This window comes from Triticum aestivum, chromosome 3B (genome assembly GCF_018294505.1).
Source record: "Triticum aestivum cultivar Chinese Spring chromosome 3B, IWGSC CS RefSeq v2.1, whole genome shotgun sequence".
In the NCBI taxonomy this organism is placed as follows: domain Eukaryota; kingdom Viridiplantae; phylum Streptophyta; class Magnoliopsida; order Poales; family Poaceae; genus Triticum; species Triticum aestivum.
Window position 1 is genome coordinate 601,150,061 of NC_057801.1, and position 144,179 is coordinate 601,294,239.

A 144,179-nucleotide genomic window follows, 5' to 3' on the forward strand; every position below is an offset into this window, starting at 1 on the left:
TCGACGCATTGGGTATGACTCCTAGGTCGGTGATGAACTCCTTCACCCAAATTGCTTCATGTGCCGCCTCCGAGGCTGCCATGTACTCCGCTTCACATGTAGATCCCGCCACGACGCTCTGCTTGCAGCTGCACCAGCTCACTGCTCCACCATTCAACATATACACGTATCCAGTTTGTGACTTAGAGTCATCCAGATCTGTGTCAAAGCTAGCGTCAACGTAACCCTTTACGACGAGCTCTTCGTCACCTCCATAAACGAGAAACATGTCATTTGTCCTTTTTCAGGTACTTCAGGATATTCTTGACCGCTGTCTAGTGTTCCTTGTCGGGATTACTTCGGTACCTTCCTACCAAACTTACGGCAAGGTTTACATTAGGTCTGGTACACAGCATGGCATACATAATAGATCCTATGGATGAAGCATAGGGGATGACACTCATCTCTTCTTTATCTTTTGCCGTGGTCGGGCATTGAGCCGAGCTCAATCTCACACCTTGCAATACAGGCAAGAACCCTTTCTTGGACTGATCCATTTTGAACTTCTTCAAAATCTTATCAAGGTATGTGCTTTGTGAAAGACCTATGAGGCGTCTCGATCTATCTCTATAGATCTTGATGCCTAATATATAAGCAGCTTCTCCAAGGTCCTTCATTGAAAAACACTTATTCAAGTAGGCCTTAATGCTGTCCAAAAGTTCTATATCATTTCCCATCAAGAGTATGTCATCTACATATAAAATGAGAAATGCTACAGAGCTCCCACTCACTTTCTTGTAAACGCAGGCTTCTCCATAAGTCTGCATAAACCCAAACGCTTTGATCATCTCATCAAAGCGAATGTTCCAACTCCGAGATGCTTGCACCAGCCCATAAATGGATCGCTGGAGCTTGCATACTTTGTTAGCATTCTTAGGGTCGACAAAACCTTCCGGCTGCATCATATACAGCTCTTCCTTAAGATGTCCGTAAAGGAATGCTGTTTTGACGTCCATCTGCCATATCTCATAATCATAGTATGCGGCAATTGCTAACATCATTCGGACGGACTTCAGCTTCGCTACGGGAGAGAAAGTCTCATCGTAGTCAACCCCTTGAACTTGTCGATTGTTGGAAATATGCCCTAGAGGCAATAATAAAAGTATTATTATTATATTTCCTTGTTCATGATAATTGTCTTTTATTCATGCTATAACTGTATTATCCGGAAATCGTAATACACGTGTGAAGACATAGACCACAATATGTCCCTAGTGAGCCTCTAGTTGACTAGCTCGTTGTGATCAACAGATAGTCATGGTTTCCTGGCTATGGACATTGGATGTCGTTGATAACGGGATCACATCATTAGGAGAATGATGTGATGGACAAGACCCAATCCTAAGACTAGCACAAAAAGATCGTGTAGTTCATTTGCTAGAGCTTTGCCAATGTCAAGTATCTCTTCCTTCGACCATGAGAGCGTGTAACTCCTGGATACCGTAGGAGTGCTTTGGGTGTATCAAACGTCACAACGTAACAGGGTGACTATAAAGGTGCACTACAGGTATCTCCGAAAGTATCTATTGTTTTATGCGGATCGAGACTGGGATTTGTCACTCCGTGTAAACGGAGAGGTATCTCTGGGCCCACTCGGTAGGACATCATCATATGCGCAATGTGACCAAGGAGTTGATCACGGGATGATGTGTTGCGGAACGAGTAAAGTGACTTGCCGGTAATGAGATTGAACAAGGTATTGGATACCGACGATCGAATCTCGGGCAAGTAACATACCGATAGACAAAGGGAATTGAATACGGGATTGATTAAGTCCTTGACATCGTGGTTCATCCGATGAGATCATCGTGGAACATGTGGGAGCCATCATGGGTATCCAGATCCCGCTGTTGGTTATTGACCGGAGAACGTCTCGGTCATGTCTACATGTCTCCCGAACCCGTAGGGTCTACACACTTAAGGTTCGATGACGCTAGGGTTATAAAGGAAGTTTGTATGTGGTTACCGAATGTTGTTCGGAGTCCCGGATGAGATCCCGGACGTCACGAGGAGTTCCGGAATGGTCCGGAGGTAAAGATTTATATATGGGAAGTCCTATTTTGGCCACCGGAAAATGTTCGGGATTTTTCGGTATTGTACCGGGAAGGTTCTAGAAGGTTCCGGAGTGGGGCCCACCTGCATGGGGGGACCCACATGGACGTGGGTAGTGGGGGCAAGGCCCCACACCCCTGGTCAAGGCGCACCAAGATCCCCCCTTAGAAGGAATAAGATCATATCCCGAAGGGATAAGATCAAGATCCCTAAAAAGGGGGGATAACAATCGGTGGGGAAGGAAATAATGAGATTTCTTTCCTCCCACCTTGGCCAACGCCCCAATGGACTTGGAGGGCAAGAAACCAGCCCCTCCACCCCTATATATAGTGGGGAGGCGCATGGGAGCTATACACGAAGTTCTGGCACAGCCCTACCTCTCTCCCTACTCCTCCTCTCCCATGGTGCTTGGCGAAGCCCTGCTGGATTGCCACGCTCCTCCACCACCACCACGCCGTTGTGCTGCTGTTGGATGGAGTCTTCCTCAACCTCTCCCTCTCTCCTTGCTGGATCAAGGCGTGGGAGACGTCACCGGGCTGTACGTGTGTTGAACGCGGAGGTGCCGTCCGTTCGGCACTAGGATCATCGGTGATTTGAATCACGACGAGTACGACTCCATCAACCCCGTTCACTTGAACGCTTCCGCTTAGCGATCTACAAGGGTATGTAGATGCACTCTCTTTCTACTCGTTGCTGGTCTCTCCATAGATAGATCTTGGTGACACGTAGGAAAATTTTGAATTTCTGCTACGTTCCCCAACAGTGGCATCATGAGCTAGGTCTATTGCGTAGATTCTTTGCACGAGTAGAACACAAAGTAGTTGTGGGCGTTGATGTTGTTCAATATGCTTACCGTTACTAGTCCAATCTTGTTTCGACGGTATTGTGGGATGAAGCGGCCCGGACCGACCTTACACGTACTCTTACGTGAGACAGGTTCCACCGATTGACATGCACTTGGTGCATAAGGTGGCTAGCGGGTGCCAGTCTCTCCCACTTTAGTCGGAACGGATTCGATGAAAAGGGTCCTTATGAAGGGTAAATAGCAATTGGCATATCACGTTGTGGTCTTGCGTAGGTAAGAAACGTTCTTGCTAGAAACCCATAGCAGCCACGTAAAACATGCAACAACAATTAGAGGACGTCTAACTTGTTTTTGCAGGGTATGCTATGTGATGTGATATGGCCAAGAAGAATGTGATGAATGATATGTGATGTATGAGATTGATCATGTTCTTGTAATAGGATTCACGACTTGCATGTCGATGAGTATGACAACCGGCAGGAGCCATAGGAGTTGTCTTTATTTATTGTATGACCTGCGTGTCATTGAAGAACGCCATGTAAACTACTTTACTTTATTGCTAAACGCGTTAGTCATAGAAGTAGAAGTAGTCGTTGGCGTGACAACTTCATGAAGACACGATGATGGAGATCATGATGATGGAGATCATGGTGTCGTGCCGGTGACGATGATGATCATGGAGCCCCGAAGATGAAGATCAAAAGGAGCAAAATGATATTGGCCATATCATGTCACTATTTGATTGCATGTGATGTTTATCATGTTTATGCATCTTGTTTGCTTAGGACGACGGTAGTAAATAAGATGATCCCTTACAAAATTTCAAGAAGTGTTCTCCCCTAACTGTGCACCGTTGCTACAGTTCGTCGCTTCTAAGCACCACGTGATGATCGGGTGTGATGGATTCTTACGTTCACATACAACGGGTGTAAGACAGTTTTACACAGCGAAAACACTTAGGGTTAACTTGACGAGCCTAGCATGTGCAGACATGGCCTCGGAACACGGAGACCGAAAGGTCGAGCATGAGTCGTATGGTAGATACGATCAACATGAAGATGTTCACCGATGATGACTAGTCCGTCTCACGTGATGATCGGACACGGCCTAGTTGACTCGGATCATGTGATCACTTAGATGACCAGAGGGATGTCTATCTAAGTGGGAGTTCATAAGATGAACTTAATTATCCTGAACATAGTCAAAAGACCTTTTGCAAATTATGTCGTAAGCTCGCGCTTTAGTTCCACTGTTTAGATATGTTCCTAGAGAAAATATAGTTGAAAGTTGATAGTAGCGATTATGCGATCAGTAGAAAGCTTATGTCCTTAATGCACCGCTCAGTGTGCTGAACCCCAACGTCGTTTGTCGATGTTGCGAACATCGGACATACACGTTTTGATAACTACGTGATAGTTCAATTAAATGGTTTAAGTAGAGGCACCAAAGACGTTTTCGAAACGTCGCGGAACATATGAGATGTTTCGAGGGCTGAAATTGGGATTTCAGGCTCGTGCCCACGTCAAGAGGTATAAGACCTCCGACGATTTTCTTAGCCTGCAAACTAAGGGAGAAAAGCTCAATCGTTGAGCTTGTGCTCAGATTGTCTGAGCACAACAATCACTTGAATCGAGTGGGAGTTGATCCTCCAGATGAGATAGTGATGTTTCCCCAAAGTCATTGCCACCAAGCTGCTAGAGCTTCGTGATTAACTATAACATATCAGGGATAGATATGATGATCCTTGAAATATTCATGATGTTTGACACCGCGAAAGTAGAAATCAAGAAGGAGCATCAATTGTTGATGGTTGGTGAAACCACTAGTTTCAAGAAGGGCAAGGGAACAAAGGGATACTTCATGAAACGGCAATTCAGCTGCTGCTCTAGTGAAGAAACCCAAGGTTGAACCCAAACCCGAGACTAAGTGCTTCTGTAATAAGGGGAACAACCACTGGAGCAGCATTACCCTAGATACTTGGTAGATGAGAAGGCTGGCAAGGTCGATAGAAGTATATTGGATATACATTATGTTAATGTGTACTTTACTAGTACTCCTAGTAGCACCAGGGTATTGGATACCGGTTCGGTTGCTAAGTGTTAGTAACTCGAAATAAAAGCTACGGAATAAACGGAGACTAGCTAAAGGTGAGCTGACGATATATGTTGGAAGTGTTTCCAAGGTTGATATGATCAAGCATCGCACGCTCCCTCTACCACCGAGATTGGTGTTTGCGTTGAGCATAGACATGATTGGATTATGTCTATCGCAATACGGTTATTCATTTAAGGAGAATAATGGTTACTCTATTTTTGAATAATACCTTCAATGGTCTTGCACCTAAAGGAATGGTTTATTGAATCTCGGTCGTAGTGATACACATTTTCATGCCAAAAGATATAAGATAGTAATGATAGTACCACTTACTTGTGGCACTGCCATGTAAGTCATAATGGTATAAAACGCATGAAGAAGCTCCATGTTGATGGATCTTTGGACTCACTCGTTTTTGAAAAGTTTGAGACATGCGAACCATGTCTATTGGTGTATATGCATGAAGAAACTCCATGCAAATGGATCGTTCGGACTCACTTGATTTTGAATCACTTGAGATATGCAAATCATACCACATGGGCAAGATGACTGAAAAGCCTCATTTTCAGTAAGATGGAACAAGATAGCAACTTGTTGGAAGTAACACATTTTGATGTGTGCAGTCGAATGAGTGCTGAGGCATGCAGTGAATATCATTATGTTCTTACTTCACAGATGATTCGAGTAAATGTTGAGTATATTTACTTGATGAAACACAAGTCTGAATTATTGAATGGTTCAAGTAATTTCAGAGTGAAGTAGCAGATCATTGTGACAAGAGGATAAAATGTCTATGATATGATCATAGAGATGAATATCTGAGTTACGAGTTTTGGCACACAATTAAGACATTGTGGAAATTGTTTCGCAATTAATACCGCCTGGAACACCATAATGTGATGGTGTGTCCGAACATCATAGTTGCACCCTATTGGATATGGTGCGTACCATGATGTCTCTTATCGAATTACCACTATCGTTCATGGGTTAGGCATTAGAGACAACCACATTCACTTTAAATAGGGCACCACGTAATTCCGATGAGATGACACCGTATGAATTATGGTTTAGAGAAACCTAAGTTGTCGTTTCTTAAAAGTTTGGGGCTGCGACGCTTATATGAAAAAGTTTCAGGTTGATAAGCTCGAACCCAAAGCGGATAAAATGCATCTTCATAGGAAACCCAAAACAGTTGGGTATACCTCCTAATTCAGATCCGAAAGCAATATGGATTGTTTCTAGAATCGGGTCCTTTCTCGAGGAAAAGTTTCTCTCGAAAGAATTGAGTGGGAGGATGGTGGAGACTTGATGAGGTTATTGAACCGTCTCTTCAACTAGTGTGTGACAGGGCACAGGGAGTTGTTCCTGTGGCACCTACACCAATTGAAGTGGAAGCTTATGATATTGATCATGAAACTTCGGATCAAGTCACTCCCAAACCTCGTAGGATGACAAGGATGCGTACTACTTCAGAGTGGTACGTAATCCTGTCTTGAAGGTCATGTTGCTAGACAACAATGAACCTACGAGCTATGGAGAAGCGATGGTGGGCCCGGATTCCGATAAATGGCTTGAGGCCATAAAATCCGAGAGAGGATCCATGTATGAAAACAAAGTGTAGACTTTGGCAGAACGGCTCGATGGTCGTAAGGCTAATGAGTACAGATGGATTTCAAAAGGAAGACGGACAATGATGGTAAATGTCACCATTAAGAAAGCTCGACTTGTCGTTAAGATGTTTTCCGACAAGTTCAAGGAGTTGACTACGATGAGATTTTCTCACTCGTAGCGATGCTAAGAGTCTGTTGGAATTATATTAGCGATTACTGCATTATTTATGAAATCTTGCAGATAGGATGTCAAAACATTGTTTCCTCGACGATTTTAATGAGGAAAGGTTGTATGTGATACAACCGGAAGGTTTTGTCAATCCCGAAAGATGCTAATAAGTATGCAAAGCTCCAGCAATCCTTCTAAGGACTGGAGTGAGCATCTCGGAGTTGGAATGTATGCTTTGATGATGATCAAAAATTTTGGGTTTGTACAAAGTTTATGAGAAACTTGTATTTCCAAAGAAGTGAGTGGGAGCACTATAGAATTTCTGATGAGTATATGTTGTTGACATATTGTTGATCAGAAATGACGTAGAATTTCTGGAAAGCATATAGGGTTATTTTGAAAGTGTTTTTCAATGGAAAGCCTGGATTAAGCTACTTGAACATTGAGCATCAAGATCTATAAGGATAGATCAAAATGCTTAATAATACTTTCAAATGAGCACATACCTTGACATGATCTTGAAGGTGTTCAAGATGGACCAGTCAAAGAAGGAGTTCTTGCCTGAGTTGTAAGGTACGAAGTTAAGACTTAAAGCTCGACCACGGCAGAATAGAGAGAAAGGACGAAGGTCGTCCCCTATGCTTAAGACGTAGGCTCTTCAGTATGCTATGCTGTGTACCGCACCTGAAGTGTGCCTTGCCATGAGTCAGTCAAGGGGTACAAGAGTGATCCAAGAATGGCTCACAGGACAGCGGTCAAAGTTATCCTTAGTAACTAGTGGACTAAGGAATTTTCTCGATTATGGAGGTGGTAAAAGAGTTCGTCGTAAAGGTTACGACGATGCAAGCTTGACACCTATCCGGATAGCTCTGAGTAGAGAGACCGGATACATATAATGGAGCAATAATTTAGAATAGCTCCAAGTAGAACAGTTGTTTGGAATAGCTCCAAATAGAGCGTGGTAGCTGCATCTAGGAGATGACATAGAGATTTGTAAAGCACACACGGATCTGAAAGGTTCAGACCCGTTGACTAAAACCTCTCTCACAAGCAACATGATCAAACATAAAACTCATTGAGTGTTAATCACATAGTGATGTGAACTAGACTACTGACTCTAGTAAACTCTTGGGTATTAGTCACATGGCGATGTGACCTGTGAGTGTTAATCACATGGCGATGTGAACTAGATTATTGACTCTAGTGCAAGTGGGAGACTGTTGGAAATATGCCCTAGAGGCAATAATAAAAGTATTATTATTATATTTCCTTGTTCATGATAATTGTCTTTTATTCATGCTATAACTGTATTATCCGGAAATCGTAATACACGTGTGAATACATAGACCACAATATGTCCCTAGTGAGCCTCTAGTTGACTAGCTCGTTGTGATCAACAGATAGTCATGGTTTCCTGGCTATGGACATTGGATGTCGTTGATAACGGGATCACATCATTAGGAGAATGATGTGATGGACAAGACCCAATCCTAAGACTAGCACAAAAGATCGTGTAGTTCATTTGCTAGAGCTTTGCCAATGTCAAGTATCTCTTCCTTCGACCATGAGAGCGTGTAACTCCTGGATACCGTAGGAGTGCTTTGGGTGTATCAAACGTCACAACGTAACTGGGTGACTATAAAGGTGCACTACAGGTATCTCCGAAAGTATCTATTGTTTTATGCGGATCGAGACTGGGATTTGTCACTCCGTGTAAACGGAGAGGTATCTCTGGGCCCACTCGGTAGGACATCATCATATGCGCAATGTGACCAAGGAGTTGATCACGGGATGATGTGTTACGGAACGAGTAAAGTGACTTGCCGGTAACGAGATTGAACAAGGTATTGGATACCGACGATCGAATCTCGGGCAAGTAACATACCGATAGACAAAGGGAATTGAATACGGGATTGATTAAGTCCTTGACATCGTGGTTCATCCGATGAGATCATCGTGGAACATGTGGGAGCCATCATGGGTATCCAGATCCCGCTGTTGGTTATTGACCGGAGAACGTCTCGGTCATGTCTACATGTCTCCCGAACCCGTAGGGTCTACACACTTAAGGTTCGATGACGCTAGGGTTATAAAGGAAGTTTGTATGTGGTTACCGAATGTTGTTCGGAGTCCCGGATGAGATCCCGGACGTCACGAGGAGTTCCGGAATGGTCCGGAGGTAAAGATTTATATATGGGAAGTCCTATTTTGGCCACCGGAAAATGTTCGGGATTTTTCGGTATTGTACCGGGAAGGTTCTAGAAGGTTCCGGAGTGGGGCCCACCTGCATGGGGGGACCCACATGGACGTGGGTAGTGGGGGCAAGGCCCCACACCCCTGGTCAAGGCGCACCAAGATCCCCCCTTAGAAGGAATAAGATCATATCCCGAAGGGATAAGATCAAGATCCCTAAAAAGGGGGGATAACAATCGGTGGGGAAGGAAATAATGAGATTTCTTTCCTCCCACCTTGGCCAACGCCCCAATGGACTTGGAGGGCAAGAAACCAGCCCCTCCACCCCTATATATAGTGGGGAGGCGCATGGGATCTATACACGAAGTTCTGGCACAGCCCTACCTCTCTCCCTACTCCTCCTCTCCCATGGTGCTTGGCGAAGCCCTGCTGGATTGCCACGCTCCTCCACCACCACCACGCCGTTGTACTGCTGTTGGATGGAGTCTTCCTCAACCTCTCCCTCTCTCCTTGCTGGATCAAGGCGTGGGAGACGTCACCGGGCTGTACGTGTGTTGAACGCGGAGGTGCCGTCCGTTCGGCACTAGGATCATCGGTGATTTGAATCACGACGAGTACGACTCCATCAACCCCGTTCACTTGAACGCTTCCGCTTAGTGATCTACAAGGGTATGTAGATGCACTCTCTTTCTACTCGTTGCTGGTCTCTCCATAGATAGATCTTGGTGACACGTAGGAAAATTTTGAATTTCTGCTACGTTCCCCAACATCGATAACCCTTAGCGACAAGTCGAGCTTTATAGATGGTAACATTACTATCCGCGTCCGTCTTCTTCTTAAAGATCCATTTGTTTTCTATCGCTCGCCGATCATCGGGCAAGTCTGTCAAAGTCCATACTTTGTTTTCATACATGGATTCTATCTCGGATTTCATGGCTTCAAGCCATTTGTTGGAATCTGGGCCCGCCATCGCTTCTTCATAGTTCGAAGGTTCACCATTGTCTAACAACATGATTTCCAGGACAGGGTTGCCGTACCACTCTGGTGCAGAACGTGTCCTTGTGGACCTACGAAGTTCAGTAGCAACTTGATCCGAAGTACCTTAATCATCGTCATTATTTTCCTCTTCAGTTGGTGCAGGCATCACAGGAACATTTTCCTGAGCTGCACTACTTTCCCGTTCAAGAGGTAGTACTTCATCGAGTTCTACTTTCCTCCCACTTACTTCTTTCGAGAGAAACTCTTTTTCCAGAAAGGATCCGTTCTTTGCAACAAAGATCTTGCCCTCGGATCTTAAGTAGAAGGTATACCCAATGGTTTCCTTAGGGTATCCTATGAAGACGCATTTTTCCGACTTGGGTTCGAGCTTTTCAGGTTGAAGTTTCTTGACATAAGCATCGCATCCCCAAACTTTTAGAAACGACAGCTTAGGTTTCTTCCCAAACCATAATTCATACGGTGTCGTCTCAACGGATTTAGACGGTGCCCTATTTAAAGTGAATGTAGCTGTCTCTAGAGCGTATCCCCAAAATGATAGCGGTAAATCGGTAAGAGACATCATAGACCGCACCATATCCAATAGAGTGCGATTACGACGTTCGGACACACCGTTACGCTGAGGTGTTCCAGGCGGCGTGAGTTGTGAAATGATTCCACATTTCCTTAAGTGTGTACCAAATTCGTGACTTAAATATTCTCCTCCACGATCTGATCGTAGGAACTTTATCTTTCGGTCACGTTGATTCTCTACCTCATTCTGAAATTCCTTGAACTTTTCAAAGGTCTCAGACTTGTGTTTCATTAAGTAGACATACCCATATCTACTCAAGTCATCAGTGAGAGTGAGAACATAACGATATCCTCCGCGAGCCTCAACGCTCATTGGACCGCACACATCGGTATGTATGATTTCCAATAAGTTGGTTGCTCGCTCCATTGTTCCGGAGAACGGAGTCTTGGTCATTTTGCCCATGAGGCATGGTTCGCATGTGTCAAATGATTCATAATCGAGAGACTCTAAAAGTCCATCAGCATGGAGCTTCTTCATGCGCTTGACACCAATGTGACCAAGGCGGCAGTGCCACAAGTATGTGGGACTATCGTTATCAACTTTACATCTTTTGGTATTCACACTATGAATATGTGTAACATTACGCTCGAGATTCATTAAGAATAAACCATTGACCATCGGGGCATGACCATAAAACATATCTCTCATATAAATAGAACAACCATTATTCTCGGATTTAAATGAGTAGCCATCTCGTATCAAACGAGATCCAGATACAATGTTCATGCTCAAACTTGGCACTAAATAACAATTATTGAGGTTTAAAACTAATCCGTAGGTAAATGTAGAGGTAGCGTGCCGACGGCGATCACATCGACCTTGGAACCATTCCCGACGCGCATCGTCACCTCGTCCTTCGCCAGTCTCCGCTTATTCCGCAGCTCCTGCTGTGAGTTACAAATATGAGCAACGGCACCGGTATCAAATACCCAGGAGTTACTACGAGTACTGGTAAGGTACACATCAATTACATGTATATCAATATACCTTTAGTGTTGCCGGCCTTCTTGTCCGCTAAGTATTTGGGGCAGTTCCGCTTCCAGTGACCCTTCCCCTTGCAATAAAAGCACTCAGTCTCAGGCTTGGGTCCATTCTTTGACTTCTTCCCGGCAACTGGCTTACCGGGCGCGGCAACATCCTTGCCGTCCTTCTTGAAGTTCTTCTTGCCCTTGCCCTTCTTGAACTTAGTGGTCTTATTGACCATCAACACTTGATGTTCTTTCTTGATTTCAACCTCTGCTGACTTCAGCATTGAAAATACTTCAGGAATGGTCTTCACCATCCCCTGCATATTGTAGTTCATCACAAAGCTCTTGTAGCTTGGTGGGAGCGACTAAAGGATTCTGTCAATGACCGCCTCGTCCGGGAGGTTAATGTCCAGCTGGGACAGGCGGTTGTGCAACCCAGACATTTTGAGTATGTGCTCACTGACAGAACTGTTTTCCTCCATCTTACAACTATAGAACTTGTCAGAGACTTCATATCTCTCGACCCGGGCATGAGCTTGGAAAACTAGTTTTCAGCTCCTCGAACATCTCATATGCTCCGTGTTGCTCAAAACGCTTTTGGAGCCCCGGTTCTAAGCTGTAAAGCATGCCGCACTAAACGAGGGAGTAATCATCAGCGCGAGACTGCAAAGCGTTCATAACGTCTTGGTTCTCTGGGATGGGAGAGTCACCTAGCGGTCCTTCTAGGACATATTGTTTCCTCGCAGCTATGAGGATGATCCTCAGGTTCCAGACCCAGTCCGTGTAGTTGCTGCCATCATCTTTCAGCTTGGTTTTCTCTAGGAACGCGTTGAAGTTCATGTTGACATGAGCGTTGGCCATTTGATCTACAAGACATATTTGCAAAGGTTTTAGACTAAGTTCATGATAATTAAGTTCATCTAATCAAATTACTTTAATGAACTCCCACTCAGATTAGACATCCCTCTAGTCATCTAAGTGTTACACGATCCGAGTCGACTAGGCCGTGTCCGGTCATCACGTGAGACGGACTAGTCATCGTCGGTGAACATCTCCATGTTGATCGTATCTTCTATACGACTCGTGTTCGACCTTTCGGTCTCTGTGTTCCGAGGCCATGTCTGTACATGCTAGGCTCGTCAAGTTAACCCTAAGTGTTTTGCATGTGTAAAACTGTCTTACACCCGTTGTATGTGAACGTAAGGATCTATCACACCCGATCATCACGTGGTGCTTCGAAACGACGAACTTTAGCAACGGTGCACAGTTAGGGGAGAACACTTCTTGAAATTGTTGTAAGGGATCATCTTATTTACTACCGTCGTTCTAAGTAAACAAGATGCATAAACATAATAAACATCACATGCAATTATATAGTAGTGACATGATATGGCCAATATCATATAGCTCCATTGATCTCCATCTTCGGGGCTCCATGATCATCTTGTCACCGGCATGACACCATGATCTTCCTCATCATGATCTCCATCATTGTGTCTTCATGAAGTTGTCACGCCAACGACTACTTCTACTTCTATGGCTAACGCGTTTAGCAATAAAGTAAAGTAATTTACATGGCATTCTTCAATGACACGCAGGTCATACAAAAATAAAGACAACTCCTATGGCTCCTGCCGGTTGTCATACTCATCGACATGCAAGTCGTGATTCCTATTACAAGAACATGATCTCATACATCACAATATATCATTCATCATTCATCACAACTTCTGGCCATATCACATCACATGACAATTGCTGCAAAAACAAGTTAGACGTCCTCTAATTGTTGTTGCATCTTTTACGTGGCTGCAATTGGGTTCTAGCAAGAACGTTTTCTTACCTACGAATAACCACAACGTGATTTTTTGTCAACTTCTATTTACCCTTCATAAGGACCCTTTTCATCGAATCCGCTCCAACTAAAGTGGGAGAGACAGACACCCGCCAGCCACCTTATGCAACTAGTGCATGTCAGTCGGTGGAACCGGTCTCACGTAAGCGTACGTGTAAGGTTGGTCCGGGCCGCTTCATCCCACAATACCGCTGAAGTTAGAAAAGACTAGTAGTGGCAAGCAAGTTGACAAGATCTACGCCCACAACAAAATTGTCTTCTACTCGTGCAATAGAGAACATGCATAGACCTAGCTCTGATACCACTGTTGGGGAACGTTGCAGAAAATTAAAAAATTTCCTACGGTTTCACCAAGATCCATCTATGAGTTCATCTAAGCAACGAGTCGAGGGAGAGAGATTGCATCTACATACCACTTGTAGACCGCATGCGGAAGCGTTCAAGGGAAGGGTGATGATGGAGTCGTACTCGCCGTGATTCAAATCACCGATGACCAAGTGCCGAACGGACAGCACCTCCGCGTTCAACACACGTATGGGACGAGAGACGTCTCCTTCTTGATCCAGCAAGGGGGAAGCAGAGGTTGATGATGATCCAGCAGCACGACAGCGTGGTGGTGGATGCAGCAGAACTCCGGTAGGGCTTCGCCAAGCTGCCGCGGGAGGAGGACGAGGTGTAGCAGGGGGAGGGAGGCGCCAATACACAGGGTGCGGCTGCCCTCCCCCTTGCCCTCCTTTATATAGGCCCCCAGAGGGTCGTCGGCCCTGGGAGATCCAATCTCCCAAGGGGGCGGCGGCTAGGGGGGTGGAGTGCCCCCCAAGGCAAGTGGGGCGCCCCCCCCCCCCCCACCCTAGGGTTTCAACCCTAGGCGCAGGGGGTGGGCCAAGGGGGGTGCACCAGCCCACTATGGGCTGGTTCCCCTCCCCACTTCAGCCCTTGGGGCCCTCCGGGATGGGTGGCCCCACCCGGTGGACCCCCGGGACCCTTCCGGTGGTCCCGGTACAATACCGGGTGACCCCGAAACTTTCCCGATGGCCGAAACAACACTTCCTATATATAATTCTTTACCTCCGGACCATTCCGGAACTCCTCGTGATGTCCGGGATCTCATCCGGGACTCCGAACAACATTCGGTATGCTGCATACTCATATTCATACAACCCTAGCGTCACTGAACCTTAAGTGTGTAGACCCTACGGGTTCGGGAGACACGTAGATATGACCGAGACGACTCTCGGGCAATAACCAACAGCGGGATCTGGATACCCATGTTGGCTCCCACATGCTCCTCGATGATCTCATCGGATGAACCACGATGTCGAGGATTAAACAACCCCGTATTCAATTCCCTTTGTCAATCGGTACGTTACTTGCCCGAGACTCGATCGTCGGTATCCCAATACCTCGTTCAGTCTCGTTACCGGCAAGTCACTTTACTCGTACCGTAATGCATGATCCCGTGACCAACACTTGGTCACTTTGAGCTCATTATGATGATGCATTACCGAGTGGGCCAGAGATACCTCTCCGTCATACGGAGTGACAAATCCCAGTCTCGATCCGTGTCAACCCAACAGACACTTTCAGAGATACCTATAGTGCACCTTTATAGTCACCCAGTTACGTTGTGACGTTTGATACAACCAAAGCACTCCTACGGTATCCGGGAGTTACACGATATCATGGTCTAAGGAAAAGATACTTGACATTGGAAAAGCTCTAGCAAAACGAACTACACGATCTTGTGCTATGCTTAGGATTGGGTCTTGTCCATCACATCATTCTCCTAATGATGTGATCCCGTTATCAACGACATCCAATGTCCATAGCCAGGAAACCATGACTATCTGTTGATCAACGAGCTAGTCAACTAGAGGCTTACTAGGGACATGTTATGGTCTATGTATTCACACGTGTATTACGATTTCCGGATAATACAGTTATAGCATGAATAAAGATAATTATCATGAACAAGCAAATATAATAATAATAATTTTATTATTGCCTCTAGGGCATATTTCCAACACTAACAGGTTGGGAACCCTTTGCATGGGTGCCCTGGGGGGTTTATGTAGGCCTACCCCCCAGGGGTACAATGGTAATCTGGCCGGGTGTAGGGCCCGGCTGTCAGTTTCTTTGGCCGCCGGCTTCTCCGTCGGCTGCTGGCGCCCGCCGCCTGGTGGGCCCCGCCGACTAGTCTGGTACGGGGCCGACAGGCCGCCTCCGCCGCTCTCGGGTCTGTTCGGCTGCTGATCACTGTAGCCGTGATACTAATGACGCAGGCTTAGTCAGGGGATCATGGCAACAGCTCCGCCGCCTGGCGGGCGATTACTATAGCCACTATGCGTCTCGTCTGGTTAATGGCGTGTGGGTCCCGAGGAAGGGGCGGGCCGACTGCTGGGGGCCGACCTCCCTCGGGTCCGACTGGTGGGGCTCTAGCCGTCTTCCGAGCTCTCGCTGATTGGTGGGGGTCGTCGTCCTTGGGCCGTACCGGCAGGCCGTCGTGGGATCAGGGCTCCGCCTGCTTGTGGTGATGTCAGGAGTGGTGTGGCCACAGTGCCGCACCGGGCGGAGATCTCCGCCGGTATGGTGCACTGTGGCCACGCTCGTCCCTGGATCGGGGGGTGGGATGGGCTATACTGTAGCCACTCCCTGTCTTGTATTTCTTGATGAGGGCGCGGGCTTCGTTGGCGCCACGGGCCGACTGCTAGGGGCCGGCTTCTCTAGAAGCCGCCAACTAGGAGTCGGCTTGTCTTGAAGTTGGTCTCTAGGACTCGGCCATTTACGGGCAGCCGGCTATTCCTCCAGCCGACCACCAGAAGGCAGCACTTCATCTTGGTGCCTTGAGGGGGCGCAGCCAGCCCCGATGTTTTGAATGGTTCTGGGCCTCGGGTTACCCTACCCGTGGCCCATTACTCCGACAGTAGTCCCCGAAGCTGGTGAGGTGCCGCAGCTGAGCAGCCGAGGAACCTCAGCAGTTTCTTTCTCCGAGTGCTTGAGGTGGAGCTTCGTCCGACTTCTGCCAGGCCGACTGGCGGGAGTCGGCCTCGCCCAGTCTGACTTATCCAAACTTCGAACGAGTCGGCGGGAACCAAGTGGCGTGCTAGCTAAGCCTCCAGGCCGCCGCCCGTTGTGGGCATGTCACATGGCGCCGAGCGGCCGGGCCAGTCTGCTAACCCACGTTCGCGATGGGACAAGCCTGCGGGCGGGGCCCGCCACTACCACGCCTCGACACACGAGCGAATCCGCTGCGGCCGAGGTGGGCGATAAACGTGGGGGCGTGGAGTCGTGGGCGCAGTAAATCCCACGATCGCCCCCTCGGCTTCGCAGCCCGTAGGCCTATAAGTAGGGGGAGGAGGGGGGAGGGGCGGAGCACGCGCGTCCATCCTCCCCATTCTTTCCTCCTCCTTCTTCCTCTCGCCGTAGGGCCTCCAAGCCACGTTGAGCGCCGCGGTGGTTCGTCTCCGATGAGCTCATCTTCCAACCCCCACGCCCCCATGGCACGCTCTGGAGCATGGGACGGCTTCGAGGTTCATGATGACTACATCGATTTCCTCCTCCAGACGCGGCGGCTGCCCAGCAAGGACCACGTGAAGGTCCGCCTCGCGCCAAAGAGGGAAATTTCGCTGGCGCCGGAGGAGGGCGAGCGGGTCGTCTTCCGCTTGCACTGCCTGCGCGGCCTCGGCCTGCTGGCGAGCAGCTTCTTCCGATCCTTCCTCAAGTTCTACGGTCTCCAGCCGCACCACCTCACCCCGAACATGGTGGTGCTGCTGTCCGCCTTCGTCACCCCATGCGAAGGCTTCCTCGGTGTCCTCCCCGCCATCAAGCTCTTGGGAGGGTTCTTCTACATCAAGCTCGGCACCCTCATCGCGGGCGTGCCGGCTCAATGCGACGCGTTCATCGTGGTGCGGAGGCCGCCGGCCGAAAATCCGTTTCCTCCCATCTGGCTGATAAAGTCGGTGAAGATGTGGCGGCGGTCGTACTTCTACGTGAAGAGCGTCTTCGCAGAGGGCAACTGGGTCAACCTGCCGGCTTATGAAGCCGGCCTGTCGGCTGGGAGGCGGCCCAACTGGTCGTACTGGGCAAGGACATTGTCGCCCTCTAGAGCCGCTTCTATCGCGCGGCTTCGAGTGCTGACACAGTCGGGGGGCCTGACCGAGCCCGACTTGCTATCCGCCTTCGTGGCACGCCGAGTGCTCCCGCTCCAGAGCCGCCCTCATATGATCTATCAGATGAGTGGACATCAGGACCCGAGTCGGCTGTGCACCAAGGAGATGCCTCACGCAGAGGTAGCTCACATGGTGAACTATCTTGCGAACTGCGAGCTCACAGAAGAGTGGCAGTTTGGCAAGGAACCGTATTCACGCGCCAACCCCCTGCCTATGGTAAGTCATCTGTCTTTTTTCTCTGTCTCTTTGTTGCCAAGTTCGTCCTGTCCAACCTGACCAATCAGCCTTTGAACAGAGTCCCCTCCTCCAGCCGGCAGCCGGCGCCGCGGGGCCAGAGCGCCAATTCCTCCCTGACCGAGCGGAGAGCAACGTCGACGACCCCGATTTGGGGGCGGCGGCCTTGGAGGACGACACCGAGGGAGGAGGCGGCGAAGCAGGCGGCTTGAGGCTCGGAGCCAGCCTTGAGGACTGGCCTGACGTTGACGCGGGGGAAGTCGCCCCGCACCACCAGCCAGGAGCCGGCCAGCCGGGCGCGAGCTCGTCTGCCGCACGAGATGCCCAAGGCAGCGCAAAGAAGCGCAGGGCCACACCGAGCTTGTTCGGCAGCCGGCCGAAGAAGCCCAAGGGCTCGGCCGTGGCGACCAAGCGGGATGAAGCAGCCGCAAAGGCCATCCGCTTCTGCAAGGAGGTGAAGAAGCCGCAGCTGGTTTCCGCATACATACCGCCTTTATCTCGTACCTTCATTTTTTCCTTGTTGATTCTGTCTGAGTTTCTTTACTTTGTTTCCATTGATCTAGGGCTCCACTCTCTCTCTCGAGAAATCGGCCGCCACCTACATCGTGGGGTCGGCGGAGACTTCCACCACCACTCGGCGGATCGATCTGGCCGCCGACCTCTTGCAGGCGAGGGAGCGGAACGCGTGAGAAGTGCACGAAGAGCAGGAAGCCGCCCGCCTGGAGAAGGCGGAGGCGAAGAAGGCGGAGGCCGCCGCCCTGAAGAAACTGGCGAAGGCCATGGCCGCCGACGCGGTGAAGAAGCAGGCTGAAGAAACCACGCACCACCAGTCGGCGATTTTCATCACTCCCCTGAACTCCGCGCCGCCACCTCGGAAGTTCATGGCGCAGACTGGTGAGGCCGGCGATGAACACCCGGTCATGGAGAGGGACGGCGGCGACGTCGCCATACTGGACGTGATTGTGCCTCCACCGCCGCCGTCCGGGAGCGCGCAAGGCGAGCAGCCAGCGGACCCGCCGGTGCCGCCGACTGAAAACAAGGTGGCGATGGGCCTGACTCTTGAGGTCGGCACACCGACGCGTCACCGGCTTGCAAAGACGGCTTCGGCGCCACGCCCGCTGGAGACTGGCACTGCGATCTCCTCGATTTTGGACACCGAGGCGACCAGCGCCGCGCCCACTTGGTTGGTGCAGGTTGGCGGTACGGGCCCTCTGAACAAGGCGATGCTGGATGTTCAAGCCAAACTCCACGCTGAAGCCGACGCCATCAAGAACTGCAACAAGGCGTATCTGGCATCGCGAGAGGCCATCCGGGTATGCTTCTTGCTTCTTCGTTTTTAACTCTTGTATTGCTTCATGGGGGCGTGTCAGCGCACCCACTAGGTGTAGTCCCCGAGTTCCGGGCCGGCTGCTGAGCAGGCGGCGCGGAACTTTAACTAGCAGGCTCTGAGACCTTATATGCTTGCTGCAGGATTATCATAACCTTCGTGCTACTGCCTTCAACTCCAAGGTCCTGAAGTTGGATCAACGTGTTGTTGACTTGTCAGAGAGCCAGAGTAAGTCTTCTTCCTTTTTCTGTGGGGGCGCGCTGGCGCACCCGCGGGCTGTAGTCCCCGAGATTCGGGCCGACTGCTGAGCAGTCGGGCCGGATCTCCTCGGCGACTGTTCTTCTTTCTGTTGATTTTGATGACTCCTTTCTCCGTGGGGGCGCGCTGGCGCACCCGCGGGCTGTAGTCCCTGAGATTCGAGCCGACTGCTGAACAGTCGGGCCGGATCTCCCCGGCGACTCTGCCTCTTCTCTGTTGGCAACTGATGCCTTCCCTTCTTCTTTTCTTCCACAGAGGCCAACGCCACCTTGCAATAGCAGTTGGGCGAAGCCAACACTGTGCTGCGTGCTAAGGAGGAGGAGCGCGACCGGCTTGTCGCGCAACTGGCGGAACAGGCGGAGCTTCTCAAGAAGGCCTAGAAGGAGGCGGAGGACAAGGAGACCGGCCTCCTTGTTGAGTTCGCGACCAAACGCTCCGCCTGGACCGACAAGGAGGCGATGCTGACTTCTGGCTTTCACGAGATCGAGGACATAGTCGATGGTGAGCTTCCCTCTTTTTCCTTCTTTAGCTGCCGGCTATTGGTCGAGCCGGCTTCTCGTCTCTAACTTTGGCTCTTTGCTTTCTGTCTTGGCAGATTCTTCCCAGGTCACTCGGATGCCGCCAATCAGGCCATTGAAGCCGATCGTGAAGGACGGAGGGCGGACGGCGCACAGATCGCCGCCGACGCCCCCCCGAACCCTTAGCGAGCAGATCCTAAGCATCGAGGCCCGTCTTCAGCCGGCTCACCGGATGCTGCGCCGGCTTCAGCGTGTTGGTGCCCAGGCGATCGCCACCCTGTGGCCGGACATGCCGGCACCTTGCACTCCTAGTCGGACTGTCGACTGGCTGGAGGTGGCGGCCGACCGTCTTGAGGCCTGGAAAGACTCCTCAGCCCGGGCTGGAGCGCTCCAGGCCTTGGAATTCCTCAAGGCGTGGTACCCTGGGCTGAGTCTAGCCCAGCTAGCCACGTTCCGGCTGGAGGCTCAGGAGGAGTTAGCGGTCGTGGAAGATGACCTCGTCAAGCGTGTGGCGTCAATCGCCGAGTACACCGACACCAGCATCTTCGTCCTGGAGCGGGTTGAGAACGGCGACGAGGCGCCAACAGAATGTTCGGGCTGAACCCGGAAGACGGCGAGGACTCGGCGGAGGTGATCGACTACAGCGGCAAGGAAGAAGGTGAGGCGGAGGAGGAAGACGAAGAGGAGGCGCCAGAGGTCGGAGCGGACGGCCAGCCTCAGCTTGATCGCGCCTCCAGCAACGAGCCACGCCCAACCAAGCCGACTACCTCTGGAGGCGACCTGTCACGCCCAAGATGCGACCCTATCCTAAAGGAACTCGAAGGTCCCACTAAGGATAGAAGCGCATCTTGAAGACACTTTTGCAAGGTGGATATCATTACATCAACATTACATAATAGTGGGGATACAACCAAGACATACAATGTCACAAGAATACAACAATACATCAAGTACAAGATCAACATCCGACTACGGATGAAACATAAATAGAAACTTAAACGACATCCACCCTGCTAGCCCAGGCTGCCGTCCAGGAACCTAACCCAAGATCGACGAAGAAGAAGAACTCCAACACAAGTAAACATCGCTCTCGCGTCATGATCATCGCATAACCTATACCTGCAACTGGTGTTGTAGCAATCTGTGAGCCACGAGGACTCAGCAATCCCATTACCATGGGTATCAAGACTAGCAAAGCTTAATGGGTACGGAAGGGGTAAAGTGGTGAGGTGGCACGTGCTGGTTGGTCCGGGCGCAGTGGCGGCGGCGCCAAGTGGCGGGGAGGGGTTTAGCCGGTGCAGAATGCGAGGTGGAGGTGGGAGGAGGCTGGCGGCGCGCTGATTTTGAGGAAGGAGTTGTCTGCTGCCAAAAATGGAAGGGGAGGGGGTTTAAATAGGAAAGGGGGGCTAGGATTAGGGTTAGGAGGGGGTTTCTGGACCCTCCGATCGTGATCGGACGGTTTCGGACGCGAGGAGGGGTAGGCTGGGCCTAGCTGGGTTGCGGGGAGAGAAGAGAGGGCAGTCTGGCACGGGTTTCCGGAGACCGAAAACGTCCGACGAATAAACCGACAACGGTGCCGCTACAGGATTGACGGTTGGGCTATTAAACGAGCTCCGAATGCGACGAAACTTGACAAGCGCTCTGTCTACACTATAATAAGACTGCACGCCAAGTTTCAACGCATTCCGAGAACATTTTTCAGCCACTCATGAAACGAGGTAAAAGGGGGCCGGAGGACATAGGAGTGTCGGATTGCAAAACGGACAACGGGGAAAATGCTCGGATGCATGAGACGAACACGTATGCAATGCAATACACATGAGGACATGGCAAAATGCATCACGCAAGCAAACGACATGGCAACAACGGCGAATAACTGGCAGACACCTGCCGCATCGAATCCGGGGCGTTACAACTCTCCTCTACTAACAAGAGATCTCGTCCCGAAATCTTAGGACCAAGATGGGGAGGAAAAGGGATGAGGTGAAATAAGAACAAAAGAGAGAGGATGAACAAAGTCGAGAACACCCAGGTAGAAAAAGAGGAATTACGGTTATGACAAGAACCAAAAGCTCAAGGGACAAGATAGATTCTGAAACCACTCCGGTTAGAACAAGATAGACAAGGAATAAGGAGACCGAATTTAGGCAGAACTCTGGGTGAACAAGGAAAGAATATGATCTTGAGAAGATGGAATGATACTTGACGAGAGGGACAACACAATGCCTCCGGAATACTTGAAAAAATTGGAATGAGAAGAACGGGGAATAAGATGACAACTTCTACCACGAATGAAATAGAAAGCAACCTTAGAAGGAAGGATTGAACGGAGTTGTTGGAAATTCAACAACAAAAGAATAAGCTTGTCGTGGACTTACGGATAACATTTCAAAAATTATGAGGTGATCGCCGACCACAAGCGGAAAAGATTGAATAGCTAAGAAAAAATGAAGAACTGCAAAACTCCACTTCAAAAGAATGCGGAGAATTAATTGCACTTCGAGATGCAAGAAGAAAAGATGCTTGAGCTTCACCTAAAAGAATCTTGATGAACACTTGAGGAATGAATTAAATCATGACGAAACACCGTGAAGAGCTCCGGTAACGAAAAGGACGACGAGATAAAATTGAAGGATGAAAAGAAATAAGATTAACGCCTTGCGATGATTCGGATGGAGCTTCGCGACGAGACAAGCGAGAAGACTTGGAACTCCGGAAAAGAAAAGATGAACAACTTGGAATCAAGAGATTATTCATCAAGAACAATCTTCGAAAGAAGAGATAAATCAACTTGACGAAAGAAGAATAAGAATTATGTTATGCTCATCCTTCATAAATTAAATTGATGAGAATTAATGGATTGCATACCACTTATTCACATTGGGAAAAGATTAAGGGGAGATATAGCGCCAAATTTGAGAAGGTCTCCATGAGCCACCGGTAGGGTTGAAAAGAACGAATGAATTGATATGACGAGAACGGAAAAGGAATCTTCAACGAACCACCATGAAAATGTAAACGAACGAAGAGAAGAGAACGAATCGCCAGAAAGAATTAGAAACTGAACGAAGATACTTGAGTAAATCAAGATGCACAAGAACGAAGAGTTCGCGAACTGATTAAAGAACGCTTGAACGAAGCACCGGTACAACTATGGAACGAACGAAGCTGAAAACTTGGAACGAAGAAATATTCCGAAAAGATGGCCTCCAGGTGATCGAGACCAAAAACAACTCCTGAAATACTCCGGATGGATGAAAAGAATTTGCATGACTTGAAACAATTTGATAGGATAACATCGAGCTAGCACCACGAATCTCCGGGATAGTGGGGATACAACCAAGACATACAATGTCACAAGAATACAACAATACATCAAGTACAAGATCAACATCTGACTACAGATGAAACATAAACAGAAACTCAAACGACATCCACCCTGCTAGCCCAGGCTGCCGACCAGGAACCTAACCCAAGATCGACGAAGAAGAAGAAGAACTCCAACACAAGTAAACATCGCTCTCGCGTCATGATCATCGCATAACCTGTACCTGCAACTGGTGTTGTAGTAATCTGTGAGCCACGAGGACTCAACAATCCCATTACCATGGGTATCAAGACTAGTAAAGCTTAATGGGTAAGGAAGGGGTAAAGTGGTGAGGTGGCGCATGCTGGTTGGTCCGGGCGCGGTGGCGGCGGTGCCAGGTGGCGGGGAGGGGTTTGGCCGGCGCAGAATGCGAGGTGGAGGTGGGAGGAGGCTGGCGGTGCGCTGATTTTGAGGAGGGAGTTGTCTGCTGCCAAAAATGGAAGGGGAGGGGGTTTAAATAGGAAAGGGGGCTAGGATTAGGGTTAGGAGGGGGTTTCTGGACCCTCCGGTCGTGATCGGACAGTTTCGGACGGTTTCGGATGCAAGGAGGGGTAGGCTGGGCCTAGGTGGGTTGCGGGGAGAGAAGAGAGGACAGTTCGGCACGGGTTTCCGGAGACCGAAAACATCTGGCGAATAAACCGACAACGGTGCCGCTACAGGATTGACGGTTGGGCTATTAAACGAGCTCCTAATGTGACGAAACTTGGCAGGCGCTCTGTCTACACTATAATGAGACCGCACGCCAAGTTTCAACCCATTCCGAGAACATTTTTCGGCCACTCATGAAACAAGGTAAAAGGGGGCGCCGGAGGACATAGGCGTGTCGGATTGCAAAACGGACAATGGGGAAAATGCTCGGATGCATGAGACGAACACGTATGCAATGCAATACACATGATGACATGCCAAAATGCAACACGCAAGCAAACGACATGGCAACAATGGTGAATAACTGGCAGACACCTGACGCATCGAATCCGGGGCGTTACACGACCAATCGGAGACTGATCAGCCGACTGCTCCACCAACCGGCGCCACCGACTCCTCCGATCCACCGAACCCGTCTGCCACTCCCTAGGCCACTAGTTTATCTTTGCTTTACCTGTCTATCGGTCTCGACGAACTTGATAATTTTGCACATTTCCACCCGTGGGGTGTATCTCAAACTTCTGTTGAATATCAGCCAAGGGCCTTTGCTATGTAAATATTTTTCCGAGTTCTATCTTTTCTTGCTTGCTGCTCTTTGGCTTTTTACTTTGCCGCCTTCCCTTGGTTGTCGTCTTGCCAGCCGAACAGCCGCTCTGCGGACTGCGGCTGGGTCAAGCACTTAGCTACTTCTAGGGTGGCAAGTACTTAGCTGTTTTTAGAACATTTTAGCAAGTTAAGTAGAAGCCGGTCGGCTAGCTGCTCAACAGCCGGTCGTAGAAGGCGGGAAGCCGGCTTAAACTATGCACATGCTTTGTGTCCTTAGCCATTTTTCATGTGGGCACCCTTTCTACCTTGCTCCTGCCCACCAGATAGTCGCTCTGCGAGCTGCGGCTTCTGGCAGGAAACGGCTTAAGTGCCAACACATTACTTGTCCGGCTGCAGGAAGCATTTCATAGTACATGGTGGCAAGTCCCCGGGCCGACTAGTCGGACCCAGTACCAAGCGGCATGAAGAAAATGACACATTCATTGGCATAATTCTTATCATGTAGATAAAAGAGGGCAGTCCCCGAGCTCTTCTCGGGGGACCCGGAGTCTTCGTACTTTAATACAAAAGGTAGCGTGGTACATACTGCATCAACTATAAAATCTTCGGAGGAGATTTGCATTCCATGGCCGCTCCGTCTCCTTGCCGGAGTCGTCCCTCTTGCGCGCTCGAGGATTCTGAGCATCGATCAGGTAGTAGGAGTCGTTGCCCAACACTTTGCTGATGATCAAGGGGCCTTCCCAAGGCACTAAGAGCTTTTGCTAGCCGGTTGTTTGCTGGATCAGCCGGAGCACAAGGTCTCCTTCTTGGAAAGATCTCGGCTTGACCTTCCGGTTGTAGTATCGACGTAGGCTCTGCTGGTAGATGTTGGACCGGCTGAGTGCCAATAGCCGGCCCTCTTCTAGTAGATCGACGCTGTCTTGACGTGCTTCTTCTGCCTCCTCTTCGGTGTACATGGTGACTCAAGGTGAGTCGAATTCTATGTCCGTTGGGATGACGGCTTCGGCACCGTAGACGAGGAAGAAAGGCGTGAAGCCGGTTGACTTGTTCGGAGTTGTGCGCAGGCTCCAAAGGACGAGTGGCAGCTCGTCGAGCCAGCAGCCAGCCGAACACTCTAGAGGCTCGACCAGTCGGGGCTTGATGCCGGACAAGATGAGGCCGTTTGCTCGCTCTACTTGGCCATTTGACTGTGGATGGGCAACGGACGCTAGGTCCAGTCGGATGCCCTGCGTCACGCAGAAACAGGCCAAGGCGCCTTTGGCAAAGTCTGTGCCATTGTCGGTGATAATGTTGTGTGGTATGCCATACCGGATGGTGATGTCGGAAACGAAAGTCACAGCAGTCGGACCGTTCAGCTTCTTGATTGGCTTTGCTTCTATCCACTTGGTGAACTTGTCTACTGCGACAAGCAGATGAGTCATGCCACCTCGTGCAGTCTTGAATGGTCCCACCATGTCCAGGCCCTAGACAACAAAGGGCCAGGCAATGGGGATAGTCTTGAGTGCATAAGCCGGCTAATGTGGCTTGGAACGGAACTTCTGGCACCCTTTGCATTTCTGGACCAAGTCTTTGGCGTCTTCTAGAGCAGTCGGCCAGAAAAAACCATGGCGGAAAGCTTTGGCGACAAGTGCTCTTGAAGCCGCATGGTGGCCACATTCGCCTTGATGGATGTCTTCGAGGATTGCTTGGCCTTGCTCCGGCTCCACGCAGCACTGGTAGACATCAGTGACACTGCGCCTCACAAGCTCTCTATTGACTATGGTGTATGCTGCTGCCCGGCGTTGCACTTGTCGGGCCGAGATCTCCTCAGTCGACAGCTCTTTGTGCACCAGGAAGTTGAGGATGGGCTGGGCCCATGAAGGTGCTGCGATTTCTTCGACTGCTAGGACTGCTACTTGCACAAGGGCGGTTGGGCCGGGAGGTGGCGGGTTGGAGTCAGCTGCCGCTGCCGCTTGCTGAGTTGATGAAGTCCCCGAGCCGATTGCTGCAGTCCCCGGGCTGGGTGCAACTGCTGCGGCCCCCGGGCCGCCTGCCTGAATTCTCGTGCCGGCTGCTGGAGTTCTTAAGTCGGATCTGACTGCTTCAGGAGGAGCCGACACGAAGATAGAATCCGACTCTGGCGATGGCTTGACAGATGGCTTGAGGAGGCGTTGTACGGCGACGCCGGTCGGTATTGCTTGACGGGTGGAGCCGATTCGTGCCAAGGCATCTGCTTGCTCATTGTCATTTCTTGACACATGGAGAAACTCGCACACTTCAAAATATCCACTGAGTTGTTGTACGAGGAAGCGGTAGCTCGCCATGTTTGCATCTTTGGCGTCCCAGTCGCCGGACGACTGCTGGACCACCAAGTCAGAGTCACCATAGCACAGGATCCGGCAAATGCCGAGCTCTTTGGCAAGCCGAAGCCCGTGAATGAGTGCCTCGTATTCAACGGCATTGTTGGAGGCAGCAAAATGGATTTGCAGCACATATCTGAGCTTGTCGCCTTTGGGAGAGGTGAGGATGATGCCGGCTCCCAAACCGGTGCGCATTTTGGAACCATCAAAATGCATCCGCCAATGGGTGGAGTCGGGCGCTGGCGGCAGGTACTGGGTCTTGGCCCAGTCGACGAGGAAGTCGGCCAGCGCTTGTGACTTGATGGTGGTGCGAGGCTGGTAGTAGATAGTGTAGGGGGCCAAATCGATGGCCCATTTGGCCACTCGGCCTGAAGCATCCCGGCTTCCAATGATCTCGGCCAGTGGAGCTGTGCAGACCACAGTGATTGGGTGCTCTTGAAAATACGGCTTCAATTTCTTGGCGGCAAAGTGCACGCGCGTAGCACATCTTCTGGTAGTGGGGGTAGTTTTGCTTGGAAGCTGACAGCACTTCACTCAGGTAATACACCGGTCTCTGGACTGGTAGTGCCTTGCCTTCCTCCTTGCGCTCTACCACTATGATTGTGCTGACCACTCGGCTGGTGGCGATGATGTAGAGGAGCATGGGCTCCTTACGAGTCGGAGCCGCCAGGACAGGTGGAGTAGTCAACATCTTTTTGAGATGGAGAAAAGTTTCATCCGCCTTGTTGTTCCACTGGAAAAAAGTGGTCTTCTTCATGAGCTGGTACAGGGGAAGAGCCTTCTCTCCCAGCTGACTGATGAAACGGCTGATGGACGCCAAACAGCCGGTGAACTTCTGCACATCCAGCAGTTGGGCGGGCACTTCCATACTCTCGATGGCCTTGATCTTCACAGGGTTGCACTCTATGCCGCACTCTGAGACCAGGAATCCAAGAAGCTGTCGGCTGGTACTCCGAAGACGCATTTCTCCGGGTTGAGCGTGATTTGAAATCGGCGCAAGTTCTCAAAGGTCTCCTTGAGGTCTTCTAGCAGCGTTCCACGCTTCTCCGTCTTCACCAAAACATCGTCCACATAAACGTGGGCGTTTCTGCCGAGTTGTTTGAGGAGGCATTTCTGCATGCAACGTTGAAACGTGGCGCTGGCATTCCTCAAGCCGAACGTCATGGTCAAGTAGCAGAAGGCTCCAGATGGTGTGATGAAGGCGGTCTTCAGTCTGTCGGCCTGGTTCAGCTTGATCTGATGATACCCTGAGTATGCATCCAAGAAACTCAACAACTCACATCCGGCCGTGGAATCTATCACTTGGTCAATTCTCGGCAAGGCAAACGGGTCTATGGGGCAGACTTTGTTGAGGCTGGTGTAATCAATACACATGCGCCACTGCTTGTTTTTCTTTAGCACAAGGACTGGGTTGGCCAGCCACTCTGGAAAGAACACTTCCATGATGATGCCGGCTGCCAGCAGCCGGGCTATCTCTTCTCCAACGACTCTTCTCTTCTCTTCTGACAGGCAGCGCAAGGGCGGCCTGACTGGCTTGGCATCAGACCGGACATGTAACTTGTGCTCGGCGAAATCCGTCGGGACACCCGGCATGTCCTTAGGTGACCATGCAAAGATGTCCCGATTCTCACGGAGGAAATCGATGAGCTCGCCTTCCTATTTGCTATCGAGGTTTGCACCTATGACAGCGTACCTCTCCAGGTGCTCTGGGTCCAAGGGTATTTTCTTTGTCTCTTTGGCCGGCTTGAACGAGCCCTCGACTTCCGACTCCTTGGGGTTGGGTGACATCTCCGGCTGCTTGCCTGCCATCGCCACAACTCGGTCAAGGAGCCGCTTCTCGGCCACGATCACAAGGGACTCGGCCAGCCGGCTGCTATCTGATGTGCAAGCGGACGACTTCTTGTAATCCCCTGCTATGGTCAAAATTTCCTTGGAACTCGGCATCTTCATCTTGAGGTAAGCATAGTGGGGGACCGCCATGAACTTTGCCAGAGCAGGCCGGCCAAGCAGTGCATGGTATGGGCTCTCAAGGTCCACCACCTCAAACCAGTCTGGCTCTCGGCGGAAGTGATCTTTGTCTCCAAAGAGGACATCTATCTGGATCTTGCCGATTGGTGAGCAGGAAAGGTCAGGAACTATGCCATGGAAAATGGTCTGGCTGGGCTGAAGCTGCCTTTGTTTGATTCCTAACTTCTCCATGGTATCCTTGTACAGGATGTTGATGCTGCTGCCGCCATCTATCAGAACTTGGGAAAAGCGAGCAGCTCGCCTATTAGTGGCAAAGGTGGCATCCAGAACCAGGGCGTAGGAACCGGGATTGGGCATCACTTCCGGGTGGTCGGCTCTGCTCCACCTGATGGGCTTCTCGGACCAATGCATGAACTCGGGGGTCTCTGATGCTACCGCATTCACTTCTTGCTGTCGTCGCCGTCTGCTGTGCTTGTCGTCGGCCACGCTGGTGAACACGACATAAGCTCCGTGCTCTTCAGGATACTCGTCTTGTATGGCTCCAACTGGTCGAACCGCCGGCTGCTAGGGGGAGGAGGTGGCGGCTGCCCGGCAGGTGGAGGAGGCAGAAGGCCGTCTCCCTTGGCGATCCTGGTGAGCCAATGGCACTTCCGAGTGGTGTGGTTGGACGGCTTCGCGCCACTGTGGAACTTGCAGGGTGCGTCAAGAGTCTGCTCATACGAGAAAGCAGGTAGCCAATTGGGCTTGCCGCCCTTCTGGCGCTTGGATGGAGGCTGCCCTTCCGGTTGCTGGTCTTCGACTGTCGCCACCTGCCAGCTTGTGGAAGCCGGCTGCATGGCCTTGCGCTTGTTGTCGCTTGGTTGTTGGCGCCGACTGGTGTCGCCAGCCGGGGTCCGAGAATCCTGAGGGGCCACTTTGCCAGATGCATCAACTTGGATTTCTTCCTTCATGGAGGAGTCGGCCGTGGCATATTTATCTGCTATGATCAGCAGCTCATCGAGGGTCGCCGGCTCATCACAGAGAAGTCGGTGCTTGAGGAGGGTGCCCTCTCGGCACCCAGCGATGAAGTATTCGATGGCCTGCACCTCATGCACGCCTTTGCAAGAGTTGCGGAGCTCAGCCCAGCGCGTGAGGTAGTCGCGAGTCGACTCGCTGGGGCCTTGTACGCACAAGGAGAGCTGGCGAGGTTTGGGGGCGCTTGTACGTGCTGGTGAAGTTGCGGATGAAGGCTTCGGTGAAGTCGACCCAGCTGTTGATGCTGCGGGGCTTCAGGCTGTTCAGCCATGTCTGGGCCATGCCCTGGAGCATGAGCGGAACGTACTTCACAGCAACGCGCTTGTTGTCGTTCGCGATGCTGACGGCTGTGGAGTAGTCTACCAGCCAGTCCTCCGGCTTCACGGAGCCGGTGTACTTGGGCGTATCTCTTGGGAGCGTGAACCCTTTGGGGAAGGGCTCGTCTCGAATGAGGGGGCCAAAACAAGGCGGACCCAGCTCATCTTCTTCTTCTAGCGCCAGGGTTCGGTGGAGATGGTCGATCCGGTGGCGGGCATCGTTCTCTCCGGCTCCCTCTCGGCGGCCAAGGCAGTCGCTGAGTGTCGGGTGGCCAACAGGCGGTGGGGAGATGCGCCTTTCCCTGCGAGGGGGGGGAGGCGGACAGTGTTGGAAATATGCCCTAGAGGCAATAATAAAATGATTATTATTATATTTCCTCGTTCATGATAATTGTCTATTGTTCATGCTATAATTGTGTTATCTGGAAATCGTAATACATGTGTGAATACATAGACCACAACATGTCCCTAGTGAACCTCTAGTTGACTAGCTCGTTGATCAACAAATGGTCATGGTTTCCTGACTATGGACATTAGATGTCATTGATAACGGGATCACATCATTAGGAGAATGGTGTGATGGACAAGACCCAATCCTAAGCATAGCACAAGATCGTGTAGTTCGTCTGCTAGAGCTTTTCTAATGTCAAGTATCATTTCCTTAGACCATGAGATTGTGCAACTCCCGGATACTGTAGGAATACTTTGGGTGTGCCAAACGTCACAACGTAACTAGGTGACTATAAAGGTGCACTACGGGTATCCCCGAAAGTGTCTGTTGGGTTGGCACGAATCGAGACTGGGATTTGTCACTCCGTATGACGGAGAGGTATCTCTGGGCCCACTCGGTAATGCATCATCATAATGAGCTCAATGTGACCAAGTGGTTGATCATGGGATCATGCATTATGGTACGAGTAAAGTGACTTGCCGGTAACGAGATTGAACGAGGTATTGGGATACCAACGATCGAATCTCGGGCAAGTAACATACCGATTGACAAAGGGAACTGTATACGGGATTGCTTGAATCCTCGACACCGTGGTTCATCTGATGAGATCATCGTGAAACATGTGGGAGCCAACATGGGTATCCAGATCCCGCTGTTGGTTATTGGCCGGAGAGTTGTCTCGGTTATGTCTGCATGGTTCCCGAACCCGTAGGGTCTACACACTTAAGGTTCGATGACGCTAGGGTTATTAGGAAGACTTGTATGTGATTACCGAATGTTGCTCGGAGTCCCGGATGAGATCCCGGACGTCACGAAGAGTTCCGGAATGGTACGAAGGTATAGATTTATATATGGGAAGTTGTCATACAGTCACCGGAAAGGTTCGGGGGCATATCGGTATTGTACCAGGGCCACCGGAGGGGTTCCGGGGGTCCACCGGGAGGGGCCACCTCTCTCGGAGGGCCTTATGGGCTGTAGGATGAAGGGAACCAGCCCCAAGTGGGCTGGGCGCATCCCCCCTTGGGCCCATGCACCTAGGGTTGGGGGGGAACCCTAGAGGGGGCGCCCCCTTGCTTGGGGGCAAGCCCCCCTCCCCTTGGCCGCCGCCCCCTCCCTCTAGATCTCATCTAGAGGGGGCCGGCCCCCTTCCCCTATAAATAGAGGGGCGAGGGGAGAGCTGCACACCACATCCAAGGCGCAGCCCCTCCCCTCCCCAACACCTCTCCTCCTCCGTTAAGAGCTTGGCGAAGCCCTGCCGGAGTACTGCTGCTCCACCACCACCACGCCGTCGTGCTGTTGTTGGAGCTCTCTTCCTCAACCTCTCCCTCCTCCTTGCTGGATCAAGGTGCTGGAGACGTCCTTGCTCCGTACGTGTGTTGAACGCGGAGGTGCCGTCCGTTCGGCGCTAGGATCATCGGTGATTTGGATCACGACGAGTACGACTCCATCATCCCCGTTCTCTTGAACGCTTCCGCTCGCGATCTACAAAGGTATGTAGATGCACTCCTCTCTCTCATTGCTAGTTACACCATAGATTGATCTTGGTGATGCGTAGAAAATTTTAAATTTCTGCTATGATCCTCAATAGTGGTATCAGAGCTAGGTCTATGCGTAGTTTCTATGCACGAGTAGAACACAAGATGTTGTGGGCGTCGATTTTGTCAATTTACTTGCCGTTACTAATCTTATCTTGATTCGGCGGCATCATGGGATGAAGCGACCCGGACCAACCTTACACGTACACTTATGTGAGACAGGTTCCACCGACTGACATGCACTAGTTGCATAAGGTGGCTAGCGGGTGTCTGTCTCTCCCACTTTAGTCGGATCGGATTCGATGAAAAGGGTCCTTATGAAGGGTAAATAGAAATTGGCATATCACGTTGTGGTTTTGGCGTAGGTAAGAAACGTTCTTGCTAAGAAACCTATAGCAGACACGTAAAAATTTGCAACAACAATTAGAGGACGTCTAACTTGTTTTTGTAGCATATGACGTGTGATGTGATATGGCCAAAAGGATGTGATGAATGATATATGTGATGTATGAGATTGATCATGTTCTTGTAATAGGAATCACGACTTGCATGTCGATGAGTATGATAACCGGCAGGAGCCATATGAGTTGTCTTAATTTATTTATGACCTGCGTGTCAACATAAACGTCATGTAATTACTTTACTTTATTGCTAAACCGTTAGCCATAGTAGTAGAAGTGATAGATGACGAGACAACTTCATGAAGACACGATGATGGAGATCATGATGATGGAGATCATGGTGTCATGCCGGTGACAATGAAGATCATGGCGCCCCAAAGATGGAGATCAAAAGGAGCAAAATGATATTGGCCATATCATGTCACTATTTGATTGCATGTGATGTTTATCATGTTTTTACATCTTATTTGCTTAGAACGACGGTAGATTAAATAAGATGATCCCTTGCAATAATTTCAAGAAAGTGTTCCCCCTAACTGTGCACCGTTGCGAAGGTTCGTTGTTTCGAAGCACCACGTGATGATCGGGTGTGATAGATTCTAACGTTCGAATACAACGGGTGTAAGCCAGATTTACACACGCAATACACTTAGGTTGACTTGACGAGCCTAGCATGTACAGACATGGCCTCGGAACACGGAAGACCAAAAGGTCGAACATGAGTCATATAGAAGATACGATCAACATGAAGATGTTCACCGATGATGACTAGTCCGTCTCACGTGATGATCGGACACGGCCTAGTTGACTCGGATCATGTATCACTTAGATGACTAGAGGGATGTCTATCTGAGTGGGAGTTCATTAAATAATTTGATTAGATGAACTTAATTATCATGAACTTAGTCTAAAATCTTTATAATATGTCTTGTAGATCAAATGGCCCATGCTAATGTTGCCCTCAACTTCAACGCGTTCCTAGAGAAAACCAAGCTGAAAGACGATGGTAGCAACTATACGGACTGGGTCCGGAACTTGAGGATCATCCTCATGTTGGGGAACGTAGTAATTTCAAAAATTTCCTACGCACACGCAAGATCATGGTGATGTCATAGCAACGAGAGGGGAGAGTGTTCGTCCACGTACCCTCGTAGACCGTAAGCGGAAGCGTTATGACAACGCGGTTGATGTAGTCGTACGTCTTCACGATCCGACCGATCCATGCACCGAACGTACGGCACCTCCAAGTTCAGCACACGTTCAGCTCGATGACGATCCCCGGGCTCCGATCCAGCAAAGCTTCGGGGAAGAGTTCCGTCAGCACGACGGCGTGGTGACGATGATGATGTTCTACCAGCGCAGGGCTTCGCCTAAACTCCGCGACGATATGACCGAGGTGGAATATGGTGGAGGGGGGCACCGCACACGGCTAAGGAACGATCCGTAGATCAACTTGTGTGTCTATGGGGTGCCCCCTGCCCCCGTATATAAAGGAGGGAGGGGGGAGGCCGGCCGGCCCTTGTTGGGCGCGCCAGGAGGAGGAGTCCTCCTCCTAGTAGGAGTAGGACTCCTCCTTTCCTACTCCTACTAGGAGGGGAAGGAAGGGGGAGAGGAGGGGAAGGAAAGAGGGGGGCGCCGCCCCCCCCCCCTCCTAGTCCAATTCGGACCAGAGGGAGAGGGGGCGCGTGGCCCTTCCTGGCCGCCCCTCTCTCTTCCCACCAAGGCCCATGTGGCCCATTAACTCTTTGGGGGGGTTCCGGTAACCCTCCGGCACTCCGGTTTTCTCCGAAATTACCCGGAACACTTCCGGTGTCCGAATATAGTCGTCCAATATATCAATCTTTATGTCTCGACCATTTCGAGACTCCTTGTCATGTCCGTGATCACATCCGGGACTCCGAACAAACTTCAGTACATCAAAACTTGTAAACTCATAATAAAACTGTCATCGTAACGTTAAGCGTGCGGACCCTACGGGTTCGAGAACTATGTAGACATGACCTAGAACTATTCTCGGTCAATAACCAATAGCGGAACCTGGATGCCCATATTGGTTCCTACATATTCTACGAAGATCTTTATCGGTCAAACCGCATAACAACATACGTTGTTCCCTTTGTCATCGGTATGTTACTTGCCCGAGATTTGATCGTCGGTATCCAATACCTAGTTCAATCTCGTTACCGGCAAGTCTCTTTACTCGTTCTGTAACACATCATCTTATAACTAACTCATTAGTTACAATGCTTGCAAGGCTTAGGTGATGAGTATTACCGAGAGGGCCCAGAGATACCTCTCCGACAATCGGAGTGACAAAACCTAATCTCGAATTATGCCAACCCAACATGTACCTTCGGAAACACCTGTAGAGCACCTTTATAATCACCCAGTTACGTTGTGACGTTTGGTAGCACACAAAGTGTTCTTCTGGTAAATGTGAGTTGAACAATCTCATAGTTGCAGGAACTTTGTATAAGTCATGAAGAAAGCAATAGCAACATACTAAACGATCAAGTGCTAGGCTAACGGAATGGGTCATGTCAATCACATCATTCTCCTAATGATGTGATCCCATTAATCAAATGACAACACATGTCTATGGTTAGGAAATATAACCATCTTTGATTAATGAGCTAGTCAAGTAGAGGCATACTAGTGACTTTATGTTTATCTATGTATTCACACATGTATCATGTTTCCGGTTAATACAATTCTAGCATGAATAATAAACATTTATCATGATATAAGGAAATAATTAATAACTTTATTATTGCCTCTAGGGCATATTTCCTTCAGTCTCCCACTTGCACTAGAGTCAATAATCTAGATTACATAGTAATGATTCTAACACCCATGGAGTCTTGGTGCTGATCATGTTTTGCTCGTGAGAGAGGCTTAGTCAACAGGTCTGCAACATTCAGATTTGTATGTATCTTGCAAATCTCTATGTCTCCCACTTGGACTTGGTCCCGAATGGAATTGAAGCGTCTCTTGATGTGCTTGGTCCTCTTGTGAAATCTGGATTCCTTTGCCAAGGCAATTGCACCAGTATTGTCACAGAAGATCTTCATTGGTCCCGATGCACTAGGTATGACACCTAGATCGGAAATGAACTCCTTCATCCAAACTCCTTCATTTGCTGCTTCCGAAGCAGCTATGTACTCCGCTTGACATGTAGATCCCGCTACGACGCTTTGTTTAGAACTGCACCAACTTACAGCTCCACCGTTTAATAAAAACACGTATCCGGTTTGCGATTTAGAATCATCCGGATCAGTGTCAAAGCTTGCATCGACGTAACCGTTTACGACTAGCTCTTTGTCACCTCCATATACGAGAAACATATCCTTAGTCCTTTTCAGGTATTTCAGGATGTTCTTGACCGCTGTCCAGTGATCCACTCCTGGATTACTTTGGTACCTTCCTGCCAAGCTTATTGCTAAGCATACGTCAGGTCTGGTACACAGCATTGCATACATGATAGAGCCTATGGCTGAAGCATAGGGAACATTTTTCATTTTTCTCTATCTTCTGTTGTGGTCGGGCATTGAGTTTGACTCAACTTCACACCTTGTAGCACAGGCAAGAATCCTTTCTTTGCCTGATCCATTTTGAACTTTTTCAAAATTTTGTCAAGGTATGTGCTTTGTGAAAGTCCTATTAAGCGTCTTGATCTATCTCTATAGATCTTGATGCCCAATATGTAAGCAGCTTCACCGAGGTCTTTCATTGAAAAACTTTTATTCAAGTATCCTTTTATGCTATCCAGAAATTCTATATCATTTCCAATTAATAATATGTCATCTACATATAAAATTAGAAATGCTACAGAGCTCCCACTCACTTTCTTGTAAATACAGGCTTCTCCAAAAGTCTGTATAAAACCATATGCTTTGATCACACTATCAAAGCATTTATTCCAACTCCGAGATGCTTGCACCAGTCCATAAATGGAACGCTGGAGCTTGCACACTTTGTCAGCACCTTTTCGATCAACAAAACCTTCCGGCTGCATCATATACAACTCTTCTTCTAGAAATCCATTCAAGAATGCAGTCTTAACATCCATTTGCCAAATTTCATAATCATGAAATGCAGCAATAGCTAACATGATTCGGACGGACTTAAGCATCGCTACGGGTGAGAAAGTCTCATCGTAGTCAACCCCTTGAACTTGTCGAAAACCTTTTGCAACAAGTCGATCTTTATAGACAGTTATATTACCATCAGCGTCAGTCTTCTTCTTAAAAATCCATTTATTCTCAATGGCTTGCCGATCATCGGGCAAGTCAACCAAAGTCCATACTTTGTTTTCATACATGGATCCCATCTCAGATTACATGGCTTCTAGCCATTTTGCGGAATCCGAGCTCATCATCGCTTCCTCATAGTTCGTAGGTTCATCATGGTCAAGTAACATGACTTCCAGAATAGGATTACAGTACCACTCTGGTGCGGATCTTATTCTGGTAGACCTACGAGGTTCAGTAGAAACTTGATCTGAAGTTTCATGATCATTATCATTAGCTTCCTCACTAATTGGTGTAGTTGTCACAGGAACTGGTTCTTGTGATGAACTACTTTCCAATAAGGGAGTAGATACAGTTATCTCATCAAGTTCTACTTTCCTCCCACTCACTTCTTTCGAGAGAAACTCCTTCTCTAGAAAGGATCCATTCTTGGCAACGAATGTCTTGCCTTCGGATCTGTGATAGAAGGTGTACCCAATAGTCTCTTTTGGGTATCCTATGAAGACACATTTCTCCGATTTAGGTTCGAGCTTATCTAGTTGAAGTTTCTTCACATAAGCACCGCAGCCCCAAACTTTAAGAAACGACAACTTTGGTTTCTTGCCAAACCACAATTCATAAGGCGTTGTTTCAACGGATTTTGATGGTGCCCTATTTAACGTGAATGCGGCCGTCTCTAAAGCATAACCCCAAAATGATAACGGTAAATCAGTAAGAGACATCATAGATCGCACCATATCCAGTAAAGTACGATTACAACGTTCGGACACACCATTTCGTTGTGGTGTTCCAGGTGGCGTGAGTTGCGAAACTATTCCACATTGTTTCAAGTGTAGGCCAAACTCATAACTCAAATATTCTCCTCCACGATCAGATCGTAGAAACTTTATTTTCTTGTTAAGATGATTTTCCACTTCACTATGAAATTCTTTGAACTTTTCAAATGTTTCAGACTTGTGTTTCATCAAGTAGATATACCCATATCTACTCAAATCATCTGTGAAGGTGAGAAAATAACGATACCCGCCGCGAGCCTCAACATTCATTGGGCCACAAACATCAGTATGTATGATTTCCAACAAATCAGTTGCTCGCTCCATAGTTCCGGAGAACGGCGTTTTAGTCATCTTGCCCATAAGGCACGGTTCGCAAGTACCAAGTGATTCATAATCAAGTGATTCCAAAAGTCCATCAGTATGGAGTTTCTTCATGCGCTTTACACCGATATGACCCAAATGGCAGTGCCACAAATAAGTTGCACTATCATTATTAACTCTGCATCTTTTGGTTTCAACACTATGAATATGTGTATCACTACTATCGAGATTTAATAAAAATAGACCACTCTTCAAGGGTGCATGACCATAAAAGATATTACTCATATAAATAGAACAACCATTATTCTCTGATTTAAATGAATAACCGTCTCGCATCAAACAAGATCCAGATATAATGTTCATGCTCAACGCTGGCACCAAATAACAATTATTCAGGTCTAAAACTAATCCCGAAGGTAGATGTAGAGGTAGCGTGCCGACCGCGATCACATCGACTTTGGAACCGTTTCCCACGCGCATCGTCACCTCGTCCTTGGCCAGTGCTCGCTTATTCCGTAGTCCCTGTTTCGAGTTGCAAATATTAGCAACAGAACCAGTATCAAATACCCAGGTGCTACTACGAGCTCTAGTTAGGTACACATCAATAACATGTATATCACATATACCTTTGTTCACTTTGCCATCCTTCTTATCCGCCAAATACTTGGGGCAGTTCCGCTTCCAGTGACCAGTCTGCTTGCAGTAGAAGCACTCAGTTTCAGGCTTAGGTCCAGACTTGGGTTTCTTCTCTTGAGCAGCAACTTGCTTGCTGTTCTTCTTGAAGTTCCCCTTCTTATTCCCTTTGCCCTTTTTCTTGAAACTAGTCGTCTTGTTGACCATCAACACTTGATGCTCCTTCTTGATTTCTACCTCCGCAGCTTTTAGCATTGCGAAGAGCTCGCGAATAGTCTTGTTCATCCCTTGCATATTATAGTTCATCACAAAGCTCTTGTAGCTTGGTGGCAGTGATTGGAGAATTCTGTCAATGATGCTATCATCCGGAAGATTAACTCCCACTTGAATCAAGTGATTATTATACCCAGACATTTTGAGTATATGTTCACTGACAGAACTATTCTCCTCCATCTTGCAGCTGTAGAACTTATTGGAGACTTCATATCTCTCAATCCGGGCATTTGCTTGAAATATTAACTTCAACTCCTGGAACATCTCATATGCTCCATGAAGTTCAAAACGTCGTTGAAGACCCGGTTCTAAGCCATAAAGCATGGCACACTGAACTATAGAGTAGTCATCAGCTTTGCTCTGCTAGACGTTCTTAACGTCGTCAGTTGCATCAGCAGCAAGCCTGGCACCCAGCGGTGCTTCCAGGACGTAACTTTTCTGTGCAGCAATGAGGATAATCCTCAGGTTACGGACCCAGTCCGTGTAATTGCTACCATCATCTTTCAACTTTGCTTTCTCAAGGAATGCATTAAAATTCAACGGAACAACAGCACGAGCCATCTATCTACAAACAAACATAGACAAGCAAAATACTATCAGGTACTAAGTTCATGATAAATTTAAGTTCAATTAATCATATTACTTAAGAACTCCCACTTAGACAGACATCTCTCTAGTCATCTAAGTGATCACGTGATCCAAATCAACTAAACCATAACCGATCATCACGTGAGATGGAGTAGTTTTCAATGGTGAACATCACTATGTTGATCATATCTACTATATGATTCACGCTCGACCTTTCGGTCTCCGTGTTCCGAGGCCATATCTGCATATGCTAGGCTCGTCAAGTTTAACCTAAGTATTCTGCGTGTGCAAAACTGGCTTGCACCCGTTGTAGATGGACGTAGAGCTTATCACACCCGATCATCACATGGTGTCTGGGCACGACGAACTTTGGCAACGGTGCATACTCAGGGAGAACACTTCTTGATAATTTTAGTGAGAGATCATCTTAAAATGCTACAGTCAATCAAAGCAAGATAAGATGCATAAAGGATAAACATCACATGCAATCAATATAAGTGATATGATATGGCCATCATCATCTTGTGCTTGTGATCTCCATCTCTGAAGCATCTTCATGATCACCATCGTCACCGGCGCGACACCTTGATCTTCATCGTAGCATCGTTTTCGTCTCGCCAACTATTGCTTCTACGACTATCACTACCACTTAGTGATAAAGTAAAGCAATTACAGGGCGTTTGCATTTCATACAATAAAGCGACAACCATATGGCTCCTGCCAGTTGCCGATAACTTCGGTTACAAAACATGATCATCTCATACAATAAAATATAGCATCACGCCTTGACCATATCACATCACAACATGCCCTGCAAAAACAAGTTAGACGTCCTCTACTTTGTTGTTGCAAATTTTACGTGGCTGCTACGGGCTTAGCAAGAACTGTTCTTACCTACGCATCAAAAACCACAACGATAGTTTGTCAAGTTGGTGCTGTTTTAACCTTCGCAAGGACCGGGCGTAGCCACACTCGATTCAGCTAAAGTGAGAGAGACAGACACCCGCCGGTCACCTTTAAGCAACGAGTGCTCATAGCGGTGAAACCAGTCTCGCGTAAGCATACGCGTAATGTCGGTCCGGGCCGCTTCATCTCACAATACCGCCGAACCAAAGTATGACATGCTGGTAAGCAGTATGACTTATATCGCCCACAACTCACTTGTGTTCTAATCGTGCATATGACATCTACGCAAAAAACCAGGCTCGGATGCCACTATTGGGGAACGTAGTAATTTCAAAAATTTCCTACGCACACGCAAGATCATGGTGATGGCATAGCAACGAGAGGGGAGAGTGTTCGTCCACGTACCCTCGTATACCGTCAGCGGAAGCGTTATGACAACGCGGTTGTCACACCCTAGCTAGTCATGCATCAGAGTGTGTGCATCATGTTTAAAATTCCATTTAATTTTGAAATGGGGATTTGTGAAACCCTCAGAATCATTTTTGAAAATGACCCAAATAAAAATTTCTCCAAAAGGGTCCAAGAAAATGCTCATGTTGCTCTCTGAAAATATTGGACAGAGATAAAAATTAAACCAATATTTTTAAGAGCTCATAGGTATTTATTTTGGGCATTTGGAATTAATGCATAAATATTTGCATTGGAAATATATTAGTTATATATATTAATATATGTCCAAAAATTATGCCACCTGTTGGGGAGCTCTGGAATAATATATCTAGCTCCTGCAAAAATTGGCATAAGGTAATAAAATGATTTAATATTTTATTTAAATCAAAACAAATGTCAGAAATTAGAAAACGGAAATAAATAAAAGGGAGAAGCTTACCTGGGGCTCCTCCCTATGCAGCCCAGCCAGCTGGCCGGCCCAGCCAGCAGGCGGCCCAGCCCGTCTCCCTCCTCTGTCGTCTTCGTCCTCGACAGAGGGAGGGGAGTGTGCCCGGCGCGCGCGCGCGCCACCGCGCCACGCCACCAGCTTGCCTGCCTGCCTGCCCCTCCCCTCCTCGTCTGGATGGCCTGGAACGACGCCACGCCCTCCCCTGCTCTCCCTCACTCTCCCCCGGTTCTTCCTCTCCTCTCCCTCGCTCTCTCTCTCCCGTGTCCGAACGCACCCATCGCCGCCGTTCGCCATAGCAGCCGCCACCGGCCTCCCCTCGCCTCCCCGACATGCTCCCCAGCTCCGCCGCGACCCCCTCTTCCTCCCCACCAAGCCAAGCCCATCGGGAAGCTCTGCATCGCCTCCACGCCATCGTCTTCGTCCTCGACCGCCGCTGATGGTCGCCGTCGATTCGCCGCCGTTCGTGCTTCCCCGAGCTCGCTGACCCTCCCTGCATGATCCCCGTGAGCCCCTGCTTCGTTTCCCCCTAACCCCATGTTCGATTTCGAGCTCTAGCCGCCCCTCTACCGGAGCCGAGACGCTCCGCCGCACGGGCTCGTCGCCGGCGAAGCCCCGGTGACCATTTGGTCACGGGCGTGCACCCGTTGTGCTTGCCGCGACCCGTAGAGCCCCTCCAGCGCCTCAGCTCCCTCGCTTGCGAGCATCAGCGCCGATCCCGACCGCACCCGAACTCCGGCCGCCGCTCACGAGCTCGCCGTCGTTGGTACCGGCCACCTCAGGCACGGCCACCACCACCGTTCGACGCGCGGGAGCAAGGGCTCTCCAACGAGCCCAAGCACGGCCTCGCCCGTGCCCTGTAGCGCGTTTCCGTATCGCGCCGCCGTATCGGGCCTCGCCGGCGTCATGTCGCCGGTGGGTTTGACCCACCTTGACCACGGCAGGACCCCCCCTGTGTCCATGACAGGTGGGCCCAGCCCTGTTAGCTAATTAGGATTAGCACTAACCGGATTAGTTAAACTAACTACCCCCCCGACACTGACCAGTGGGCCCCAGCGCCACTAATTCCTAATTAGGATTAAATTAACCCTGTTAAACCCCCCTGTCACTGACGTGTGGACCCCACACGTCAGGTTTGACCCCAGCCAGCCGCAGTTGACCACTGACGTCATGCTGACGTCATGCTGGCGCAATATATATATTTCTGGATTTAATTTAAATCAGGAAATTCCAGAATATTATTTAAACTTTAAAAATTCATAACTTTTATTCTGTAACTCCAAATCAGACAAATTATATATGTAAAATGATCAGAAAAATCCAATCTATCCATCTGTACTATTTTCATGCATGATCAAACAAGTTAAATTGATGTTTAAAGCAGAACAAGGAAAAGCACTTTAAAAGGCCATGTTTGAGTTTGAAATTTGGATCTTTGATTCAAATTGGTTCAAACCCTTCTGGTTTTAGTTGCATTAGCCCAACACACTCATATTGCCATGTTTCATGCATGCATCATATTGTTGCACATTGTTTGGTGATGGTTGTGTATCGGTGTCCTTTGCGACAGGTTCTGCCTCCGAGGAGTACCGTGATTACCCTAACGAAGAACCGTATCAGTGCATCGAACCATCAGGCAAGCAACCAACCATTTGATCATATCGATACAATCCCATGTTCTCGCTCCTGCTCTCTTTTACTGCATTAAGACAACGCGTTTCAAACTGCTGTGTGCTACGGTAGTTGAACCCATTTCCTCTGCATGACCTGTCATTGCCACAGTAACTAGATGAAACCCACTAGCATGTGTAGGAGTTGATTGAGCCATATGTATGTGTTGTTCCTACCTTGCTATGCCTGCTATGCTTAGAGTCGTGTCAGGTCTGGTTCATCTGGGTGATGGGCTAGAGTGAAATGATTATGTCGGTAATGAGAGTGGTGTGGTGAACACGATTTGGTAAAGGTATCGATGAGAGGCCATGTAGGAGTACATGGTGGGTTGTTTCATTGAAGCCGACCTTAAGCACTGAGATCTGTATGTGTGATTTAAGATACAGCTACTACCATGCATTGGGCCCTGAAATATGACCCCGCTCGACTTCTTATTCACCCTAGCTCTCTGTCCAGGAGTTGCAAGTAGTTTCTGGTGTTTGTAGCCTACTGGAGGCCGTGGACAGCGCTGACCGTAGGGGTGGGCTGTGATGCGGTAGGTACGTGGCCGGGTGTACCGAATACCCGTTAGGTATCTCGGGAACCCTGTTCACATCGTTCGGGGCCGTATGGGAAACCTCGGCCGGACTCCCTGCGGATGGAACCTGGATAGGCGATAAACCTGGACTAGAGGCTTAAGTGTTTAGGTAGGTCGTGGTCTACACCCACGTCGGCTTTCGCTTGAAGTCTGCCGAGCACATGTCGTGTGCAGACGCTAAGTGGTGGAAACATGTATGAAGAAGTACACCCCTGCAGGGTTAACATGATCTATTCGAATAGCCGCGTCCGCGGTAAAGGACTACTTGGTTGCCTATACAGTTCATAGACAAGTAAATGGAAACTACTAAAAGCCTCAAGATAAGTGTGAGTGCCGAGGATGGCTCTTCCGTAGGAAGACGGAGGCGGATCCTCGGTAGTGTATTGAAGTGGTGAGTAGTGGACTCGTGTGCGCAAAACCATTTCAAGTTGGAGTATCGTAGGATAGTCTAGCCAAGAGTCAAAGCTGGCTTGCTGCAATAACTCCACCAACCCTTCTTGATAATATGCATGTATGTAGGATCTGATGTAAGTCTTGCTGAGTACCTTTGTACTCATGTTGCTATAATTTACATTTTTACAGAAGACGCTGCAACCCCTTCTGATGGGTTCTATGTAGACATTGACATCAACGAGTAGGCTAAAGGCCCAGGTGGTGACCCTGAGCTTGTGAAGGACCACGTAGTATAGCTAGGCTTTCCAAGCCTCTTTTATTTTACTAGTTGTCTGTACTCAGACAAGTTACTTCCGCTGCTGGTTTGTATGACTGTATGACTTGAATGCTGGGTCGTGTGACCCGTACCTTTGTGTATGTTATGTATGGCTCCCTGAGCCTTAAATAAAGTACTTGTGTCGTAGAGTCATGTTGTGATGCTTCGTTGTATTTGCACATATCGAGCATATTGTGTGTATGATTGAAATGCTTGGTATGTGTGGGATCTGACTATCTAGTTGTTTATCTTTAGTAGCCTCTCTTACCGGGAAATGTCTCCTAGTGTTACCGCTGAGCCATGGTAGCTTGCTACTGCTCTGGAACACTTAGGCTGGCCGGCATGTGTCCTTCTTCGTTCCTGTGTCTGTCCCTTCGGGGAAATGTCACGCTTTGAGTACCGGAGTCCTGTTAGCCCGCTACAGCCCGGTTTACCGGAGTCCTGCTAGCCCAGTGCTACAGCCCGGACCCACTTGCTGATGACCGACACGTTCGAAGCTGGGTCATGGATGCCTGTCCCTGTAAGTCTGTGCCACTTTGGGTTTACGACTAGTCATGTCAGCCCGGGCTCCTTATCATATGGATGCTAGCGACACTATCATATACGTGAGCCAAAAGGCGCAAACGGTCCCGGGCAAAGGTAAGGCGACACCCGTGGGGATACCGTGCGTGAGGCCGCAAAGTGATATGAGGTGTTACCGGCTAGATCGATGTGACATCGAGTCGGGGTCCTGACAGCGTTGGCATCAGAGCCGGACTGCCTGTAGGTTCTCCAAGCCAAACTGGTCGATGTTGAGTCTAGAAATTCTTTAGTTATATGTAGGGGAATTGTTTGTGGGTTGGAACGTAAGGCTCTTTTTACTCCTTTATCTTATGACATTCTGATCTGAGTCAGTCTATTCTTCCACCGGGGGTTAAGGAATTAGGATCTGTTCTCTCTATCAGGATCACGTGTTACTAATCAGTAGTACCTTATAGGTTTGATGGATACAAGCCTAGTTCAGTTCTACTACCACATTATGTTGCTAGGATGGTCTCAGAACTTGGTATGATGATGATGAGTGTGTATGTAATCCTTTGTTAAATGTCTCAAAATCCTTCTTGAGCATTTACAGCTGTTATGCTGCCGAAATTTTGCTAGAAATTCTAATGCCTTTGCATTATGATTGTGCTTTCAGATGGCCACTCGCGACCTCAATCAAGTGGTTCGCCTGACTCGATGCCTAGATGTACCCGGCCATACTGCCAAGTTGGTCAGGGTAATGACTGAGGCTGGATACCGCTGGTATCCTGAGTACACGGTCGAAGAGCAATTTCGGGACTTCAATCAAAGCCAGTATCTCTGCACTGTCAGGATATTTCCATCTTATCCTGGATCCACCGAGCCCCTTCACTGCTCCTATGGACTCGGGGTTACTATTGAGATGGCTGTGCAGGACGCCGCCTACTCTATGATGACCATCATGCGAGTCAGATCTGGTTTATTTCGGGACTCTGATTTCCGGTATATGCCAGGATCACTTCCGGGAGCACAAGGGTATCTCCAGGCTATCTATGCTGACCCCACCCAGGAGGATTCACGGACTCGCACCACTGCTGAGATGCTCGAGGATAAGGACCGTGAAAATCGGGCCTTGAGGTTAGAGCTCTTTAATACCCGTGCTGACCATTGGGCCACGTTGACTCGGTTTGCACCGGCGGTGCAAGCTGGATATTCGGATATGCGCGATCTCTATCCTGTGAGATCTGCTCTGCCAGACGTGATGGGTTGGCGTGATGTAGGAGGCATCACCCCACCTCGCGGTCCCCGCAGGCCACCGTCTGTTGGTCCAAGACCTCATCCTAGCCCCTATGGTCCACAAGCTCCGCGAGATCGTCTGTTTCCGGATGATCATGTTGAGCTTCCAGGCTATGGAGGTGACTTCTACGAGGACTACTACGGATCGGTCTGAGTTAGTGGTAGTATCACTAGTTCGCACTAGCTGTGTCGTCTATCGTCCCGCGTGACTCGTGGGATATGACCTAGTTTGTACTCTTTCCGGAGGTGTAGAAAAATAATGTATAGGAGCTTGGGATGCCTCCGATGAGATGTAATCCTCTTTTCACCGTAATAGTACTTTGTTTGGTCTTGTACTAAACCCTGTATGGTGTGTATGACGATGGAATAAAAGAAGCAGTTTCTGTATCTACCATGTCATACGGATGATCATCTTGCATTCCGAGTTATTCCTTACATTTTGTATCCTATGTCGGAATTTTATCATCCTGACTAAATCATTGTCTTGTTTACCTAGGATGGTCAACACGCGCACTAACCCTGCTCCTCAAGAGCAGGCCGAAGGCAGTGAAGTCAGGGATGCAAATCTGCCTCATCCTCCTTCCCTAGCCGAGGTTATGATGGAAGCTGAGAGAAACAAGCGGGAGACCAACCGTTTGTTGGAGCGTATTGAACAGAACACGGCACACCATCAGAGGACTAACGTGGTGTCACTCAGTGATTTTATCAAATTACATCCACCCACGTTCCACCACTCCGTCGAGCCTCTCGACGCTGATGACTGGCTTCGCAGTATCTCTCACAAACTGCGTTCCGCGCTGGTAGCGGAGGCTGACAAGGTCACCTTTGCTGCATATCATCTTGAAGGCCCCGCCAGTCTATGGTGGGAGAATTATGGAGCTATGCGCCCAGCGGGCCATGTCACTACTTGGGCTGAATTCAGCGAGGCTTTCCGTGAACATCACATTCCGGAGGGTCTCATGGACCGTAAACGTGAGGAATTTTGCAATTTCACCCAAGGCCGACTCTCTGTGGATGTTTACAGCAGGGAGTTTGGTAACCTCGCACGATATGCAACTGAGGAAGTGTCTACTGATGCCAAGAAGCAAGCAAGGTTCCGTAAGGGCCTTAGTCCTGAGCTTCGCCGCGACCTCCGTCTGCATGAGTGCACATCTTTTCAGAAACTTGTTAACAAAGCCATCAGTGCTGAAACTGGTCAGACTGACTATGACGCAACACGCAAGCATGGCCGTGACATGGGTTCCTCATCCGGTGCTGGTCCTCAGAAGCGCCGCGTGTGGGTGCCCAACACCGCCCTGCCACCCAGGTTCACACCGAGGCCATCTTTCCAGGCGCCTCGCCCTGTTCAACAGTCTGCACCGGCCAAGCCCTATGGGGGTCCAACCAACAATGCTCCTCCACGTACCAGTTCCGTAACTTGTTTCAAGTGTGGGGAATCTGGCCACTATATGCGTGAGTGTCCCCAGACCAACCCCAACCAATCTGCTAAAGCCGTTGGCCGTGGCAAGCCGACAGGGAAAGTGTTCCACGCCAAGCCGGCCACCGCCTCACGTGGCCATGTCAACTGTATCTCTGCCGAAGAAGCTCAAGAGGATCCCAACGTCGTTCTCGGTACGCTTCTTGTTAACTGCCACCCGGCATCTGTTCTTTTCGATACAGGAGCCTCTCATTCATTTATATCCGAGAACTATGCTCGTTTGCATAACACCGCATTCTGTGACATGCCATCCACTATGGAAATTTCTACTCCTGGTTCTAGATGGCAGACCTCTAGGGTAAGTTATGGAAATGAAATCCAAGTCGACAGACTTGTTTTCCTTGCATCGTTGATAGCCCTTAAATTTTCAGATATTAATATCATTTTGGGTATGGACTGGATGTCAGCTCATCATGCCAAAATTGATTGCTTCTCTAGGACTGTTCAACTCACTCACCCTTCGGGCAAGATAGTCAATGTCTTGACCCGATTAGCCAAGCGACAATTATATTCTCTTAACGCCAGCCCTTTGCCAGACCTTGAGGACGTTCCGGTAGTCCGTGACTTTCCGGATGTCTTCCCAGAGGAATTGCCAGGTGTTCCACCTGACAGGGATGTTGAGTTCGTAATAGACCTCATTCCAGGAACCGTTCCGATTGCTAGAAGACCCTATAAGATGGCACCACTAGAACTAGCCGAGCTTAAGAAACAACTCGATGAGTCCTTGAAAAAGGGTTTCATCCGCCCTAGTTCATCTCCGTGGGCTTGCCCCGTCCTATTCGTCAAGAAGAAGGATGGTACGGACCGGATGGTTGTAGATTACCGACCTGTCAATTTGGTCACAATCAAGAACAAATATCCACTTCCCAGGATCAACGACCTGTATGATCAGCTCGCTGGATCCTCAGTCTTCTCCAAGATGGATTTGAGGTTGGGCTACCATCAAATCAAAATCAGAAACGGGGACATTCCTAAAACGGCCTTTGTTACTCGTTATGGCCAATACGAGTACACCGTCATGTCCTTCGGATTAACCAACGCTCCAGCCACCTTTTCTCGGTTAATGAACTCAATCTTCATGGAGTATTTGGATAAATTCGTCGTAGTTTATCTCGATGATATACTCATCTACTCCAAGAACGAGGAAGAACATGCCGAACATCTAAGGCTAGTGTTGAAGAAACTTCGAGAGCATCGCCTTTATGCCAAATTTTCTAAATGTGAATTCTGGTTGTCAGAAGTGACCTATCTGGGTCATGTAATATCTGGTAAAGGTATTGCTGTTAACCCTGAGCGAGTTCAAGCCGTCCTTAATTGGACTCCACCCGAATCGGTCAAGCAAGTTCGGAGTTTTCTGGGCTTAGCGAGCTATTGTCGTCGCTTTGTCGAGAACTTCTCCAAAGTTGCCAAACCTCTAACCGAACTCCTCAAGAAAGATAAGAAGTTCGAATGGACTCCACAATGTGAGCACAGCTTTCAGGAATTGAAAAGACGCCTGACTTCTGCTCCCGTACTGGTACCGCCAGACTTCTCCAAGGACTTTGTTATCTACTGCGACGCCTCGCGACAAGGACTAGGTTGCATTCTCATGCAAGATCGACACGTAATTGCCTACGCTTCACGGCAATTGCACCCACATGAGGAGAATTATCCTACTCATGATCTAGAACTTGCAGCCGTAGTCTATGCACTTAAAACCTGGCGACATTACCTCCTCGGTAACCGTTGCGAAATATTCACTGATCACCAAAGTCTGAAGTACATTTTCACCCAACCGGATCTGAATCTCAGGCAAAGACGTTGGGTTGAGTTGATCACAGACTTCGACTTAGGAATAACCTACACCCCAGGGAAAGCCAACGTCATGGCTGATGCACTAAGTCGTAAATCTTATTGTAACAACCTGATGTTACAACAAAGTCAACCGCTTCTCCATGAGGAATTTCGGAAGCTTAACCTTCACATTGTACCTCAAGGTTTTCTTTCCACCTTGGTAGCAAAACCTACTCTTACGGATCAAATCATCGCTGCCCAAAAGCGAGATAAGGGAATATCTAAAATCAAAGAGAACATTGCTAGCGGAGGTGCTAGTTGTTTCTCCACAAATGATCATGGTGTTGTGTACTTTGAGAACCGTCTAGTGGTTCCCAAGAACCAGCATCTACGGCAGTTGATCCTTAAGGAGGCTCATGAATCTCCTCTCACCATTCATCCCGGTAGTACTAAGATGTATCAGGACCTACGCCAGAGGTTCTGGTGGACTAGGATGAAGAGAGAAATTGCTCAGTATATTGCAAATTGCGACGTCTGTCGTCGTGTAAAAGCAGAGCATCAACGGCCTGCTGGCACCCTTCAACCCTTAGCTATTCCTGAATGGAAATGGGATAAAATTGGTATGGATTTCATTACCGGTTTTCCCAGGACCAAGAGAGGGAATAATGCTATCTTCGTCGTTGTCGATCGTCTTTCCAAAGTAGCCCATTTCCTACCTGTTCGTGAGAGTATAACCGCTAGTCAGCTGGCAGACTTATACATCTCCCGAATAGTGTCCCTCCATGGTGTTCCTTTGGAAATTAACTCGGATCGAGGAAGTCTTTTCACCTCTCGATTTTGGGAAAGTTTCCAAAATGCTATGGGAACCCGTCTCTCCTTTAGCACCGCCTTCCACCCTCAGTCGAGTGGTCAAGTGGAACGCGTCAACCAGATTCTAGAAGACATGCTTCGAGCCTCTGTTATCTCATTCGGAATGGACTGGGAGAAGTGCCTTCCATTTGCCGAATTCGCTTACAACAACAGCTATCAATCTAGCTTGGGTAAAGCCCCTTTTGAAGTTCTCTATGGACGACGGTGTCGAACACCCCTTAACTGGTCAGAAACCGGGGAAAGACAATTCTTTGGCCCGGATATGATTCAGGAAGCAGAAGAACAAGTTCGCATCGTTCGTGAAAAGTTGAAAACAGCCCAATCTCGTCAAAAGAGTCAATATGACCGAAAACATAAGGCTATGACTTTCGAGGTTGACGAGAAGGCTTATCTTCGGGTCACCCCTCTGAAGGGAACCCATCGTTTCGGTATCAAAGGCAAATTGGCTCCTCGTTACATTGGACCTTTTCGCATTCTTGCCAAACGAGGAGAGGTTGCCTACCAGTTGGAACTACCTCCGCACCTCTCCAGAGTCCACGATGTCTTCCACGTTTCTCAACTCAGGCGTTGCTTCTCGGATCCTATCCGTGGAGTGGACCACGAAACGCTTGATCTCCAAGATAATCTTACATATCGAGAGTACCCCATTCGTATCCTCGATCAGGCCGAGCGTACCACTCGACGTCATAATATCAAGTTTCTCAAAGTACAATGGTCGCACCATTCTGAGGATGAAGCAACTTGGGAAAGGGAGGATCGTCTTCGACTCGAGTATCCCGCCTTCTTCCCGGAGGAACCCAAATCTCGGGACGAGATTCTTTTGAGTGGGGGTGAGTTGTCACACCCTAGCTAGTCATGCATCAGAGTGTGTGCATCATGTTTAAAATTCCATTTAATTTTGAAATGGGGATTTGTGAAACCCTCAGAATCATTTTTGAAAATGACCCAAATAAAAATTTCTCCAAAAGGGTCCAAGAAAATGCTCATGTTGCTCTCTGAAAATATTGGACAGAGATAAAAATCAAACCAATATTTTTAAGAGCTCATAGGTATTTATTTTGGGCATTTGGAATTAATGCATAAATATTTGCATTGGAAATATATTAGTTATATATATTAATATATGTCCAAAAATTATGCCACCTGTTGGGGAGCTCTGGAATAATATATCTAGCTCCTGCAAAAATTGGCATAAGGTAATAAAATGATTTAATATTTTATTTAAATCAAAACAAATGTCAGAAATTAGAAAACGGAAATAAATAAAAGGGAGAAGCTTACCTGGGGCTCCTCCCTGTGCAGCCCAGCCAGCTGGCCGGCCCAGCCAGCAGGCGGCCCAGCCCGTCTCCCTCCTCTGTCGTCTTCGTCCTCGACAGAGGGAGGGGAGTGTGCCCGGCGCGCGCGCGCGCCACCGCGCCACGCCACCAGCTCGCCTGCCTGCCTGCCCCTCCCCTCCTCGTCTGGATGGCCTGGAACGACGCCACGCCCTCCCCTGCTCTCTCTCACTCTCCCCCGGTTCTTCCTCTCCTCTCCCTCGCTCTCTCTCTCCCGTGTCCGAACGCACCCATCGCCGCCGTTCGCCATAGCAGCCGCCACCGGCCTCCCCTCGCCTCCCCGACACGCTCCCCAGCTCCGCCGCGACCCCCTCTTCCTCCCCACCAAGCCAAGCCCCTCGGGAAGCTCTGCATCGCCTCCACGCCATCGTCTTCGTCCTCGACCGCCGCCGATGGTCGCCGTCGATTCGCCGCCGTTCGTGCTTCCCCGAGCTCGCTGACCCTCCCTGCATGATCCCCGTGAGCCCCTGCTTCGTTTCCCCCTAACCCCATGTTCGATTTCGAGCTCTAGCCGCCCCTCTACCGGAGCCGAGACGCTCCGCCGCACGGGCTCGTCGCCGGCGAAGCCCCGGTGACCATTTGGTCACGGGCGTGCACCCGTTGTGCTTGCCGCGACCCGTAGAGCCCCTCCAGCGCCTCAGCTCCCTCGCTTGCGAGCAGCAGCGCCGATCCCGACCGCACCCGAACTCCGGCCGCCGCTCACGAGCTCGCCGTCGTCGGTACCGGCCACCTCAGGCACGGCCACCACCACCGTTCGACGCGCGGGAGCAAGGGCTCTCCAACGAGCCCAAGCACGGCCTCGCCCGTGCCCTGTAGCGCGTTTCCGTATCGCGCCGCCGTCTCGGGCCTCGCCGGCGTCATGTCGCCGGTGGGTTTGACCCACCTTGACCACGGCAGGACCCCCCCTGTGTCCATGACAGGTGGGCCCAGCCCTGTTAGCTAATTAGGATTAGCACTAACCGAATTAGTTAAACTAACTACCCCCCTGACACTGACCAGTGGGCCCCAGCGCCACTAATTCCTAATTAGGATTAAATTAACCCTGTTAAACCCCCCTGTCACTGACGTGTGGACCCCACACGTCAGGTTTGACCCCAGCCAGCCGCAGTTGACCACTGACGTCATGCTGACGTCATGCTGGCGCAATATATATATTTCTGGATTTAATTTAAATCAGGAAATTCCAGAATATTATTTAAACTTCAAAAATTCATAACTTTTATTCTGTAACTCCAAATCAGACAAATTATATATGTAAAATGATCAGAAAAATCCAATCTATCCATCTGTACTATTTTCATGCATGATCAAACAAGTTAAATTGATGTTTAAAGCAGAACAAGGAAAAGCACTTTAAAAGGCCATGTTTGAGTTTGAAATTTGAATCTTTGATTCAAATTGGTTCAAACCCTTCTGGTTTTAGTTGCATTAGCCCAACACACTCATATTGCCATGTTTCATGCATGCATCATATTGTTGCACATTGTTTGGTGATGGTTGTGTATCGGTGTCCTTTGCGACAGGTTCTGCCTCCGAGGAGTACCGTGATTACCCTAACGAAGAACCGTATCAGTGCATCGAACCATCAGGCAAGCAACCAACCATTTGATCATATCGATACAATCCCATGTTCTCGCTCCTGCTCTCTTTTACTGCATTAAGACAACGCGTTTCAAACTGCTGTGTGCTACGGTAGTTGAACCCATTTCCTCTGCATGACCTGTCATTGCCACAGTAACTAGATGAAACCCACTAGCATGTGTAGGAGTTGATTGAGCCATATGTATGTGTTGTTCCTACCTTGCTATGCCTGCTATGCTTAGAGTCGTGTCAGGTCTGGTTCATCTGGGTGGTGGGCTAGAGTGAAATGATTATGTCGGTAATGAGAGTGGTGTGGTGAACACGATTTGGTAAAGGTATCGATGAGAGGCCATGTAGGAGTACATGGTGGGTTGTTTCATTGAAGCCGACCTTAAGCACTGAGATCTGTATGTGTGATTTAAGATACAGCTACTACCATGCATTGGGCCCTGAAATATGACCCCGCTCGACTTCTTATTCACCCTAGCTCTCTGTCCAGGAGTTGCAAGTAGTTTCTGGTGTTTGTAGCCTACTGGAGGCCGTGGACAGCGCTGACCGTAGGGGTGGGCTGTGATGCGGTAGGTACGTGGCCGGGTGTACCGAATACCCGTTAGGTATCTCGGGAACCCTGTTCACATCGTTCGGGGCCGTATGGGAAACCTCGGCCGGACTCCCTGCGGATGGAACCTGGATAGGCGATAAACCTGGACTAGAGGCTTAAGTGTTTAGGTAGGTCGTGGTCTACACCCACGTCGGCTTTCGCTTGAAGTCTGCCGAGCACATGTCGTGTGCAGACGCTAAGTGGTGGAAACATGTATGAAGAAGTACACCCCTGCAGGGTTAACATGATCTATTCGAATAGCCGCGTCCGCGGTAAAGGACTACTTGGTTGCCTATACAGTTCATAGACAAGTAAATGGAAACTACTAAAAGCCTCAAGATAGGTGTGAGTGCCGAGGATGGCTCTTCCGTAGGAAGACGGAGGCGGATCCTCGGTAGTGTATTGAAGTGGTGAGTAGTGGACTCGTGTGCGCAAAACCATTTCAAGTTGGAGTATCGTAGGATAGTCTAGCCAAGAGTCAAAGCTGGCTTGCTGCAATAACTCCACCAACCCTTCTTGAGAATATGCATGTATGTAGGATCTGATGTAAGTCTTGCTGAGTACCTTTGTACTCATGTTGCTATAATTTACATTTTTACAGAAGACGCTGCAACCCCTTCTGATGGGTTCTATGTAGACATTGACATCAACGAGTAGGCTAAAGGCCCAGGTGGTGACCCTGAGCTTGTGAAGGACCACGTAGTATAGTTAGGCTTTCCAAGCCTCTTTTATTTTACTAGTTGTCTGTACTCAGACAAGTTACTTCCGCTGCTGGTTTGTATGACTGTATGACTTGAATGCTGGGTCGTGAGACCCGTACCTTTGTGTATGTTATGTATGGCTCCCTGAGCCTTAAATAAAGTACTTATGTCATAGAGTCATGTTGTGATGCTTCGTTGTATTTGCACATATCGAGCATATTGTGTGTATGATTGAAATGCTTGGTATGTGTGGGATCTGACTATCTAGTTGTTTATCTTTAGTAGCCTCTCTTACCGGGAAATGTCTCCTAGTGTTACCGCTGAGCCATGGTAGCTTGCTACTGCTCTGGAACACTTAGGCTGGCCGGCATGTGTCCTTCTTCATTCCTGTGTCTGTCCCTTCGGGGAAATGTCATGCTTTGAGTACCAGAGTCCTGTTAGCCCGCTACAGCCCGGTTTACCGGAGTCCTGCTAGCCCAGTGCTACAGCCCGGACCCACTTGCTGATGACCGACACGTTCGAAGCTGGGTCATGGATGCCTGTCCCTGTAAGTCTGTGCCACTTTGGGTTTACGACTAGTCATGTCAGCCCGGGCTCCTTATCATATGGATGCTAGCGACACTATCATATACGTGAGCCAAAAGGCGCAAACGGTCCCGGGCAAAGGTAAGGCGACACCCGTGGGGATACCGTGCGTGAGGCCGCAAAGTGATATGAGGTGTTACCGGCTAGATCGATGTGACATCGAGTCGGGGTCCTGACAGCGGTTGATGTAGTCGTACGTCTTCACGATCCGACCGATCCAAGCACCGAACGTACGGCACCTCCGAGTTCAGCACACGTTCAGCTCGATGACGATCCCCGGGCTCCGATCCAGCAAAGCTTCGGGGAAGAGTTCCGTCAGCACGACGGCGTGGTGACGATGATGATGTTCTACCGGCGCAGGGCTTCACCTAAACTCCGCGACGATATGACCGAGGTGGAATATGGTGGAGGGGGCACCGCACACAGCTAAGGAACGATCTGTAGATCAACTTGTGTGTCTATGGGGTGCCCCCTGCCCCCGTATATAAAGGAGGGAGGGGGAGGCCGGCCGGCCCTTGTTGGGCGCGCCAGGAGGAGGAGTCCTCCTCCCAGTAGGAGTAGGACTCCTCCTTTCCTACTCCTACTAGGAGGGGAAGGAAGGGGGAGAGGAGGGGAAGGAAAGAGGGGGGCGCCGCCCCCCCCCCCCCCCCCCCCCCCGCCTCCTAGACCAATTCGGACCAGAGGGAGAGGGGGTGCGCGACCCTTCTTGGCCGCCCCTCTCTCTTCCCACCAAGGCCCATGTGGCCCATTAACTCTCCGGGGGGGGTTCCGGTAACCCTCCGGCACTCCGGTTTTCTTCGAAATCACCCGGAACACTTCCGGTGTCTGAATATAGTCGTCCAATATATCAATCTTTATGTCTCAACCATTTCGAGACTCCTCGTCATGTCCGTGATCACATCTGGGACTCCGAACAAACTTCGGTACATCAAAACTTGTAAACTCATAATAAAACTGTCATCGTAAGGTTAAGCGTGCGGACCCTACGGGTTCGAGAACTATGTAGACATGACCTAGAACTATTCTCGGTCAATAACCAATAGCGGAACCTGGATGCCCATATTGGTTCCTACATATTCTACGAAGATCTTTATCGGTCAAACCGCATAACAACATACGTTGTTCCCTTTGTCATCGGTATGTTACTTGCCCGAGATTTGATCGTCGGTATCCAATACCTAGTTCAATCTCGTTACCGGCAAGTCTCTTTAATCGTTCTGTAACACATCATCTTATAACTAACTCATTAGTTACAATGCTTGCAAGGCTTAGGTGATGAGTATTACCGAGAGGGCCCAGAGATACCTCTCCGACAATCGGAGTGACAAAACCTAATCTCGAATTATGCCAACCCAACATGTACCTTCGAAAACACCTGTAGAGCACCTTTATAATCACCAGTTACGTTGTGACGTTTAGTAGCACACAAAGTGTTCTTCTGGTAAACGTGAGTTGCACAATCTCATAGTTGCAGGAACTTTGTATAAGTCATGAAGAAAGCAATAGCAACATACTAAACGATCAAGTGCTAGGCTAACGGAATGGGTCATGTCAATCACATCATTCTCCTAATGATGTGATCCCATTAATCAAATGACAACACATGTCTATGGTTAGGAAACATAACCATCTTTGATTAATGAGCTAGTCAAGTAGAGGCATACTAGTGACTTTATATTTGTCTATGTATTCACACATGTATCATGTTTCTGGCTAATACAATTCTAGCATGAATAATAAACATTTATCATGATATAAGGAAATAATTAATAACTTTATTATTGCCTCTAGGGCATATTTCCTTCACCTCATAGCTGCCAAGAAAACATATGTCCTTGAAGCACCGCTAGGTGAAGCACCACCCCCAGCAAACCAAGACGTTATGAACGCTTGGCAGTCCCGTGTTGATGATTACTCCCTGGTTCAGTGCGGCATGCTTTACAGCTTAGAACCGGGGCTCCAAAAGCGTTTCGAGCAGCACGGAGCATATGAGATGTTCCAAGAGCTGAAAATGGTTTTCCAAGCTCATGCCTGTGTCAAGAGATATGAAGTCTCCGACAAGTACTATAGTTGTAAGATGGAGGAGAATAGTTCCATCAGTGAGCACATACTTAAAATGTCTGGGTTGCACAACCGCTTGACTCAGCTGGGATTTAATCTCCCGGATAACGCGGTCGTTGACAGAATCCTTCAGTCGCTTCCACCGAGCTACAAGAGCTTTGTGATGAACTTCAATATGCAAGGGATGGAAAAGACCATTCCTGAGGTATATTCAATGCTGAAATCAGCGGAGGTGGAGATCAAAAAGGAACATCAAGTGTTGATGGTGAATAAAACCACTAAGTTCAAGAAAGGCAAGGGTAAGAAGAACTTCAAGAAGGACGGCAAGGGAGTTGCCGCGCCCGATAAGCCAGTTGCCGGGAAGAAGCCAAAGAATGGACCCAAGCCTGAGACTGAGTGCTTTTATTGCAAGGGAAGTGGTCACTGGAAGCGGAACTGCCCCAAGTACTTAGCGGACAAGAAGGCCGGCAACACCAAAGGTATATGTGATATACATGTTATTGATGTGTACCTTACCAGTACTCGTAGTAGCTCCTGGGTATCTGATACCGGTGCGGTTGCTCATATTTGTAACTCAAAATAGGAGCTACGGAATAAGCGGAGACTGGCGAAGGACGAGGTGACGATGCGCGTCGGGAATGGTTCCAAGGTCGATGTGATCGCTGTCGGCACGCTACCTCTACATTTACCTATGGGATTATTCTTAAACCTCAATAATTGTTATTTAGTGCCAGCTTTGAGCATGAACATTGTATCAGGATCTCGTTTAATACGAGATGGCTACTCATTTAAATCCGAGAATAATGGTTGTTCTATTTATATGGGAGATATGTTTTATGGTCATGCCCCGCTGCTGAATGGTTTATTCTTAATGAATATCAAACGTAATGTTACACATATTCATAGTGTGAATACCAAAAGATGTAAGGCTGATAATGATAGTCCCACATACTTGTGGCACTGCCGCCTTGGTCACATTGGTGTCAAACGCATGAAGAGGCTCCATGCAGATGGACTTTTAGAGTATCTTGATTACGAATCATTTGACACGTGCGAACCATGCCTCATTGGAAAAATGACCAAGACTCCGTTCTCCGGAACAATGGAGCGAGCAACCAACTTATTGGAAATCATACATACTGATGTGTGCGGTCCAATGAGCGTTGAGGCTCGCGGTGGCTATCATTATGTTCACACTCTCACTGATGACTTAAGTAGATATGGGTATGTTTACTTAATGAAACACAAGTCTGAGACCTTTGAAAAGTTCTAGGAATTTCAGTGTGAGGTGGAAAATCAACGTGACAGGAAAATAAAGTTCTTACGATCAGATCGTGGGAGAGAATATTTGAGTCACGAATTTGGCACACACTTAAGGAAATGTGGAATCGTTTCACAACTCACGCTGCCTGGAACACCTCAGCGAAATGGTGTGTCCGAACGTCGTAATCGCACTCTATTGGATATGGTGTGATCTATGATGTCTCTTACCGATCTACCGCTCTCATTTTGGGGCTATGCTTTAGAGACTGCCGCATTCACTTTAAATAGGGCTCTGTCGAAATCCATTGAGACGACACTGTATGAATTATGGTTTGGGAAGAAACCTAAGCTGTCATTTCTAAAAGTTTGGGGATGCGATGCTTATGTCAAGAAACTTCAACCTGAAAAGCTCGAACCCAAGTCGGAAAAATGCGTCTTCATAGGATACCCTAAGGAAACTATTGGGTATACCTTCTACCTCAGATCTGAAGGCAAGATCTTTGTTGCCAAGAACGGATCCTTTCTGGAGAAAGAGTTTCTCTCGAAAGAAGTAAGTGGGAGGAAAGTAGAGCTTGATGAAGTACTGCCTTTTGAAACGGAAAGTAGCACAGCTCAGGAAGAGGTTCCTGTGGTGCTTGCACCGTCTAGAGAGGATGTTAATGATGATGATCAAGGTACTTCGGATCAAGCTCCTACTGAACTTCGTAGGTCCACAAGGACACGTTCCGCACCAGAGTGGTACGGCAACCCTGTCTTGGAAATCATGTTGTTAGACAACGGTGAACCTTCGAACTATGAAGAAGCGATGGCCGGCCCAGATTTCAACAAATGGCTTGAAGCCATGAAATCCGAGATAGGATCCATGTATGAAAACAAAGTATGGACTTTGACAGACTTGCCCGATGATCAGCGAGCGATAGAAAATAAATGGATCTTTAAGAAGAAGACGGACGCGGATGGTAATGTGACCATCTAGAAAGCTCGACTCTTTGCTAAAGGTTATCGACAAGTTCAAGGGGTTGACTACGATGAGACCTTCTCACCCGTAGCGAAGCTGAAGTCCGTCCAAATCATGTTAGCAATTGCCGCATTCTACGATTACGAGATATGGCAAATGGACGTCAAAACGGCATTACTTAACGGCTTTCTTAAGGAAGAATTGTATATGATGCAGCCGGAAGGTTTTGTCGATCCTAAGAATGCTGACAAGGTGTGCAAGCTCCAACGCTCAATCTATGGGCTAGTGCAAGCATCTCGGAGTTGGAACATTCAATTTGATGAGATGATCAAAGCATTTGGGTTTACGCAGACTTATGGAGAAGCCTGTGTTTACAAGAAAGTGAGTGGGAGCTCTGTAGCATTTCTCATATTATATGTGGATGACATACTATTGATGGGAAATGATATAGAATTCATGGAAAGCATAAAGGCCTACTTGAGCAAGTGTTTTTCAATGAAGGACCTTGGAGAAGCTGCTTATATATTAGGCATCAAGATCTATAGAGATAGATCGAGACGCCTCATTGGTCTTTCACAAAGTTCGTACCTTGACAAGATATTGAAGAAGTTCAATATGGATCAGTCCAAGAAGGGGTTCTTGCCTGTATTGCAAGGTGTGCGATTGAGCACGGCTCAATGCCCGACCACGACAGAAGATAGAGAAAAGATGAGTGTCATCCCCTATGCCTCGGCCATAGGGTCTATTATGTATGCCATGCTGTGTACCACACCTGATGTAAACCTTGCCGTAAGTTTGATAGAAAGGTACCAAAGTAATCCCGGCATGGAACACTGGACAGCAGTCAAGAATATCCTGAAGTACCTGAAGAGGACTAAGGATATGTTTCTCGCTTATGGAGGTGACGAAGAGCTCGTCGTAAAGGGTTACGTCGATGCTAGCTTCGACACAGATCTGGATGACTCTAAGTCACAAACCGGGTACGTGTATATTTTGAATGGTGGGGCAGTCAGCTGGTGCAGTTGCAAGCAAAGCGTTGTGGCGGGATCTACATGTGAAGCGGAGTACATGGCAGCCTCGGAGGCTGCACAAGCAATCTGGGTGAAGGAGTTCATTACCGACCTAGGAGTTATCCCCAATGCGTCGGGCCCGATGACTCTCTTCGGTGACAACACTGGAGCTATTGCCCTTGCCAAGGAGCCCAGGTTTCACAGGAAGACCAGGCATATCAAGCGTCGCTTCAACTCCATTCGTGAAAATGTTCAAAATGGAGACATAGATATTTGTAAAGTACATACGGACCTGAATGTCGCAGATCCGTTGACTAAACCTCTTCCACGGGCAAAACATGATCAACACCAGAACTCTATGGGTGTTCGATTCATCACAATGTAACTAGATTATTGACTCTAGTGCAAGTGGGAGACTATTGGAAATATGCCCTAGAGGCAATAATAAAATGATTATTATTATATTTCCTCGTTCATGATAATTGTCTATTGTTCATGCTATAATTGTGTTATCCGGAAATCGTAATACATGTGTGAATACATAGACCGCAACATGTCCCTAGTGAGCCTCTAGTTGACTAGCTCGTTGATCAACAGATGGTCATGGTTTCCTGACTATGGACATTAGATGTCATTGATAACGGGATCACATCATTAGGAGAATGATGTGATGGACAAGACCCAATCCTAAGCATAGCACAAGATCGTGTAGTTCGTCTGCTAGAGCTTTTCTAATGTCAAGTATCATTTCCTTAGACCATGAGATTGTGCAACTCCCGGATACTATAGGAATACTTTGGGTGTGCCAAACGTCACAACGTAACTGGGTGACTATAAAGGTGCACTACGGGTATCTCTGAAAGTGTCTGTTGGGTTGGCACGAATCGAGACTGGGATTTGTCACTCCATATGACGGAGAGGTATCTCTGGGCCCACTCGGTAATGCATCATCATAATGAGCTCAATGTGACAAAGTGGTTGATCACGGGATCATGCATTACGGTACGAGTAAAGTGACTTGCCGGTAACGAGATTGAACGAGGTATTGGGATACCGACGATCGAATCTCGGGCAAGTAACATACCGATTGACAAAGGGAACTGTATACGAGATTGCTTGAATCCTCGACATCGTGGTTCATCCGATGAGATCGTCGTGGAACATATGGGAGCCAACATGGGTATCCAGATCCCGCTGTTGGTTATTGACCGGAGAGTTGTCTCGGTTATGTCTGCATGGTTCCCGAACCCGTAGGGTCTACACACTTAAGGTTCGATGATGCTAGGGTTATTAGGAAGACTTGTATGTGATTACCGAATGTTGCTCGGAGTCTCGCATGAGATCCCGGATGTCACGAGGAGTTCCGGAATGGTCCGGATGTATAGATTTATATATGGGAAGTTGTCATACGGTCACTGGAAAGGTTCGGGGGCATATCGGTATTGTACCGGGGCCACCGGAGGGGTTCCGGGGGTCCACCGGGAGGGGCCACCTCTCTCGAAGGGCCTTATGGGCTGTAGGATGAAGGGAACCAGCCCCAATGGGCTGGGCGCATCCCCTCTTGGGCCCATGCGCCTAGGGTTGGGGGGAACCCTAGAGGGGGCGCCCGCTTGCTTGGGGGGCAAGCCCCCTCCCCTTGGCCGCCCCCCCCTCTAGATCTCATCTAGAGGGGGCCGGCCCCCTTCCCCCTTCCCCTATAAATAGAGGGGCGAGGGGAGGGCTGCACACCACATCCAAGGCGCAGCCCCTCCCCTCCCCAACACCTCTCCTCCTTCGTTAAGAGCTTGGCGAAGCCCTGCCGGAGTACTACTGCTCCACCACCACCACGCCGTCGTGCTGCTGTTGGAGCTCTCTTCCTCAACCTCTCCCTCCTCCTTGCTGGATCAAGGCGCGGGAGACATCCTCGCTCCGTACGTGTGTTTAACGCGGAGGTGCCATCCGTTCGTCGCTAGGATCATCGGTGATTTGGATCACGACAAGTACGACTCCATCAACCCCGTTCTCTTGAACGCTTCCACTCGCGATCTACAAGGGTATGTAGATGCACTCCTCTCTCTCTCTCGTTGCTAGTTACTCCATAGATTGATCTTGGTGATGCGTAGAAAATTTTAAATTTCTGCTACGATCCTCAACAGACAGGCATCCCGTTGTTCCACTGCTCTCGGGCAGCCGTCTTGGTCGCGCTCAATGGTGATGCGAGTCCGGCTGCGGCTGGCAGCTGGCTTGTTGTCTCTTCTTCCGCGGACGCCACCAATCGGCGTCCGAGATGTCGCGCCTTGATCTCGGCAGGGAGACAGATCATCATTTTGCTGGTGAGGCGCCTCAGTGCAGCAACCGGCCTCATGCTGCTCAGCAGCCGCGTCGAGGAGTCGCTGGACGCGCTCCGCCATTTGGCGACGCTCTTCACCCTCGAACTTGTCCAGCTCTTCTGCTGCCGCCTGGGCAGCTCGGATATTTTCCACTGGCGTGGCATAGACGGGGTGATCTGTCCCGAGCAGGTTGGCAATGGCCATGCCGCGCTGCCGGACCGTGCCAAGGCGGCTGGGCCCATCGGGAGCCGGCGTGCCGCCCACAGCGTGGTCCATCTCGCGCTGGTAGGCCTCCGGCAGGCGTCTCATGCTGGCCAACTTCTTGGCGCCCTCGACGAGCTGGATGCGCCGTGCTTCCAGAATCTCGGCGTCAGCGTCTTCTGGGATGGGCGCCGTCAGGTCTTGAAGTGCCGCATCGAGCGGGTCATGAGCACCTCCGCTGGAGTGCTCGCTGTGGCCGATGACTAGCACCTCCGTGACGGCGCTTTCGCCGCTCTCCGCGCGAGGAAGCGGCTCGTCGTAGACCACCACATTGGTGGAGAACGCGTCAAGCCACGCAATGTCGAAATCGACAAGCATCGGGTCGGTGGAGCCAACAGACTCCAAGTCTACAGCAGGCTCGTTGGCGACATGGAGCTGATAGAGGAGGCTGACGAGGCGGCTCTCAGGGCCATCATTGCCCGCATCGGACGCTGGCTCGTCGGAGAGGCGAACCTCGCCAACAAGGCCGGCGAGGCAGCTCGCCGCGCAGGCGACCTCCGTGCCGTGCAGCACGTCGGCGTCTGTCTGGCGTGTCGGGCTGGCTGCGCTCGCCAGGGAGGAAAAGGGTTCCTGTCCAGAACAGGTCTCCAGACGACGGTGCACCTCGCCCCATGGTGGGCGCCAAATGTCGGGGGTTGGGTGCGACATATGCCAATGGATGGCTTATCATGGTGGGAGCGAGTAAAACGTCGCCGGTGCCTGGAAGCGGGATAAGGCGTAGACACGAATGCCAGCGCACTTTACCCAGGTTCGGGGCTCTCATAGGAGATAACATCCCTAGTCCTGCTCTGCGGGGTCTCCGCATGATCACTAAGGCACAAGTGGTAGAATGGTGCTCCTCGAGTTGTTTGCTAGAGGTAGGAGAAGGCAAGGCTAGCTCTCTCCTTTTTCTATGGGTTGGTCTAGTTCTAACAGGTTGGGAACGCTTTGCAAGGGTGCCCTTTTGCTAGAGGTAGGAGAAGGCAAGGCTAGCTCTCTCCTTTCTCTATGGGTTGGTCTAGTTCTAACAGGTTGGGAACGCTTTGCAAGGGTGCCCTGGGGGGTTTATATAGGCCTAACCCCCCAGGGGTACAATGGTAATCCGGCCGGGTGTAGGACCCGACTGTCAGTCTCTTTGGCCAACGGCTTCTCCGCTGGCTGCTGGGGCCCGCCGACTGGTCTGGTACGGAGCCGACAGGCCGCCTCCGCCGCTCTCGGGTCTTGTCGGCTGCTGATCACTGTAGCCGTCATACTAATGACGCAGGCTTGGTCAGGGGTTCGTGGCTACAGCTCCGTCGCCTGGCGGGCGATTACTGTAGCCACTCTGCGTCTCGTCTGGTTAATGGCGCGTGGGTCCCGAGGAAGGGGCGGGCCGACTGCTGGGGGCCGACCTCCCTCGGGTCCGACTGGTGGGGCTCTAGCCGTCTTCCGGGCTCTCACTGATTGGTGGGGCCCGTCGTCCTTGGGCCGTACCAACAGGCCGTCGTGGGAGCAGGTCTCTGTCTGCTTGTGGTGATGTCAGGAGTGGTGTGGCAACAGTACCGCGCCGGGCGGAGATCTCCGCCGGTACGGTGCACTGTGGCCACGCCCGTCCCTGGATCGGGGGGGGGTTATACTGTAGCCACTCCTTGTCTTGTCTTTCTTGATGAGGGCGCGGGCTTCGTTAGCGCGACGGGCCGACTGCTAGGGGTCGGCTTCTCTAGAAGCCGCCAACTAGGAGTCAGCTTGTCTTGAAGTCGGTCTCTAGGACTCGGCCGTCTACGGGCAGCCGGCTATTCCTCTAGCCGGCCACCAGAATGCGGCACTTTATCTTGATGCCTTGAAAGGCGCAGCCAGCCCCGATGTCTTCAAAAGATTCTGGGCCTCAGGTTAACCTACCCGTGGCTCATTACTCCGACATCTCCCGTCATTACCAGTTTCCTTAGATGGAAAGTAGGATAAGTTGCATTAGGTGTAGATCCACCCAACATAATAGATACGACTATGAAGGAACACCTAAATAAGGTACTTCCTCCAATCTATATTAATTTTCGCTGACTTGGTGTCAGCACCTCCATGCTGCTTACTGCTGCCTGTTTTTCCTCGGAGGTGGGCGAGCATTTTGTGCTCGGCTGTTGCCGCGCGGAGGTGCGGGAAGGAGGTTTCTGCATGGGGGATTGGAAAATGTGCGTGCTAAGGCGAGACTGGGCGGGCTGTGTCGAGCAGGTGCTGCTAGGAGATTGGGCAGCAACGAGGGTGCAGTAGTGTGAGGCTTGTCGGCTGTAGGAAGTGACATGGCTGTATTTCTTTTGCCTGATATACTGTAAGAGACAGATGAACGAGCGGCACTAAACTATGGACGTCACTTGGTGCTTGAGGAAAACCCTTATAAAAGGTGGTGACGTGTGGTTAAGTTTTTTTTGCGTTTTCATACATATTTGCTGAGAGTGATATTTGCTGTGAGTGAAGTTTTTGTCATGTTGTGATTACCATATTTTCTTTTCAGAACGTTTGGCACATCCTACCTTCCTTTTTTGCCAATTAAGGTATGAATAAAGCATTGATCTCTCACCAGCAATGACCGGCTGCTTTAGTGCCACGGGCCAATCCCGATTGTTGGAGATGTGGAAGCTTCTCCGGCGTTGAATGAGGCTCAATCTGAGATGATTATTTTCTTATGGAAAAACATCCCTAAAGTTGGTTTAGAAAGAATTTGAGCAATTCCACCAAATGTTCACTTACTTTTCAGGGCTCACCGCTTTGTAGATTACGACAGATGTATTTTAGGTGCATATGATTGGCACTCAAGTGCATAAAGTCGGTTGAATCAGGATCTTCCTTTTTCATGCATTGTTTTGCTAACTTTTGATCTTTCATTTAGTAGCTCGGACTGGTCAAATTGGAAATTAAATTTTTTATTGCATTATTTTTCTAACTTATGACCTCTCATTTAGTAGCTCATATAGTTAAATAGGGAATTGTAAATTTAATTTTAGTTGTAGTGTTTAAATTTCTAGAACCTCATGAACCAGAACATGGTGTCGCTGTTGTTGACCTACCCTTGCAAGCCACCTCCGTTTGTCCTCAAATTGGGATGTGTGCGCTGTTGACGACGACGCACCACCTCACTCCTCAATGTCGTGCCTCGGGATGGGGCAAATGAATCGATGAATCACGTAGTGGCAGGGGTGGACCCAGGATGAAAATGTCCCGGTGTCCACGCCTAAATTACACATATGTGGACACCAAGCTATGTTATGCATAAAACTAACATACTTAACCATTGTAGATATCCAGTAGTAAAAATGCTTATCAAAATACTGGTCTACTTGTAATCGTAGTTGATTATGCGAAGTTTTTTGCCCAAGTTGAACAATAACGCATAAAAACTTTGAAGACAAATTTAATCAGCTAAGGCTACACTATTTATGTTTGAATAGGCTAACATCGAAACATAAAATAAAACATATTGATTGAATTTATAATTATGAAGATGTACTTACTTACTTACTTACATTATGTTGTAGGAGTACTGAGTTGTGCATTCAAAGGTTGAGGAATAATCCATACAAATGAGAATCACTTGGACTTGATTCTTAATTACTTACCAACACGAGCAAATGGTAGTAATTCAATTCTTAATTGTGGCATCCTTGAGACTAAAAGCCCTAGACCTACAAATTTTTTTGTATAGGTACGTACTTGGACTTGATTGTGCTCCCTTCGTAAAGAAATTTAAGAGTGTTTAGATCACTCAGGCTCTTATATTTCTTCACAAAGGGAATAGCGACTTGCGGTACTTCTTTCATCAATTGTCCAGCGATTGGGCGAATAGGTCATGGCAGCACGGACGCTTCGATGAAGATTGGGCGGGTGGATGAGGCGATGCCATGACGAATCTTTGCAGGGGGAGGCAAGAAGCCATGAGTAGGCGCAGGTTTTCTTTTGGGGTTACGGACCTAAATAAAAGCGATCAAAGTAGTTGATGAAAATCTTATCCTTCCTTATCTCTTCGATACAGTATATCGCAACGTTGTTGCCGCTAACAGCACTTCCTGAATCATAGGCACACATGCCATGGAGAGTGCACCAGATCCTAAAGACTAGGACTTTCTATACAAGACGTTTACACAAGGCCCACATGGCTATACAGTTTTTTTTTGAGAAATACATGACTATACAAATGTTACAGTACAGTTTAACAAAATTGATCGATAGCCTGGGGTGTGGCTAGCTGGGTGCCTCAATCGCCAATAGATGGGCCAGGCTTGTGCACCCTCTCGCTCCAGCCGCTCCAGCCGGTGTCCACGAATGAATTTTACCGGTGTCCCACGCAATATATCAACGATCGCTTAAGGTAATCGGAGTACATACCCGGTGTCGTGTGACACCGGGTGTGTCTACATGGGTCCGCCCCTGCGTAGTGGTCAACAAAGAGGGGAAAAACGGGAGAGAAAATTTGGCGCTTGCCATGACACACGTGAAGGCATTACTCACCTTTTTCCCATAGCAACGCACGGGTACTGTGCTAGTGATACATAGGCGCCGAGCGCAGCAACACGACCCCAAACACTACAAGTGCAACCGGGGACTTCAACAGTGACCACGCCACCGTGAAGAAATGAAGTCACATACGACGAACCATGAGCTCCAAGACGGTGCCTTCAAGAAGGATACGACACCGCCCGATCCGAGGATCAGAGTTTCCCCAGGAGCCACACGATGGGCAATGAAAGCCGCGACGACGCCTTCAAGAAGGGCACGAGCAACGCCGCCGCCGGTCCGTCCAAAGATAGAGCAGGTTTTCACCCCGGCCAACACTCACCGCCACCGAACGCCCACCCCAGTGACCACACCGCCCACACGGCCATGATCGCCGGGCAGCACCGAGCGACGGGCTCTGCCCAAGAGCACCACGCTACCACCACCAGGCCCGCTGCCCCGACATGCAAGACCTCGACAACCCCTCACTCGATACCCGTCACTACCCCACCCGAGAAGACGAGCGGACCCCGTGGCAAACTAGCCTCCATCGACTCGTCCTGCCGCATCGAGCGCGAGACGAGCACGGTCCTGCTGCTGGGCGCGAGACGGGTGTGGTCCTGCTGCCGGGCGCGAGACAGGTGTGCTCCTGCTGCCGGGCGCGAGACGGGCTCGGTCCTGCTGCCGGGCGCGAGACGAGATCCGTCCTGCTGCCCTAGCACGAGACTAAAGATGGGTCACAGCTGGGAGAAGGCCATTTCTTCAACGGGAATAGCACCCGGATGACGAGGAGATAGATCGAAGGCCGGTACAAGCGGCCTACGGACGAGCCAACGCCAGGGCATACCAGCCGCCGCCGTAGCCAACTTGCCAAGCCGCCATGGAGCCACCCACGGCCGGAGCAGCAGCCACACCGGACCACTGCCTAACCCGCGCGAGCTCCAAGCGTCGGAGCCGCCGGGCACGCACCTGCGCCACCAGACAGCCACCCCGGACGCCAACACCAAGCCGCCCGGAGCGACCCCGGTCCGCACCGCCACCACGCCGCTGCTACCTCCGCACAGCGGCAAGGAAGAAGCCGCCGATCACAACCCAAGCCATCCACAACCCGCGCCGCCCACCATGGTGGCCGCCAGATCTAGGTCATCCCGCGACACGAGCTGAAGCAAGACCACCAGATCGGGCACCACCCCCGCAGCCCGCCACCACCAGGAGACACGCACGCACCCAACGGAAGGGAGGCCGCCTCGCGCCACCATGGCAGCCGCCGCATCAGATCTGAGGAGGGCGAACCCTAGCAGACCCGATCGAAGGGGCAGGAAGAGCACGCACAACCCCGCCGCCGTGCACCCAACATGCACCAGCGCCACCGCTGCAACCACGCGCCGCCATGCCCCGCACCAACATGGCGCCTCCACCCAGCGGCCGTGTCCCGCGCCACCACCAGCCAAGGGATGAGGAAGGACTCCCGCCGCCACCGGCCAGGCTTCGCCCGGTCACGCCCTCTGGCGGCAGCGCAGGGGGAGGGAGGAAGGGAAGGGGCGGCGTAGAGTCGCCCGTCAGCTCGCAGGAGCCGAGCGAGCGACGAAGGGGTGAAGGAAAAGTTGTTGTTTTATGCTTTGCGTAGTTGAGTTCAAACGGAGGTCTATTGCAAAGACTCAAGTGCATTGGCGGGCGACTATGCGCAAACACAGTATTGATGCTGCTCACATGGATGAAAGATGGGATGCAAGCATACACGATCTCTCAACACACGCCCATATACATTATTCAACAGTCAATACACTGAAGCAGCCCAAAGCGTCATCATAGTCAATACAAATACTAATATAAGCAAGCACATAACGACACAACGTTTATAGATCTAGTTGAAACAGAGCATGTTAATCTGACTGTCGATCATCCTTGTTGCTTGGATTAGGCTCCAATCCTAATGCTTCCCTGAATAATGGCCCCCCATGTATACGGGCCACCGCATAGAGCGTTGCAACGCTTCCTGTAGACACCGCGACTGTATACAGAAATATGTTGCGTAGAAACTTAGGGTGATTATCTGACCACCTACAAATGAAAAGCAAGTTAAAAACTGATTTATAACATCACAAGAAAACATCTAAACGATGTACTCTGGTAGATAAAGACAACAATTTACCATGGTGTGTATTCCGCATTACTGATGAACGAAGCTGATTCCGCGGCTGATTGCACTCCATGCTGGTGTAGACAGTTAAGAGTTACAAACATTAATTAACAAGATTAACATGAAGAAGAAGAAGAAGAAGAAGAAGAAGAAACAAAAATACGGCAAATACTAATCTGATTTTCCAAATAGACACGGTCAATAACGAGTGCATGCGTACCTTGGTGTTATTAACAAGATTAGGTGATCCTGAGGAGCAAAATCGGCGAAGGGAGCTCCCGGCATGGCCGATCCGCCGCTGTCCCTCCTTGACGGCCGCTGAGGCGCTCGCCGACAAATACGGATGCGGTGCTCGCTGAAGGACGCGGCTGCACATCTTTCTCGCCGCGAAACGAAGCGCCGACGCCATCGATTATCTACTCGACGAGAAGATCTCCCAGTTTCGTTGTTCTAGCCGCCGGGTATGTTGGATGTTCCAAATCCTCTTCTGATCCCCTTCTCTTTCCCAAGTTTCCATTATATATATGCTACCGGCTAGGCTAGCTAGGGCTCCCCGTCTTCGACTTGGACTGGAACACGGCCTGCTACTTTTTTGTTTTTGAGACAAACACGGCCCGCTGGTACCAAACCGTCAGGCTGCAGGTGGACGTGGGCTGCCCGTTTCGCCCACATCAGAAAACGCGTTCATGGGCTGTCCCACATCCTACCCACATGGTTCACATCCAGCCAGCTCAGCAGCAGCCGGAGCTCCGCCGCCCGCCGGTAGCTCCGCCCCTACGCGCTCCGCCTTTACGCATCCTCCAGCTCCGTGGCGTTCTACCTCCTCGCTATCGTCTCCGCCCTCCGGGCCGCCGGCCCATATGACCCAGCCGCCGCTTCCGCCTCGCCTCCTTCAAGCCGAGGGAGTAGAGCTTCGCGTGAGCTGCCGATCCCTAATCACTGCCCCCGATGAAGGAGACCGGCACCGACGTCGGCAAGGGCGACAACCCCAAGAACCAAGACTAGCGTCGATGGATTGCGTCGTGCACAAGAAGCAGCCGGCGAGGGCGTTGAAGCCCGCAAAGAACCCTCAAGACCAGCCACCGGAAGAACAAGGTAAGTTTATATTTTTCTTTGCTTGGTGTGATCGACGGCTTGTAGTCTCTTGTCTATCGACTTCATTTTTGTTTACAAGTAAGCGGTACTAAAAGTTCAGAACACACACTGGTGGTGTTGAGCAATTGCCAATTGGTGAAGGATTTCGAGACATAACTCCTGCCCTCTTATAATCGCTACTAGTTAGACCTGACAAACAGTGTGTTCATGTAGGGAAAAAAAGAGAGCATGTACCACTGCGCTGTATATTCTAATAAACACTACGGTACTACAAATGTCAGTCTCACACAATTCGAACATGCAAGTTAGGCTGTTAGCTAGTTAGGGTGTTTTATTGTTTTCCAGTGCTTATTGGCTCATGTTGTTTCCCGAATCAGCACTGATCAGCACTGTTGGCAAGTTAGGCTGAATTGATACTGTAGACTAAGCCTTATCGAATCACATATCCTGGGTGGTTCAGTTTTGCCTAAGCAACCCTCCTCTGTAGTTTATACACTTGTTCATAGTTCCTTCATGAACCACGGTTATCCAAATACATTTCTCAAATCACAGGAACCACCAGCTCTGGTTTGGTTGCAGATCGTCAATCATAATTTTGCATCCGAACTTTTTGACCTGCAAGAATCACCATGAATCCGCACTGGACACTGGGAAATAACAGAGTTATCAATTAATTCCTCTGTTCCAGGATATTTGAAGTTCTAGGTTTGTCATAAATAATACTCCCTCTGTTCCGAATTACTTGTCGCAGGTATGGATGTATCTAGATGTATTTTAGTTCTAGATACATTCATTTCTGCGACAAGTAATTTGAAACGGAGGGAGTACCTACTTAAATTTGAGCAAGTTTATGTATATTCATTATGGCCATATATGGACTTACAGTCGGACAGATTCGCACAGTAGCCATATCAACTTCACTGGGCTCAAATCACCGTCCTCTCTTGCTCGCAAGTTAAATAGGCAGTGGAGAACCTTGCAGCCTATATGTCATGCCAACAGTTGATTAACACGCATATCGTATAAACATGCAGCACCACATGCTAATCCAAGGCGAAATCAATCTGTGATGAAGGGCAAAGATCTCTGGATCATCCGTGTTAATACAAACCTCATACCATAACTTGCTGAAAGGTTTTAGACTAGCTGCAATAAAAATTACAAAAGCAAACTGTTAGTATAAGAGATGTACCATCATGACAGAAAAAAGCTTGTACAGGAAGAGACAGCGAAAGGAGAGATAGCATTACAATTTTTTTGTATGTGCAGCCTACAACCAGAGCAACCACAACCTTTGTATTAGTTTGTCTGCATCAAAAGCTTCAGCAGTTTCACTCCAAAGAGCCACTGTAATTGTCTCCCTGGAATAAAAAAAACAGTTAGAACTGAAGCTACCGGCATGCAGAAAATTCAGACATTCCACCATGCACAAATAAATCTGAAAACTATGTTCATCACAGAGTAAAGGAAGTGGGGCATTGTATTGGTATAAGTCTCAAGGTTCTCTTCGAGTTGGATGTCCTTTCACATCCACAGTGACAACATGTGATACATGTCTTACTATACTAATCGCATCTATAGATATAGGGAAGGCCTAATATTCATGTAAAAACTGGTAGACCAGCAGTGCCAATGAAGCGCAATAAAAAGACAATCTATACAACATGTTTTCAGTATACTCTAGAACTAAATAATTCTGTAAATACAGCGGCAACTTACTTCCAGGCATGGGGTGAATCTCTGTATGTCTATATCATTCACCAGGCCACAAAGACGATGGTCCACATCACAAAAAGAGTATTTCGCCGCCTTGATCTCCAAAAATTCCAGGTAAATAATCATGTACCGTAAACTTCTCTAAATGTGCTCCGGGTATGGAACCTTGCATGGAGCAACCCTGCATCCGAGTTTCAAAAAAGAGTTATCACAAAACCCAACTTCCAATGAACATCGTAGGACAATCACCAAAACAGAAAGACATACAAAATATTAAAAACACCAAGTCAAAAGCAAAGACCAATCTTTACTTTTTTCTAAGATATCCATTGCTTCGTCGGGGTACGAACAACGATGGAGTGCCATGGTGAACAACTAATTTCATCCACTATATGGTAAATGTAAAACAAGATTCTTTTGAAGCTAGTCCGAGAGTGTAGGCTAGGTTGTTAGCAATAAGTGTACACATTTGGAAGGAGGAAAATATTGGTTTAATAGATGTCCATAACTCTTTACTAATTACTAAACATAGAAATATCTGTACAAAACACAATAGCCTTTTTTCATAGCAGTGAAATAACATGTTTCTACATTAAGAAAACAGCAGCTGCTACTGGTGTACTGAAACCATGTGTAACCTGCATCCAAAAACTTCAGTGAAAACACCCCAAGGATTGTCTGTTTTCACCATGGAACCAACATACAGGGCACTAAATCTTGCAACTGGTTCAAATGTATGAAATTACGAAGGAAGTTCGATCAGGGACACCAAACCAAGAATCGAAGAAGAAAATACTGGTCGTACAGATCTCATCATAGCATTCACTTATGTAGCACTAATTGATGCCAAAAGAAAACTTGTATTACTTCATGTAATCATTACCACAGAATTTCCCTTTTATTCTAAACAACGAAAGGGGAAAAGGTCCCTGCTCACCCCATCTAAAATAACAGAGCACTGGGGCCTATAGACCAGAAACCACATGCACAAAAAGCAAAAATGCAAACCAACCATCTTCAGTACAAACTGCCAAGCTCAATTTAACCATATATTAACAGGCACCCACTATTTCATCCACCATGAAAATGTGGCACCGAAGCAACTCATTCTTGGATAGGAACAAGGGCAGCCCCAACGACGGCGTGCGAATAGGAGCAAGGGCGGCCATGGCGCCAGCAGGCTGAGAAGAGCGTGGCGACAACGGAGAAGCAGGAGGTAGCACGAGGGAGGAGATCAACGACAACAGCACGGAGGCGGACGAGCGCTGGTGGCAGGCCAGAAACCCTAGCACGAGCACTAGGAAGTGAAGGAGGTAATGAGAGGTACATGAGGGGGTGTTGTGCAGCCATGCGAGAGAGCAAGGCCAACAAAGACCGAACACAACCGCCCATAGTGGGCCTACTGGCAGTGATACATCCACTTAGAAATGGGCCAACCAACGCCCCCCAAAGCCCCAACGATCTAGAACGCAGCATTTTGTGGAAGAATAATATCTGTAGGGATGCAGCAAACAGATCATAATAACTTCAACTGTTATAGCCTACATCAATAGTAACAGCAGGAGCCTTGGCAAGAGAAAATAGAATGCAGAGCTTAGCATGAATTGGTACATGAAAATTTTAACATCAAGGTAATAGCTTGACTAAAAGCAATCTAGATGCGCCTATATCGCCATGGCACTGCTAATTCCAGATATGACATGAACACATGCGTAAACAAACTTCACGAATAAAGCCATAGCAAACATGCAGTAGAGTACCAAACTGAACCACCATAGTTGCTGAAAATATCATGTGTCGCATACCAGACAACTAAACTTGGCGCCACCAGTGCGCGCGCACAACATGGAGGTTTATGAGAAAAAACATATGGAAGAACAATTATTCAGTTAAGCATATGTTTATCTCAGGCTGTATGAAATGAAAATAGTGTTAATTCACATTTATTTACAGATTTATTTCAGATGTTGTCATCATTAATATTAGAAGAAACATGATCAAGCAAGGACTGGACCAATAGCAAGTAAGATAATGCCCCAAGATCTGTACCACCTTAATTTCCATCTTCTCTATCAAAATAATAATAACTTTGAACCACCTAACTACCGGTTGATAAAATAGATCAACTTAGGCAATTTCTTTTGTTGCAATTAAAATCCAAGAAATTTATAATTTACAGTACCTAGTACTCCCTCTGTAAACTAATATAAGAGCTTTTAGACTACTACTTATATAAGTTTACAGAGGGAGTACCTGTTAATATTGTTTCTTGACACTCTGTCCAGATGGCATTACAGGAGGGCTATCTTATAAGCAGCTTAAGCCTGAAAGAATAAGCATACTATTAGGAATGAATATCAGGCATGAGCAGTGGAGATAGACCATTTTCATTTATATGGGCATTGCACAAAAAGATGTTTTCCAGTGCTTACTTTCAGAACTTTCTATAGATCTGGACCATCACGTTTGTTTATGATACTCAGGAAGTAGTCCAAATTTGCTACAATACATTTAGAACCTACAAATGTTCAAAATATATTTCCTTAAGCATAACCAATACAGCAATCAGAATATAAATAAGCATATATAACATCAAATAATATACTGCCACCAGGAAGTTTAAGACAGGTTGTGTGTATCAGTAAAATGTGACATACCTCACCCCTTCAACAGATACAGTTCCTGTTTTTTTTTAGGATCAGATACCTTTCCTTTTGAATGTAGCAATCACTGCCTCTTTTGAAATAACCTGCACAAGCCTATCGATATTGAGGGCTTCGACATTCTTAATCCAGAGAACCACCATGGTTGCAGAAAGAAAGAGAGAGGTCAACCTAGACGGAGTGGAGACGGGCGCCGAAGTTGGAGGCGGCAAAGCTCCGACCATGGCCACCGCGTGACGTAGAGGGGAAGCGTCGATGTCGCGTCAAGGAGAGCACGTGTTGGACAACAGAAACGGTGCCGCCATGAGCCGCTCGACGCCGAGGGAGAGACGGCCGAGCAGCTGCGGAAGCAGCAGCCTCCGTTCCTCCTGGCGATGGAGGCGCGCGAGCTCGACGGGGAGCAGCGACGTTCGCGGCGGCGGTGGCGGCGCCCGGGAGATGCAAGAGGACGACTGGCGGGGAGTGTGGCCGACGGGAGGGGAGGAGACTGGGGACTGGGGTGGCTGGGGGCGGCGGTGTTTCGAGAGAGAAGTGAGAAGAGCGAGACCAAACCCTACCCGTCTCCTCGGGGAGAGAACAACGAATTGAAAAAGGCCACGTGGCGCCAGCCTAAGCGAAATCCCATCTATGCCCTTGGCGGGATCTGGAAACTACAGCCGCAGTTATACCTGGCCAAATGGGCCGGCCCGGCCTGGGGTAAACGGGCCAGGCACGCGTGTTGAGCATCGTGGCCCAGGCACGGCCCCTCGGCTATATGGGTCGGCACGCTGGCCCGGCACGCACAGCCCATCGAGGCACGCCCGCCCGATTTGCTAACAAATGCACCTCAAAAAAATTTTGCTAAAAAAAAGGTACTGCCTCTGCCCGCTGGCCAGGTTTGACCCCTTGACCGTGCGCAGGCGCGCAGCGCCCAGGAGGCACGTCGATGCAGCCATGCAGGGCTGCATGCATGCACTGATGGACGTTTTGTTTGCTGTGCAGTAGCACTAGCACGATGGCAGTAGGTTTAGATACGTTTATTATTTCAACGGCTCCATCGCTGCCTCGCTGGACGCTCCCCTCGCTCCTTTTTCCTTTTTTTTATATGCTCGCTCGCTGTCGCTGGACTCGCGCCGATCGATTGCTAGCCGTGCCGTGCCGGGCAAGGCAGCCCAGGCACGGCCCAAGCCGGGCCACGTGCCAGGCACGGCCCACTATGCCTCGTGCCGGGCCGGCCCGTGACGGGCCAGGCATGCGGGCTAACGTGCCGGCCCGAAAAAACCGGCCCGTTTGGCCAGGTATAGCCGCAGCCACCGCCTGCCTTCACGGCCTCCCCGATCTATAAAAAAACCCCACCATCACCGTGACTACCCCTTTCACCTAACCCTACCACATCGCCGCCGCCGCCGCCGCCTCCTCCCCCTCCACTCCTCCCGATTCCGATCTGCGTCAAGCGTGAGGCGAGATGTCTGCGGCGATCCGCTCGGTCTCACGCCGGCTGGCCACAGCCGGAGCCGTCCACGGTGCGCAGGGTGGTACCCTTGCTGTCGCCGCCCCAGTTCGTCGCCCGGTGATAACCCTCCCTGCCCGTGGCTATTCTGCTTCGTCTGCAGGGTAAAAACTCGCCCTTCCTTGATTTCCTGTGTTTCCATATCTATGCATATAGTTTAGTTAGATTCACCGTGTCACGTGATATAGTGCCATATGCACTGATCCGGTCCTCTTCCGGTCCTTGACGCGATTACAAGTATGTGGTACCTCGTTGTTACTAGTCGTGATTCTTTACTCTTTATTTAGGATTACTTCAATTGCTAAGGAGACTGGCCAGAGGCTGTACAAAGCTGTTCTTCGGTCCACCCCGTTCATGGCATCAGTCACCACCTATGCAACTGTGGTTTCGGCAGTTGGATACTGGGTCATTGAGACTGTTGAGGGTGGAGTGAATAAGAAGCTTGTTGAGCAGAATAACACTCTCGCCGTGAAGCTTGAAGCGGAGAAGGTGAAGCGTGAGGGCTTTCAGAGCATAGCTACCCATGCCCATCAGGAGAGTGCCCGCAGGATTGATGAATCAATGTTTGATGTACGTCTTCAGCTCAACAAACTGTTCCTCCGCTGGTTGGAGGGACATGAGGTCAACTTGAAAAGAATGAAGGACATGGAGCAAAGGATTGATGCATTGACAAGGGAGGTTGATGCATTGAAGAAATCTCCTTCTGCAAAGGTAATAAAGTTTAATTGAATCGTTTTATGCTTTAAAAGTCTATTGTTGAATCAGTGCTTTTATTACTTAGTAGCAAAAGTAGATTTCAAAGAACATGAAAGGTCCTGAAATTAAACTTCTTGCAGGATGATGATACGCCAATCAAGAGGAGCTGAGACCAGACCTGACCGCGCCTGTGGGGGTAAGCACCCCAAGGCGACCTCTTCGCTTGTTGGGGTGAGAACCCGAAGGCGACCTCTCTTCCCTTTGGGGTGAGCACCCAAAGGCAACCTCTGCGATCTCTCCGTCTGTTGGGGTGAGCACCCGAAGGCGACCTCTGCGATCTCTCTGTCTGTTGGGGTGAGCACCCGAAGGCGACCTCTGCGATCTCTCCGTCTGTTGGGGTGAGCACCCGAAGGCGACCTCTGCGATCTCTCCGTCTGTTGGGGTGAGCACCCGAAGGCGACCTCTGCGATCTCTCCGTCTGTTGGGGTGAGCACCCGAAGGCGACCTCTGCGATCTCTCCGTCTGTTGGGGTGAGCACCCGAAGGCGACCTCTGCGATCTCTCCGTCTGTTGGGGTGAGCACCCGAAGGCGACCTCTCCTTAAGATACCCAAGCCTCAATGACTTTACTTCATGCTTGTGGGAGTGATACTAAATCCTCATTACCATCTTCAGACCTGTGTTATGTTAAAGTTTAAGTCTAAAGACCTTGCATCATATCTATTCATGATTTTAGCCATCATGTTCTTGTAAGGATTATTGCTACCTGCTATGGTATTTGTTACTTAGTAGTAACTGATGTTTCTGCATATTGGTTTCGTTTCTGACTGGTTTTACTTTCTGAATTGCTTTCCATTCGTTTCTAAACAGTAGCTATCTGTTTTTCCCCCTATTTGTATCACTTAAGCTAAGCATATAATATGTTGCTACATGCAAATTTGGTCAGCAATCAACCCAGTCGGTTTGAGTCTATGGATCGGGTAGATAAATATGATCTGAGGTTGTGGTAGTAGCTCTCCACGGCAAACAGATGATTTGAGGTTGTGGCTGTAGCTCTCTACAGCGAACAGTGCATCTGTTTTGAGTATCCTGTCACTTTGTTGTGGTAGTCGCAATGTCGTAGCGGGAACGGGAAAAAACACAAGGTCATCTCCAGCTATCCTACTCCTGCTAGTGCTGCTGCTACCTCATTGGAAGGGACGTGTCTTGTGCCATCCGACCCAATCAACAGTCACTATGTGAGCTCTTACTCGGCCTCAACTGGTGGCTTCCTGCGCCAGCTTCCTTGGTACAGTCAATTGTTGTCTTCAGCAGTGGTCCTTGGTACAGTCCATTAGCAGTAGTCCTGTGTGCTTACGTGTGGATGCTGGTTCGGCTCGGTGTTGCTTCCAATATTCAGACATGCTGGTTCGATGGCCGCGGCCGTAGCCACCACATTATTTCAAACTCTTAAAGCTTAATCAATCAATCCCTCCAATTAGTTTGTGTAGGATTACAATAAGAGCCTCTTGGATGCTATAACACTAAATCGTAAATCTTGTGCTAGCCACTGTTCTGCCGTAGCCGTACATCTTCGGCAGTACTGGATCATCTTAGAATATTCGTGGTTTGTTTTCCTGTCAATTTAGGCGGTTGTGGGACAGAGAGGACGCACTTGCATGGGCGACCGACCATGATGAGGCCCTTGCACGTCGTGACCCTGAGATAACGCTGAGACATTGATAGCTAGTGAACTCGGCAACATCATGCAAGTGGCGGGAGACATCGCCGAACAGGTCCGTTATGTATGCATATATGCATGTGCGGGTGGTTTGGCAATGCGGCCTTAGGCATTTCTAACTAATCCCTAATAGACAGTGGAGTATCCGGTGAAGGAAAAGTAAATTTACTCCATTAAGTTTGGCCAGACTTAACCGATCCCGCGACGATGGTGACCAAGCTGGTACGGCCAGTGAGCAAGCCGGACACGCCTGAAGTCGCCGGCCTTCTCATGGCCACTGTCCTGTTGGTCGGGGTGTTCGACAGGAGAGCACCAGCAGCGTCAAACCTCGTCGCGCTGCTGCCCAAGACCTCGCTGCGCCGCTGCCCAAGGCCGCACCGCACCAGCTGACATGTGTGCGTGTGTTGTGGAAGGCAATTCAACAAGAACAGTGATGTGTATTGTATTTTCCGGGGTTGATCAGTGCTACATCTATTGGATTGTTTGAAAATCGATCAGTGCAACTATGTGGAGGACGGCATGGACATCTACTCCGGCAACAGCTACTCCGTCCTGCTCACCACCGACCAGGACCCATCGTCCAACTACTGGGTCAGCATCAAAGCTCGCGCCGGCTCTGGCCCTGCTCTCAACTACCAGCCCAACCGCGGGTTCAAGCTCCTGGCCATCGCACCACCGCTGACCCCAGCGTGGAACGACACCGCGCACAACAAGGCGTTCATGAGTCATGACCCAGATCAAAGCTCGGGTCGGCACGCCCCAAATCGCCGGTGACATCGAACCGTCGCATCGAGCTGCTCAACACGCAGAACAAGCTGAACGGGCACATGAAGTGGTCCATCAACAACATGTTCATGGTGCTCCCAGCAATGGAGGCCGCGACAGAGCTCATCCATGGAGGCCATGGCACGGAGCTCGCCGGAACTGCGGCCAGTACGGGCACGGGCACGGCATCGCAGGCCCGGCAGCTGAGCGCAGGAGCAGCAGGGGGAGGCGAGAGAGGTGCGAGATTTTTACTCCGAGACGGAGTGGTGGAGTAAAAATAGGAAAGGGATACGGGTCGGAGTATGATTTTTTACTTCCTTATGACGGATTGGGGATCGGTTAGGTACGCATTATAGAGGAATAACGAGATAAATACACTAATGGTCACTGAAGTTGAGGTCAAAACATGATACGGTCACTGAACTTCAGAATACGCTCAATACGGTCATGAAATACGAGTTGCGATGATTATACGGTCACTAATTCATCGTAGAGCTCTGTATTCTATCTGCATGGACCTGGTTGACTAGTCAAATAGCCTTTTTTTGACATCCAGTGAAGGTCCCATCTGTCAGCTGTCGAAATAAACAAATAAAAAGCAAAATCTAATCGCGCGGATGAAGATTCGAACCAAAGCCCTGCCGGTCACAGACCGCCTGGGCTAACCAGTTGAGCCAATACATATATTGATTTTCATATAAATACCCATACATGCACCCACCGACCCACGGATTCCATGTACACAACGCATGCATGCACATACATACTCGGATGCATGTGTTGCAACGCACCTACACGTCCATCGGGTGGCTAACCAAGTCACCCTAGTCTTCAGGAGCTGCCGTCCACTTGTGCACTTCGTGAGCACGTCCCAGCCGCGCGCATGCAGCTCTGGGCCTGGCTACGTGCCGTATATAAGGCGACGTAGCTGCATGGAGGCGTGCATCACCCTAGTCTCCAAAACTGTATATGAGCATATTGTGATGATGAATACAATCAGGGTGAGAGTTACATTACTTAGATGGCGTGCGCCATCTAAGGCGACGCCCGGTTCATCGTGCTGCGGCCAAGCTTGCCCACGACGCCGTCCTGCGACATCTCCTGCAGCATGTCTTTGTCGTTTGTTGCTCGACGACTGGCCGGAGACGAAGGCAACCGTGCGGTGGCGCGGTCCCGGACTTAGAGCACTGGACGAGACGGGAGCTAGGGCCATCAATCGTGACAAGATGATGAGGTTCTTGAAGGGGCTGATCCGGCAAGTGATCAAGAGCGACTCGAGCAAGATTCCATACATGAGGGCGTCAACATCAAACTTGTCAAGCCGAAGCGCGTTGGCCGTAGCAGGCAGTGAGCAGGCCATGCTGGTCCCGCCTCCACGCAGCATCATGTTGAGGCCGCACACACGCAGGAACACACACCAGCACGCACACACGATACACACACGATAGAAAAAAAATCACACACAACACACACGCGCACACACAACACAAATGCAACACACACACATACACAACATGCAGGCACTAGCAGGCAACGTTTGGTTCGGGAGCAAGCGCTCGCCTCGCCCAGCCCAGCAATGAAGCCAACTGTTTGGTTCCTCGGTGAACTCACCTCGTTGCCTGCGGTTTCAAGATTTTTCTGCGTTCCAGCGAGCGAGCCGATTTGGCTAGCCTTCGTCGGCAAGGCTAGCCTTGCCTAGCGAGGTGAACTGGCAAAGGATCCAAACACACCCATACTAGCTTATGGCGCCGTGGCAAGCGTGATAAAAGAAACCTTTACACAGAAGGATTATGTCAAAACGTAGCATAGGAGCTCTTTTTTTTTCGAGGTAATAGTAGAGTAGCTTATGTACAGTATTAAAACAGATCCTCAATATGCTGGCAGAAAACGGGGTTGTCCTGGTTGGCTAGCGCGCGAGGTTTACTATCCAGTGGTCTCAGGTTCGAATCACAGTCTCGCAGGAATTTAACCGTAATAATCATCACAACTCGTATTCAATGATCGTATTGAGTGTATTCTGAAGTTCAGTGACCGTATCGTGCTTTGATCTCAACTTCAGTAACCACGGTATTTATCTCAGAAATAAAACCGATTATTTACTCCTCTAACGCTGGATAGGTGGTTGGTTAGAAATGCCCTTACGGCATGAGAACTTGGAGTCCCTGTTGAATGTACTCATGAGTACATGTAGTACCAATGCTATGAATTTATTTCTCATGATCTCTCTTACTCGAACATGTTTTGCATGCCTTGATTGATTCCTGTGGGCATGGTGGCTCACAAGCAAGATGACAGATAAAAACTCAACGTAAAAAACTTGACGTCCGGACATACGATCAGAAACGACCCTTCTTTTAAATCTCAAGTGTCAACCTTTGTGGTTAATATAAAATTAATGGATATAAAGGGGTGATGAAAGAAGAAGAGGTAAATACACCAGAGGTGCCTAAACTTGTCCGGGGCGGTCACTTTATTGCCTAAACTTGCAAAATATCAAAAACTGGTGCCACAACTTGTCCATTTGGTGCATATATGGTGCCTCACTCGTACGCCGCCGTATTTGCTTGCCGCGTGGCCTGACAGCTGACGGGTGGCCCACAAGTCAGTGGGTGGGAGCGTAGGAAGAGATGAGTCGGACGCGCGCAACGGTTATTTTCCAAAAAAACGGAGCTTTTATTAATTAACGCAAAAGAGTCCCTCCAATGGCGGGAAGTGATTGCCCGGTATATTTGCGCATAGGTACCCATCGGTTCGTATCCTGTCTCTGCTTTCTCACTCACGATCAATCTGAGGCGAAGGTGGCGGAGGTGGTGCGGCACAGCGATCGGCGGCGCGATGCGATGGATGACCCTCGCCATCATCTTCCAGGCGAAGCAGCTCCTACGTGTGGTAAGTCACACCCTTCCTGTTTTCCCTTCATCCTGATTCTCTGTTCCTCGTCCATGCGTATGCGTCGGGTAGGGTTTGTCGGAGCTAGAGTAATCTTTGCCGTGCTTGATCTTCACCTTTCTTCCATGGTATGCGCGATATATGTGTATGTGGACGGTTGCGGAGCAGATATGGGTGCATTGATCCTGATTTTCGCTAGGGTTTATTTGGGGGTTTTGAAAGTAGGACCCTTTTCTGTCAGCAGTTGTTCATGCTTATGTGCGCAACAAATTAGGCTACAATATTGCTGATATATGATTATTTGTCTTGTTGGTCATTGCGCCTCAGATTTGGAGAATGTTCGAACTAATTTTTCAGAAGATTTGTAACTGAATTTTGTCTTCAGTTATCGTACAGTAAACTGAATTTTGGTGACACCTGATGTACACTTAAACTGAATTGTGGTGACAGGTTATGTACTGAATGTGTGCACTGCACAGAACTGAATATATGTGCTCAATTTGTCCATTTGGTGCATATATGGTGCCTCACTCGTACGCCGCCGTATTTGCTTGCCGCGTGGCCTGACAGCTGGCGGGTGGCCCACAAGTCAGTGGGTGGGAGCGTAGGAAGAGATGAGTCGGACGCGCGCAACGGTTATTTTCCAAAAAAACGGAGCTTTTATTAATTAACGCAAAAGAGTCCCTCCAATGGCGGGAAGTGATTGCCCGGTATATTTGCGCATAGGTACCCATCGGTTCGTATCCTGTCTCTGCTTTCTCACTCACGATCAATCTGAGGCGAAGGTGGCGGAGGTGGTGCGGCACAGCGATCGGCGGCGCGATGCGATGGATGACCCTCGCCATCATCTTCCAGGCGAAGCAGCTCCTACGTGTGGTAAGTCACACCCTTCCTGTTTTCCCTTCATCCTGATTCTCTGTTCCTCGTCCATGCGTATGCGTCGGGTAGGGTTTGTCGGAGCTAGAGTAATCTTTGCCGTGCTTGATCTTCACCTTTCTTCCATGGTATGCGCGATATATGTGTATGTGGACGGTTGCGGAGCAGATATGGGTGCATTGATCCTGATTTTCGCTAGGGTTTATTTGGGGGTTTTGAAAGTAGGACCCTTTTCTGTCAGCAGTTGTTCATGCTTATGTGCGCAACAAATTAGGCTACAATATTGCTGATATATGATTATTTGTCTTGTTGGTCATTGCGCCTCAGATTTGGAGAATGTTCGAACTAATTTTTCAGAAGATTTGTAACTGAATTTTGTCTTCAGTTATCGTACAGTAAACTGAATTTTGGTGACACCTGATGTACACTTAAACTGAATTGTGGTGACAGGTTATGTACTGAATGTGTGCACTGCACAGAACTGAATATATGTGCTCAATTTGTCCATTTGGTGCATATATGGTGCCTCACTCGTACGCCGCCGTATTTGCTTGCCGCGTGGCCTGACAGCTGGCGGGTGGCCCACAAGTCAGTGGGTGGGAGCGTAGGAAGAGATGAGTCGGACGCGCGCAACGGTTATTTTCCAAAAAAACGGAGCTTTTATTAATTAACGCAAAAGAGTCCCTCCAATGGCGGGAAGTGATTGCCCGGTATATTTGCGCATAGGTACCCATCGGTTCGTATCCTGTCTCTGCTTTCTCACTCACGATCAATCTGAGGCGAAGGTGGCGGAGGTGGTGCGGCACAGCGATCGGCGGCGCGATGCGATGGATGACCCTCGCCATCATCTTCCAGGCGAAGCAGCTCCTACGTGTGGTAAGTCACACCCTTCCTGTTTTCCCTTCATCCTGATTCTCTGTTCCTCGTCCATGCGTATGCGTCGGGTAGGGTTTGTCGGAGCTAGAGTAATCTTTGCCGTGCTTGATCTTCACCTTTCTTCCATGGTATGCGCGATATATGTGTATGTGGACGGTTGCGGAGCAGATATGGGTGCATTGATCCTGATTTTCGCTAGGGTTTATTTGGGGGTTTTGAAAGTAGGACCCTTTTCTGTCAGCAGTTGTTCATGCTTATGTGCGCAACAAATTAGGCTACAATATTGCTGATATATGATTATTTGTCTTGTTGGTCATTGCGCCTCAGATTTGGAGAATGTTCGAACTAATTTTTCAGAAGATTTGTAACTGAATTTTGTCTTCAGTTATCGTACAGTAAACTGAATTTTGGTGACACCTGATGTACACTTAAACTGAATTGTGGTGACAGGTTATGTACTGAATGTGTGCACTGCACAGAACTGAATATATGTGCTCAATTTGTCCATTTGGTGCATATATGGTGCCTCACTCGTACGCCGCCGTATTTGCTTGCCGCGTGGCCTGACAGCTGGCGGGTGGCCCACAAGTCAGTGGGTGGGAGCGTAGGAAGAGATGAGTCGGACGCGCGCAACGGTTATTTTCCAAAAAAACGGAGCTTTTATTAATTAACGCAAAAGAGTCCCTCCAATGGCGGGAAGTGATTGCCCGGTATATTTGCGCATAGGTACCCATCGGTTCGTATCCTGTCTCTGCTTTCTCACTCACGATCAATCTGAGGCGAAGGTGGCGGAGGTGGTGCGGCACAGCGATCGGCGGCGCGATGCGATGGATGACCCTCGCCATCATCTTCCAGGCGAAGCAGCCCCTACGTGTGGTAAGTCACACCCTTCCTGTTTTCCCTTCATCCTGATTCTCTGTTCCTCGTCCATGCGTATGCGTCGGGTAGGGTTTGTCGGAGCTAGAGTAATCTTTGCCGTGCTTGATCTTCACCTTTCTTCCATGGTATGCGCGATATATGTGTATGTGGACGGTTGCGGAGCAGATATGGGTGCATTGATCCTGATTTTCGCTAGGGTTTATTTGGGGGTTTTGAAAGTAGGACCCTTTTCTGTCAGCAGTTGTTCATGCTTATGTGCGCAACAAATTAGGCTACAATATTGCTGATATATGATTATTTGTCTTGTTGGTCATTGCGCCTCAGATTTGGAGAATGTTCGAACTAATTTTTCAGAAGATTTGTAACTGAATTTTGTCTTCAGTTATCGTACAGTAAACTGAATTTTGGTGACACCTGATGTACACTTAAACTGAATTGTGGTGACAGGTTATGTACTGAATGTGTGCACTGCACAGAACTGAATATATGTGCTCAATTTGTCCATTTGGTGCATATATGGTGCCTCACTCGTACGCCGCCGTATTTGCTTGCCGCGTGGCCTGACAGCTGGCGGGTGGCCCACAAGTCAGTGGGTGGGAGCGTAGGAAGAGATGAGTCGGACGCGCGCAACGGTTATTTTCCAAAAAAACGGAGCTTTTATTAATTAACGCAAAAGAGTCCCTCCAATGGCGGGAAGTGATTGCCCGGTATATTTGCGCATAGGTACCCATCGGTTCGTATCCTGTCTCTGCTTTCTCACTCACGATCAATCTGAGGCGAAGGTGGCGGAGGTGGTGCGGCACAGCGATCGGCGGCGCGATGCGATGGATGACCCTCGCCATCATCTTCCAGGCGAAGCAGCTCCTACGTGTGGTAAGTCACACCCTTCCTGTTTTCCCTTCATCCTGATTCTCTGTTCCTCGTCCATGCGTATGCGTCGGGTAGGGTTTGTCGGAGCTAGAGTAATCTTTGCCGTGCTTGATCTTCACCTTTCTTCCATGGTATGCGCGATATATGTGTATGTGGACGGTTGCGGAGCAGATATGGGTGCATTGATCCTGATTTTCGCTAGGGTTTATTTGGGGGTTTTGAAAGTAGGACCCTTTTCTGTCAGCAGTTGTTCATGCTTATGTGCGCAACAAATTAGGCTACAATATTGCTGATATATGATTATTTGTCTTGTTGGTCATTGCGCCTCAGATTTGGAGAATGTTCGAACTAATTTTTCAGAAGATTTGTAACTGAATTTTGTCTTCAGTTATCGTACAGTAAACTGAATTTTGGTGACACCTGATGTACACTTAAACTGAATTGTGGTGACAGGTTATGTACTGAATGTGTGCACTGCACAGAACTGAATATATGTGCTCAATTTGTCCATTTGGTGCATATATGGTGCCTCACTCGTACGCCGCCGTATTTGCTTGCCGCGTGGCCTGACAGCTGGCGGGTGGCCCACAAGTCAGTGGGTGGGAGCGTAGGAAGAGATGAGTCGGACGCGCGCAACGGTTATTTTCCAAAAAAACGGAGCTTTTATTAATTAACGCAAAAGAGTCCCTCCAATGGCGGGAAGTGATTGCCCGGTATATTTGCGCATAGGTACCCATCGGTTCGTATCCTGTCTCTGCTTTCTCACTCACGATCAATCTGAGGCGAAGGTGGCGGAGGTGGTGCGGCACAGCGATCGGCGGCGCGATGCGATGGATGACCCTCGCCATCATCTTCCAGGCGAAGCAGCTCCTACGTGTGGTAAGTCACACCCTTCCTGTTTTCCCTTCATCCTGATTCTCTGTTCCTCGTCCATGCGTATGCGTCGGGTAGGGTTTGTCGGAGCTAGAGTAATCTTTGCCGTGCTTGATCTTCACCTTTCTTCCATGGTATGCGCGATATATGTGTATGTGGACGGTTGCGGAGCAGATATGGGTGCATTGATCCTGATTTTCGCTAGGGTTTATTTGGGGGTTTTGAAAGTAGGACCCTTTTCTGTCAGCAGTTGTTCATGCTTATGTGCGCAACAAATTAGGCTACAATATTGCTGATATATGATTATTTGTCTTGTTGGTCATTGCGCCTCAGATTTGGAGAATGTTCGAACTAATTTTTCAGAAGATTTGTAACTGAATTTTGTCTTCAGTTATCGTACAGTAAACTGAATTTTGGTGACACCTGATGTACACTTAAACTGAATTGTGGTGACAGGTTATGTACTGAATGTGTGCACTGCACAGAACTGAATATATGTGTTCAATTTGTGCTATGCAGTACAGATGTACTGAATGTGTGCAGTTGTATGTAAAGTAATGAATAATTAAGTGTTTAGTAAACTAAATAGATGGATGTTGTGTACTGAATAGGTAACTTATTCTTTTGTACATAAGTGAAATCTGTGTTGAATATATGTGCAGCATAGTAATCTGAATATTTGTTCTATTTTAATAATGCAGGGCTATTTGATGGTCTGTTCACAGTTCAAATCCATCACAAGGGATATTTGTGTGGATCTGGATCTGGTAGCAACATGAAGTATATAGAACATGAAGTGGACCGGTTTGACTACTGTCGGAGTGATACTTGGTCTAATTTATGGATAGATGATTTCCTTCTCCAACTATCACTCTTGGTCTAATTTATGGATAGATGATTTCCTTCTCCAACTGGGCCACGACAGAGCAAACTCCAAGATGGATGTGTATTGGTGCCAACCTGGTAAATATTTTTGTGATGGGCTTCACCTGATGTCATGTGATGCAGATATAGTGCTCATGATTGCTGCAACAGTAGAACACAAGAACTTGGTCGTGCTGGTAGACCATGGTGACACTCTGCAGTTACTAAACAATGATGATGATGTGTTGCTGCATGGACTGAATGAACCAACAAAAGTAATAACTCCAATTAAGTCAGGAAAGGGCAAAGAAAATGTTTGCTGGTCTGAAATACCAGAAAGTGCATGAGATATTAGTTATAGCAGAGCAAAGAGTTTCATCCCATTTGATGAAGGCTCTAGTTCTGGTATTGGTAATGAAGAATTACAGGCTGAATTTGACAACCGTGAGAATGGTGACAGTACAAGCTCTGCACGCGTGTTGGTCTGTTTATACTCTTTTGTGATAATTAATAAAATGTCTGTTATACTATTTTGCGATAATTAATAAAAGGTCTGTGGGTTTTCTGGAAAATAACCGCTGCGCGCGACCGACTCGTCTCTTCCTGCGCTCCCACCCACTGACCCGTGGGCCACAAGCCAGCTGTCAGGCCACGCGGCAGGCAAATACGGCGGCGTATGAGCGAGGCACCGCATATGCACCAAATGGACAAGTTGTGGCACCAGTTTTCGACATTTTGCAAATTTAGGCACTAAAGTGACCGCGCCGGACAAATTTAGGCACCTCTGGTGTATTTACCTCTTCACAAAAATTGCACATCGAACGGCACTCCAAAATCAGAATCGGATAAATAGCTTAAAGGTCAATAATGCTTACATGCGATACACCCGAAACCTTCCCTCTTCGATGACCCCTATGATAAGCATCTCCTAAAGCTACACGGATCCCCCAAAAAACACATGACAAATGTCAACTCGGCAGCTGATAAATAGCTAGGAGGCTGGCGATGGATGAACTACAGTACTATACACAAACATTCCCAACATGAAGGCCCATGCGGCAAAAGATACCCACGGCTAGGTCAGGCTGCCCACTAAACTGGTGCCACTACAAGCTAAATATACTAACGAGGATCCCCTGGTGCCTGATGTAACCTGCCTGCACTGGACCAAGCTGTTAATTTGACCACACATGGATGAGGCCTTGATGGTTGCCGGTGATGATCTCCTCGCGCTCTTCGTCGTAGTACAGAGATGTGATGTCGCCGAGGGCCTCCAGAGGCGTACACAGGAACTTCGACGACTTCTGTTTGCACAGGTTCCCTGCCTTTATCTTGGCCATACATTTCCCGGTCAATATCTCGCTGATGTTAATAGAACAGGCTGCACAAGAATGCAAAGTACAAATAAGATCATGCAGGGATAGGTACTGGCATCATCCCCATGTATCTAAGGTAGTAAGTTAGAGCAGATTTTCTTCGAGCATACATTTGAAAACGTGAATTCAAAACAAAAAGGCGCATTAGGCAAAGTGCCCATGCGTCAACATGCTTCCTGACGCATCTTTCTTACTAAGTAGAGAATCTATCGAAAGCATCACACGCAAAATCAAGTGATTACCAGCTACTCAAAATAAACACCTATTCTGGCGTTTGTATGACTGTTAAAACAGAGAGATAAAACTTTGGTGACACACACTTGATCAGCACTGAAATTGCATGCATGAATCATCAAACTGGTATAAAACTAAAAAGCTCGGGAACACTGCCTCCCGTCAAAGAGAAAACTGATAGTGCTTGCGACTAAATCTAACATGAGGAGTATAATGGATAAAGGTAAATGCATTGCCAGGAAGGATTAGCAACCATAACAAATCAATTAGCAATTAAACACATCAACAATACATGCTGAAGCACCAGAAAGTTTAAATTTTTACCATTGTCCTCTGAAGATGGATCATCCGGTTCAGCTTTGCAGTAAGAGATAATGAGGTCTTGGTTGCTAGTTATGTAAATACTGTTTGTATTGCAATCAGGATGCCACAACAAATGATCCTCAAAGGATGTCACCAGTTCACCACGGAAATTCCAAACTGATACCGACCGATTACGGAAGGTCAGGAACAGCTGCATCTCGTACAGAAAAATAAAAGCTGATGGAGTCACAAACTCATTGCTGCTCACTTCTGTTATCTTAGAGTTTGTTACCTGCGGTATTGCATGGAAGTTTGTTACAAACAAGAAATAGAAAATTGTTTTTCTTATTTCCCTTGACCTATAATACACAGCCAATGCTTACATCAAGAATTTGAAGGTTCTCCCCGTCCTGCTTGACTAGAAGTTTTTCATTGAATTGCTCAATGAAATCAATCTTCTTGTTGCGGTGAAGAAGATGCCTGAATGACTTCAAGCGCTTACCATCTTCAATAGAAAGAATCTCAAGAGGAATGTAGCCCTTTTTTCTTGAGTATATCAATAGCATTATACCAGGGCTGTGAGAAGGAAATAAGAAGCAATAAGGCACAACTAATTTTGGCGTGAATAGAAATGTGCACAAGAAATAAAACTGAATGTATCCAATATCTCTTGAAAGAAAAGAAGTACACTAATCCCATCTCGGAAGTCGCAAAGAAACAATTATCTTGTTCCCACATGCTGAATAATGCACATGTGCTTGTCCTTAGATCTTTACATAATAAATACATCCACAAGGACGGTTCAGCAGCACGGCTTTTTTCGAGAAGACGGGAGACTAGAGACAAAAATACTTGTTTATTCTTTGTTGTTTTCCTGTTAAGACTTAAGAGGTAACACTGGCATCGCTTATATACAGTCCAGCCCCAAACAATGGTTAGCTAATGGACATTTGGATCAATTAGGAGATAACAACCAAACCTAACTTAATTTGGAGAACTATAGAAAAGCCATGCTTTGAGTTATCCACTAAACCTTGCATGGTACCGTTTCACGTGGTACAATTCACATGAAAGGTACCCCTGTTGCTGCTGCACAAAATAGTGCAACAGATATGCTATATGCGATGTCAATCCTGCCTGTAGTGACAATCGTTTCTACAAAGAAGCAATAGTGCAACCACGCACATTTTTTTAAACCTCGGCTATCGTAACCTACAGGTAGGGATTGAGAATGGCACTTCTAAATGTGCCAACAATATCAAGTTATAATTGTACCATTTCTATGGATTATGACTGGTTTCATAGAAAACATTAAATTTAGTAAATGATAGGAGCCCATTTAGAATCAAAGCAGTCATAAGTATCTCTTACAAAAGAAGATAACTTACCATTCAGCCATGAAGTTAGGATCCATTTAGCATTGTGGTGGATTATGATAGTCCTGTGGGGTTGAACTGCTTTTAGATAATTTAAGGTTTAGTTACTGCTTTCTGAGATAATTGGGTGTTCTTTTTTTATATATAATTGAGATAATTGGGTGACTAGTACTTCTAAATGAGGAAAAAAAGATGTCAAACAAAAATATTCTGTCAGTATTGCACGAGAACAGACAGGTGACATAGAAACAAAAAACAGGATCATTGCGCAATGTGAACAATGTAAATTAGGAAAACAAACCAAGAGAGATTTCCTTACCTGATTTTTATCTCTTGAACATCTTTATCAGATATCGTGTACAGAAGTGTGTAGTTCTTCAAGTCAAACACCTTGTAAGTACTGTTTTAGATGAGAACACAGTGTCATAATTTGAACAAATATATTTTCTCCATATTAGAAAGGTAGGTAGTTCAATCACCTGTCTTGAGCAGAGTACGTCAGCACCTTTCCGTTTACATCATCAAACTCCACAAAACCTGGCCACCTCAACGATTCTGTCTCAAAAAGAGGGAAACCAGCATCTGGCTTTCCACGGCGTATATACCTTGAGAGTAAAATGCCGTTTAGCTATAATATGATAAAAGTAGGAAGGCTAGCAGTGTAACAGGATCATAGGAAGACAACTCACTCGATTCGAGTTGTCCTGCATCTTAAAGCACTGAAATTTTCAGAACCATAAACTGATACGGTTATAAGCGAGTCATTGTTCTTGTTATAAAACAAACTACGGATGACTTCATCTGGACTTCCATTCAGAAAGCAAATCCGCTGGTTTTTCACTGGAAACAAAGAGAATATAAGAATAGTTGTTTGAACCAGGACCAGTCATTAACAAAAGCTCAAAAGAGGCGTACCTCTACTGAATGCAGCACATACTCCCAGCTGTGATAAAGCAAAGATAATATCACGGGCTCCAACTATCTCAATAATTTCAGACCGCTTCCTCAAGTAAGGTAGTAGCGAACTGTTCTCCTTAGGATCATATGTATCAAATTCTTCCTACAAATAAGAATGAGAAAAACAAAACAAATCAAGAATCCTAGATAGCATGTGGTATGTCACTGGCAGATTCACACTATCAGGCAACTCAACACTGGCAGAGCATTAAGCGCCAAAAACTGAGTGAGTGAACGGTAGCAAACTTCACTGGTCAAGGTTTAATCTCAAAATAGAGTGAGTGGGCAGACTAACTGAATCAGCCATTGAAATGTAGCTTGTGAAACCTATTCATGACTTCCATGTTCTCATAGTTACCTGAAATGTTATCCTTTTTCCAAGACTGGGAAATTGAAATGCCAAAGCGAGGCCTCATGGCCCAAGTTCAAATTTTTTTCATCAAATTATAAGATGCCCTCCTATACAGACCAAATTATCCCAGTGATGGCCCTCCAAGGCATCGACACATTGGAATACAACACCAGGAAGCAATCCTTCCTCCTATTAGTGTCATCCAATACACTGCTATTGATGTGATTCCAGGATGCACCCTAACAGCTCAGTCAGACAGTTACTTCACCAAAAGTGAAGCTGGCGCACAAGTAAAAGGCTGTACAAACAAGCAGTTCTTGCACAGAAAAAAAAAACTAATTTTCTCCTGTTAACTGTTAAGCATGACCGAAGGCCACAGTTCCTCCTCGCCTAGCACTCATACATCACATCGCCTAGGCCCATGGGCGGAGACAAGCCCCAGGCAGCCCGGGCATCTTATATTCTGGCAGAAAACGGGGTTGTCCTGGTTGGCTAGCGCGCGAGGTTTACTATCCAGTGGTCTCAGGTTCGAATCACAGTCTCGCAGGAATTTAACCGTAATAATCATCACAACTCGTATTCAATGATCGTATTGAGCGTATTCTGAAGTTCAGTGACCGTATCGTGCTTTGATCTCAACTTCAGTAACCACGGTATTTATCTCAGAAATAAAACCGATTATTTACTCCTCTAACGCTGGATAGGTGGTTGGTTAGAAATGCCCTTACGGCATGAGAACTTGGAGTCCCTGTTGAATGTACTCATGAGTACATGTAGTACCAATGCTATGAATTTATTTCTCATGATCTCTCTTACTCGAACATGTTTTGCATGCCTTGATTGATTCCTGTGGGCATGGTGGCTCACAAGCAAGATGACAGATAAAAACTCAACGTAAAAAACTTGACGTCCGGACATACGATCAGAAACGACCCTTCTTTTAAATCTCAAGTGTCAACCTTTGTGGTTAATATAAAATTAATGGATATAAAGGGGTGATGAAAGAAGAAGAGGTAAATACACCAGAGGTGCCTAAACTTGTCCGGGGCGGTCACTTTATTGCCTAAACTTGCAAAATATCAAAAACTGGTGCCACAACTTGTCCATTTGGTGCATATATGGTGCCTCACTCGTACGCCGCCGTATTTGCTTGCCGCGTGGCCTGACAGCTGGCGGGTGGCCCACAAGTCAGTGGGTGGGAGCGTAGGAAGAGATGAGTCGGACGCGCGCAACGGTTATTTTCCAAAAAAACGGAGCTTTTATTAATTAACGCAAAAGAGTCCCTCCAATGGCGGGAAGTGATTGCCCGGTATATTTGCGCATAGGTACCCATCGGTTCGTATCCTGTCTCTGCTTTCTCACTCACGATCAATCTGAGGCGAAGGTGGCGGAGGTGGTGCGGCACAGCGATCGGCGGCGCGATGCGATGGATGACCCTCGCCATCATCTTCCAGGCGAAGCAGCTCCTACGTGTGGTAAGTCACACCCTTCCTGTTTTCCCTTCATCCTGATTCTCTGTTCCTCGTCCATGCGTATGCGTCGGGTAGGGTTTGTCGGAGCTAGAGTAATCTTTGCCGTGCTTGATCTTCACCTTTCTTCCATGGTATGCGCGATATATGTGTATGTGGACGGTTGCGGAGCAGATATGGGTGCATTGATCCTGATTTTCGCTAGGGTTTATTTGGGGGTTTTGAAAGTAGGACCCTTTTCTGTCAGCAGTTGTTCATGCTTATGTGCGCAACAAATTAGGCTACAATATTGCTGATATATGATTATTTGTCTTGTTGGTCATTGCGCCTCAGATTTGGAGAATGTTCGAACTAATTTTTCAGAAGATTTGTAACTGAATTTTGTCTTCAGTTATCGTACAGTAAACTGAATTTTGGTGACACCTGATGTACACTTAAACTGAATTGTGGTGACAGGTTATGTACTGAATGTGTGCACTGCACAGAACTGAATATATGTGCTCAATTTGTCCATTTGGTGCATATATGGTGCCTCACTCGTACGCCGCCGTATTTGCTTGCCGCGTGGCCTGACAGCTGGCGGGTGGCCCACAAGTCAGTGGGTGGGAGCGTAGGAAGAGATGAGTCGGACGCGCGCAACGGTTATTTTCCAAAAAAACGGAGCTTTTATTAATTAACGCAAAAGAGTCCCTCCAATGGCGGGAAGTGATTGCCCGGTATATTTGCGCATAGGTACCCATCGGTTCGTATCCTGTCTCTGCTTTCTCACTCACGATCAATCTGAGGCGAAGGTGGCGGAGGTGGTGCGGCACAGCGATCGGCGGCGCGATGCGATGGATGACCCTCGCCATCATCTTCCAGGCGAAGCAGCTCCTACGTGTGGTAAGTCACACCCTTCCTGTTTTCCCTTCATCCTGATTCTCTGTTCCTCGTCCATGCGTATGCGTCGGGTAGGGTTTGTCGGAGCTAGAGTAATCTTTGCCGTGCTTGATCTTCACCTTTCTTCCATGGTATGCGCGATATATGTGTATGTGGACGGTTGCGGAGCAGATATGGGTGCATTGATCCTGATTTTCGCTAGGGTTTATTTGGGGGTTTTGAAAGTAGGACCCTTTTCTGTCAGCAGTTGTTCATGCTTATGTGCGCAACAAATTAGGCTACAATATTGCTGATATATGATTATTTGTCTTGTTGGTCATTGCGCCTCAGATTTGGAGAATGTTCGAACTAATTTTTCAGAAGATTTGTAACTGAATTTTGTCTTCAGTTATCGTACAGTAAACTGAATTTTGGTGACACCTGATGTACACTTAAACTGAATTGTGGTGACAGGTTATGTACTGAATGTGTGCACTGCACAGAACTGAATATATGTGCTCAATTTGTGCTATGCAGTACAGATGTACTGAATGTGTGCAGTTGTATGTAAAGTAATGAATAATTAAGTGTTTAGTAAACTAAATAGATGGATGTTGTGTACTGAATAGGTAACTTATTCTTTTGTACATAAGTGAAATCTGTGTTGAATATATGTGCAGCATAGTAATCTGAATATTTGTTCTATTTTAATAATGCAGGGCTATTTGATGGTCTGTTCACAGTTCAAATCCATCACAAGGGATATTTGTGTGGATCTGGATCTGGTAGCAACATGAAGTATATAGAACATGAAGTGGACCGGTTTGACTACTGTCGGAGTGATACTTGGTCTAATTTATGGATAGATGATTTCCTTCTCCAACTATCACTCTTGGTCTAATTTATGGATAGATGATTTCCTTCTCCAACTGGGCCACGACAGAGCAAACTCCAAGATGGATGTGTATTGGTGCCAACCTGGTAAATATTTTTGTGATGGGCTTCACCTGATGTCATGTGATGCAGATATAGTGCTCATGATTGCTGCAACAGTAGAACACAAGAACTTGGTCGTGCTGGTAGACCATGGTGACACTCTGCAGTTACTAAACAATGATGATGATGTGTTGCTGCATGGACTGAATGAACCAACAAAAGTAATAACTCCAATTAAGTCAGGAAAGGGCAAAGAAAATGTTTGCTGGTCTGAAATACCAGAAAGTGCATGAGATATTAGTTATAGCAGAGCAAAGAGTTTCATCCCATTTGATGAAGGCTCTAGTTCTGGTATTGGTAATGAAGAATTACAGGCTGAATTTGACAACCGTGAGAATGGTGACAGTACAAGCTCTGCACGCGTGTTGGTCTGTTTATACTCTTTTGTGATAATTAATAAAATGTCTGTTATACTATTTTGCGATAATTAATAAAAGGTCTGTGGGTTTTCTGGAAAATAACCGCTGCGCGCGACCGACTCGTCTCTTCCTGCGCTCCCCACCCACTGACCCGTGGGCCACAAGCCAGCTGTCAGGCCACGCGGCAGGCAAATACGGCGGCGTATGAGCGAGGCACCGCATATGCACCAAATGGACAAGTTGTGGCACCAGTTTTCGACATTTTGCAAATTTAGGCACTAAAGTGACCGCGCCGGACAAATTTAGGCACCTCTGGTGTATTTACCTCTTCACAAAAATTGCACATCGAACGGCACTCCAAAATCAGAATCGGATAAATAGCTTAAAGGTCAATAATGCTTACATGCGATACACCCGAAACCTTCCCTCTTCGATGACCCCTATGATAAGCATCTCCTAAAGCTACACGGATCCCCCAAAAAACACATGACAAATGTCAACTCGGCAGCTGATAAATAGCTAGGAGGCTGGCGATGGATGAACTACAGTACTATACACAAACATTCCCAACATGAAGGCCCATGCGGCAAAAGATACCCACGGCTAGGTCAGGCTGCCCACTAAACTGGTGCCACTACAAGCTAAATATACTAACGAGGATCCCCTGGTGCCTGATGTAACCTGCCTGCACTGGACCAAGCTGTTAATTTGACCACACATGGATGAGGCCTTGATGGTTGCCGGTGATGATCTCCTCGCGCTCTTCGTCGTAGTACAGAGATGTGATGTCGCCGAGGGCCTCCAGAGGCGTACACAGGAACTTCGACGACTTCTGTTTGCACAGGTTCCCTGCCTTTATCTTGGCCATACATTTCCCGGTCAATATCTCGCTGATGTTAATAGAACAGGCTGCACAAGAATGCAAAGTACAAATAAGATCATGCAGGGATAGGTACTGGCATCATCCCCATGTATCTAAGGTAGTAAGTTAGAGCAGATTTTCTTCGAGCATACATTTGAAAACGTGAATTCAAAACAAAAAGGCGCATTAGGCAAAGTGCCCATGCGTCAACATGCTTCCTGACGCATCTTTCTTACTAAGTAGAGAATCTATCGAAAGCATCACACGCAAAATCAAGTGATTACCAGCTACTCAAAATAAACACCTATTCTGGCGTTTGTATGACTGTTAAAACAGAGAGATAAAACTTTGGTGACACACACTTGATCAGCACTGAAATTGCATGCATGAATCATCAAACTGGTATAAAACTAAAAAGCTCGGGAACACTGCCTCCCGTCAAAGAGAAAACTGATAGTGCTTGCGACTAAATCTAACATGAGGAGTATAATGGATAAAGGTAAATGCATTGCCAGGAAGGATTAGCAACCATAACAAATCAATTAGCAATTAAACACATCAACAATACATGCTGAAGCACCAGAAAGTTTAAATTTTTACCATTGTCCTCTGAAGATGGATCATCCGGTTCAGCTTTGCAGTAAGAGATAATGAGGTCTTGGTTGCTAGTTATGTAAATACTGTTTGTATTGCAATCAGGATGCCACAACAAATGATCCTCAAAGGATGTCACCAGTTCACCACGGAAATTCCAAACTGATACCGACCGATTACGGAAGGTCAGGAACAGCTGCATCTCGTACAGAAAAATAAAAGCTGATGGAGTCACAAACTCATTGCTGCTCACTTCTGTTATCTTAGAGTTTGTTACCTGCGGTATTGCATGGAAGTTTGTTACAAACAAGAAATAGAAATTGTTTTTCTTATTTCCCTTGACCTATAATACACAGCCAATGCTTACATCAAGAATTTGAAGGTTCTCCCCGTCCTGCTTGACTAGAAGTTTTTCATTGAATTGCTCAATGAAATCAATCTTCTTGTTGCGGTGAAGAAGATGCCTGAATGACTTCAAGCGCTTACCATCTTCAATAGAAAGAATCTCAAGAGGAATGTAGCCCTTTTTTCTTGAGTATATCAATAGCATTATACCAGGGCTGTGAGAAGGAAATAAGAAGCAATAAGGCACAACTAATTTTGGCGTGAATAGAAATGTGCACAAGAAATAAAACTGAATGTATCCAATATCTCTTGAAAGAAAAGAAGTACACTAATCCCATCTCGGAAGTCGCAAAGAAACAATTATCTTGTTCCCACATGCTGAATAATGCACATGTGCTTGTCCTTAGATCTTTACATAATAAATACATCCACAAGGACGGTTCAGCAGCACGGCTTTTTTCGAGAAGACGGGAGACTAGAGACAAAAATACTTGTTTATTCTTTGTTGTTTTCCTGTTAAGACTTAAGAGGTAACACTGGCATCGCTTATATACAGTCCAGCCCCAAACAATGGTTAGCTAATGGACATTTGGATCAATTAGGAGATAACAACCAAACCTAACTTAATTTGGAGAACTATAGAAAAGCCATGCTTTGAGTTATCCACTAAACCTTGCATGGTACCGTTTCACGTGGTACAATTCACATGAAAGGTACCCCTGTTGCTGCTGCACAAAATAGTGCAACAGATATGCTATATGCGATGTCAATCCTGCCTGTAGTGACAATCGTTTCTACAAAGAAGCAATAGTGCAACCACGCACATTTTTTTAAACCTCGGCTATCGTAACCTACAGGTAGGGATTGAGAATGGCACTTCTAAATGTGCCAACAATATCAAGTTATAATTGTACCATTTCTATGGACTATGACTGGTTTCATAGAAAACATTAAATTTAGTAAATGATAGGAGCCCATTTAGAATCAAAGCAGTCATAAGTATCTCTTACAAAAGAAGATAACTTACCATTCAGCCATGAAGTTAGGATCCATTTAGCATTGTGGTGGATTATGATAGTCCTGTGGGGTTGAACTGCTTTTAGATAATTTAAGGTTTAGTTACTGCTTTCTGAGATAATTGGGTGTTCTTTTTTTATATATAATTGAGATAATTGGGTGACTAGTACTTCTAAATGAGGAAAAAAAGATGTCAAACAAAAATATTCTGTCAGTATTGCACGAGAACAGACAGGTGACATAGAAACAAAAAACAGGATCATTGCGCAATGTGAACAATGTAAATTAGGAAAACAAACCAAGAGAGATTTCCTTACCTGATTTTTATCTCTTGAACATCTTTATCAGATATCGTGTACAGAAGTGTGTAGTTCTTCAAGTCAAACACCTTGTAAGTACTGTTTTAGATGAGAACACAGTGTCATAATTTGAACAAATATATTTTCTCCATATTAGAAAGGTAGGTAGTTCAATCACCTGTCTTGAGCAGAGTACGTCAGCACCTTTCCGTTTACATCATCAAACTCCACAAAACCTGGCCACCTCAACGATTCTGTCTCAAAAAGAGGGAAACCAGCATCTGGCTTTCCACGGCGTATATACCTTGAGAGTAAAATGCCGTTTAGCTATAATATGATAAAAGTAGGAAGGCTAGCAGTGTAACAGGATCATAGGAAGACAAACTCACTCGATTCGAGTTGTCCTGCATCTTAAAGCACTGAAATTTTCAGAACCATAAACTGATACGGTTATAAGCGAGTCATTGTTCTTGTTATAAAACAAACTACGGATGACTTCATCTGGACTTCCATTCAGAAAGCAAATCCGCTGGTTTTTCACTGGAAACAAAGAGAATATAAGAATAGTTGTTTGAACCAGGACCAGTCATTAACAAAAGCTCAAAAGAGGCGTACCTCTACTGAATGCAGCACATACTCCCAGCTGTGATAAAGCAAAGATAATATCACGGGCTCCAACTATCTCAATAATTTCAGACCGCTTCCTCAAGTAAGGTAGTAGCGAACTGTTCTCCTTAGGATCATATGTATCAAATTCTTCCTACAAATAAGAATGAGAAAAACAAAACAAATCAAGAATCCTAGATAGCATGTGGTATGTCACTGGCAGATTCACACTATCAGGCAACTCAACACTGGCAGAGCATTAAGCGCCAAAAACTGAGTGAGTGAACGGTAGCAAACTTCACTGGTCAAGGTTTAATCTCAAAATAGAGTGAGTGGGCAGACTAACTGAATCAGCCATTGAAATGTAGCTTGTGAAACCTATTCATGACTTCCATGTTCTCATAGTTACCTGAAATGTTATCCTTTTTCCAAGACTGGGAAATTGAAATGCCAAAGCGAGGCCTCATGGCCCAAGTTCAAATTTTTTTCATCAAATTATAAGATGCCCTCCTATACAGACCAAATTATCCCAGTGATGGCCCTCCAAGGCATCGACACATTGGAATACAACACCAGGAAGCAATCCTTCCTCCTATTAGTGTCATCCAATACACTGCTATTGATGTGATTCCAGGATGCACCCTAACAGCTCAGTCAGACAGTTACTTCACCAAAAGTGAAGCTGGCGCACAAGTAAAAGGCTGTACAAACAAGCAGTTCTTGCACAGAAAAAAAAAACTAATTTTCTCCTGTTAACTGTTAAGCATGACCGAAGGCCACAGTTCCTCCTCGCCTAGCACTCATACATCACATCGCCTAGGCCCATGGGCGGAGACAAGCCCCAGGCAGCCCGGGCGGCTGCCTGGGGCGTGAGGCCCATCTCGCTCGTACATGTAGCGAAGGCGGCCTGGGGCGTGAGGCCGATCTCGTTCGCTGCCTGCCTCAGCTCTCTGCCTGTGTCCCCTGAAAAAAGAAGCTGCCTGAACCAACCGGCTGCCCGCCGCCCGTTCCCCCGACTTGGACGAACCCTAGGCGTCAGGTGGCTGTGTGACCTGCGTCCTTGCCCACCGGCGAGCCCGCTGCCGCCGCCTGCCGGCTGCCGTCGTGCCTACCCAGCCGACGAGCCCTGTCCCTTCGATCCCCTTTTGGGGCATCAGTTTGCGCCGCTGCGGCGCTGCGGGCTGCTGCCCTGTCCGACGAGGCAGCGACCCCGGCGAGGCGGCAGGCTGCCCGGCGTCCGGCGAGACGCAGCACAGAGCAGACAACAGAGCAAGAGCAAAGATATCCCTTCCTAGTTCTCTTCGATGTATTGCTCTGTTCGGTGGAGGCATGGAGCTCTGTTCTGAACTTCTGATGTATAGCTTTTAGCAACAGCAGAAAGGGCATTCTCAACAATGAGCATTATCAAGACTAGATTGAGAAACAAAATGTGTGATGATTGGATGTCTCATAGAATGGAATGTTACATTGAGCGAGATGTATTTTTTAGTATTGAAGAATCAAAGATCATTTAGCGACTTCAAGGTTATCGCAATCGCAGATGCCTTTCGCCTTGTCCTAGCCGTAAGCTTTCACATTTTACATCTGTTATTAACTATTTTTATCTGCTATAATATGCATTGATTTGCATTTCAAAATTTATCATTGAAGGTTTAGCTTCTTCTGCTATTGATGATGTAGTCATGGGATGCTCAGATCAACCAATCCTTTGATTTGGTATCAATTTTATATCAATCTTTTATATCATCTCTATGCTCTACATATTGTCTTTTGATTTATCTTGCTTTATTAGTTGACCCATCAAGGAACAAATGCTGCCATTGAATATTATGTTTGGTTTTCTTATTAGTTATGCAACATAGATTGACTTTCATATGCCTTGAAACTGGGGTTTTTTGGTAGTTTTTTGCCCTTAGTTTCTCGCCTGGGGCGTCGGCCAATCCTGGCTCCGCCACTGCCTAGGCCCCCTGGTTCCAACCCCTCCGGCAATCAGAAAAAAGCAAAGATCTTTAAGCAACTCCCTCCTAAACCCTAAACCACCACCAACCCATGCCAGGCACTGCCAATGACGCCCACAATTGACGAGGAGACACCCGGGGAAAAGGCGGACCTGGAGCTGGATGTTGCGGAACCGCTCCCGCGTGGTGCTGGCGGCGAAGGTGCGCTCGGGGAATGCGGCAATCTCCCGGCGCTGCAGCTTCCGCGCGCTGTTGGAGGACGCATCCGGCCTCGGCCGCTTCTTGGCGGTCACCCTCCGCACGCCGGAAGGCCGAGGCCTCGCCTCCATCTCGATTCACCCTCCGCCACCCCCGATTCGCCCTCCTCGCCGCCAACGAGGGGTCGCGTCACGCCGAGGCGCCGGTGGGCATCTCGCCGGAGGGGAGGGGGGCAGGGGGTTAGGGTTGAGGCGAGCCGGAGCTGGACGCCCTCGCGGTATCACTGAATGGGTATCCTGGAATCCGAGGTAATTCGGGGGCTTTCCTATAAAAGTCGCCTGTAATGAGGGCCTCCGCTCCGTGGAAGGGGGTGTCGGGCGGGGGTGGCCTGGGCCGTGCCGTGTCCATCCAACGGTGGAAAACGCGTACACGTAGTTGAGTCGCTGATCCGCCTTCCCGGTTGGAGCCGTGTGTGGCGCCGTGTGTTGCGCCTAGGGCGTACAATCAAACTGCCGAACAGAGGCCACATCGTGCACGGAAAATGCCAATGGCGCCCAAGCTCCCCGAGCTCCAGGAGCTCGGTATTTTTTTTAAAAAGTGATATATTAAAGTTTTTAAAAAATTCCACGGAAAGATATCGCACGAACAACATGTTTTTTTTAGCCAACATGTGAAAAAGCATTTGATTTTTTTGTGTTTTGTAGGCTGTAAAAAAACAAAATTCCGGCCCAACAACAAAAAAATGCCCATCTTAGAAATACGTACCCCTAAAAATACTTAGAAATACGTTTTTGGCTTTTTTCTGTATGCCACATGTGAAAGTATATGGTTATGAATTTTCGCACATACGTAATACACATGTGTATGATTGTTCATAAATAAATTCAAAAAAAATATGAACCAGCTATGTTTGGATGGTTAGGAGGACAATGGTATCCCGGCCCACTAGGGTTCAAATCTTGATGCTCGCATTTCAGAATTTCCGGCGATGCGCGTTCAGTGGGAGAAGACATTCTCGTCGACTACGAGACGCATGTGGTGGGATAAATATATGCGCGCATATATGAACGCTTGCACGTCTGTACCGTGTTCTAAAAAATTCACATTGTAGAAATTTGGTTTTTCAAAACGAGCTCCCTAGAGCTCGACCTCCAAAAACCCTCACCTCCATCATATGCTGCTAGTTGATTTGCTAAACCTTCTCCTTGCCAAGGGCCAAAGAAGGTGTCGACACAAGCATAATGTATCAGTGCTCCAGTCGTGTCGGCGACAATTCATCCCTAAAGGCATCCAATGCACTCCTTCACACGTCCAACACATCCGCGAATACAGATACGAAAGTAGTCCATCCATGCTATCCACCAAACATTCACCCCTATTTTTTAAGTCGGCAAACTAAAGTTGAGTATATAATTCTTCGAGCAAAGAAAATATTCAAATACAACACTGGTTCAAATTTAAATATTATAATTCAAACATTAAGTTTTCAAATAAAATAGTCAAACTTGAATTCAGCTTATGTTCCAGTTGTATATTTTAACCGCCCACAGATGCTCAATCAGATCATTCTTAAACTGATCATGAATTGCTCGATACCGAATCTGTTGATGCATTTGGACAAACTCCTCAGGCAGATGGATTCTGAGCCCGTTTGTGAGAATTCAGACACACGGACACGTCACAGACGTTGAAGGCACCGTGTTAGATGGCAAAAACATCTGGACGAGGCGGTTCGGATGTTTGCGGACGCTATAGGGCACGACGATGGAGATGCTCTAAGGAGGAATTGGGCAATGGAAATTGCTTTTATAAAATGTTGTTCACTTTGCTTTTCAATTGTATGCTACATTCAAAAGTTTGAAATATGAAATATAACATATGGTTATCATACTCGAAGATGGTACGTATGTGGCCAGAAGAGTGAACGACGCCATCTCAGACATGGACGGAGCTTCGTTGGGGCCGACCTGGACCGTGGACCGGCTAGGATTTTGGCCAGCTTTTTAATGCATATGGTTTGTAGCCAGTCAACACTAAGCAGGCATCATCACCCCCTTTCACGATCGATCCAAATCCATCCATTAGGGTACATGGAGGCATAGTACCTGGTAATCATGGGCTCCTGGCCAACGTCCCCCTTCAATTGTGATGAGATGCGACTGCTTCTGCTCATCTAGGTGTAGCAGCAGCTAGGCACACATCAAGGAGCAGCAGCCGCTAACGACATCTTGTCAGATCCCGAATCAAACAACTGGGAGGGTGTAAGACTTGCGAACCCACTGTATGGGCACATGCCAGACCGCCAGAGGTTTAGCGGGCAGGCATGAGTAGCACCACAGTGGGAAGCGGCCAACCAACGGCCTGGGCAACGAGCAATCGAGCATAGAATCTCCAGCTGTTTGCAATTGTGAGTCTCGACATATCTCTACTCCTGATGGAGCACTTGGTAGCCTGATACGGTTTATTTTCGTTCGGTTTTTTGTCCCACCTCCCACCACCCCATATCTCACTGGTTTTTTCTTTCTCCCATTAAAAAACCAAATCTCATTAAGAGAATCTTGTTTCGTACTTGTTTTGGCAGACTCTGATTCAATTCAATCCCGTAAATTATAAGTAATTAAGTATTCAGAAATCACATCATATATGTGAGATCACTTTCCTAAAGGACACACATAAGATTTTTCTCGACAATCTACCAAAATAGAATAAGATATTCCTCCATAACAAATCGCTAATCCCGTGCACTATACCATTTATTATCACCATTATATTTATTATTAATTGACAATCACAAGTTTTCTAATATAATAAATAATAATATATCTTTTTTCTTATGAGTGTATGTATCCGCGCATCCCTGCGGAGGGACGTCGTACGCGACACCATGGCTGGACCTAACACTAACATGTTGCTTGAGAATGCCAGGGCGTGGATCACAGTGTTGAGGATGGCCGTGACGGAAGGCCGGTCATCAGACCGCCACGTACATATGTTCGTGGACGAGGTCATATTATATTTCTTGTCAGTTTTACAAACAGCAAGACATACTACATTCTCAAATCAAGTGTGTCCATTCAAATGTCAAAAAAATCATGAATGAAATGTGTCATACAATACTCGGTCGTCGTCGTCGTTCGTAGCAGCCATTGATGCGAAAATATATTGAAAATCAAGCATTGAATCAATATGTAGATCAAATCATTAATGCAATTAATTAAATAGACATTTAATTACGTATGCATTCATTAGGCCCATTTAAACAAGATTTTTTTACACCAAATCAATTTGGAAATCGAGTCATAAATGCAATTAATTAATTAAATATAATTATTTATGCCTACAAATAATTAGAAGTAGGAATTTTTTCCCACTTAGGCCTCCTTTGGTTTGTAGGGATCTTATAGGAATTTTATAGGGTAGGATTTTCAAAGGAAAAATTCCTATCAAGCCTTTTGGTTTGTAAGAATGGATTCCTAATTTTATGTAGGATAGGAACCAACCTTCACATTTCAAAGGAAAAAAAATAGCCTAGATTCAATGGAAGAATTCCTATGCTATGTATCAAATGACATGTTTTTCTTTATAGGAATTGAGATGCATGCCATCTCATTTCCTATGATTTTCCAATTCCTATGAAATTCCTATCCTATGAACCAAAGGAGCCCTTAGTCCGATAACTAATTGATATGGTTGATAGTTAATTTGGCATGCAGAGAATTCGGTATGTCATTAATTATTTGTGTACTTAATTAATTATGCAAGCGGTTAATCATGCCAAATTATTTTGAAAGCGCTCGTGGGCAAGGACAATCAACACACTCTCAGCGACATGGTCGAGCACCGCTTGCCAACATAGCAACGACATATTTTAGTGAATTTTTCGAAATTTCAAATATATGAATGGGGTCCGAAATATTTTTAATCCAGAAACTTCGAAGTGGGTTCAAACTAGTTTCAAAGTAAATTTAAATTATTTTAGAATTCATTAAAATTATGTGATATGTGAAACCTCAAAGTCCGAAACAATTTTCAAAATATGCGAAATTTTTGAAATTTTGCATATTTCGGTGAGGTCCGAAATTCTTTTGTTTCCAAAATTAAAAACCTTGACGGCCACCATGCGCTTAGGACATCGGCGACCTAGCGTTCACCAAGATGGATGATGACTATGCTCTGCAGGATGTTCACATGCTGACTATTGTCGAAACGTTCGCGGGTGAGGACAACACAACACAATAGTGAAATTTTGGTTCATGCTATAGTAGAAAGGAAGAGTGTTTCAAGAATTAGAAGGGAAAAAAACTAAAGTGACCAAGTGGTTCATGGTGTTGGAGAACAAAAGAGTGTTCCAGAAAATAAGATGAGAAAAGAAAGAAAGAAAGAGGATTCTAAAAAATAAGTAGGAACGAGAACTAAAGTTGGCGAGGAATTAAGAAGATGAGGTGTCCATGATGAATACACCATTGTTGACATGGTGCTTGTTGGCACCAATAAAATGTCTTGGCGAAGAGCTAAGAGTAGAAGATGTAGGAAAGTACATGAAAGAGAAAAACGGCAATTATCCATTCTAGCATATGTGCGTTGAAGGTGGAGCTTATTGGTGACTAGAATACGTTCATGTTGCCACACGCCTCCAAGGTCAGCGTGCATTTGTTAAATGGACCTTTGAGAACGATCTCTATAATCATTTGTTGTTTTGTGTTAATAGTATAACTTAATTTAACCCAATCTATTATATTGTAAATGTGAAAAATTTCATCTCGATTACAATGCATGACAAAGATGAGGTAAACGTCAAGGAGGTTGCTCCAGCAAGAAATGTCACGCTATGGCGGGAAACAGAATGGGAAGTGGAGGTTTCGATAGAAAAAAGAGAAGATGCATGGGATGGGTTTTTTTTGTCTTGGACTCGGATGCTAGAGATAACATGGTGGATAGCCCGTAGAACGCACGGGCGTTCTACTAGTGTGATCTTATTTCTTCCCAAAATTCCAAGTTGGCTATTTCATAACTATTTTCCCTTCAACTGTTCTTTACATTTCGCAAATGGCAGGGCAAGCCCTCTCCTTTTTATGGAAAGTGAAATAGCCAAAGCCATATGTTGTGGTCACCAACAACATGGTATGAGTATAAGAGCAACTCTAGCAGACCCCGTAAAACGCCGAACCCGCATAAGGCTTTTGCAGTTCGCGGAAAAGGGTATATGCGGGCGGGCGCGGGCGGGGTCAGACTCAGTCCCCGCAAAACGGACCCGTAAAAAAGGATATTCGGTAAATATGCTCTTTTACGGGTCAGCTATGCGGGGTATGCTTGGGCACCGCCGTGTCGAACCGCAAACCGAAGACGCCCAATTATCGAATTTGACATCGATTCCGACAAATGAGTTCAAATTCAAACAATAGAACACAGTTCACACGCAAATAAAAGCTTAGTTTTGTAGGACAAACACAAAAGGGGTCTTGCAAAAGTGACGACCACGTCCGGCATCATCTTGGTCGATCTTCACTCCGTGCCATCGAGTCCATCGAGGTCATCGCAACCACCGAGTCCACCTCCGGCACTTGTTCCAACTCCGGCACCAAAATCATCGGTTGGTGCACTGAACATATCAGCGACATTGGTTCCAAACCCCATTGAGAAAATATCTCCGGCACTTTAACATGCACTGGCCGACGCAAGCATTCTCCTCTTCAAGATATCTCTTCTTGCCATATCATGCCATTCTCTAGTGAGGTCGTCCATGTCATTTCGGTTCAATGTCATGATCTTATTCTCTTCGGCAAGCAACTTGGACATGGCTTTGTTTTCAGCGGCACGTGCTCTTCTCTCCTCAATGGCCGCTTTGCGCAACCCCTCGTCCTTGAGCAATTGTCATTTTTCTTGCTTCTCCCGTGCCTTCTTCTCGGCCAACTCCTTCTTTATCTCCAACGTCTTCGCTAACATCAACTCATTTGATTGCACCATGGCATCAATCTTGTCCCGCAAGCTCGATGCTTCGTGCTCTCTCTTCATCTTCTCCTTAATCTTCTTGTCATCATCGGGCTTGTTCAAGTTTCTTGGGCCATCATCATCCTCATCTTCATCCATGTTTGTAAGTAGACCTCTCTTCGGTGGGGATTCCTTGTCAGTCAACTTCCACTTCTCGCACTCTTTGAGCAAGTCCTAATAATGTTCTAGTTTGAAGAATTTGCCTTCCGAAGCTTCCGTGTCTTTGTATCTTTATTGGGCAATTTTGTCCTACACAATTTGAACAAAGTCAAATGCAATATGATGTGCATAACTTGGGACGTGAAAACGAACTCACATAGTCGGATTCCACGGTTCCACTTGGAGGTGCATTGCGTACTTGTTCCAAGCAAGCTGCCCAATGGCTGCAAATAGGCTTGATCACGTCCCAATGCCCTTGGAGTGACCGAAAGGTGCGTGGAGTCCTATTGGGATACTTTGCCTTCATGTGGAAGTATTGATCTTTGATCCTTTGCCAATACCTTGGCGTTCTGAGACGTACCCATGCAAGCATCAAGAGACACCGCATTCCAAGCCTTAATCAAGATTTGATCTTCCAAAATCGTGTAGTTCTTCGATCTCTGGCTTTTTCTTGCTTGTGGTGGCTCATACGCCCCCTCATCTATCTCCTCCAATTCTTCTTCACTGATACATCTCCAACATATCTATAATTTATGAAGTATTCATGCCATGTTTACAATAATTTTATATGGTTTTGGTATGATTTGCATGGAACTAACCCGGACTGACATTGTTTTCAGCAGAACTACCATGGTGTTGTTTTTTGTGCAGAAATAAAAGTTCTCCAAATACTGCGAAACTTTTTGTGGATTTTTTATGGACTAGAAGACCACCAATGGGCCAGAGCAGCACTTGGGGGGTGCCCCGAGGGGGGCACAACCCACCAGGGCGCATCTGGGCTCCCAGGCACGCCCCGGTGGGTTGTGCCCACCTCGATGGCCTCCCGCACCCCCTATTCGCCCTATAAATTCTCAAATATTCCAAAAACCCTCGGGGAGACCCTAGATCGGAAGTTCGGCCGCCGCAAGCCTCTGTAGCCACCAAAAACCAATCGGGGGCCCTTTCCGGCACCCTGCCGGAGAGGGAGATCATCACCGGTGGCCATCTTCATCATCCCGGTGGCCACCACGATGAGGAGGGAGTAGTCCACCCTTGGGGCTGAGGATTTGGACTAGTAGCTATGTGTTTAATCTCTCTCGCACGCGCGATCCTGAGATGTCACGATCTTGATGTATCATGGGCTTTGTTAACATAGATGGATCATATGATGTTTCTCCCCTCTCTACTCTTGTTGTGATTAATTGATTCTTTACCCTTTGAAGTTTTGTCTTGTGGGATTGAATGTTCAGATCTGCGAACACATGATATATGTCTTGCATATGAATACCCGTGGTGACAATGGGGTATTATTTTGATTCACTTGATATATGTTATGGCACTCAACTTGCGGATTCCTGTGGTGACCTTGGGGTAATCTATACATAGGGGTTGATGCACGTCTTTATTATCTTTTCTCCAATAGAAACTTTGGGGGTCCCCTTGTAGTTCTTTGTGTGGAATGAATATTATGGTCATGAAGTTGTTTGATGCACATCGTAGAATTAACTCACGGATACTTATGGTGACATTGGAGTATCTAGGTGACATTAGAGTTGGTTGATGTTTGTCATATGGTGTTATTTTAGTACGAACTCTTGAATAGATCGAACGGAAAAATAGCTTTGTGTTATTTTAGCACGAACTCTAGGATAGATTGATCGGAAAGAATAGCTTTGAGGTGGTTTCATACCCTACAAACAATTTCTATCTTTTGTTCTCCGCTAATAGGAACTTGGGAGTGATTCTTTATTGCACTTTGAGGGATAATCATATGATCCAACTATGTTAGCGTTGTTGAGAGATTGCACTAGTGAAAGTATGCACCCTAGGCCTCATTTTCCATCATTGCAATACCGTTTGTGCTCCATTTACTATTTACTACCTTGCTGTTTTTTATTATTCGCACTACAGAAATCAATATCTACTATCATTACTACACTTTTATCACCATCTCTTCGCCGAACTAGTGCACCTATACAATTTTCCATTGTATTGGGTGTGTTGAGGACACAGGAGATTTCTCGTATTTGATTGCAGGGTTGCTTGAGAGAGACTATCTTCATCCTACACCTCCCACGGATTGATAAACCTTAGGTCATCCACTTGAGGGAAAATTGCTATTGTCCTACAAAACTCTGCACTTGGAGGCCCAACACATGTCTACAAGAATAAAGTTGCGTAGTAGACATCAAGCTCTTTTCTGCCGCCGTTGCCGGCGAGGTGAGTGCTTGAAGGTATATCTTTAGATCTTGGAATTGAATCTTTTAGTTTTGTTTTATCACTAGTTTGGTTTATAAAAAAAACTACATAAAAAATGGAATTGAGGTTGCATCATATTATTGATCATCTTTATAATATCTTCCTTGAAAATGATGGTTCAAAAAATTGTGCTCAATTGTTAGAAGAAGAAGTCAATAAAATGTTTGGCACAAATTATTTAAATGATGAGCATGATTGCAAGGTTGTTAGTATGAATTCTTTGAATATCCATAGTACTAATGATGATTGCACTAGTCATGATAAAAATGTCTCCTATAAGAATGTCAAGTTTTGCGGAGTGAATTGGGAGTGCAAAAGCACACCAAAAAGGGAAGATAGATTTTGCAAGAGGCATAAGTATTTAGAAACAAAATGGTTGCAAGAGAAGCTAGATGTGCTGAAAATTTTAATTTTTTTGCCATCTTTGCAAACTTTGCAATGAACGTGGTCATTTAAATCTCAAATGCAAATTGTTTCATGACCGAATCATGTCCAAAAATTGTGATGATTTGATTTCCGTTGCACATCATAATGAACTTAGTTTTCTTCTGGGTTATGAAGAAATGAAATGTATAACTAAGAATATTCCATATAACCCTAAGAGATTTCTTGATTTTGATCTAGAGGAAATTTATATGTTTTGTGCGGTAAACTGCATTGAGAATCCTTATATTGCCAACTATCTAAAGATAAGAAGACAAACATAATATGAAGAGAGTACTAATGAAAGGGAAAATATTTCCCATTACCCTCCTAGTGTTTCTTATGATGAATCAGGTAACGAGGAGGAGCTTCCTATCCAATCAATCTCTTCAACAAGAAGCTCAAAAAAATTAATTAAACCCACATGTGAGGTGGTGAAGAAGAAAAAGAAAAAAAGAAAAAGTAGAGGTAAACAGGTAACTCTCCCAAGTAATATTGCTCCTATCACCATTGTGCCTCATGAAAGTGAATCAAATATGTTGATGGAAGATAATGATATTGAGTATGATTTTGTGATGCCTAATACTTGTTGTAATGATTATGCTTGGGAAGACAATGATGTCTTTTATGATCTTGAAAATCTTTTTGGCACTTTCTAGGAAGAATATGATAATAATGTTTGCTATACTATTGGTGCCATTTTACTGATAAGAATGATTATGATGATATGCAAAACCACAAGCTTGGGGATGCTATGTTTGATGAGTATGAAATGTTTGAAGATTTATTTGCTGGAAATAATGCTTGTCCCAAGCTTGGGTATGCTTTGCATAATGAATATTATCCTTTGATTCCTTATACTTTTGATAAGAAAGTTTATTATGATGATAGCATGCCTCCTATTTATGATGATTACAATGATGAAAGTGGGTTTGGAAGAGTGTCAACTCTAGGTAGTAGTGATCCCACTATTTTAGAGGGTGTTGAATCTTATTACAATATTGATGAAAGTGGATTTGGAGAGGTCATGACTTTATTTAGTGATACATCCACTATTTTGGAAGAGATTTCGATTGACTACGATGAGAACTGATACGTCCATTTTGCATCATGCTTTTATATCAATATTTATTGCATTATGGGCTATTACTACACATTATATCACAATACTTATGCCTTTTCTCTCTTATTTTACAAGGTTTATATGAAGAGGGAGACTAGGCTGGAAAAGGAGCAAATATTAGAGACCTATTCTGCACAACTCCAAAAGTCCCGAAACTCCATAAAAGTCAGTTTTGGAATATATTAAAAATATTGGGCAAAGAAAGCACCAGAGGGGGGGCCACCCAGCAGCCACAAGGGTGGAGGGCGCGCCCTACCCCCTGGGCGCACCCCTGCCTCGTGGGCCGCCAGGCAGGCCCCCGATGCCCATATTCTGCTATATGGTGTCTTTTGCCCTGGAAAAAAATCAGAAGGAAGATTTCGGGAAAGAAGCGCCGCCGTCTCGAGGCGGAACCAATCTAGGGCTCCGGCGGAGCTGTTCTGCCGGGGAAACATCCTCTGGGAGGGGGAAATCATTGCCATCATCATCACCATCGATCCTCTCATCGAGAGTGGGTCAATCTCAATCAACATCTTCACCAGCACCATCTCCTCTCAAACCCTAGTTCATCTCTTGTGTCCCATCTTTGTCTCAAAACCTCAGATTGGTACATGTGGGTTGCTAGTAGTGTTGATTACTCCTTGTAGTTGATGCTAGTTGGTTCATTCGGTGGAAGATCCTATGTTCAGATCCTTTATGCATATTAATACCCCTCTGATTTTGAACATGAATATGATTTGTGAGTAGTTATGTTTGTTCCTAAGGACATGGGAGAAGTATTGCTATAAGTAGTCATGTGAATTTGGTATTTGTTCGATATTTTGATGAGATGTATGTTGTCTCTCTAGTGGTGTTATGTGAACGTCGACTACATGACACTTCACCATTGTTTGGGCCTAGGGGAAGGCATTGGGAAGTAATAAGTAGATGATGGGTTGCTAGAGTGACAGAAGCTTAAACCCTAGTTTATGCGTTGCTTCGTAAGGGGCTGATTTGGATCCATATGTTTCATGTTATGGTTAGGTTTACCTTAATTCTTCTTTCGTAGTTGCGGATGCTTGCGAGAGGGATTAATCATAAGTGGGATGCTTGTACAAGGAAGGGAAGTACCCAAGCACCGGTCCACCCAAATATCAAATTATCAAAGTAACGAATGTGAATCATATGAGCATGATGAAAACTAGCTTGACGATAATTCCCATGTGTCCTCGGGAGCGCTTGCTTTATATAAGAGTTTGTACAGGCTTGTCCTTTGCCACAAAAAGGATTGGGCCACCTTGCTGCACCTTAGTTACTTTTGTTACTTTTTACCCATTACGAATTACCTTATCACAAAACTACCCATTACTGATAATTTTAGTGCTTGCAGAGAATACCTTACTGAAAACCGCTTGTCATTTCCTTCTTCTCCTTGTTGGATTCAACATTCTTACTTATCAAAAGGAATACGATAGATCCCCTATACTTGTGGGTCATCAAGACTCTTTTCTGGCGCCGTTGCCGGGGAGTGCGCCTTTGGTAGGTGGAATTTGGTAAGGAAACATTTCTATATTATGCTGAAATTTACTGTCACTTGTTACTACAGATAATAATCCTTTGAGGGGCTTGTTCGGGGTATCTTCACCCCGACCAGAAGAGCAAAGAGTTTGTCCTCAACCTACTGAACCTACTGAAAATACTTACTTTGAAATTCCTTCGGGTATGATAGAGAAACTACTAGCTAATCCCTATACACGAGATGGAACATTACATCCCGATATGCACCTAATCTATGTGGATGAAGTTTGTGGATTATTTAAGCTTGCAGGTATGCCCGAGGATGTTATGAAGAAGAAGGTCTTCCCTTTATCTTTGAAGGGAAAGGCATTGACATGGTTTAGGCTATGTGATGATATTGGATCATGGAACTACAACCAATTGAACTTGGAATTTCATCAGAAGTTTTATCCTATGCATCTGGTTCATCGTGATCGTAATTATATATATAATTTTTTGCCTCGCGAAGGAGAAAGTATCGCTCAAGCTTGGGGGAGGCTTAAGTCAATGCTATATTCATGCCCCAATCATGAGCTCTCAAGAGAATTTATAATTTCAAAAATTTTATGCTCGACCTTCTTTCGATAATCGCTCCATGCTCGATACTTCTTGTACTGGTTCTTTTATGATGAAGACTATTGAATTCAGATGGGATTTATTGGAAAGAATTAAACGCAACTCTAAAGATTGGGAACTCGACGAAGGTAATGAGTCAGGTATAACACCTAAGTTTGATTGTGTTAAATCTTTTATGGATACAGATACTTTTCATGAATTTAGCACTAAATATGGACTTGACTCTAAGATAGTAGCTTCTTTCTGTGAATCATTTGCTACTCATGTTGATCTCCATAAGGATAAGTGGTTTAAATTTCATCCTCCCATTGAAGTAAAAGTAGTAGAACCCATTAAAGTTGAATAAAGACTATTACTTATAATGTTGATCCTATTGTTCCTACTGCTTATATTGAGAAACCACCTTTCCCTATTAGAATAAAGGATCATGCTAAAGCTTCAACTGTGGTTCGTAAGAGTAATGCTAGAACACCTACACCCCCTGAGCAAATTAAAGTTAAGCCTAGTATTGCTATGGTTAAAGATCTCTTGGTCGATAATATTGATTGGCATGTTATTTACTTTTGGGATGAAGCTGCTAGAATTGCTAGACCCGATACTAAAAATAAACATAGACCTATTGTTGGCATGCATGTTGTTTCTGTTAAAATAGGAGATCATTGTTATTATGGCTTATGTGATATGGTGCTAGTGCGAGTGCAATACCTCATTCCTTATACAAAGAAATTCTGCATGATATTGCACCTATTGAGATAGAAGATATTGATGTTACAATTAAGCTTGCCAATAGAGATACTATTTCACCAATTGGGATTGTTAGAGATGTTGAAGTCTTGTGTGGGAAAATTAAATATCCTACTGACTTTCTTGTTCTTGGTTCCCCACAAGATGACTTTTGTCCCATTATATTTGGTAGACCCTTCTTGAATACTGTTAATGCTAAGATAGACTGTGAAAAGGATATAGTTACTATTGGTTTAGGGGATATGTCTCATGACTTTAATTTTGCTAAATTTCGTAAACAACCCCATGATAAAGAATTGCCTAGTAAAGATGAAATTATTGTTCTTGCTTCTATTGCCGTGCCTCCTAATGATCCGTACAATATTTGCTAGACCATGAAAATGATATGTTTATGAATGAAAGAAGGGAAATAGATGAAGTATTCTTTAAACAGGGACCTATTTTGAAACACAACTTGCCTGTTTAAATCCTAGGGGATCCTCCTCCACCCAAGGGAGATCTCGTGTTTGAGCTTAAACAATTACCTTATACTTTGAAATATGCTTATCTTGATGAAAAGAAGATATATCCTGTTATTATTAGGCTAACCTTTCAGAGCATGAAGAAGAGAAATGAAAACTCTGAAGACGCACTGTGCTTCTATTGGATATACTCTTGATGATCTTAAGGGCATTAGTCCCACTTTATGCCAGCATAAAATAAAATTGGAGAAAGATGCTAAACCAGTTGTTGATCACCAACGACGGTTAAATCCTAAAATGAAAGAAGTGGTAAGAAATGAAATACTAAAGCTTCTAGAGGCAGGTATAATTTATCCTGTTGCTGATAGCTAGTGGGTAAGCCCTATCCATTGTGTCCCTAAGAAGGGAGGTATTACTGTTGTTCCTAATGATAAGCATGAATTGATCCCACAAAGAATTGTTACAGTTTATAGAATGGTAACTAATTTCCGCAAATTAAATAAAGCTACTAGAAAACATCATTACCCTCTACCTTTTATTGATCAAATGCTAGAAAGACTATCTAAACATACACATTTTTGCTTTCTAGATGGTTATTCTGGTTTCTTTCAAATTCCTCTGTCAAAAGAGGATCAGGATAAGACCACTTTTACTTGCCCTTTCGGTACCTTTGCTTATAGATGCATGCCTTTTGGTTTATGTAATGCACCTGCTACCTTTCAAAGATGTATGACTGCTATATTCTGTGACTTCTGTGAAAAGATTGTTGAGGTTTTCATGGATGTTTTCTCCATTTATGGAACTTCTTTTGATGATTGCTTAAGCAACCTTGATCGAGTCTTGAAGAGATGTGAAGAAACTAACCTTGTCTTGAATTGGGAGAAGTGCCACTTTATGGTTAATGAAGGTATTGTCTTGGGGCATAAAATTTCTGAAAGAGGTATTGAAGTTGATAAAGCTAAAGTAGATGGTATTGAAAAGATGTCGTGCCCTAAGGACATCAAAGGTATAAGAAGTTTCCTTGGTCATGCCGGTTTTTATAGGAGGTTCATTAAAGACTTCTCAAAAATTTCTAGGCCTCTGACTAATCTATTACAAAAAGATGTTCCTTTTGTTTTTAGTGATGATTGTGTAGAAGCATTTGAAATACTTAAGAAAGCCTTGATTTCTGCACCTATTGTTCAGCCACCTGATTGGAACTGACCCTTTGAAATTATGTGCGATGCTAGTGATTATGCTGTAGGTGCTGTTTTAGGACAAAGAGTTGATAAGAAATTAAATGTTATCCAATATGCTAGTAAAACTCTAGACAGTGCCCAGAGAAATTATGCTACTACTGAAAAAGAATTTTTAGCAGTTGTGTTTGCTTGTGATAAGTTCAGACCTTATATTGTTGATTCCAAAGTAACTGTTCACACTGATCATGCCGCTATTAAATATCTTATGGAAAAGAAAGACGCTAAACCTAGACTTATTAGATGGGTTCTCTTGCTACAAGAATTTGATTTGCATATTATTGATAGAAAGGGAGTTGAGAACCCCGTTGCAGACAACTTGTCTAGGTTAGAAAATGTTCTTGATGACCCACTACCTATTGATGATAGCTTTCCTGATGAACAATTAGCTGTCATAAATGCTTCTCATACTGCTCCATGGTATGTTGATTATGCTAATTACATTGTTGCTAAATTTATACCACCTAGCTTTACATACCAGCAAAAGAAAAAGTTTTTTCTATGATTTAAGACATTACTTTTGGGATGACCCACACCTTTATAAAGAAGAAGTAGATGGTGTCATTAGACATTGTGTACCTGAGCATGAACAGGAACAGATCCTACGCAAGTGTCATTTTGAGGCATATGGAGGACACCACGCTGGAGATAGAACTGCATGTAAGGTATTGCAATCCGGTTTTTATTGGCCTACTCTTTTCAAAGATGCCCATAAGTTTGTTTTGTCTTGTGATGAATGTCAAAGAGTTGCTAATATTAGTAGACGTCAAGAAATGCCTATGAACTATTCACTTGTTATTGAACCATTTGATGTTTGGGGCTTTGATTATATGGGACCCTTTCCTTCCTCTAATGGGTATACACATATTTTAGTTGTTGTTGATTACGTTACTAAGTGGGTAGAAGCTATTCCAACTAGTAGTGCTGATCATAACACTTCTATTAAGATGCTTAAAGAAGTTATTTTTCTGAGGTTTGGAGTCCCTAGATAGTTAATGACTGGCGGTGGTTCACATTTTATTCATGGTGCTTTTTCGTAAAATGCTTGATAAGTATGACATTAATCATAGAATTGCATCTCCATACCACCCACAGTCTAGTGGTCAAGTAGAATTGAGTAATAGAGAGATAAAATTGATCTTAAAAAAGACTGTTAATAGATCTAGAAAGAATTGGTCCAAGAAACATGATGGTGCATTATGGGCCTATAGAACTGCATATAAAAATTCTATGGGTATGTCTCCATATAAAATGGTTTATGGAAAAGCATGTCATTTACCTCTCGAACTAGAACATAAGGCATATTGGGATATTAAAGAGCTCAATTATGATTTCAAACTTGCCGGTGAGAAGAGGCTATTTGACATTAGCTCACTTGATGAATGGAGAACCCAAACCTATGAGAATGCCAAACCGTTTAAAGAAAAAGTTAAAAGATGGCATGACAAAAGGATACAAAAGCGTGAGTTTAATGTAGGTGATTATGTTTTGATATACAACTCTCATTTAAGATTTTTTGCAGGAAAACTTCTCTCTAAATGGGAAGGTCCTTACGTTATCGAGGAGGTCTATCCTTCTGGTGCCATCAAAATCAACAACGTCGAAGGCACAAATCCGAAGGTGGTGAGCGGTCAAAGAATCAAACAGTATATCTCAGGTAATCCCATAAATGTTGAAACCATTGTTATTGACACCGTAACCCCGGAGGAGTACATAAGGGACACTTTCCAGAACGTTTCAGACTCCAAAAAGGAATAGGTATGTGGTATGGTAAGTAAATCAACTCCAAAACTGCTCAAATATCATTTTTTTCTCCGTTTTGGAATATTTAAAAAATTAGGAAAATAAGAAGTAGTCCGAAGGAGACACGAGGCACGCATGAGGGTGGAGGGCGCGCCCTACCCCCTGGGCGCGCCCCCTGCCTCGTGGACACCCCGTGTGCCCTCCGGACTCTGTTTTCTTGCATGATAGTTCTTTTGGTCGGTAAAAAATCATTATATAATCTCCCGAAGGTTTTGACCACAGTACCACGACAAAATCCCCTGCTTTTGATTCGAGCTGTTTTTCTGACAGATCTAGATCACCATGACGTCTTCAAGCACCCCCAAGGACAAGTTTTTTGAGAAGTTCATCAACCCTTACCTCGCGGAGGTGCTGCAACACCCTCAAACCATTGAGATGCGTGAGGGGGTGCTGCACATCCGCGATGTTGAGGGACCGAGGAGGACCAGAAGCATGGAGACAAGACTCGAAGCAATGGAGCAACAAGTTTTCAAGTGCCAAGGGATGGTGGAACGCGGACTCAACGCCAACCATATGATGATCACGGAGTTCACCAACAACCACAAGCTTGATGCCAAGAACATTAGAGAGACCATCTTCAAGCTTCATGAGAAAATCGAGCACCTCCAAGCCCAGATCTATGACCTGCAAAACCAAAACTGTGAGTATGAATATAGATTCAAGAGGATGAGTTTGGCTGCATATTTGAGGATCCCGGAGACTCTATCATCCTTCTATGATGGTGAGCCTATGCCTTGGAAGATGTATGGCAAGCCTACATCATCAACAACTCCATCATCACCACCTCCGAAGAAAGAGACATAAACACATGAGTATGGGCACTCCCCTTGGCAACTGCCAAGCTTGGGGGAGGTGCCCCGGTATCGTATCACCATCACACTTCTATCTTTACCATTTTTCTTAGTTCGATCCTTTTGGTTATATCTTGATCTAGTAGAATAAAGTTTTAGTTTGATCTAGCTTTGAGTTTTGTGTTGATCCCTATCTATGTAATCGAGTCCGTGAGCTATATATAATAAAGATTAGTTTTGAGTTGAGGGCTTTGCTATCTTTCTATGATTTTGAGGGAATAAAAGAAAGAATAAAAAGAAAATAAAAATATCATATTGATCTTATGGAGAGTAATGACTTCACACATAAAGAGTATGATGAATAAAAGTTGTGGGAGTTGACAAACATAGTTTTGGTCATCGTTGCAATTAATAAGAAGTAATAAAGAAAGAGAGGTTTTCACATATAAATATACTATCTTGGACATCCTTTATGATTGTGAGCACTCATTAAAATATGACATGCTAAAAAGTTGATGTTGGACAAGAAAGACAATGTAATGAGTTATGTTTTCTTATATATGAAATAAATTATATTGTTATGGATCATCAAACATGTTGAGCTTGCCTTTCCCCCTCATGCTAGCCAAATTCTTTGCACCAAGTAGAGATACTACTTGTGCTTCCCAACATCCCTAAACCCAGTTTTGCCATGAGAGTCCACCATATCTACCGATGGATTGAGTAAGATCCTTCAAGTAAGTTGTCATCGGTGCAAGCAATAAAAATTGCTCTCTAAATATGTGTGATCTATTAGTGTGAAGAAAATAAGCTTTATACGAGCTTGTGATATAGAAGAAATAAAAGCGACGGATGGCATACTAAAGGTCTCTATCACAAGTGGAAATATAAAGTGACATTCTTTTGCATTAAGATTTTGTGCATCCAACCATAAAAGCGCATGACAACCTTTGCTTCCCTCTGCGAAGGGCCTATCTTTTATTTTTACCTTCTACCCTTATACAAGAGTCGTGGTGATCTTCACCTTTCCTTTTTACATTTTATTATTTGGCAAGCACTATGTGTTGGAAAGATCCTGATATATATATCCAATTGGATGTAGGTTTTCATAAAGTATTATTGTTGACATTACCCTTGAGGTAAAAGGTTGGGAGGCAAAACTATAAGCCCCTATCTTTCTTTGTGTCCGATTAAAACTTCATGCCCATAAGTATTGCGTGAGTGTTAGCAATTGTGAAAGACTAAATGATAGTTGAGTATGTGGACTTGCTGAAAAGCTCTTATATTGACTCTTTCCGATGTATGATAAATTGCAGTTGCTTCAATGACTGAGATTATAGTTTGTTAGTTTTCAAAGAAGTTTCTGATTCATACTTTACATTGTGAATAGATTTTTACTTAAGCATAAAAAATCATATGACAATACATATATGATGTTGTTCTAAGATGATCATGATGCCCTCATGTCCGTATTTTATTTTATCGATACCTCCATCTTGAAATATGTGGACATATTTTTCGATATTGTCTTTCACTTGAGGACAAGCGAGGTCTAAGCTTGGGGGAGTTGATACGTCCATTTTGCATCATGCTTTTATATCAATATTTATTGCATTATGGGCTGTTACTACACATTATGTCACAATACTTATGCCTTTTTTCTCTTATTTTACAAGGTTTATATGAAGAGGGAGAATGCCGACAGTTGGAATTCTGGGCTGGAAAAGGAGCAAATATTAGAGACCTATTCTGCACAACTCCAAAAGTCCTGAAACTCCATGAAAGTCAGTTTTGGAATATATTAAAAATATTGGGCGAAGAAAGCACCAGAGGGGGGCCACCCAGCAGCCACGAGGGTGGAGGGCGCACCCTACCCCCTGGGCGCGCCCCCTGCCTCGTGGGCCACCAGGCAGGCCCCTGATGCCCATCTTCTTCTATATGGTGGCTTTTGCCCTGAAAAAAATCATAAGGAAGCTTTCGGGACAAAGCGTCGCCGTCTGGAGGCGGAACCAATCTAGGGCTCCGGCGGAGCTGTTCTGCCGGGGAAACATCCCTCCGGGAGGGGGAAATCATCGCCATCATCATCACCATCGATCCTCTCATCGAGAGGGGGTCAATATCCATCAACATCTTCACCAGCACCATCTCCTCTCAAACCCTAATCCATCTCTCGTATCCGATCTTTGTCTCAAAACCTCAGATTGGTACATGTGGGTTGCTAGTAGTGTTGATTACTCCCTGTAGTTGATGCTAATTGGTTTATTTGGTGGAAGATCCTATGTTCAGATTGTTGGAAATATGCCCTAGAGGCAATAATAAAATGATTATTATTATATTTCCTTGTTCATGATAATTGTCTATTATTCATGCTATAATTGTGTTATCCGAAAATTGTAATACATGTGTGAATAAATAGACCACAACATGTCCCTAGTAAGCCTCTAGTTGACTGGCTCGTTGATCAACAGATAGTCATGGTTTCCTGACTATGGACATTGGATGTCGTTGATAACGGGATCACATCATTAGGAGAATGATGTGATGGACAAGACCCAATCCTAAGCATAGCACAAGATCGTGTAGTTCGTTTGCTAGAGCTTTTCCAATGTCAAGTATCATTTCCTTAGACCATGAGATCGTGTAACTCCCGGATACCATAGGAGTGCTTTGGGTGTACCAAACGTCACAACGTAACTGGGTGACTATAAAGGTATACTACAGGTATCTCCGAAAGTATCTGTTGGGTTGACACGGATCGAGACTGGGATTTGTCACTCCGTATGACGAAGAGGTATCTCTGGGCCCACTCGGTAATGCATCATCATAATGAGCTCAAAGTGACTAAGTGGTTGGTCACGGGATCATGCATTGTGGTACGAGTAAAGTGACTTGCCGGTAACGAGATTGAACGAGGTATTGGGATACCGACGATCGAATCTCGGGCAAGTAACATACCGATTGACAAAGGGAATTGTATACGAGATTACTTGAATCCTCGACATCGTGGTTCATCCGATGAGATCATCGAGGAGCATGTGGGAGCCAACATGGGTATCCAGATCCCGCTGTTGGTTATTGACCGGAGAGTCGTCTCGGTCATGTCTGCATGTCTCCCGAACCCGTAGGGTCTACACACTTAAGGTTCGGTGACGCTAGGGTTGTATGAATATGAGTATGCAGCAAACCGAAAGTTGTTCTAAGTCCCGGATGAGATCCCGGACGTCACGAGGAGTTCCGGAATGGTCCGGAGGTAAAGAATTATATATAGGAAGTCCAGTTTCGGTCATCGGGAAAAGTTTCGGGGGTCACTGGTATTGTACCGGGACCACCGGAAGGATCCCTGGGGTCCACCGGGTGGGGCCACCTATCCCGGAGGGCCCCATGGGCTGAAGTGGGGAAGGGAACCAGCCCCTGGTGGGCTGGTGCACCCCCCTTGGGCCTCCCCCTGCGCCTAGGGTTGGAAACCCTAGGGGTGTGGGGCACCCCACTTGGCTTGGGGGGCAAGCCACCCCCTTGCCCCCCCTTGAGATCCAATCTCTAGGGGGCCGGCACCCCCCAGGGCCCCTATATAAAGAGGGGGGAGGGAGGGCTGCGCACCCCTGCTCCTGGCGCCTCCCTCTCCCTCCGCACCACCTCTCCCTCTCGCTGAGCTTGGCGAAGCCCTGCCGAGATCACCGTTACTTCCACCACCATGCCGTTGTGCTGCTGGATCTCCATCAACCTCTCCCTTCCCCTTGCTGGATCAAGAAGGAGGAGACGTCTTCCCAATCGTACGTGTGTTGAACGCGGAGGTGCCGTCCGTTCGGCACTAGGATCTTCGGTGATTTGGATCACGACGAGTACGACTCCCTCAACCCCGTTCTCTTGAACGCTTCCGCTCGCGATCTACAAGGGTATGTAGATGCACTCATATCTCTCGTTGCTAGATGACTCCATAGATTGATCTTTGTGAAGCGTAGAAATTTTTTATTTTCTGCAACGTTCCCCAACAGTGGCATCATGAGCTAGGTCTATGCGTAGTTTCTTTGCACGAGTAGAACACAAGCTGTTGTGGGCGTAGATCATGTCAATTTACTTGCCACTACTAGTCTTATCTTGATTCAGCGGCATCGTGGGATGAAGCGGCCCGGACCGACCTTATACGTACGCTTACGTGAGACATGTTCCACCGACTAACATGCACTAGTTGCATAAGGTGGCTAGCGGGTGTCTGTCTCTCCCACTTTAGTCGGATCGGATTCGATGAAAAGGGTCCTTATGAATGGTAAATAGAAATTGGCATATCACGTTGTGGCTTTTACGTAGGTAAGAAATGTTCTTGCTAGAACCCTATTGCAGCCACGTAAAAAAATGCAACAACAATTAGAGGACGTCTAACTTGTTTTTGCAGCATATGCCTTGTGATGTGATATGGCCAAAAGATTGTGATGAATGATATATATGTGATGTATGAGATCATGTTCTTGTAATAGGAATCACGACTTGCATGTCGATGAGTATGACAACCGGCAGGAGCCATAGGAGTTGTCTTAATTATTGTATGACCTACGTGTCAATGAATAAACGCCATGTAATTACTTTACTTTATTGCTAAACCATTAGCCATAGTAGTAGAAGTAATAGTTGGCGAGCAACTTCATGGAGACACGATGATGGAGATCATGGTGTCATGCCGGTGACGAAGATGATCATGGCGCCCCGAAGATGGAGATCAAAGGAGCAATATGATATTGGCCATATCATGTCACTATTTGATTGCATGTGATGTTTATCATGTTTTGCTTCTTATTTGCTTGGTACGACGGTAGTAAATAAGTTGATCCCTTATAATAATTTCAAGAAAGTGTTCCCCCTAACTGTGCGCCGTTGCGAAAGTTCGTTGTTTCGAAGCACCACGTGATGATCGGGTGTGATAGATTCTAACGTTCACATACAACGGGTGTAAGACAGATTTACACATGCAAAACACTTAGGTTGACTTGACGAGCCTAGCATGTACAGACATGGCCTCGGAACACAAGAGACCGAAAGGTCGAACATGAGTCGTATGGAAGATACGGTCAACATGAAGATGTTGACCGATGATGACTAGTCCGTCTCACGTGATGATCGGACACGGCCTAGTTGACTCGGATCAAGTATCACTTAGATGACTAGAGGGATGTCTAATCTGAGTGGGAGTTCATTAAATAATTTGATTAGATGAACTTAATCATCATGAACTTAGTCTAAAAAACCTTTGCAAAAATGTCTTGTAGATCAAATGGCCAACGCTCATGTCAACCTCAACTTCAACGCGTTCCTAGAGAAAACCAAGCTGAAAGATGATGGCAGCAACTATTCGGACTGGGTCCGGAACCTAAGGATCATCCTCATAGCTGCCAAGAAAGCATATGTCCTAGAAGGACCGCTAGGTGAAGCACCCATCCCAGAGAACCAAGACGTTATGAACGCTTGGCAGTCACGTGCTGATGATTACTCCCTCGTTCAGTGCAGCATGCTTTACAGCTTAGAACCGGGGCTCCAAAAGCGTTTTGAGCAACACGGAGCATATGAGATGTTCGAAGAGCTGAAAATGGTTTTCCAAGCTCATGCCCGGGTCGAGAGATATGAAGTCTCCGACAAGTTCTATAGTTGTAAGATGGAGGAAAATAGTTCTATCAGTGAGCACATACTCAAAATGTCCGGGTTGCACAACCGCTTGTCCCAGCTGGACATTAACCTCCCAGACAAGGCGGTCATTGACAGAATCCTTCAGTCGCTCCCACCTAGCTACAAGAGCTTTGTGATGAACTACAATATGCAGGGGATGGTGAAAACTATTCCTGAAGTATTTTCAGTGCTGAAATGAGCGGAGGTAGAAATAAAAAAGGAGCATCAAGTGTTGATGGTTAATAAAACCACCAGTTTCAAGAAAGGCAAGGGTAAGAAGAACTTCAAGAAGGACGACAAGGGAGTTGCCGCGCCCGGTAAACCAGTTGCCGGGAAGAAGCCAAAGAATGGACCCAAACCTGAGACTGAGTGCTTTTATTGCAAGGGAAAGGGACACCAGAAGTGGAACTGCCCCAAATACTTAGCAGACAAGAAGGCCGGCAACACTAAAGGTATATGTGATATACATGTAATTGATGTGTACCTTACCAGTACTCGTAGTAGCTCCTGGGTATTTGATACCGGTGCAGTTGCTCATATTTGTAACTCAAAGCAGGAGCTGCGGAATAAGCGGAGACTGGCGAAGGACGAGGTGACGATGCGCGTCGGGAATGGTTCCAAGGTCGATGAGATCGCCGTCGGCACACTACCTCTACATTTACCTACAGGATTAGTTTTAAACCTTAATAATTGTTATTTAGTGCCAGCTTTGAGCATGAACATTGTATCTGGATCTCGTTTAATACAAGATGGCTACTCATTTGAATATGAGAATAATGGTTGTTCTATTTAAATGAGAGATATGTGTTATGGTCATGCCCCGCTGGTCAATGGTTTATTCTTGATGAATCTCGAACGTGATGTTACACATATTCATAGTGTGAATACCAAAAGATGTAAGGTTGATAACGATAGTCCCACATACTTGTGGCACTACCGCCTTGGTCACATTGGTGTCAAGCGCATGAAGAAGCTCCATGCTGTTGGACTTTTAGAGTCTCTCAATTATGAATCATTTGACACATGCGAACCGTGTCACATGGGCAAAATGACCAAGACTCCGTTCTCCGGAACAATGGAGCGAGGAACCAACTTATTGGAAATCATACATACTGATGTGTGCGGTCAAATGAGCGTTGAGGCTAGCGGAGGCTATCGTTATGTTCTCACTCTCACTGATGACTTAAGTAGATATGGGTATGTCTACTTGATGAAACACAAGTCTGAGACCTTTGAAAAGTTCAAGGAATTTCAGAATGAGGTAGAGAATCAACGTGACCGAAAAATAAAGTTCTTACGATCTGATCATGGAGGAGAATATTGAAATCACGAATTTGGTACGCACTTAAGGAAAGGTGGAATCGTTTCACAACTCACACCGCCTGGAACACCTCGGCGTAATGGTGTGTCCGAGCGTTGTAATCACACTCTATTGGATATGGTGTGATCTATGATGTCACTCACTGATTTACCGCTATCATTTTGGGGATATGCTCTAGAGACAGCTACATTCACTTTAAATAGGGCACCGTCTAAATCCATTGAGACGACACCGTATGAATTATGGTTTGGGAAGAAACCTAAGCTATCGTTTCTAAAAGTTTGGGGATGCGATGCTTATGTCAAGAAACTTCAACCTGAAAAGCTCGAACCCAAGTCGGAAAAATGCGTCTTCATAGGATACCCTAAGGAAACCATTGGGTATACCTTCTACCTCAGATCCGAAGGCAAGATCTTTGTTGCCAAGAACGGGTCCTTTCTAGAGAAAGAGTTTCTCTCGAAAGAAGTAAGTGGGAGGAAAGTGGAACTTGATGAAGTACTACCTCTTGAACCGGAAAGTAGCACAGCTCAGGAAGATGTTCCTGTGGTGCCTGCACCGACTAGAGAGGAAATTAATGATGATGATCAAGGTACTTCGGATCAAGTTACAACTGAACTTCGTAAGTCCATGAGGACACGTTCCACACCAGAGTGGTATGGCAACCCTGTCCTGGAAATCATGTTGTTAGACAACGGTGAACCTTCGAACTATGAAGAAGCAATGGCAGGCCCAGATTCCAACAAATGGCTTGAAGCCATGCAATCCGAGATAGGATCCATGTATGAAAACAAAGTATGGACTTTGACAGACTTGCCCGATGATCGGCGAGCGATAGAAAACAAATGGATCTTTAAGAAGAAGACGGACGCGGATGGTAATGTTACCATCTATAAAGCTCGACTTGTCGCTAAGGGTTATCGACAAGTTCAAGGGTTTGACTACGATGAGACTTTCTCTCCCGTAGCGAAGCTGAAGTCCGTCCGAATCATGTTAGCAATTACCGCATACTATGATTATGAGATATGGCAAATGGACGTCAAAACGGCATTCCTTAACGGCTATCTTAAGGAAGAACTGTATATGATGCAGCTGGAAGGTTTTGTCGATCCTGAGAATGCTAACAAGGTATGCAAGCTCCAGCGATCCATTTATGGGCTGGTGCAAGCATCTCGGAGTTGGAACATTCGCTTTGATGAGACGATCAAAGTGTTTGGGTTTATGCAGACTTATGGAGAAGCCTGCATTTACAAGAAAGTGAGTGGGAGCTCTGTAGCATTTCTCATATTATATGTGGATGACATACTTTTGATGGGAAATGATATAGAACTTTTGGACAACATTAAGGCCTACTTGAATAAGTGTTTTTCAATGAAGGACCTTGGAGAAGCTGCTTACATATTAGGCATCAAGATCTATAGATATAGATCGAGACGCCTCATAGATCTTTCACAAAGCACATACCTTGATAAGATATTGAAGAAGTTCAATATGGATCAGTCCAAGAAGGGGTTCTTGCCTGTGTTACAAGGTGTAAAATTGAGCTCGGCTCAATGTCCAACCACGACAGAAGATAGAGAAAAGATGAGTGTCGTCCCCTATGCCTCAGCCATAGGGTCTATCATGTATGGCATGCTATGTACCAGACCTGATGTAAACCTTGCCGTAAGTTTGGTAGGAAGGTACCAAAGTAATCCATGTATGGAACACTGGACAGCGGTCAAGAATATCCTGAAGTACCTGAAAAGGGCTAAGGATATGTTTCTCGTTTATGGAGGTGACGAAGGGCTTGTCGTAAAGGGTTACGTCGACGCTAGCTTTGACACAGATCTGGATGACTCTAAGTCACAAACCGGATACATGTATATTTTGAATGGAGGGGCAGTTAGCTGGTGCAGTTGCAAGCAGAGCGTCGTGGCGGGATCTACATGTGAAGCGGAGTACATGGCAGCCTCGGATGCAGCGCATGAAGCAATCTGGATGAAGGAGTTCATCATCGACCTAGGAGTCATACCCAATGCGTCTGGGCCAATCACCCTCTTCTGTGACAACACTTGAGCTATTGCCCTTGCCAAGGAGCCCAGGTTTCACAAGAAGACCAGGCACATCAAGCGTCACTTCAACTCCATTCGTGAAAATGTTCAAGATGGAGACATAGATATTTGCAAAGTGCAAATGGATCTGAATGTCGCAGATCCGTTGACTAAACCTCTTCCGCGAGCAAAACATGATCAACACCAGAACTCTATGGGTGTTCGATTCATCACAATGTAACTAGATTATTGACTCTAGTGCAAGTGGGAGACTGTTGGAAATATGCCCTAGAGGCAATAATAAAATGATTATTATTATATTTCCTTGTTCATGATAATTGTCTATTATTCATGCTATAATTGTGTTATCCGAAAATTGTAATACATGTGTGAATAAATAGACCACAACATGTCCCTAGTAAGCCTCTAGTTGACTGGCTCGTTGATCAACAGATAGTCATGGTTTCCTGACTATGGACATTGGATGTCGTTGATAACGGGATCACATCATTAGGAGAATGATGTGATGGACAAGACCCAATCCTAAGCATATCACAAGATCGTGTAGTTCGTTTGCTAGAGCTTTTCCAATGTCAAGTATCATTTCCTTAGACCATGAGATCGTGTAACTCCCGGATACCGTAGGAGTGCTTTGGGTGTACCAAACGTCACAACGTAACTGGGTGACTATAAAGGTATACTACAGGTATCTCCGAAAGTATCTGTTGGGTTGACACGGATCGAGACTGGGATTTGTCACTCCGTATGACGAAGAGGTATCTCTGGGCCCACTCGGTAATGCATCATCATAATGAGCTCAAAGTGACTAAGTGGTTGGTCACGGGATCATGCATTGCGGTACGAGTAAAGTGACTTGCCGGTAACGAGATTGAACGAGGTATTGGGATACCGACGATCGAATCTCGGGCAAGTAACGCACCGATTGACAAAGGGAATTGTATACGGGATTACTTGAATCCTCGATATCGTGGTTCATCCGATGAGATCATCGAGGAGCATGTGGGAGCCAACATGGGTATCTAGATCCCGCTGTTGGTTATTAACCGGAGAGTCATCTCGGTCATGTCTGCATGTCTCCCGAACCCGTAGGGTCTACACATTTAAGGTTCGGTGACGCTAGGGTTGTAGAGATATTAGTATACGGTAACCCAAAAGTTGTTCGGAGTCCTGGATGAGATCCCGGACATCACAAGGAGTTCCAGAATGGTCCGGAGGTAAAGAATTGTATATAGGAAGTCCAGTTTCGGCCATCGGGAAAAGTTTCGGGGGTCACCGGTATTGTACCGGGACCACCGGAAGGGTCCCGGGGGTCCACCGGGTGGGGCCACCTATCCCGGAGGTCCCCATGGGCTGAAGTGGGGAAGGGAACCAGCCCCTGGTGGGCTGGTGCGCCCCCCTTGGGCCTTCCCCTGCGCTTAAGGTTGGAAACCCTAGGGGTGGGGGGCGCCCCACTTGGCTTGGGGGGCAAGCCACCCCCTTGCCCCCCCTTGAGATCCAATCTCTAGGGGGTAGGCGCCCCCAGGGCCCCTATATAAAGAGGGGGGAGGGAGGGCTGCACACCCCTGCTCCTGGCACCCTCCTCTCCCTCCGCACCACCTCTCCCTCTCGCTGAGCTTGGTGAAGCCCTGCCGAGATCACCGCTACTTCCACCACCACGCCGTTGTGCTGCTGGATCTCCATCAACCTCTCCCTTCCCCTTGTTGGATCAAGAAGGAGGAGACGTCTTCCCAACCATACGTGTGTTGAACGCAGAGGTGCCGTCCGTCCGGCACTAGGATCTTCGGTGATTTGGATCACGACGAGTACGACTCCCTCAACCCCGTTCTCTTGAACGCTTCCGCTCGCGATCTACAAGGGTATGTAGATGCACTCCTCTCTCTCGTTGCTAGATGACTCCATAGATTGATCTTGGTGAAGCATAGAATTTTTTTATTTTCTGCAACATTCCCCAACACAGATCCTTTATACATATTAATACCCCTCCGATTTTGAACATGAATATGATTTGTGAGTAGTTACGTTTGTTCCTGAGGAAATGGGAGAAGTCTTGCTATAAGTAGTCATTTGAATTTGGTATTCGTTCGATATTTTGATGAGATGTATGTTGTCTCTCCTCTAGTGGTGTTATGTGAACGTCGACTACATGACACTTCAGCATTGTTTGGGCCTAGGGGAAGGCATTGGGAAGTAATAAGTAGATGATGGGTTGCTAGAGTGACAGAAGCTTAAACCCTAGTTTATGCATTGCTTCGTAAGGGGCTGATTTGGATCCATATGTTTCATGCTATGGTTAGGTTTACCTTAATTCTTCCTTCGTAGTTGCGGATGCTTGCAAGAGGGGTTAATCATAAGTGGGATGCTTGTCCAAGGAAGGGCAGTACCCAAGCACTGGTCCACCCACATATCAAATTATCAATATAACGAACGTGAATCATATGAGCATGATGAAAACTAGCTTGACGATAATTCCCATGTGTCCTCGGGAGCGCTTGCTTTATATAAGAGTTTGTCCAGGCTTGTCCTTTGCTACAAAAAGGATTGGGCCAACTTGGTGCATCTTAGTTACTTTTGTTACTTTGTACCCGTTACGAATTACCTTATCATAAAACTATCTGTTACCGGTAATTTCAGTGCTTGCAGAGAATACCTTACTGAAAACCGCTTGTCATTTCCTGCTGCTCCTCGTTGGGTTCGACACTCTTACTTATCGAAAGGACTACGATAGATCCCCTATACTTGTGGGTCATCAAGAATAAAGTTGCTACTTATGATGATTATTGTGATGACATGTATGCCATAAAGAGTAATAAATCTTCTATGCTCGTGCATCATGAAAAGAATGCTTTATGTGATGGTTATATGGATGAATCTATTCATGATGCTACTGAAAATTATTATGCGATAGGAACTTATGATTCATGATGCTCTTGTTATGTTTCAATCTTTATCTTTTTTGCGAGCATCATTGAACTCATCATGCCTAGCTAAAAGGCATTAAAGAAAAGCGCTTGTTGGGAGACAACCCAACACTTTTACTTACTATTTTTGTGTGTTCACATGATTATGCTACTTTAGTAATCATGTTTTATTGCTTTTTTCCAATAAAGTGCCAAGTAAAGTCTTTGGGATAGTGTGGATGATAGTTGACTTGATTCTGTGCAAAAACAGAAACTTTTGCACCCAGTCTAGGAATTTCTAAAATTCACTTGAATGTGCTTTGGATATGAAATTTTTATAGTTGATAGATATACAAATTCTCTATGTTGTCCTAATTTTTTAGAATTTTTGGAGTAGCAGAAGTATGGTTGGAGTACAGATTACTACAGACTGTACTGTTTTGGCAGATTGCAGTTATGTTTGCATTGTTTGCATATGTTTGCTTGTTTATTGATTCTATTTGAGGATAGGAGTATTAAAATGTAGAGGCATTTAGTATGCAATGTTGAGTAATAATTTTAGTAATTTGCTACAGTAGAGAATGATAAGGTTTTGCATTGATTTATACAAACTTATCTCATGAGTTCTTGTTGAGTTTTGTGTGGATGAAGTTTTTCAGATTTAGGGAAACCGTGATATGAGAGGAATTAAGAAGACATAAAAGCTCAAGATAGGGGATGCCCAAGGCATCCCAAGTTAATATTCTGAGAAGTCTCAAGCATCTGAGGTTGGGGATGCCCCGGTAGGCATCCCACCTTTCTTCTTCAACAATTATCGGTCAGTATCGGTTGAGTTCTTCACATGAGTTGTGCTATTCTTCGAATGTCATTTTTTGCTTCCTATTTAATTAAAATACTTAGATCTAAAAGTTTTTAAATAAGAGAGAATCCATGCTACCCATTTACATAACTACTCGTTTGATCTTCACTTATATCTTTTTGGAGTAGCTTGTCATTTACTCTTGTGCTTAACTTATATCCTATGAGTAAATTGTTGAATGAATTGAATATCATGAGTTGAAATTACATGTTCATATCATGCCTAGTGGTAGCTTCACATTTGGTTTAGAAAGTGAAATCTTTTGAAGCTTGACAATCACAATATTGGTCATACAAGCAATTCATGAATGATTAGTAGAAGGAAGAGAACTTTCACATGTAAATACACTATCTTGGAAATCTTTTATGATTGTGAGCCCCCATCAAAATATTTTATGCCGAAATTGTTGATGTTGGACAAGGAAGACAACGTAATGATTTATGTTTGTTCGTATTCACATAGAAGTTATATTGTCATAGATCCTCTCAACATGTGGTGCTTGCCCCCTATCTTTGCTAGCCAAAAATTCCGCACCAAGTAGGGATACTACTTGTGCATCCAAAAACCCTTAAACCCAAATCTTGTTTTGAGAGTCCACCATACCTACCTATGGATTGAGCAAGATCCTTCAAGTAAGTTGTCATCGATGCAATAAGGCAATAAAAATTGCTTCGAAAAGTATTAAATCATTTAGTGTAAGAGAAAATTGAGCATTGTACGAACTTGTGATGGCGAAGAATAAAAGCGACAGACTACATAATAAAGGTTGCTATCACAAGGGGCAATATAATGGGACGTTCTTTTGCACTAAGGGGTTGAGCATTCAAACAAATAAGAGCATGGCAACCTCTGCTTCCCTCTACGAAGGGCCTATCTTTTAATTTTCAGTATTTACTTTTATGCAAAAAGTCAAAGTTTTTCTCTCTATTCCTTTTCATTTTTCTCTTTTGGCAAGCATCTGTGGTGAGGAAAGATCTAGGCACATATATCCAGTTGGATATGGGTAGCATGAGTGATTATCGTTGACATCACCCTTGAGGTGAATACGTTGGGAGGTGAATATAAGCCCCTGTCTTTCTATGTGTCCGGTTGAAACGTTTTGCTCATGTGTATGCGATGAGTGTTAGCAATCATAGAAGACTATATGATGATTGAGTATGTGGAGCTCTTACTTAGACTCTGTTGAATAAGTTGAATTGCAATTGTTTGGTGACTAAGAATATAGGTTGTTGAGTTTCAAGAGAATTCATAGTTTGAACCTTAACATGTGAATTGGTTGCTACTTGGTCGTGAGAAGTTTTATAAGAAAGAATTGTTGTTATGATGCTAGAAAAAGTGACTGAAATTTTCATTGATCAAACTTGTGCACTTTGCTAGCATTCACACTTCATAAATTATTTCTTTTATAATTTACCTACTCGAGGACGAGTAGGAATTGAGCTTGGGGATGCTGATACGTCTCCAACATATCTATAATTTATGAATATGCATGCCATGTTTATAATAATTTTATATGGTTTTGGTATGATTTGAGTGGAACTAACCCGGACTGATGCTGTTTTCAGCAGAACTACCGTGGTGTTGTTTTTTGTGCAGAAATGAAAGTTCTCAGAACACCGGGAAACTTTTTATGGATTTTTATGGACAAGAAGACCACCAATGGGCCAGAGAAGCACCTGGGGGGGTGCCCCGAGGGGGGCACAACCCACCATGGTGCGCTTGGGCCCCCAGGCATGCCCTAGTGGGTTGTGCCCACCTCGGTGGCATCCCGCACCCCCTCTTCACCCTATAAATTCTCAAACATTCCAAAAACCCTCGGGGAGACCCTAGATCAGAAGTTCCGCCACCGCAAGCCCCTGTAGCCACCGAAAACCAATCAGGAGCCTGTTCCGGCACCCTGCCGCAGGGGGAGATCATCACCGGTGGCCATCTTCATCATCCCGGCGGCCACCACGATGAGGAGGGAGTAGTCCACCCTCGGGGTTGAGGGTTTGTACCAGTAGCTATGTGTTTAATCTCTCTCTCGCGCGATCTTGAGATGTCACGATCTTGATGTATCATGGGCTTTGTTAACATAGATGGATCATATGATGTTTCTCCCCTGTCTACTCTTGTTGTGATGAATTGAGTCTTTATCCTTTGAAGTTTTGTCTTGTCGGATTGAATGTTTAGATCTGAGAACACATGATATATGTCTTGCATATGAATACCCGTGGTGACAATGGGGTATTATTTTGATTCACTTGATATATGTATTGGCACTCAACTTGCGGATTCCCACAGTGACATTGGGGTAATCTATGCATATGGGTTGATGCATGCTTTTATTATCTTTTCTCCGATAGAAACTTTGGGGTCCCCTTGTAGTTCTTTGTGTGGAATGAATATTATGATCATGAAGTTGTTTGACGCATATCGTAGAATTAACTCACGAATACTTATGGTGACATTGGAGTATCTAGGTGACATTAGAGTTGGTTGATGTGTGTCATATGGTGTTATTTTAGTACGAACTCTTGAATAGATCAAACGGAAAGAATAGCTTTGTGTTATTTTAGTATGAACTCTAGGATAGATTGATCAAAAAGAATAGCTTTAAGATGGTTTCGTACCCTACAAACAATTTCTATCTTTTGTTCTCCGCTAATAGGAACTCGGGAGTGATTCTTTATTGCACTTTGAGGGATAATCATATGACCCATCTACGTTAGCATTGTTGAGAGATTGCACTAGTGAAAGTATGCACCCTAGGCCTCATTTTCCATCATTGCAATACCGTTTGTATTTTGTTTACTATTTATTGCCTTGCTATTTTTTATTGTTCACACTACAAAAATCAATATCTACTATCATTACTACACTTTTATCACCATCTCTTCACCAAACTAGTGCACCTATATAATTTGCCATTGTATTGGTGTGTTGGGGACACAAGAGATTTCTTGTATTTGATTGTAGGGTTGCTTGAGAGAGGCTATCTTCGTCCTACACCTCTCACTGATTGATAAACCTTAGGTCATCCACTTGAGGGAAAATTGCTACTGTCCTACAAAACTCTGCACTTGGAGGCCCAACACGTGTCTACAAGAATAAAGTTGCGTAGTAGACATCAAGCTCTTTTCTGGCGCCGTTGCCGGGGAGGTGAGTGCTTGAAGGTATATCTTTAGATCTTGCAACTGAATCTTTTAGTTTCTTGTTTTATCACTAGTTTGGTTTATAAAAGAAAACTACATAAAAATGGATTTGAGATTGCATCATATCATTGATCACCTTTACAATATCTTTCTTGAAAATGATGGTTCGGAAAATTGTGCTCTATTGTCAGAAGAAGAAGTTAATAAAATGTCTGGCACAAATTATTTGAATGATGAGCATGATTGCAATGTTGTTAGTATGAATTATTTGAATATCCATAGTATTAATGATGATTGCACTAGTCATGATAAAAATGTCCCCTATAAGAATGTCAATTTTTGCGGATTGAATTGGGAGTGCAAAAGCACACCAAAATGAGAAGATAAATTTTGCAAGAGGCATAAGTATTTGGAAACAAAATGGTTGCAAGAGAAGCTAGATGGTTGTGCTGAAAAAAAACCCAACCAGAGGAACCCTTCAGAAAAGCAACAACAAAAACCCAGAAACTAAGGAACTAGGGTAGTTGTAGACTCGATATTTGTGCTCTCCTTTGAGGTGTCCCGCACAACTTTTTCTTACCGCTGGACATAGATCATCCATTCTACCACTAAATTATATGCTCATCCATCATCCAATGATAATAACATGTAATAGCGGAGCTAGACAAAACTTGACATGAGAGTGCCTTGGGGGAGTGGTTCGGCAGTTTGTTATACAAAAGTGGTGTGGAATTTTGTCGACGACTAAGTTTTTGTCATGTAAGCCACATGAACACTTTTCTCACAAGTGTTATATATATAGATGCACCTCCCAAATGTAAATATATACAACATGACTATGGAGAACCTAATTTGTGTAAGTATCATTATCACTAAAACTTGGTTCAAATTTTGCTAACAAATACTAACTCGTATAACTAATGGGTGTTGAAATTTCTGGAGTTCATCATGTACACCAAAATGCAATGAGAACTTAAAGCCAATCGTAGGAATGAGATTCAATATTATGGAAGCAATCAAGGAGTTTTATAATGCTTATGCACACAATGTTGGATTTTCAGTTTGAATTAGACATAAGAAGACTGTAGATAATGTGGTAGTCTGGAGGCATCTCCTTTGTGGAAAATCAGGATTCTGAACAAATAAGGAGGACAAACCCAAGGTGAATTTGAATGGAGAGAAGAAAAAACACATACTATAAAGATCACTAGATGTGGTTGTGAGGCCATAATAATTGTGAAGCATATGAAGGATGGAAAATATGTATCATATTTCCATGAAGAACACACCCATGGATTTTTCAAACCTAGGAAGCAGCATTTAATCAAGTCTAACAGAAAAAGTCAGTGAGAAGGCCAAGGGTAGACTATTCACATGTCATGTAGCTAGCATTGGCACATATAGGGCTTTTTGAATGCTTCGTGTTGGTGAGGGTGGATTTGAGTTTGTGGGGTGCACAAAGAGAGACCTGCATAATTATCATTGTGACATGATGATGTCTACTATGCAACTTTATTTCTTGTGGACTCTGTTGGGCCTCAAAGCGCAGAGTTTTGTAGGACAGTAGCAAATTTCCCTCAAGTGGATGACCTAAGATTTATCAATCCACGGGAGGTGTAGGATGAAGATGGTCTCTCCCAAACAACCCTGGAATCAAATACAAGAAATCTCTTGTGTCCCCAACACACCGAATATAGTGGTAAATTGTATAAGTGCACTAGTTCGGTGAAGAGATGATGGTACAAGTGTAGTATGGATAGTACAAATATATTTTTATAATCTGAATAAATAAAAACAACAAGGTAGCAAGTAACAAAAGTGAGCATAAACGCTATTGCAATGCTTGAAAATAAGGCCTAGGGTTCATACTTTCACTAGTGCAATCTCTCAACAATGCTAACATAATTGAATCATATAAGAACCCCTCAATGTGCGACAAAGAATCACTCCAAAGTTCCTATCGGAGAAAGTAGGACAAAAAGTGTATCAACCCCTATGCATAGATTACCCCAAATTCACGATAATCCGCAAGTTGGATACCAAAATATACGTCAAGTAGCTCAATAGAATACCACAATGTCACCATGGGTATCCACATGCAAGACATACATCAAGTGTTCTCAAATCCAAAATATTCAATCCAACATAACGAAACCTCAAGGATCAAGATTCAATTCATCACAACAAGATAGAGAGGAAAAAACACCATATGATCCGACTATATTAACAAATCCCATGGTTACATCAAGATCATGATGGATCAAAAACACGAGAGAGAGAGAGGTTAAACACATAGCTACTGGTACATACCCTCAGCCCCAAGGGTGAACGACTCCCTCCTTGTCATGGAGACCGCCGGGATGATGAAGATGGCCTCTGATGATGGTTTCCCCCTCTGACATGGTGCCAAAGAAGGCCTCTAGATGAGATCGCTTTGGTACAGAGGTTTGCGACGATGGGGTGGATGTTCTAGGTTTGTTTTGGTATTTAAAGGATTTGTTGGCGTTGGTTTCACGCTAGGGGGGCACGAGGGAGCGACAAGCTCAGTAGGTGTGCCCTAGGGGGCGCCCCTTGAGCTTGTCGTGTCCTCGTGGCTCTTTTGATCCTTCCTCGCAGCTTTGAGGATCTATTTTTATCCATAAAAAATCACCGTAAATTTTCAGCCCAATCCGAGAAATTTTATTTCTACACAAAAAACAACACCACGGTAGTTCTGCTGAAAACATCATCAGTCCGGGTTAGTTCCATTTAAATCATATAAAAGTGCACCAAAACCATATAAAATTGTTGTAAACATGGCATGGATACTTCATAAATTATATAAACGTTGGAGACGTATCACATGAGAAGACTTTGAAGGATTCAAATGCTCAAATTTCCATTGACAGCCTCAGGAAACAAAAGATAATCAACATGATGTTTGATGTCTAGTACACAACCTTCTTCTTGTAGATGTTGCTGGGCCTCCAAGTGCAGAGGTTTGTAGGACAGTAGAAAATTTCCCTCAAGTGGATGACCTAAGGTTTATCAATCCGTGGGAGGCGTAGGTTGAAGATGGTCTCTCTCAAACAACCCTGCAACCAAATAACAAAGAGTCTCTTGTGTCTCCAACACACCCAATATAATGGTAAATTGTATAGGTGCACTAGTTCGGCAAAGAGATGGTGATACAAGTGCAATATGGATGGTAGATATGGGTATTTTTAATTTGGAAATATAAAAACAGTAAGGTAACAAGTAATAAAAGTGAGCATAAACGGTATTGCAATGATAGGAAACAAGGCCTAAGGTTCATACTTTCACTAGTGCAAGTTCTCTCAACAATAATAACATAACTGGATCATATAACTATCCCTCAACATGCAACAAAGAGTCACTCCAAAGCCACTAATAGCGGAGAACAAACAAAGAGATTATGGTACTGTACGAAACCACCTCAAAGTTATCCTTTTGGATCGATCTATTCAAGAGTCCGTAGTAAAATAACATGAATCTATCCTTTCCGTTCGATCTATCATAGAGTTCGTACTAGAATAACACCTTAAGATACAAATCAACCCAAACCCTAATGTCACCTAGATACTCCATTGTCACCTCAAGTATCCGTGGGCATGATTATACGATATGCATCACACAATCTCAGATTCGTCTATTCAACCAACACAAAGTACTTCAAAGAGTGCCCCAAAGTTTCTACCGAAGAGTCAAGACAAAAACGTGTGCCAACCCCTATGCATAAGTTCACAAGGTCACCGAACCCGCAAGTTGATCACCAAAACATACATCAAGTAGATCACGTGAATATCGCATTGTCACCACAGATAAAACACATGCAACACATACATCAAGTGTTCCCAAATCCTTAAAGACTCAATGTGATAAGATAACTTCTAAGGGAAAACTCAATCCATTACAAGAGAGTAGAGGGGGATAAGCATCATGAGATCCAACTATAATAGCAAAGCTCGCAATACATCAAGATCATGCCAAATCAAGAACACGAGAGAGAGAGAGAGAGATCAAACACATAGCTACTGGTACATACCCTCAGCCCCGAGGGTGAACTACTCCCTCCTTGTCATGGAGATCGTCGGGATGATGAAGATGGCCACCGGTGAGGGATCCCCCTCCAGCTGGGTGCCAGAACAGGGTCCCGATTGGTTTTTGGTGGCTACAGAGGCTTGCGGCGGCGGAACTCCTGATGTAGGTTATTTTATGGAGGTTTCAGTATTTATAGGAATTTTTGGCGTAGGTCTCACATCAGGGGGGTCTCCGGGCTGTCCACGAGGCAGGGGGCGCGCCCTGGGGGGGGGGGGGGGCGCCCTCCACCCTCGTGGGCAGCCCGGGACTCTTCTGGCCCAACTCTTGCACTCCCGGGGCTTCTTTTGGTCCATAAAAAATCATCAAAAATTGGCATGTCAATTGGACTCCCTTTGGTATTCCTTTTCTGTAAAAATCAAAAACAAGGAAAAAACAGAAACTGGCACTGGGCTCTAGGTTAATAGGTTAGTCCCAAAAATGATATAAAAGTGTTTAGTAAAGTCCATAAATATCCAAAATAGGTAATATAATAGCATGGAACAATCAAAAATTATTTATACGTTGGAGACGTATCAAGCATCCCCAAGCCTAATTCCTGCTCGTCCTCGAGTAGGTAAATGATAAAAACAGAATTTTTGGTGTGGAATGCTACCTAGCATATTTCTCAATGTATTTTTCTTTATTGTGGCATGAATGTTGAGATCCAAATGATTCAAGATAAAAGTTCATATTGACATGAAAACAATAATACTTCAAGCATACTAACAAAGCAATCATGTCTTCTCAAAATAACATGGCTAAAGAAAGCTATCCTTACAAAATCATATAGTCTGGCTATGATCTATCTTCATCACACAAAGTATTTAATCATGCACAACCCCGATGACAAGCCAAGCAGTTGTTTCATACTTTTGATGTTCTCAAACTTTTTCAATCTTCACACAATACATGAGCGTGAGCCATGGACATAGCACTATAGGTGGAATAGAATGGTGGTTGTGGAGAAGACAAAAAGGAGGAGAAGATAGTCTCACATCAGCTAGGCGTATCAACGGGCTATGGAGATTCCCATTAATAGATATCAATGTGAGTGAGTAGGGATTGCCATGCAACGGATGCACTAGAGCTATAAGTGTATGAAAGCTCAACAAAAGAAACTAAGTCCGTGTGCATCCAACTTGCTTGCTCACGAAGACCTAGGGCATTTTGAGGAAGCCCATCATTGGAATATACAAGCCAAGTTCTATAATGTAAAATTCCCACTAGTATATGAAAGTGACAACATAGGAGACTCTCTATCATGAAGATCATGGTGCTACTTTGAAGCACAAGTGTGGAAAAGGATAGTAACATTGTCCCTTCTCTCATTTTCTCTCATTTTTTTGGTGGGCTTCTTTGGATTTTTTTATTTGGGCTTCTTTGGCCTCTTTTATTTTTCATAAAGTCCAGAGTCTCATCCCGACTTGTGGGGGAATCATAGTCTCCATCATCCTTTCCTCACTTGGGACAATGCTCTAATAATGAAGATCATCACACTTTTATTTACTTACAACTCAAGAATTACAACTCAACACTTAGAACAAAATATGACTCTATGTGGATGCCTCAGGCGGTGTACCGGGATATGCTATGAATCAAGAGTGACATGTATGAAAAAATTATGAAGGTGGCCTTGCCACAAATACGATGTCAACTACATGATTGTGCAAAAGCAATATGACAATGATGGAGCGTGTCATAATAAACAGAACGGTGGAAAGTTGCATGGCAATATATCTCGGAATGGGTATGGAAATGCCATAATAGGTAGGTATGATGGCTGTTTTGAGGAAGGTATATGGTGGGTGTATGGTACCGGCGAAAGCTGCACGGCACAAGAGAGGCTAGCAATGGTGGAAGGGTGAGAGTGCGTATAATCCATGGACTCAACATTAGTCATAAAGAACTCATATACTTATTGCAAAAATCTATGAGTTATTGAAACAAAGTAATACATGCATGCTCCTAGGGGGATAGATTGGTAGGAAAAGACCATCGCTCATCCCCGACCGCCACTCATAAGGAAGACAATCAATAAATAAATCATGCTCCAACTTCATCACATAACGGTTCACCATAGGTGCATGCTACGGGAATCACAAACTTCAACACAAGTATTCCTCAAATTCACAATTACTCCACTAGCATGACTCTAATATTACCACCTTTATATCTCAAAACAATTATCAAGCATCAAGTTGATCATAGTATTCAATTCACTTCCTATGATTGTTTTTATTATACCCAACTTGGATGCCCATCATATTAGGACCAACTTTATAACCATAGAAAATACCATGCTGTTCTAAGAGACTCTAAAATTACTATATGTGAAGCATGATAGATCAATAATTTCTACAAAATAAACCACCTCCGTGCTCTAAAAGATATAAGTGAAGCACTAGAGCAAACGACAAACTACTCTGAAAGATATAAGTGAAGATCAATGAGTAGTTGAATAGTTAGGCAACTATGTGAAGACTCTCTAATCATTTAAGGATTTCAGATCTTAAGTACTTTATTCAAACATCAAGCAAACCAAAATAAAATAGATTGATGCTCCAAGCAAAACACATATCATGTGGTGAATAAAAATATAGCTCCAAGTAAAGTTACCAATAAACGAAGATGAAAGAGGGGATGCCTTCTGGGGCATCCCAAAGCTTAGGCTCTTGGTTTTCCTTGAATATTACCTTGGGGTGCCTTGGGCATCCCCAAGATTAGGCTCTTGCCACTCCTTATTCCATAGTCCATCGAATCTTTACCCAAAACTTGAAAACTTCACAACACAAAACTCAACACAAATCTCGTAAGCTCCGTTAGTATAAGAAAATAAATCACCACTTAGGTACTGTAATGAACTCATTATTTATTTATATTGGTGTTAAACCTACTGTATTCCAACTTCTCTATGGTTCATACCCTCCGATACTACTCATAGATTCATCAAAATAAGCAAACAACACAATGAAAACAGAATTTGTCAAAAACAGAACAGTCTGTAGTAATCTGTATCAAACATATACTTATGTAAATCCAAAAGTTCTGAAATAAATTGGTGAACCTGAGGAATTTTTCTATTAATCATCTGAAAAATAATCAACCTAAAAGCACTCTCCAGTAAAACATGACAGCTAATCTCGTGAGCACAAAAGTTTCTGTTTTTTTACAGCAAGATCACATAGACTTCACCCAAGTCTCCCCAAAGGTTCTACTTGGCACAAACACTAATTAAAACATAAAACCACATCTAACCAGAGGCTAGATGAATTATTTATTACTAAACAGGAACAAAAAGCAAAGAAACAGAAATAAAATCGGGTTGCCTCCCAACAAGCGCTATCGTTTAACGCCCCTAGCTAGGCATGATGATTTCAATGATGCTCACATAAAAGATAAGAGTTGAAACATAAAGAGAGCATCATGAAGAATATGACTAGCACATTTTAGCCTAACCCACTTACTATGATAGGGATTTTGTGAGCAAACAACTTATGGGAACAATAATCAACTAGCATAAGAAGGCAAAACAAGCATAACTTCAAAACTTTAAGCACATAGAGAGGATACTTGATATTATTGCAATTCCTACAAGCATGTGTTCCTCCCTCATAATAATTTTCAGTAGCATCATGAATGAATTCAACAATATAACCATCACATAAAGCATTCTTTTCATGATCTACTTGCATAGAAAATTTACTACTCTCCACATAAGCAAATTTATTCTCATCAATAATAGTGGGAGCAAACTCAACAAAATAACTATCATGTGAAGTAATATCCAATTGAAAACTAAAATCATGATGACAAGTTTCATGGTTATGATTATTCTTAATAGCATTCAAGTCATCACAATAATCATCATAGATAGCAACTTTGTTCTCATAATCAATTGGAACCTCTTCCGAAATAGTGGATTCATCACTAAATAAAGTCATGACCTCTCCAAATCCACTTTCATCAATATAATCAACATAAATAGGAGGCATGATTTCATCATAATAAATATTCTCATCAAAACTTGGGGGACAAAAAATATCATAGTCATCAAACATAGCATCCCCAAGCTTGTGGCTTTGCATATCATTAGCATCATGGGTATTCAAAGAATTCATACTAATAACATTGCAATCATGTCCTTCATTCAATGATTTAGTGCCAAACATTTTATAGACTTCTTTTTCTAGCACTTGAGCACAATTTTCCTTACTATCATTCTCACAAAATATATAAAAAAGATCAAGTGTATGAGACAAACTCAATTCCATTTTTTGATGTTTTTTTATAGACTAAACTAGTGATAAAACAAGAAATTAAAAGACTTGATTGCAAGATCTAAAGATATACCTTCAAGCACTCACCTCCCCGGCAACGGCGCCAGAAAAGAGCTTGATGTCTACTACCCAATCTTCTTCTTGTAGACGTTGTTGGGCCTCCAAGTGCAGAGGTTTGTAGGACAGTAGCAAATTTCCCTCAAGTGGATGACCTAAGGTTTATCAATCCGTGGGAGGCGTAGGATGAAGATGGTCTCTCTAAAACAACCCTGCAACCAAATAACAAAGAGTCTCTTGTGTCCCCAACACACCCAATACAATGGTAAATTGTATAGGTGCACTAGTTCGGCGAAGAGATGGTGATACAAGTGAAATATGGATGGTAGATATGAGTATTTGTAATCTGAAAATATAAAAACAGCAAGGTAACAAGTAATAAAAGTGAGCGTAAACGATATTGCAATGCTAGGAAACAAGGCCTAAGGTTCATACTTTCACTAGTGCAAGTTCTCTCAACAATAATAACATAACTGGATCATATAACTGTCCCTCAACATGCAACAAATAGTCACTCCAAAGTCACTAATAGCAGAGAACAAACGAAGAGATTATGGTAGGGTACGAAACCACCTCAAAGTTATCCTTTTGGATCGATCTATTCAAGAGTCCGTAGTAAAATAACATGAAGCTATTCTTTCCGTTCGATCTATCATAGAGTTCATACTAGAATAACACCTTAAGATACAAATCAACCAAAACCCTAATGTCACCCAGATACTCCATTTTCACCTCAAGTATCCGTGGGCATGATTATACGATATGCATCACACAATCTCATATTCATCTATTCAACCAACACAAATTACTTCAAAGAGTGCCCCAAAGTTTCTATCGAAGAGTCAAGATGAAAACGTGTGCCAACCCCTATGCATAAGTTCACAAGGTCACTGAACCCACAAATTGATCACCAAAACATACATCAAGTAGATCACGTGAATATCCCATTGTCACCACAGATAAACACATGCAAGACATACATCAAGTGTTCTCAAATCCTTAAAGACTCAATCTGATAAGATAACTTCAAAGGGAAAACTCAATCCATTACAAGAGAGTAGAGGGGGAGAAACATCCTGAGATCCAACTATAATAGCAAAGCTCGCGATACATCAAGATCGTGCCAAATCAAGAACACAATAGAGAGATCAAACACATAG

General features: G+C 46.0%; 4 protein-coding genes and 1 long non-coding RNA gene across 6 annotated transcripts; 1 reads left to right on the plus strand and 4 right to left on the minus strand.

The window, feature by feature from the left end:
* Window positions 1–68,811: 68,811 nt before the first annotated feature.
* LOC123071198 (uncharacterized) lies at window positions 68,812–69,728 on the minus strand. Its single transcript, XM_044494711.1, has 3 exons — window positions 69,428–69,728; window positions 69,220–69,281; window positions 68,812–69,128 (listed from the first exon to the last, which is right to left on the minus strand). The coding sequence occupies exons 1-3, from the start codon at window positions 69,614–69,616 to the stop codon at window positions 68,951–68,953; spliced, it is 429 nt and encodes a 142-aa protein (XP_044350646.1). The 5' UTR covers window positions 69,617–69,728; the 3' UTR covers window positions 68,812–68,950.
* A 1,187-nt stretch (window positions 69,729–70,915) lies between these two features.
* On the minus strand, window positions 70,916–74,992 carry LOC123071199 (uncharacterized). Of its 2 annotated transcripts, XR_006434174.1 has the most exons (9): window positions 74,853–74,992; window positions 74,676–74,767; window positions 74,451–74,536; window positions 74,272–74,342; window positions 72,022–72,199; window positions 71,553–71,663; window positions 71,414–71,448; window positions 71,186–71,285; window positions 70,916–70,949 (listed from the first exon to the last, which is right to left on the minus strand). It is a non-coding gene; the product is annotated as an uncharacterized lncRNA (long non-coding RNA). The 2 variants fall into 2 exon arrangements; XR_006434175.1 differs by having other exon boundaries at window positions 71,186–71,448.
* Window positions 74,993–75,973: 981 nt separating this feature from the next.
* Window positions 75,974–77,675, plus strand: LOC123071197 (uncharacterized). Its single transcript, XM_044494710.1, has 3 exons — window positions 75,974–76,274; window positions 76,458–76,881; window positions 77,007–77,675. Exons 1-3 carry the CDS (start codon window positions 76,126–76,128, stop codon window positions 77,034–77,036), a joined length of 603 nt encoding a protein of 200 aa, XP_044350645.1. The 5' UTR covers window positions 75,974–76,125; the 3' UTR covers window positions 77,037–77,675.
* A 10,624-nt stretch (window positions 77,676–88,299) lies between these two features.
* On the minus strand, window positions 88,300–92,153 carry LOC123071200 (uncharacterized). Its single transcript, XM_044494713.1, has 7 exons — window positions 91,681–92,153; window positions 91,455–91,605; window positions 91,245–91,370; window positions 91,085–91,165; window positions 89,773–89,965; window positions 89,411–89,681; window positions 88,300–88,857 (listed from the first exon to the last, which is right to left on the minus strand). The coding sequence occupies exons 5-7, from the start codon at window positions 89,953–89,955 to the stop codon at window positions 88,652–88,654; spliced, it is 660 nt and encodes a 219-aa protein (XP_044350648.1). The 5' UTR covers window positions 89,956–89,965; window positions 91,085–91,165; window positions 91,245–91,370; window positions 91,455–91,605; window positions 91,681–92,153; the 3' UTR covers window positions 88,300–88,651.
* A 3,954-nt stretch (window positions 92,154–96,107) lies between these two features.
* LOC123071201 (uncharacterized) lies at window positions 96,108–101,947 on the minus strand. Its single transcript, XM_044494714.1, has 8 exons — window positions 101,590–101,947; window positions 99,489–99,633; window positions 99,263–99,413; window positions 99,052–99,177; window positions 98,892–98,972; window positions 97,580–97,772; window positions 97,219–97,489; window positions 96,108–96,665 (listed from the first exon to the last, which is right to left on the minus strand). Exons 1-8 carry the CDS (start codon window positions 101,764–101,766, stop codon window positions 96,460–96,462), a joined length of 1,350 nt encoding a protein of 449 aa, XP_044350649.1. The 5' UTR covers window positions 101,767–101,947; the 3' UTR covers window positions 96,108–96,459.
* Window positions 101,948–144,179: the final 42,232 nt, after the last annotated feature.

Coding starts and splice junctions, on each gene's coding strand:
- LOC123071200 (XM_044494713.1), bottom strand. CDS start 89,955: ATGCTATTGATATACTCAAGAAAAAAGGGCTACATTCCTCTTGAGATT. Junction 89,682..89,772: donor AGAACCTTCAAATTCTTGAT/GTAAGCATTGGC, acceptor GCAATACCGCAG/GTAACAAACTCTAAGATAAC. Junction 88,858..89,410: donor TCCATCTTCAGAGGACAATG/GTAAAAATTTAA, acceptor ATTCTTGTGCAG/CCTGTTCTATTAACATCAGC.
- LOC123071198 (XM_044494711.1), bottom strand. CDS start 69,616: ATGGCGTCGGCGCTTCGTTTCGCGGCGAGAAAGATGTGCAGCCGCGTC. Junction 69,282..69,427: donor ATCTTGTTAATAACACCAAG/GTACGCATGCAC, acceptor TGTCTACACCAG/CATGGAGTGCAATCAGCCGC. Junction 69,129..69,219: donor AATGCGGAATACACACCATG/GTAAATTGTTGT, acceptor TTTCATTTGTAG/GTGGTCAGATAATCACCCTA.
- LOC123071197 (XM_044494710.1), top strand. CDS start 76,126: ATGTCTGCGGCGATCCGCTCGGTCTCACGCCGGCTGGCCACAGCCGGA. Junction 76,275..76,457: donor TATTCTGCTTCGTCTGCAGG/GTAAAAACTCGC, acceptor CTCTTTATTTAG/GATTACTTCAATTGCTAAGG. Junction 76,882..77,006: donor AGAAATCTCCTTCTGCAAAG/GTAATAAAGTTT, acceptor AACTTCTTGCAG/GATGATGATACGCCAATCAA.
- LOC123071201 (XM_044494714.1), bottom strand. CDS start 101,766: ATGGAGGCGAGGCCTCGGCCTTCCGGCGTGCGGAGGGTGACCGCCAAG. Junction 99,414..99,488: donor ATGTGCTGCATTCAGTAGAG/GTACGCCTCTTT, acceptor CTTTGTTTCCAG/TGAAAAACCAGCGGATTTGC. Junction 98,973..99,051: donor ACGTACTCTGCTCAAGACAG/GTGATTGAACTA, acceptor CATCTAAAACAG/TACTTACAAGGTGTTTGACT.